This window comes from Calonectris borealis, chromosome 5 (assembly GCF_964195595.1).
Source record: "Calonectris borealis chromosome 5, bCalBor7.hap1.2, whole genome shotgun sequence".
Classification (NCBI taxonomy): Eukaryota; Metazoa; Chordata; class Aves; order Procellariiformes; family Procellariidae; genus Calonectris; species Calonectris borealis.
Genome location: NC_134316.1, coordinates 35,366,740 through 35,495,593, shown reverse-complemented (window position 1 = coordinate 35,495,593; position 128,854 = coordinate 35,366,740). Strand labels below are relative to the sequence as shown.

The window sequence follows — 128,854 nt, the reverse complement described above, 5'->3', positions numbered from 1 at the left end:
GTGCGGGCCTGGCGGGACCAGCTCCCGGAGCCTGGTGGAGCTTAAAATCCAGGCTGTTTGTGATATTTTTAATAAATTACGGAGGGAAGCTGGGATAGGTGGGTTGTGTTGTACTGACGCACGTGATGGTACCAGCTACGAGCCTGACCAGCTGCTCCTGCCTGAGGACGCAGGGTTTCCAGCTGGATGTGGCCATTGTGAGGAAGACCTCGGGAGCGGCATACAGCTTTGTAGCCTACGTGGGATGTGTGCTGCGTGTAACGGAGTGGGATGACCCGCTGTGTCTCTCTGAGCACGTCACTTTTCAGTCCTGTGACCTGCCGGGATTTCCAGTTCCAGTACTATTAGACCTATTAATTGGAAAACTAGAAGGCAGGTCTCCCAAAATGCATGACTTCGTCTGATCTTTTTTTTTCTTTTGTCTTCTATTTTGAGATGTTTGGGTTCTCATTTCCAAGCTTTTCTTAGAAACAGCAATGCTGAGAGAGAGACATAAACTAGCACCAGCTTTTGTTGTGTGTTTGGTCCCAAACTATCCCTGTTTTATCCCTTGCTCACAGCCACTTCTGGTGAAGCATCGCCCGAATTCCCTCTAAAACAATATTGCTACATTAGCTCCTCAGAGTTTTTGATTTTGTCTAGCTCAGCCGTAGACTCCTATCTTTCCTATTAACTAGAAGGAAAATTCTGCTTTTTTTTTTTTTTAATCAGTGTTGTCTTTTATGGACCTTCAGAAAATCCAGCAGCTGAATCTGTGATGAAAACCTGTAAAGGCATGAATTCCGATGGAAGTAATTACAACATAGATATTCTTAATGAGCGAAATCTCCACAATTTTTGAAGAAACTATTTTGAATTATTTCCATTTAGCAGAAGATGTGGCTTTATTGGGTACTAAGCTTTAAAAAAAATGGGAATCAGGACAGCCATGACATCCTCCCACACACAGAGACAGAAGTCTAGAAATTAAAAACATTATTTATGGCAGTCGGTGGAAAGAAGAGCATCTTAAAGTTTGATAGGCGTATGTCGACCATATGATGTACATCAGTGCCAGTAGCTCAGCGGTCCCCTTCACAACTCTCAACCATGTCTGCTCTATATGACTGAGCTGTAAGAGGACTTCTGTTTCAAATGGGTTAACATAATAATTTCTCTAAATGAAGGAGCATGCATCTGAGAGCGGAGATTCTGAAAGTAAGAACTCTTACTCCTTTTTAAACAACATTAATGTCCAATTAGTACAGTGTCCAATTAATAGAGGGAGAAAAGAAGATATGCAGAAATAGACAGAAATAGCCAGTTTTCTTTCCTTTTCTTTTCTGAAGTTGTATCTTTATGCTACCCGCAGTGAATCATCACTGTACGGTTGTTCTGAGAAACCGAGTACTTTTCATATAACCCAACACTGCAGGCTAAGAAAAAGTACTGGGAACAACTGGAAGTGAAACTAGCATAACATAATCTATCAAAACTAAAAAGTAATCTGGTAATTTAAGAGGTACTGTGTGGTACAAGTAGGTCGCAGCATTATTCCCTGGATATGTCTCTCTGTAAATTTTCCTATATACCATAAATGTATTTTGCTAATTTATGTTACAGGACAATACATAAACTAGTAATTTCTCTTACTGTCTTTCGATAACATTGCATATATATGATAGCCAAGTACATGCATCAATCACTGTTTTAATTCCACAAGATTTTTTTGAAAAATCCTAACTTTTCTGTATAGTAGATATATTACATATATAAGGAAATACAAGTCTGAATTTCACAAATTGTGTCTTGAGACCCACCAGTGAAGGACATTTTTGGTTGTGACCGTATACTTGGGTTGCCTAACACCTTCTCACAACTTTGCCATTCATTCAGTCCACAACTTTCTCCATGTCAATTCCTGAGTTCCCATCCCTGGGGGAGGAAAAAAAATCGTGATAAAGCTGGCTAAAAAATATTTTGTAGCAGCCTACTCCCACGGGATTGGACTTTGCCTTTGCCCTGTGCCCTTTGTGATATACAAACAAGAACACCAAAGGAAGAGGTCTCCGCATACAGCCATGACTTTCACATGAGAGGCGTATGTGGCTCCAGCTAGGTCACCAGCACGGTTTTTGTCAGGATTTCTTTTTCACTAGTCTGCCAGTTAGCCATCTCCCTCAGCAGGTCCCGGACGAAGAAGGAGTAGAAATGCACAGCCAAGGTTAGAAAATTAAGATAGCCCTGGATCAGCACTGACTTGAATCAACTTGAACTGATATGAAATGGCATCTTAATTGAGCATGCAGCTGTGGCTGTCTACACCTCTTAAATATATTGGAAAGTACCCTGAGTTGAAAGCAAGGTGAAGATAGGAATTTGGGGGGTAGGTCTTCTGCCAATTCATATGAAATCTCTACAATTACAAGTTGCCTGTAATCTTACTAAAAACCAAAATACATAACTCAATTTTCTATTGACGTTAAACTAAATCTCAACCACTTACCAAACTACTTGTATGAATATGACAAGCCATATGTTGTTATGCTATTCAAAACGGTTCGCGAAGTGTGCCTACTGCCAGGCTTGCAAATGGGCACCGGGCATTCTCTTTCTGCCTAATGGCAAGGAGGGGTGGAAGGGTCCTGCTTACTGCTGCAGCAGACCGGTCACCTCCGGGTCTGCATTGCCAACGGAGCATCTGCTCCTAGTAGGGAAAGTAAAACTGCCCACAGACACACTAGCTGCATGTTTTGAAAGATTTCGTTGCTTTGTCCTTCTCATATGCAGCACAGGAATAAAAAAACAGATCTCTTGAATTCAAATGAGGAGGAGACAGACTGTTTTAATGCAGAAGAGGTACAAATGATTTGTAGTACTAAGAAACGTTCAGCAGAAAATTATTGACCACTAGAGGGGATCATAGGAGTGGAGAAGGAACTAAATATACTACATAATAAATGCTTTCCTCTAACACAAGCTTGCCTACGTGCGATGTTGTCCTGTATGTGCACAGTTTAAAAATGATTGAGAAAAGACAGCATTTTATGCATTCTTAAGTTGATATAAGAAGCTTATATTAGTTGAGTTTAAAACAGATCAGGTTTAATTGTTAAAATGAAATAGCTTCTTTACAGATTTTTTTTCATCAGTTTGAATTAATACAGGTTAAACCTGTTCAACTTCCATCTGTAAAAAAGTACTAGCCATTCTTTTAACCTATTAAAAAAAATAGGCACTGTTCTTCAGACTTGCTGACATTTAAACAAGTGTAGCTTGCTTCTTTAAAAACTAATGATAAATTGCTTTTAACCCTTCTATAATCTCCATCTTATTTTTAAAGATGATTTGGGAGTACCCACCCCAGGCAGCATCAACTTAATTACATCATTGTGGAACTGGACTGCAATGCAAGTTAAAATTGATCTATATATAAATTACATCAATCTTGCAAATAAAGTAGATGTGAATGATAGGTATACTAACTTCACTGAACCTGAACGGATTTATACTAGCTACAAGAATCCTGCCCATCAATTTAAGGGCTACCCTGCTGACATTAAAGCTGACCTCCCATCATAAACATTTGATTTGGAAGTCACCCTTCTAACATCTCCCAGACAAAACCAAGCCATCTGAAGTAGCGACATCAAAGTTTTCAATCCAAAATGAATTCTTTCAAGAAATTATGCAGAGTGATAAATTCTGCAGAATGAAAATTTCAATTTCTTGAAAATGGACTGCTCTCAAACGACTTTCTCAGGGCATGTGTCTCTGCACAGGTGGTGGGGGAGAGGTCAGAACCAGGCAGTCATCCACACCTTGCACAATGACTGCAACATACCGACTAGTCCTCTTTTTCCAGTACTTGTCTAAGGAGACAGTGGCTCTTCATTGTCCTTGAGTTGGAATAAAATGAATAAGGCACAGTCTAGCTCTGTAATGTTATAGCCTTAATTGCACATTGTTGCAGATACTGAGATTTTTGTCATTTACTTCAGAAGGAGTAGGTGTGGTGCCTAAATATTTCAGTGAGATGTGCTTATACCTTTTAGCATCACTAATAAAATTAAATAATTCCTTGCAGACCAGCCATCTACATTTATTTGCTTCTGTTTTTTTTCTAGCAGTGCATTACAAGAGAAGCGTTACGACTATTGAAAGAACCTAGATTTCTTTTTGCTTAAGTGGAGTTTCACATCAAATATATTAATACAAACAATATAGCAAGATAGATGTTGACGATAAGCAGCTTTACAAAAGGGAAAGCTGAGCGACTCATGGAATTGCCAGCACCTTTCACCTCTGTCAGGGGATTCAATTTAATTGTCTTCTCACTACCAAGACAGTCATTACACTGTGAGGACTATTTACTTCTGAAGTTTCTCATGGGTTTCTTTAAAGAGAAAGTGAGAAGATGATTTAGTCTGTAGGGGCCCAGTGAACATTTGTTTGCAGAAGAGGCTGCTGAGTACTGGTCATAATTTTGTGGACGTTGTTCCATTATGAATGAGACTGAAGCCTCAAACTAGTGCAACATATTAAGTGAGCAAAAAAAGACAGACCTGCAATAAGTCTGGCCCCTGCTACAGCAAATGTTCAGCCTGGCAGGACAAAGCAATGAATATTCCAAGTTCATATTTCTCATTCTTTTAAAAATAAACTGTGCCCGTTTTGCTCTTCAGACCATATGGCATGAATCATTTCAGTGAAGCATTCATCACATCATGATTTACACTGACATTATTTCTTAGAAGTTAAGTGGTGGGGCTTCACTGTGAGGAGCTTCATGTATTACAGCCGTTCCCTGTTCTCTTTCACTTGTTTCACTGAAAGGTAACTTTAATCATCTCAGCTCAAAACTAGAGTTACAGGAGTGAAAAACCAAGCACAAAGTGTTCCTGCTATTAGGTTGGTTGAAAATTAATCTCATCATAAATGTACATGAACTTCTATTTTAAGCTTTTCTATTCATGTATGATATAGTCATAGGTGCCTGTTTGATACTTATACTGTGTTCATTTTAAGAAAGAACAACAGAGGAAAGTCTTATGATAGTTCTTATGCAAACACCAATTTAATTAAAATATGCTGAATATTTAAATGGTGAAGAAGGTATGTGACCAGGTGTGTGAGTTGCCTGAGAGGGATTCTCGGAGGTCAGAAACCTGCTACCGAGTCCCCACAACCTACGTCAGTAACACTGGAAGGCTGCAGAGTTCTCCAGGAAAGCATGCGTGTGAGGGCACCACCAGCACTGCCTCCATAGGGAAACCAGGCATATAGGTTTGCAAAAGCTCCCTCTTTCAGCTCACAACTCTTTTTTTTTATCGCTACCTGTTTCTTTATTCCATGGATTTGCCACAGTTAAGTGAATTTTCTGTGGTTTTTTCCCCTATTGGCTTCTTTCTGACGAGGAGAGCAGAAATAAGAGAAAGGAAGATCTTTTGCATCTAGTAAGACACATGATTTTTCTGCTAGTCAGGTACACAATGTGACCCTGGGAAATCACTTAAAGCTCTTTGTGCTTCAGGTGTGAAAAACAGCGTTATCTGGGTAGTAAAGATGGTAGAGCAGAACTTAATAAATTTAAGAAATAATAATAATCATCATACTCTCCTCAACTGATAAAATGTAAAGTATCAGAAGATCTGTCCTAGTTAAAATAAAAGGCAGGAAACATGGGATATTATTAAACGATGGGAATAGTTTACTTCTAAAACCAAACCCAAATCAAAACATCGTAAAGTGGCAAATGTTGGGTCTTGAATGTAAAGCTGAGACTTTCAAAGTATGAGACATCCATTCCACTGGGGCTTGACTCACAAGTCATACTTCACAATTTGTAGCAAAACTGGATTCTTAACATATTGGAATAAAGATTTTTAACAAGCTTCCATCTGTTAAACCAGCAAGTTGGCTTGGTCTGATCATGCTTGCTGTTTTAATAAATAGCCAGCATCATTTTTCAAACCACAGCTGTCAAATCAGTTTGGAGGATTTCAACTTGCACTAGTTGTGGCCAGTCCTGAAAGGTTTACGTTGCTTGTACCTCTGGAGGAGCCTACCCCGCAAAGAGGGCCCAACCTCACGGCCGGGTGGCTTGGAAGAAAGGCATACCAGTGCCATTTAGGAAGGATGGGCTGAGAAGTGACCTCAGGATAGCCACTTCCTTGACTAATGGTGTGGCAAATGAGACGTAATTGGTCTGAAACAGGAAGGGAGTGAACCACTAAAGTCCGAAAGCAACTCCCTGTCTGGAAGGTGTGTTTGCCGCAGAAAAAAAAGCTACTCTGTTAGCATGGGAAAATGAACTGAGGGCATATTTGTCTTTTTGTTGTTTTTTTTTTCCAACAGCACAAATGAAAATGTCAACAAAGTGTGCTTGAAATTAAGTTCTTGCTTTTCCCTCTCTAAAAGAAGACATACTTCTAATTTAAAGGCTTGAGTAGTGCTATACAAGCAGTTTTCAGGGAGCCTGGTAATGGAAAGGCTTCAAAAGCAAGATTAGAACCCAACGTTTTGCATTCTCTGACAGAAATTCCCTTCTAGGTAGGGAATTAAGCTCCAAATCAAAGTGTGACCTGAATGTAAATCAGCATAAACTTGTGATTCTGAAACTGTAAACAGGCTACTCACCTCTGTGCATACTAACTCGGAAAGTTAATAATGATGTATCAATAACGGGTACTAATAATCATGTTGTGAGGGAAAAACCAACAAACATTCCCCCTAACTTACCTGGCTAACACATTTATCCCAGCACTCACTGCCAAATTGCCTTTCCTTTCTAATCACTGTATGTGAGAACAGAGAAAACTAATTCAATATCCCAAATGGTTTTCTCTGGACAACAGACATCAAATTAATAACCTGTTGTACTTATGCTTGTTAAAAATGAAAACTGCCAGAGGCTGTGGATAACATGACTGGAAGAATCTGAAGAGGAGAGAGGCAACAGGTGGCTCTGAGAGGGTGGCAGAGGGGACATGGAGGGTATATATATTTTTGATCATTTTATATATTAGTATTAAAGGTTAAAGGAAAGCATAAATCAAGTTAAGATGAATGCTTGTGGTCCAGAGTAAAGCATTCACAAAGCCATCAAAGAGAAACCATAGTGGGAGAGGTGATTAAAAACCAAAAAGATTTAAAAAATTACTAAATATTAACAGCTAAAAAGATACACTGGCTAGAAAGGCTGAGCATGCTTGCTTTATGCCCCATGCCTCTCAAGTCCTGAGTGCGAGGATTATCCAACATAGGAAGTGGTGAGGATTTGGATGCTGGCCTCCAACCTATGTAACATTAGTGGTTTTCTTACGAGACAACAGAAGAAAATGAATTGTCCAATCTGTTGTCTCTTCTCCATCTTCTCTGTTTCTACATCCAAGTTATCAGTTGCTCATGCATGCTTTCCTGGTGTTTCCATCTCAGTCTTGTCCTTGTCCCAGTTCCCCTCATGAATTTCAAGAAACTGCAAGGCACGGGAAGTGCTAAAGGTTCAGTGAAATGGTTGCTTAAATAATCGAATCTACATGAAGCAGCTGAGTCAACATGGCTGAAGTAATAAAAAATTGAGTAAATTAAAGGAGCATGAAGCATTTGAGCCCACATGATTGAAGTCTGACAATATTAGAAGCAATTAAAAAATGTGTGACGTGGCCTTTAATGCATATAGTTTTCCTCTCATGGAAAATTTAATACAAACACACATACGTGCACACATACATACATATCCGTATGTATATATAAAAGCAGGTCACTAACTTTTATCTGAGGTTGGAGGATAGTTTTTTGTTCTTAAGGCTCTCTCCTTCAAACGATTCACCTATGTACTGCTTTTGAAAAAGTTGTTGACCTAATTCTATTGGATTCTCCTAGAAGAAGAAAAAAGGTATTTTTAGGAAGCTTATTTTGCTTTGTCTTGAACTGTAGGCTTTTTTTTTAATAGTAACTCAGCCTTTTGGTTTTCTTTCACCCCTTTCACCCCCTCTGTTGCTATTCCTTGAGAACTGTGGGTGGCCGATGAAACAGTGAACATCACATGATGTCACTTAGCAACCTGATGCTCATAAATAGCAACAATCATTTTTCTAATGGCTATTTTTCCCCATCAGGAAAAATGCTTAGACCCAGTCCATTCTGACAATGCCAAATTCTTCCTCTGACCTTCCAACATATTTATTGCTTATGCTTTCCGTATTGGGGGTCCAAATGATAACATCATGGCTGATGCTCTTAGAAGGCTTCTAATGTATTTCTGAGCTTACTGGTAACGTATAATGACAGTAATTGTTAGCACCCTTGAAGCTCTTTAAGAATAGTCTCCTCTCCCTTTCCCCAAATGTCTGCATTGCATAAATCGCAGATGACCTCAACATACAGTTGATGAGCTGAAATCAGAAGGGTCATCCACCAATGACTTTTTTTTTTTTAAACGCCTTTGGGGAATACTCAGGAAGCTCAGAAATTTTTCAATTCTTTCAGAAAGAATTTGGCAGGATTTTTGTGCGTCCTCTTAATATTAGTATAATCCTTTAAAATATTGGCTATGCTCTGAAGGACTGCCTTTGTTAAATGATGGATTTTTGCCAATAGCATACCTTCACATGAGTTATTAAGACAGAAACCAAAAGATAAGATTATAAACTAAGAAAAGTAGAATTGTGCAAGCCTTTGAAAAGGATCTTGCAAAAAATTGCTTAGGAAATATAGCAAAATTATGCAACTACCTAAGCCCAGCTTGTCCCCAAGGAGATCTCTGTCTGAGAGCACAGAAAAAACCCCAAATCCTGTCTGTGCAGCATCAGTTCCCCTCTCCCTAGCCATATGGCTGCTCCTCAAAGAGTCGGGGGCTCTGTAACTGAGAAGAGGGAGTAATGTGGGTGAAACCAAGACACTGTCATCATGCGTGCGTGACGGCTTCCACAAATCCTCCAGCTACTCTGTAAATACTCTTCTCTCTCTCACTATTTGCATTGCTAATTCATACACCAAGTAACTACTGGCTAAACTACACAGATAGGGAGAATTATCTGGATTGCTTGCTCCCTTTACTCCCTTTATTGTTTTTTTATCTGATTTTTAAAAATTTAATATACTGTGAAACAGAGAAGCAAGGCAGACTCAACTTCCTTTTTATTTCCAAGACATCTTTTGTCATTCATACCTTCTTTGTGTGGAGCTGCATTTCATTTCTGTAAAACTGGGGGGGGGAAATCTACATTAGAAACATTCAGCCCACAGAGCTCTGTACAGCTCTCGCATAGCTGCACTATCTCCTATCAGCAAGCGATTGTTATCTGAGCCACTTCAGGGACACAGGCTCATACCTGGAGGGTGACAGCAGTAAAACCGCTAGAGCAGTCTTGAAATTTCCACGTCAGTGTGTCTGGTGGAAGCCAGAGGAATAGGAACTGCGCAATACACCACTTCCTCTTGTTTGAGGGAAGTAGGGACAGTGGTACTTCATCAACAGCTCTCAAACAGTCTACTAAATCCTTTAAACTCAGCTTAACAGGAGCGGCAGATACAGTGATCCCTGTAATATATTACTTTTTACTGTTTCTTCCCACAAGCAAGCAAAGTTAAGACTACTGTCGTGAAAGATGAATTCATCCAAGCTGGGATTTGGTGTAAATTATGCAGACTGAGAAAATGAATGAGAGATTATGGCCTCTGCAAATGCACGTTTTACTCCTGCCAATGCAAGAAGATTTTTTTTTTCCTTAAATTCACATTTTTATTACTATATACATGATCTGGTTACTCATAGAAATCATCACATTCGGGACATGTGCTGGCTGGAGACATAGGAAGAGCAAGTCCTTAGCCTGATTACTTCCCAACATATTTTTACTTGCCTCATAGTCCTTTTACATGTAACAGTGTGAATTAGAGTTGGAAGACATAGCTAAATGAAGGTCAGATTGCGGGGTGTAAGAAAACTAAAATCACAAACAGTTATGAGCTGCAATGAAGATAATTTAGGAAGGAAGAATATTTCATGCTCTTTGTATGTCAGTCGATGGTGCTCTGTATACTATCTACATACACAACATATGTGCACAGAGTGGTTTTATAGGCAATGATTATTATGGAGCCTTCCTTTAGTGGAATGGAAAGGACTTCTGGGGAGAAAAAGTATATTAAATTCAAGTTATTTATAATCTTAGTTATATTAACTTAAAAATATACTTTTTGTCCCTTATTTTCTTTCTAACTCCTCTTTCTGTTCAGGTATGTTCTTTTGCTTTGGTAGATCTTCTGGCTTCTGCATCAGCATGTAAGATAGTAAATAAAAACAAACTAGTAAATAAGTTTGCTTCACAACTTAACTGATTTTCATTGTAACCCCCATGTAACACACAGCTACATGTAGCTCCATGTGTAGATCCATTTAGGTCCTTATCTGAGAACAATATTCCTTAATAGTCTTTCAAACCCCCCATTTTAGCAATAAACTTACTTTTAATACATTTTATGTTAGCTCTTGATGCTGATCTCACGAATTATCATTCCCCTTATTTGTTCCCATCATTAGGTGACACCTATACACACGTTAGTATTATTTAAGAGTTCTCTGGTAGGAGCTTTTGCTCATCCTTGTTTTATTTTTTACAATATAGACATACATTCGGATACCAGACTAGAAAACTTCCAATCATAAATATGAATAAAAAAATAAGTAGTGTTGAGACACGACCGAACCTGAGGTATGCTGTTTCCGATTGGCTTTACTAAGATGAAGAGTTCAGCATCTTGCAAGACGGGAAGCTCTTCGTTGGGAACAGTTACGAATCACAGCACGTACAAGCACACCAGTTGCCAGTGGCCCGCTCTAGTCCCACGATGTCAATGGAGAAGCTCCTTGACTCTAAGGCAAATTGAGTACACCCTGCGGGCACCCAAGGAAATATTAGGTATTGAGTGACTTTAGGTGCCTTTTTGTGTTGAGTAGATAAGGCAACTGAATGTTTCTGTAAGTGCCTACAGAGACACTTGAGGAAAAAAATCCTTGCTCTGAATTTAGTCCACAATCCCTATGAGACTCAGTTGGCTGTCCATGAAATGGGAATACTACCACATCCTTACTTCCTGGAAGTATTGTAAAGGAAACCACATGGTACGATTGAGAAGTGTAGAGGCAACGCAGCTGTACAGAAAGGTTAATGTATTTGATAGAATAAGACACTTTCTTGAGATATAGATTTCAGGAGAAGAAAATATATTTTCAGCTGAAGTTATTAAATAAGTTTCATCCTAGATACTACAACTGTAATAAACATTTATAAAGAAATGACCAACTCTAGAATCAAAAGGAAGATTAACAGCTTTAGCTTTATATGCTAGCAGCCAAATTCTTTTCTCACTTTGTGGAATTCATCCAGGCTTCTACTCTCTAACTTTAGTGAGTTACTCCAGATTTAAACCAGTGTAAGCAAGGGCAAGTTAAAAATACTTGTGCCACAATTGGCCTTGGAAAATACATTTCTCCATGATAGACGTTCAACTGACTGAGGCAGACAGCATGTCTTGCCCATAATCATTTTGTATTTGCTTCTTTTCCTCAATCCTTAAAATGAGTTCATGACTTCATGACTTAAGAGTAAATACTTTATATAATGAATACACTTTTTATTCAATATTTGGAGGAAATTAAAGTAAATGTTTTATGTAATAATACTGCATGGAAAAAGCAATGATAATTATCTGATGAGAGTGTTAACATGAAGGGCACTCAGTTAATCCTGTGGTCTGAGGTAAATGGCAGACAATCAAGTAAACCTAATTAACATCATAAACCAAAGACAAACAGCATTAGCCCACCAGCTCTTGGCTAATCTATTATTTTCTTCAGAATACCATTGCATGAATACATTAGGGTGTATATACTCAAACAAACCCAATTCCATAAATGAACTGACACATTGTACTGCTGAAAAAATACCAGTAAAGACCTTTTGTTCCATTTGTAGAATGTTGCTTATATGGATTTCCTTTTCATTTGGAATAAGAAAGGGGGGGTTTTGTTTGTTTTGGTTTTTAATGAAACTATCATGCTTTAGCCAAATTTGAACCAGACTTTCCATCTGCACTCTTGCAAGCAAGTCCTTACTCATGCAGATAGACCTTTGGAAATGAGTTTTCCCTAATGGCATTTCCTCCCCATTATTCTGGTAGATGAGCATTGCACAGGGAGAGGGGGATTAGTGAGAAAAGAGAGAAACCACACAACCATTGCAATAATAATGATATCATATTTCAGTGCAGACAGTTAAATGAGAGCAACTTTGCTGCTTTAGGTGCACTTCACCAGTTGCATCAGTAATTATTGAAGGTGAAGCATCAGCACCTGGGAAAAGCTCCTGAAAACAAGTATATTTTCTGCTGATTATATTTTTGGTTGCAGGGGAAGGATTTTTCTTTGGGGTTTTATAAAGCAAATATATATAATGTAACATTAAATTTGATTACTTGTCATCCTGTTGGTTCCTTCTGCTGTTCATTAAAACCTGGAGGACTCTACGTCACTTGTAGATAGTCTTTCTGTGAATATAGCACTGCGAGATGTACATTGGATGTGACAAGGGTCATTTCTTCATACGTTTATATACAGAGACTTAGACAGAATATCAGAGGATGGACAATACAAAACCTTTTTAAAACTGCCTATTTTGCCGACTTTACATATAATTGAGTGAATGGGACTCAGAAAGGGTTTTGATAAGTGAATATTTCTTTTCCTCTACATGAGCCATCTGAAGTGAACAGTTTCATCTCTCAGATGAGGAGGATTACCAGATACAAATAGCTACCAGTATGATGAACTAGCATGTTTTTCCTAGAGAAAAGGGTAATAGAGTATTTTCATCTTTCTTCTGTTCATACAGTACATATATGCTGCTTAAGAATAAGCAGTTCGGTTATTTCATGATGTCAATTATTGAAGGGTAAAAGGAGTAAAATAGGGTGCCAGCCCCGAATCCTTGTCTCTCTTCAGTCCTGACCTGGCAGGTGGCCTCTCCCAGGGAGGAGTCAGCGGGGATTCTGCCGTGTATATTAGGAACGACTGGGGAGGCACATAGAGTAGCAACTGTCCATCTGCTGAAAATCTCTGGTACGTTGTTCTGAAAACATGCTCAATTTTACCTATGTTTCTTCATCTACAAAAGGAAGAGGGGGATAGAAGACGACTGGAATAGAGAACAGTTTTTCTACTTTAAACTCAGGATTTGTGCAAAATATTGGGTGCTTTGACCATGATTTATGAAATTCAAGAGCATTAGCTATAAACTTCAGAATTTTGTTTTGTTTCGCATAAATGTGGCTATGACGGACTTTGATTAACCTTTCTATGCATTTTGTGTTGTCATACTTCGTTAACTGTATTGCCCTTTTCCTTCATGCTTTTGTTTTCTCCTAATGACAAAGCATTGTCTAGTTAGATTTATATAAAATTTATCCAACTATTAGTCTTTATTGGGAACTAATAGAGTAGAGAACATGCTACTAAGAAATAAAGCAAGTTAAGAGGGATACGTGCACATAGTAAAGAGGTGGCATGGAATGACAGGAAAAGGGCAGCAGCTTTAAATTAAGAAAGGAAAATGATGTAATAATGATTAAACCACAAAACAGAACTCCAACACAGTGAATAAGCAATGAAAATAAAGTAATAAAAAGAAGTACTGAACTAGCTCATGAGACATGTTATTACAGTGAACATTATGCTAGCACTGTTTATTTTGCTTAGCATTATGGCCACCTTCAAGGTTGCTATGACAAATGTGTGTGAGCGTTTAAGGGAAAGTGAACATTTTTTTTTAGCTAAGGCGGCATCTACCAGCTCTCTGCCTACTTAATTTCCTAAATTATGTGCCACATATATTTAACTTCATTGGCACTAGACAAATGTTAACATTAACCATTTATGGGTTAAAACAATTTCGAAAATATTCAGTGTGTTTCTCTGTTGACATTCCTCAATCCGTGCATTGAAATCCATGCAGTTATGCAGTTTTGCTTGAAAAAAGTATTCACTCAAAATGTGTAGCACAATAACAGCACCTAAATAAGAAGTTCTACTAGCTAAAGGGCTGATCCAGAGATAAAATGAATACATACAGCTTCTACTAGATTTAAGGGAAATGAAAGTTGTTTTCGTAACTGGCTTTTCAATGACACTTTTTTTTCACGGCACTGAAAGAGTCATTCATGTGTGACTAAATGACACTAAAATTTATGCACGCTTCTTACAGCAGAGGGAGTAAAAGAGGAAAAGCACAACAGGGTTTCTCCATGCAACTTATAAAAACATTATCAATGTGGTTCGTTCATTGAGCACTGACAATCTCAGAGGCCTGTTACCAGCTGGAATGGATGTACTGGACCAAACAAGGACGGAAAGTGGAACTGGGACAACCACAGTCTGAAAGTGAGCTAGAAATAGAGCACAACAAGGCCATTGGAACACAACACAACACACAGGAGGGTCACACACGGACAGTGCCGCTTTCCAGGCTGTTATGTAGTGATGCAGTTTATCAAGATTAAACTAGGTATTTGGGAGCTTTGGTGGCATAGGAAGCAGGTGAGGGGTTCCCACCTGGCCTATCGGGACACGTAGGGGAAGCAGTAGAAGGCTAGATTAGCCTTGCAGTAGTTGAAGCTGTGCAGGTAGTGCTTAATAATGTACTGAAATAATGAAAACACTAAATGGCAATAGAGCAGGGTCACAATGGAAGTTCTGAGGCAAGAAGAAAAGCTGGTGTAAAAAAAGAATACGAGATCAGGGAGCCCATCTCATCAGACCTCATAATTTCAAAAGGAATGGATCGATTTCCTCTACTGGGACCTCAAGCTGGAGGTACACTGCCCTCCAACCTGATAACTAAGGAATTTTGTGATGTTATTGTTGGAAACCTTGATATACGCTTTCTCTTTCCTGAAATGTTGTTTAGGAGATGCCTTTTTTACAAGTTTTTTCTCTTTGTTCCTAGGGGATGATTGGAAGAAAACTGTCATGGTCTGTACACCTTAGCACAAGATTGCAATTTCATTGTTGGGGCGCCTGATGAAATGTAGTGCTCTCACTGCTAGACTAACAAAAAGCAACAGGAGGCTTCAAGGCACACCACAGGAACCTGTAAGACTACAAGTGATATCAATCATGTTCTTGTCTGATGTTTGTTGTCAAAGATTCAAGCTCGTAACAGATCTCCTAAAGAGCTGGCCATGACCCTGTCAAAAGGACTCCAAAGCAGCATGCATATAGAGGAGACACTTCTACAAACGTTCCCAAAGGTGATGTCCTTCTAAAGCTACAGGTGGCAAATAGCATAAGAGCCTAACCATGTATATTTGCTGCTCAGGGAACACTGTATGTAAGCAAACAAGTGACCGAGAACAAGAAAAAAACAAAACCCACTTTTCTGGGATGTACTTGGTGATGGGAGAGGAGCAGAATCACCTGGCTGTGGAGATTTTGCTTGAGATACCACATTGCGTTTCAACATGGGAATGGATATTTTTGCCATTCCTGGGGACATGCTGTGGTTCATTAAGCTCTGTCCCACTGAAAAGAAACTTCCCACGGCATGTCTCTGCAGAGTGCTGCAGGAGACATTTGTGTTGGTAGAAGAGCTGGAATGGCTGTGATTGAGTTGAACGCAGGAGCAGAACTAGTGCAGGGGTTGAGCAGGGTTGAATACCAAGCTGGCACGGTCAACCCCATCTCAGCTTTCTCACTCTAGTCCATTAATGGCTTGACAAAACGGAAGCAACCTTATACAGCTGATGTTTAGCATCAGCCCTCAATAACTCATCAGGAGCTATTTCACCTGAAGACGACTGTCAATAAGCCATTTTAAGACATTGTCTGCAGTGATATCTAGCTGACTGATAAACTGCTGCTTGCTCACGGACATAGCTACAGGACGTAAAAGTCTCCAGCAAGCTGAAGTTTTTGGAAGAAACCAAGACCGTGCACTCAGCAATTCTTTCTGTGTGTGCGTGTGTGTGTGTATGTGAGCCCAGTTAACTTTTTAAGCAATTTTACATCCTGAATGCCTAATATCTATGACCACTATAAGTTGCTATATTCCAACATACAATTCACTTGGAGGATGCTACAAAAAAACCCTTTTGGGAAGAATCTTTGCTTCAGTCCTGATTTGACATCACAAATTACTGTCAACTGTCATCTAACCATCAGTATCATAAACAGAGAAAGATAAGACACTAATTTTTCAGGTATCGTGATGATACATGATCACATGGCAGGCTTTTGAATACTTCTGCATACTGGCTATGTCCACTGGCACTAAGCACCACCTGTTGATAGCTACCCTCCTCTTGACGAGCTTTCTCCACTTTTGTAACAAATCAAGGTAAGAGTGAACTGACAACCTTTCACGATCTTCCTTAAACTGTCGCTGTAGATGTGTTATTGACAAGCTAATTCCTGTCCAAAAAAGGAAGCGAAGAACTTACTGAAAAATTATATTAGCATATTGTTACCAGCCACGTTTCAGAAGTTGTTTAAAGTCTGGTAAGTGACTCCCCAAACACATCAGCAGCTGGTGAGATTACTGCAAGTAGAGTTGATCTTCCAAGTCAGAGATATAGTTAAGCCCTAACTACACCATGTAGTGGAAAATGACAAGAAAATTCATTGCAAGATGAACTGCGGCTGATGAGGGGCCATCTGATCATCCATGTAAATATGCAAACTGAAATGCCCCTTGGGCTGCATCACAGATGTCAAAGTTCCACCAATTCCTGGCAGCATGTTCACCAAATGCTCTAACAGCCAAGGCTTTCATCTCAAGTGATGTTGTGATAGGATGTCAGTGGCTCTGTTTTTGCAGACATGAATCACTCATGATGTCAGCCTTTCCTAAATGACCTTCGCAACACGTGGGAGCAGTTTCATTTAAATGTTCTTATGTCCCATTACCACACACACAGTTTTGAACTGGGCATGCTTGAAGACCTTTTCTACAATATAATCATTAATTACACAAAGTGAGATTTTTCACATGCAAATTTTCACATGCAAAATTTTCAGAAGGCACATAATCCCAGAAGAGGTCCACACACATAGCAGGATCTAGTTTGACCATTTACAAATCTGTATCACTTTGATATCCTGCAAAGGACAGTTCTTTAACCAACAGCCTGATAAGGAAGCCTACATTTGTTAAAGGTTCATTTGTGGATAAATGATAGTAACACAACCCATCACTGATTTAGTACAGGCTACTTGTGAATTGAAGAGCAAGCCCATACGGTGTTCTGTCTGGGTCTACAAAAAGACTCCACTGTATTACCTAAAGATTGCCTGCTCCATGATGGGGAAGGCTTCAGAAGATTAAAAGTATATTTTAAGTGCAGGTGCTTAGGAAGAGAGTGAAAAAATACAAATCAAGGGGTCAGGGGCTTGAAAAAAGCCGTTGCCAAGTCCAGGTAGCTTTGCACTTGAGATGTAACTGAAGCCTAAACCCTAGGATTAAAGGTAACTTCTAGACCATGCTTCAGCAGATATATAGCCAATTAGAAATACCTGCACTGGACAAAGCACATTGTAAAGGATAGTTTGGAAGATCTGAAACCTGTCTAAGTCATCTAGAAATATAAAGCTCTACTAGTGGAAAAGCTCTACTGGTTGAGCCCGTTTTCTAAAATTCTTCTAAATAATAGTAACTGTCCTAACATACTGTTACAATACAAATCTGCACTAGCATTCTTGCCCTACTTTTCCCTCTAAATGTAAATGTATATGTTAGAGAGATGGAAGGTAGAAACAGAGAAGCTGAAGATAGAATGGAGATAACTGTTGCAGTGAAGGAGTTTCAGTAGATACGTATGGGCCACGCGTTCAGGGTGCGCAGTCGGAGCGAGCCTTACGGCTCCAGTGGCTGACGGCTGTAACTCTGGTGCCTGTCTGACCTTTCCCCTGCCCAAAGCTGTATCGCTGCAAGACTGGGGAGTGATAGCATGGAAAAGTACAACCAACACACCCACTCCCACCTTCCCTCAGCTTACTTCCCACTGTGCTGGAATGAGAGACCGAGTTGCTTTACCTTTTTTTTTGTTGATCTTGGGGCAAAAACCTTCTACTTTACTTACACTACTGTAAGGCCTCAGGGCAGTGCTTACCAAGAAACGAGATCTGCAATTAATAAATATAGGAAGACAATACTGTCAGTGGTCAGAACTGCCGCCACACTCCTGAATGAGTCAGTTCAGAGATACCAGGCTGAACAAATGAGGACAGAGAGGAAAGCAGAGAGGTGACAGGTCTAAAGGGAAGAGAGACTTCAGGAAATAATTAAACATTTTTTGGAAAGACTGGTAGATCAATGGAGAGAAAAGCTACAGAGAGCATGAAGTCACCAAGGATAGTGCAGGAAGGACTTGAGTCATGATCAGCACGTTACTGAGTAAGCCGATGAGCCAGAGTTACCACCTCAGAACCGGCTGGAGGTAAGCTAGCAGGCATCCATAGACAACAAGGTACCCGACAAGCAACCGATGCAGTTCAGGTACTTTCGAAACACAAAAAGGGCCAAGGTTTTTAGAATATTTCACTATTCTAAACTTTGTAAGAGAGGAACAGGACTAGGATATGTGAACTGGCAAACATACGGTTAAAATCTATTCTAGTAACCACTTGAGACAAATGTCTGTCTAAAACCGGCATGGATGTTTGTGTGCAGTAACATTACTTTGATTTTTTAGGAGAGGCATGAAGGGGAATGACTCAATCTTCTCAACTCCCCACCCATCCCTTGGCTCTGGCTACTGAGCACAGTATAAATTTTGTAGTAGGTGCAGGGTCCCAGAGCCTCAGCCAGGAGTAGCTGCTGGCTCTGCGTGCGCGAGGACACCCAGCTCCAGTCTCTCCCTGCCGCTGATGCTTCAGTCCGAGCATGTGTGTGTGCCTTCCAAGTACCCTCTGCGCAGGCATTTTTGCCTGGCTTTGCTCAGGAAACTTGCCTCAGATTCCAGCCAGGTTTTAGAGATGCTTTTAAACTAGATTGGTAATCTGGAAACGGTTTGGAGGGCCCGATCTATGTACTTTTTTTTTTTTACTGAACTATCTTAAAGTTAGTTAGCAGCTCTGGGAAAACATTTTCTGTGCCAAAAGAGCATGTGAAGCAGCTGTTCAGTACTTATGCAAACACCTGTGCATATTTTTAAGCTTACTAACAGTTGGAATAGCTTTCCCCCTCACCTCAATGCTATGCTAATACCTCTTACTTATATTGAAGCCTTTGTTCATGAAATATATTCATATTTTAATAATTCTGTCAGTGAAAAATATTGAGGTGTAATGATGACATGACTAAAATGACAGTCCTTCTATGGTACTTGAAATGTTCAAGCATTTGCCTCCAAATCAGAGACCAGATTTAGCAGGCACAAAATCGCATCACCTTTCTGAGACTGCTCTCTTGCTTCTCCAAAATCTTCACCTTCTTGAAAAACAAGCCAGAATCGCTGGTGCTCTAAGTGACTTCTGGAGATTGCCTACTCCAACCCCACCTGGTCAAAGCAGGGTCAGTTTGAGCAGGTTACTCAGGGACATGCCTAGGTGAGTTCTGAGTGTCTCCGAGGATGGAGACTTGTCCACCTCTCTGGACAACCAGCTTCAAATGCACTAAAGCCTTCTGGATACTCCTTCACAGCCATGACTTTAGAAATTTAAGTTTACTTTACTAACACAGCTACACAGCGATGTCTATGCAAGTCTGCCACAAGCTAAAATTATTCAGAAGTCAGAATACCACCACCACTTTAGAACAGGGTGTTAACTGAAATGTCTGGAGAGCAGTCAACCTTCAATATCAATCAATTAGCTATTCATCTGTGCAAATGCCAGACAAGGACTACTTACAAAGGGAAGTGTTCTGTACTATGACTTGGTGGATTTCAGAGACAGTGCCTATTATGGAAGAGCCAGGACCTGGACTGTAACAGACTTTACATATTTATTCAGGTACACAATGAGGCTCAAAGGCCCTGGGGAAGTCAGAAGCTGCATAGCTGTATTCAGAAAGTTTGAAGTCTCTTGTGAACGCTCTATCACTTGTCAACTCATCCTTAAGAAGTTATTTTTGTGAAGAGGGCCAAGACAATGCTCCTCTTCCTCTGCTCTCCCTCTCCATTCCCATTATTCCACATACACAAAATTTAACCCCTGTCCCACACTGTACCTCTTCAGCTCGGAGATCACCATTCTCACGTCTCATGCCTCCACCAATTTCCAGGCTTCTAAGAACTCCCTGAAGACCACCAAGCCCAAGGAAGAAGGAAGAGTCATTTCATCATTCTCATGACAGAAGTAGCCCTGAAAGAAATAGAGCTCTCTCCTTCATAAGCAGCATTTTTAACGCAGAGCTGTAACATCATGGAAAACAAGAACAGTGGATTCTGCACAGCTGGTGACTCAACAGCATTTCTAGTACTATTGAAGGCCAACAGTGACAACCCTCCCAAACTAATTTGTTCCACCATGTTGGTTTCAACATAGTTTCAACAACTGTTAAAATTATTTAACTGTATTACTGATGTGATTGTTAGGGCAAGAGAGCAAACCAAGAGCAAGTTTAGAGCTTCAGGGTTTGGTTTCCTTCCGTGGCAAAGAGATGTCCAATAATGGGCTGGAGAGTTCATCCCATTACATATCTTGTAGGCAGTTATATGCAAATAGGCAAGAGACAAATGAAAATTTAGGTAAAACCATATCAGACTCAGAAACCAATTCTTTGGATTGGTCACCCTGTGGCTGGATGCCCACATAACAGAGAAAACTTCTCAGCATTACCACATTCAAGAGAGATGTAATATTTCATACTCTTTTGGCCCTTGCAAAACAACTTTTAAATACTATTTATAATGGACATTCAGTAATCAGCAGCTATAGTCATCAGATGCACACACAGCCTGTAAAACTCTATATGCGGGCAGAGAAAGCCGAAGACGACGTCAGACAAAAGGAAAAAGGAACAAGTTATGGAAAAAACATAGGAAAGATCAAGTCACCGTAACGCTTCCCTCATAGGCTATATAAAGCAACAACAGAAAAGCACCTAAACATGTTGGTGGGTACGAAGGGTCAGCCAGCTCTGGCAAAGGGACAGTGATAGCTGCTGACAGCAGCAGTATGTTTTCACAACCCCCTTTTACTTCAGAAATAACGAACATAGTCTCACATCCTCAGTTTGTAAAACTACACTACTTGCTGTTTACATGAGATACAAAATGGCAGGTTACCTACATTGGGGGCTAGGAGGTCTCTAGTACCTGTAAATGGATTTGTTTTCTACAAATGTAGTAGTGGAAGGAGAGAGCTCATACAGGAATGGTTTGGCAGGTTGCAAAATTGGTGTAGGGGAGATTAGCCCATAATTCAAGGCCAGTTTTGCATGCACAGGACATTTTATTGTCTTAACAGGCTTTCTTCAGCTAATTGTAGCATTGACTGGAGAAAGAGACTTGGTCGATCAATGCTGGATCTATGTTTAAAAGGATAATTCCTTCTCTTTCAAACATTTATTGTTGATCCCACTAAATATGGTTCTACCATCACAAACCCTGCAGTACTTTCCATTGTTAGCAAGCTCATTAACATCTGCACATTGTCCTTCATGGTGAAATCGGAACTCTCTCTTCGCAAGGTTGTTCATTATCATGGAAAGCAGCTAAATCTGTCTTTCTCTTAGTCTCCATTTTTAAACAGCAGGTCATACTGCAACAGCTTTCATTTAGGAGTTGTTTCATTATCTACAATGTAGGCTGGGTAGGAACTAAAAAGAGTTTTCCTGGTCGTGGTTTTTTTTTCCCCCCTCTCCACCCATCCTCCCACCAAACACTGAGCTTTCTGGTCAGCTTACCTTACCCCAATACATATTACTCAAAATCAGAATGCAGAAGAGTTGTTTGTTGGTGGGTTTGGGAAGGAGGGGGGGGAAAAGGCAGAACATGCCAAACATGAAATAATTGTTTCTGTGCATTACTTCAAACTGACATAAATAACATAACACTGCTAAAAACACAATTCATCTGAGAGGCTTATTCTGTCAGTGAAAGCCATTATCGTCTCAAATATTCCCAAATTTCTCAAGTCAGGGTATGGATATCTAGAGCTACAAGCTTCTTGAAGAACTGACTTATCTCGTTCTTTCTTTTCCTTCTAGGTAAAAACAAATATTACCAGTCATTCACATTATGCAGTACTCAAAGCGTAATTTAGTCAGATCCCATTGTGTGCGCATGCACACACTCTCCAACCTCAAGTTAAAGGTATGAAATGTGGGATTATTTTTTATTCTCATCCATTTACTTGTTATGTCTGTTTGTTTTCCACGCTGTTAAATTACATTACATAGCTCAGTGTTCCCGAATGATGGAAGTAATGATATAACCCTGCAGACTAAAGTCTTTCCGTTCTGGTACAGGAGCACATGGAGCACCCATGACAGATAGCCAAAAGGTTCAAGAAACAGTAATACAAAATACTGAGTATTAATTGCTATATGGCAAGGACTAATGGGATATTTTTATGAACTCTCTTTAGAAACCGGCTGCTAAGTCTGTGATCTACAGACTACAGTCTGTGGATTAACTTCAGTTTTTGATTTCATTTATAAACCCCAGCAATTGAGTTTGACTTACCTGTCCAAAAACAAACAAACAAACAAACAAACAAACAAAAACCAAAAAAAGAGAAGAGCCCCTTACCTATCTTTTTTTTCTTGTTCCAAACCAGAAGATTGTGCATTATCCATGACATTAAGGTGGATTTGTCCGAGATCTAAGACTAGGTTTTTAATTTTTATGAAACCATGTTTAATAAAATGCTGAGTCACTTTCTCATATGTGGTCGTCACATATCCTGTAATATTCTCTAATTAAGTGACTAGCAAGGTGAGGGATTAGTAATTTGCCTGTTTCCTTTCTCTGGTAGAGCTGCATTTTCAAATCATCAGTTAAAAGCTCCAGTATCAACAGTTAATAGTCCATGTAATGATTACACCCAGCAATAATAAAATTCTTCAAGTCAGAAACTGATCAGATGAACAGCGAGAATTACTTAATCAGTTGTAACCAATAAGAAAACGTTTGTAAAAGCTAGAGGCAAATACAATTCAATTTAGAATATCCATCCTAAACCCTGACCATGAGCTTTCAAATTATAGTCTCACAGATTCCTACGTGTTCATCTTAATTTTTCTTCATGGACTGATTAGTTTTTCTTCCTTTTCTGGTGTATATCTTATTCTTTAACTTGCACAAAGCTTAGAATTATATTCAGAGATACACATTTTTGTGGTGGGGTTGAGTGGGAACTCAAATAAACACGATTTATATGAAGGAATCTTGACCTCCATAGCATGATGTCAAGGACAAGTACCGCTGTAGATACGAAGCAGGCTGGTACAGGCACATTTTTGTTTAAAACATTGTAGCAACTCTTAAAGATGTTCTTACAATGAAAGATGCTGGAGCTTGAAGGTAATACAATATTTGTTTGACCAGTCTTAAAATCATAAAATGATCTGATTAACATTTGTTTAACCAGTAAGCAGAATACTATGGCAAAATGATTACCTGTGTTTACATCTTTGTATGCTGTTCTTGAGCTGCAACATTTCATTTCATAGGCACTGTTCTGAGTAATCCCAACACAGAATGGAAAAACATGTCAGTTGTTTCATTTCAAGATAGTTTTAATCAGGTAATTACAGGAAAAAACATTTAAACAATTTTAATGTTGTTATCTCCTATGTCAACTTACAAGGATATGATGTAACAAACCAGTTACAAACTTAAAGGTTTATTTACATTATATACTCAAAGTAACAAGCTATATTCTTATTCATAAAGGAAACACCTATGGGATGAGTTAACTAAATTATACATCATTTAGTAGAAAGAAATAGCAGTTGAGATTTAGTGGAAACAATATACACATGAGGCACTTCGAGGTCATTAGGGTGGAAAGCAAATGGCACCAAGCGAAAGGAGGAAAACTGCGTACAGCTCATATTGCAGCTTTGAACATGAAAGCTGCTCCTTCACCGAATGCTTTGATTTCTTAAACGAACCACAACTTTTGCAATTAAGAAAGCTTTCAGGGAAAAAACCCAGGCCCAAACCATCCCCCCAACCCCTCCTTGTATTTATCAGTGCACCGAAGGAAATGGAAGTTTTATTCACCCAGCTGCTGGACTAACAGTACCATAAGGCATCTTTTTAAAGTTATTGTTCTGTTGCCAGCCACCACCCTTGATCTTCATTTTATTAATACGAATGTATCACTGTACTGGCTGCATACTGTGCCATAAGCTCTGAAAATATTTAAAGTCTAATTTAAACTTGAGCATTATTTACACGGAAGTTCAACATTATCCTCCAGGTACACATGAACAGATCATTCTGAAGAGAACACATCTGAAATGGGAATGTTGTATTCCAACATGCAAAATTAAGACATTCTTCAAAATACCTTTGCTTCTCTAGAGGAAACTGCATTGGTTAAGACTGCTCGGAACATCCCTTACATAAGCTCTGGAAAGGCATCTGAGTTTTATGCCATCATTTGCTGCTGTTTACTAAACAGTTACCATAGTAATTGTAGATTATTATCAGCATATTGCTTTAATCTTGCACACAGCTGTAGGTGTACCCTTCACTACTACCGAATCGCATGTGCGAGCGCACAGACCCACCTGTGCACACTCAAAACTTGATTCGTATCAAAACCAAAAGGCCAGATTCCCTCTGCATGAACATCAAAACTCCCATCATTTTGCTGTGGGAAAGAACTTGGGCGGGGGGGGGAAACGGGGTGGGGGTGGGGAAATTATCTTTCTTATGAACCCAGTGACAGAATCAAAAGAATTTTCATTTCATTCCTGATTTTTATACTTTTGCATAATAGGCCATTGTAACTATTTTAAACCTAACAAAATATATGGCTGAAGCATTTTTACTTTCAATCAATATTAATAATGAAATTTAAGAAGCATGATGAGATAAAGAATCACAGTAAGAGTCCAAATTACTATTTTGTAAATTCATAACTACAGCTTAACATGTTTTTGTAGTTTCAGTAGTGCACCCATAGCCAGTTAAATTACGGTGTAATCAAATATTGTGCCTGAAAGCAGCTGACTGTTTTTCCCCCAGTAGATGGTGCACGAGTGCTGCTGTCATCTAACTTCTTCCCCACTTTCAAGGGGAAATACTTATTTTCACGGTAACTGAGGCTTTCAACAAGAGAGGGACTTAATATTCAGTGATGGTTTCCCAAGGCTCAGGTCTCCCCTCCAAGCAAAACAAAGCTCTGGTACTACATGCCTGACAAACTACAGTTCTGATGTTAAGGGCGAGGGGAGGAGTAAGGATTGGGGAAGAAACTTCTCTTTTCCCAAATGCTTAAGGAAGTATTTCAGAAGAGACAGAACAAATGTTACGTGCTGTCAGAACCAAAAGATGCACAGATGTAACAGGGTTGTGGAAGGGGTTTGCTGTATGTCCACCTTCCACTACTCATCTCCTAACTGCAACAGCGGGCAAGATCCCTAACACCAGGAGAAAAAGTATGTGTGCATCCTACTAAAACCAGCCCTTACCTAACCACGCATCTTTGCAGTTCCTTCAGTCGCTCTCAGACTGGGCGTGCAGGCTGACACTTCCAGCGCAAGAGGAAAAAGTGAACGTATGTCAGCTCAGGAACCCTTTTTAAATGGATCAGGTCTTCAAAGAGGAAAGCAAAAGGTGAAAACATTTTAGCAGCAAAGTGGTTAAATGCAAGGTGAAAATATTAATGCACACACTCAATAAAAATATTAAAGCATATATGTTTCATATAAAATACAGTACAGGACCAAGAGTTTCACTATGTTGTATAGTGCTCAGAGGAAACTGTTAAACTCATTTCTTTCTGAAGTCTACACCCAATATGTTTCTATAGCATTTTCCTATACAGCCAGCAAGTTCTTTTCTTAGGTTGTTCATACCTCTCTTCACCTCGAATTAGGAACCTAGCACTTACAAATATTAAATTCCTCTCATTCATAGAAAAACATCACCTTTTTTAAATCAAAGTTGTTTTTAAAGTTAACAGTCTATTCTAGGCAACCAAGTTTAGCTGAAAATGTATGAAGCATGGAAATCAACCAGAGTAGCAGCTTTCAAATATATAAAGAGTAAAAACCAACAGTAAAAACTGCTGCTACCATGTCATATTCTTGGACTTAATTCATCCAATCACTCTTAATACAAAACTAGAAGCTCTTCCGTAACTTCTACAGTTATCAATATATTTGTCTTCTTTTCAATGTGAAAGAATACTTCGAGATGATCTATGTACACAAGGTGGTCAATTCACGCTGTAATATAAATATAAATGTTTTCTTTTAAAAAGTATTTTACAGACAGATAATGTTATATACATTTGCTCATTTTACTTCTGGGCCTCAAAGGAAAATTAAGGGCACTGATACATGCAGAAAGAAAAATTACACAAAATATACTGAAGAAACGCATAGGAAGTGAGAAAAGTCAGTCGTGTGCATCTTCTAAATCAGTTAGGTTTTTTGTTTGTTTAATAACAAGGGTGTACTGAGGACAGTCTGTTCCACTTCAGCCAGGATATCAAATAGGCACCTTCGTTAATGAATTATGACTGGTTTTAGTGTTTTACGTATCTTTAATGAGAAGTAAATGTTTCTTACTTCATGACAGAGCAAAGTATGTAATGTTTTAAAAAATTCTCTATGGGTTAATCGGTTAATTCTTATCTGAAAGTTAAACACTTAGTAAGTACAAAGCCGTAACAAGTATCATACACAATATACCACCGTGCATACACATACATACACACTCTCTCTCTCACTCCCTCTCCCATCCTCCCTCCAGATTTCCTCAATTAAGAAGTTCACTCCAATTTTGCCTGGACTGTAATTTATTTCTCAAGCTAAGTCCTTTGTTGTTGTTTTTGAACAAAACACACAGTACTTTTGTTCTTGCCCGTTCAAATAAGAAAAAGTTGCAGTTCAAAATAATGAAAACAATTTCACTTTTGTTATTAATCTTTTGTTTTAATCATAGTACTTGATAAACAGCTGAACAGGATCCTAGTTTAACAGAAGGATAAACAAGAACACTGATGACCATTTGTTACAACTGCCTTAATGTACCTTTTGCTTAATGAACATTTGAATATGCAATAAAGTATTTTTGGAGGACACCCCAAAAGAAAACAACTTGCTGGTTGAGCAACAGAAACAACTTCCTTTTTGCTATCATGTTGAAATCAAAGTCATTTATATATAAAAATAAATGTTATGTCCTAACAAGAACATTTTAGACAATTACATCTGTGCTTAACAAAAAAATATTGGTCACTCAAGACTAGAATAATTAATATTTTAAAGGTTTTTAGATTATCAGAATGTATGGATACAACTCAACACAAACTGTAGCTGAAGGGAAACAGGACTGAAAATATCAATTTGTCCATCTGGAATAAAAATGCGACTAAATTAACTAATTAAATATTTAAAATACTACCATGGAATGTGACAGTAGATATGGTCCATACCTACCATATCAGAGGGAAGGAAAGTTTAACATGTAATAATTCGTACCTTACACATTTAGTTAAATATAAACATTTGTTATTTATACATAAAGTCGCTTCCAAAAAACTATTAATAAGTGATTTAGTTGCACTTAAAATCAGTTTCATTTCTCATTTGCCGAGTATTAACTTTTCTTAATCTTAAATCAACTGTCACTAGTGCACTTTTAGTTAAAATTTCCCCTCAGGTAAGTTTTAATCCTTTTAAAAGAGCCCCCTCACCTAAACCATGAATGTACAAAGTGGCAAAAGTTAATCCCTTTTAGTATAATCATAGTTTATATACTCATTTTATAGCCAATAATAAGAATAGGCTTTCCTTTGCAAAATCTCCTTCACAACTTGCAACAAATGCCACGCACTCAAAGGAAATAGTTAGGCATGGCTAGCACTTGTAAAATGCCAAGGTCTGACAAGTCTTGTTGCTTCCTCCACCATCAAGCATCTCTCACATGAAAGAAGATTCCCTTCAGCTTGCCAAAAAGCTCCACAAATCCAAGTTAGATGCTTCCTGGAAACAAAGATTTTTCAGCTCTGCTTGGCACAAGACCGATTCATCCCGCAGCTTTATGCTTTCCTCCACAGCACCCACATACCTCACCACAGTGATGGCATGCTCTCAAGGGGAGGTAGCAGCACATACATGGAGCAATGAACGAGAGTGCCACCAGTGCTAACCAGCGTAAGCAGAACTTGTCATCACTAGTGTCACACGAGCAAGGATCAGAGAAGTCTCCTTCAGAGTCTGACATGCAGTGATACAGCATGCTCTCTGCGCAAAGCATGCAACTAACTTGGTAGATACATCTTTTAATAGGATCTGGCGCATCTTGACATTTTCCTCTGCCATTATCTTCATGATTAAACCTTTCCTGGCAGTATATACAGCGGGAACGCTCACCATCCTCTTTTCTTCTTTTTGAGTTTTTAAATTTTGATGAGGAAGGCTGAGTTTTAAATACCACAGAACTCTTTGAGTCTTTCAGGGAATTCAACTTAGTTCCATCCCCACATGGGTATAAATAGTCAGATTTTTTACTGTCTGATTTAGAAAATGGTATATTTGAGTCTGCGTCATCCCTCTCCAGGTCGTTCTTCCACATGTCAGGATGCCTGTAGTCTGCATAACGACGTATCAAAATGTCACGAGGGTTTATTCTGACAATTTCATCTTCATCCTGAAAACTAACATGTCTGATTGACTTCAGTGGGACCTGAAATGGCAAAGCAAGACAAGTTTACTACAGTAAAGTTCCAAATTTACACCTACAATGTAAAACTTAGATTAGAAAATTAAAAAACAGGATTTTTTTCCTTGCTGCTTAAAGATAAAAATTTCAGCTTATTTTCTTACCAGTACAATTTACAGACTCCCCCACAATAATGAGCCTTTTGCATGATATTAGGACCCTGAGCTTTAGTATTCTTTTCTGACTTTTTAGTATCTCGTAAGAGCTTTGGATATTTTGGTATCCGCATAAAACTGGATACTGTTGTTTGAATTATTCTCAAAGTCCAGGTTTTAACATCTGACAATGGCAACTAATTCCACAGATCAATTACGCTTTACATGAATTTGCTGATTTCACGTCAGTGATGATCCACTGCTTTAGGATTAATTCCCTGATACATTCACTTTGAGTTACTCGTGTTATCTAGGAGAAGCTTTCCTGTATTCCTGCTCTAAGTTTTCAAACTCCCTCCACTTCTGCAACAAGAGCAGTTACTTATTCTCAAAGCTGTACTCTAGATAAGCTATTCTTGCCGTATGAAGAATAATACTCAGTAGCATGATCAATCAGTAACAGTGGCTTCTAAATGGATCTCCCCTTAGCTAATATACAGTACTTAAATCGATTAGTTTAGGACACCAGCAGGCAAACGCCTCAGTACTTTTTAAATTCTCAACTTATAATGAACTGACCATAATTCAAGACCTTTTATCTCAAAAGGCAAGTAAGAAGGAACCTGCTAAACACATACAAAACAAACAGCAGAGAGATAAGATAGAGTTCTTGTTTATTCTGCCTTACAATGAAAGGGCATGGGGGCATGAAAAAGTTGTTGAAGGTGGCAAATTTCAATCATCCGAACTGAAATACTGCAGACCTTAGATATAAGTGTAAGATAGTGGACTGCCACTAAAAGTTACTGAAATCACATTACAAGTGACTTTCAAGAAAAGGTGCAAATCATGACAGGATAAAAATTTAGCACATGTGTATGGAAGGAGCTCCCAAAAATAGCAGATAGTGCAGCAAAAAAGCAAAAGTCTCAGTATGTCCCAGTATTCCTGCCTTACAGACAGGCAATTATTTTCCTACACTGTAGGGCTATTATAATCGGAGCCAGAATATAAGCGAGCTTCAAGTCAAATTCCGCCTTTTTCTCCTGTCAAGTGCACAGCCTGCAAACCATCTCACAGAAGAGACCAAAAAAAAAAAAAACCACTCCCTAACGCATTAGCCTTACAAATTCTTCCAGAATCATGAATTATTTGGGAGTGCATCTTTGGCATCAGTATCGTTGCTTTGAGAGTGTTTACATTATTAGTACTGATCAAATTAATGAGAATTAATGCATCACCATTCCATAGTTTAGGACAACAGTTGAACTGCATGTTCCTAATCCGTTGCAGCGTGTAACAACTACTGAACATGATGCTTTAAGTTAACACACTTCTATTTCACTTTGCACGTGTCTGTGCTCCTACTACACTGAAGTCTGCATGCCCGGGTTTTGGGGTAGGAGGTGGAGGAGGGAAGAGGGAAGGCAGCTGGGAAAGAGGAAGGAATAGCTGCTTAAAATATGCCAGCTTCTGATTATGTAAGAATATCTGTAGCCTGCTCTAACCATCACTTCCCTGCTTGATAATCCTTGTGATATATTTTAAGTACAGAACTGTAATTAGAGCTGCTTTGCCCTGGGAGTTTCAACTGGAGTATGCTAACAAGAATAATTTTTTTTCTTGGCTCCAAGCCACGTAGTTGGACTTCCACAAGGTCTCAAGGATACAGGGTGAAGAAAGGTTATATCCTATTAAGCTAACGTCACTGCTCTTCCATACTTCCCCAGGCTCCGATGCAAGCAGTTAGGCCTCTCCTTTGCTGACAAAAGCAGAGTGCTTCTCAACTCTGTTCTGTTTTCAAACAAGAGAAAGAGCCTATTCTTTTAGCATCAATAACTAGCTATGGCTAATTGGCTTTTTTGAACAGTTAACAGCATAAATTTATTTAAGGGAAAAAGCATCAGAAATGTCATTACAATTCCATATGTTACAGGCATAAAGGATCCTTACCCCACTGTCCACACATAGTATTACGCATGCATTTAAGACATTAAAAAAAACCCATTGTTTAAAAGAAAAAAAACCCAAAACCTCCAACCAAAAAACCCACCCTCAACCTCCCATTCCCCAGACAGCTAATAGCCATTAAAGATCACTACAAATACTAACAACTGTAAAATCTGACCTCTCCTCAGTCTTTGAAGGCCTTTTGTTTGTTTGAGCAGAACACACCACATGCATAGAACTCGTTTCATTTTTTCAAGTCCCCAGCCAAACACCTACTAAAATGCTTAAGGTCTGACATGTTACAAACAAGGCAGCATTATGTTCTTTATGAAACTGATATTAAGAAGTCATTTTTTAAGAAAGCAAGTGGGAAACGCTGAAAAACAAGCGAACAGGAGAAATGTTGGAAAAGCTTTATTTATAAAGTGCTTACATATTGGGTGTTTAATGGGACCTATATGAAAGCATGAGGTACATGAAACCTTAAGAACAATACAGAATCCAGATTCAGTTAGGTACAAATACCAGCAAAATTCAATGAGAATAATGCACATAGTCCTCTAGCCACTCAAAATTATAACTCAGTACAAGTGCCATCTCTGTGTAACAGCTGAAGCAGGAAGGGAGGAAGAATATTATAGCAAACTGAAATTCCACAGAGAATCTCATTATGAACATAATTAGTCAACTGGAAATTAGGCAGAAATTTTTTTTTGACACGACTGAACTCACTAGTATTACACCTTACTTGAAGAGGTGCACCTTTAAACCAGGCATGGACCTTGCTTGGTAGTCTAGCCTTCACTGTCTCTCCTCGAACAGATATACCTGACTTTGCTCAGCTTTCAACTCCACACGGAGTTGAAATGAGGACACGGGCAGCTGAATGTATCATCGCAAAGTACTAAATTTAAGTTAAACACACATCAGTGTATCAGAAGCTGAAGAGGTGAGGGACTTGGGTATTTTTTAGTAACAGTCAAAGTATTGCATTATATTGTATTATAATAAAGATCTGAACTGTCATTATTCACTTTAGTTTGAACATGTACGTCTTGAGCTATTCAACTTACGAGCACAGTAACTGAGTGTTCAAACTTATTTATACAAAATTGAAACAAAATAGGTATTTACCTCAAGATCTGCTGTGCCACATGGTCACATCCATGGAGTTCAGCAGAGACAGTGCAGTGTGCACACATACTGAATGTGAGATTTTGTTGACTTGCCTATGTTCTAAATGCGTGCACCACAGGACCACGCAAAAAGCATGGAGTGTCGGATGCAGGTAGTGCTACAATATGAGAAAAATATTTTAAAGAATATCTACTTAAATTTCCATGGAATCTCCCATAACTTCAGTCTACAAGAAGTGAACTCTAGCATTGTCATTTCAAAGAAATTCCTATTTAATTTCTATGAGACAGGCACTACCCAGTATACCACAGCTTAAATTATCATTTTCTCAGTGGCCAATTCTATATGTGCTCTTAAAACATACAGGTATTTACAACTCGATGAAGACTAACAGCACATACATCACTGGTTACTGTGGCTGTTAAGTGTTAGCTGCAATAATTTAATCACCCATCTATTCTATTCTAAGAAATTTAAAAAATCTCTTTGCAAGTAAATGGGAAGAGGGAAAAATACGTACCTCTTGATGAACAGAACAAACAAAAATATGAGGTGACTTATACAAAGAGATAATTGAAGCAGATCAATGATTAAAAATCAGAAGTTCATAACTTCAAGCTCTTTAGTTAGTTCTCCAGGTAACACTGTTTGCTTCTTTTGCCCAATAAAGCAGTTAGAAAGCAGCTGATACAAGACTTTAATACAATCCTATCTTTTTGTGCAAGAATGACTGAGGGTATTAAAAAGCTTTATTTCAGGGAGCAGAAATATTTTCTGATGAAGTGTTCAGAACTACTTGAACTTGCATTCTGCTTTGACTTCTGTTATTAAGCTTATTCTAAAGAGCTTCCTATGTGTTTGCTTCTAGGCGTAAGACCCTCAAATTAATTATTATCCAACTCACTATTAAGTCTATTTCTACAGTCTACAAAAACTGTCAGTTCTCTGAGGCTTAGAAAAAAGCAAAATGTATATTATTGAAGCTGTAACATTGCCTTTCCAATCTAATGTTTTATAAATATGACCTCTTTTAAAAAATGTCTGTACATCAGCTTTCCTCATGTTAGTGTTTTTTTTTTTTGTTTTAAGAATCTGTTTACCAATAGCTTAATACTTTTCATGCATGACTTTTATACTGTTTTCCTTTCTGTACCAAAATAGAATATTTTAGTTTAAATAGGCAGTTAGAAACCATAAACCATGTTTCACTAAAAATATTTAGCAAAAGTGCCCCACTGTGTAATCCATCCAAGATATCAATTTTAAAGATACTTTTCAATATTTCTAATCAAAGCAATATTAGCATACATGTAACAGAGATTGAGGTCATGGCCAATTAACATTTAGCCATAAATTTACACAGCTTTTCAAGGCTGCATATACAGAAGTCTGTAAATCAGAAATCTGCCTTCAAAGAAAGTGAAAGATTTATTCATGTAGTCTGCTGCACTACAAGCATAGGTAAATACCTTCACAAAGTTCTACCTCTGCCATAATAATGCTGTAATATTTCAACTGCAAAGCTTATATTGATCATTTCAAGAAGTTGAGAGTATAATGCTACAAACAGGGACTTAGAATGAAAGTGCTTTCTTGTCAGAAACTATATAGTGTGCATATATGCATATATGCTCTATATATTCAGCAAGCAAAGTAAGAACCGCTTCTTTTGTTTGTAGTCTTACCTGGTTAGGTTGGCTAGGAAAACAGGCTCTCCTGGTGTTGAAATCCTCAAATGCTGAAGGCCTTAAATTTGCGCTATTGTAAGGTTCACTGGTTACTACAGTTTCGTGTTGGAAAAGGTGATCTTTCATTAATGAACCTGATGTATTTTCTTGAGTAGTCTAGAAAACATAAGAACTCCCTTGACATGATTTTACATTTATACAAAAACCACACCAAAACCACCAAGTTCATACATAAAAGCAATAATATTCTACGTAACGTGTTAAGAGGCACATATAAACGCAAGTATTTTTAAATACACATTTTTAAAGTACTTATAAGTAGGCAAGTATTTTCTTCACTATCAGTCAGCCTGGGAAAATAAGAGTGCCTTTTCTGCAGAGAGTACATAACTTGGGCATTAGAGATATGTGCCTTTATAACTCAGTTGCCAAATCAGACTGAGGAACTCCTTTAAGGAAGGAGAGATTAGCCCAGTCTCTGTGATTATGCTTTCTCTAACTACCCACCAGGTTGCCAGTATTTACAAATATACAACTGGAGGAAAACATTTCTGAGACTAATAAGGCAAAAGCTAGTCAGACCTTTTAATAAATTAAAAGCGAGATCAGCTGGAAAGGAACAGAAAGTCAGTTTTAACATATCCTGGCTCAATTAAAATACCTGATTACAGCAAGCATATATTAAACAACTAATGACTGTCTTTTTGAAATTAAGGTTATGTCAGGCAATTGATACAAAAATGAGACCATGTGGCAACGTATAATGAGATATCTGCAGGATGTGTGCCATTCAGAATAAGGAAGAGGAAGTATGTTTGGGTGGAACTATTGGCTTGTGAGATGATCCGATTTCTGAAAAGAATAGAAAAACAAACAGTTCTCATTCTTTAAGCCTAACTGACTGGGATATACTCAGGATACAGTAGAGCATATTGATACAAATCCCATTGGACTGCCAAAAATGTACTGTACAATGTTTTGTTTGTATTGAGAGACGCTGTAAAGTTCACTGGCTGTCATCATCTGATAGCACTGAGAAAATTCTGGCATCATCCAACTTCCAGCAATAAGAATGTTTCAGCTTTACTATAAGGATTTGTATATATCAAGAAAACATTAAGGGGGAAACAATAAAAATACTGCAGAAAACTACTGAGGCAGAGGCAAACCTGAAGTTTTGGCAGGTTAAATGCTAACACTGAATCATTAGTTTTCATTTGTCAAAATACTTAGGGAACTTATTCTGGGATTACATTAGCACCTCACGTACATAAAAGCCTAATGTATCAAGTTCTAAGACATCTAGATAAAGTGGAAGTAGCTGTTCTGTAGCTGATCTTCGGAAGAAAGAAAATCATCACATCACTAAGAATTTACATATTGTTCAGAAGCACTCTGAGTGGAAAAACATTCAAATTAGTAATTAATTAATGATTAGCTTTAATTAATACTAGAGAGCATACACCCTATGAAAGACAATAGCTCAATCAGGTTAAAGTTCCACTGAAAAATTTTGGAGACAGGCAAAACTCCAGAAAGAAGTACTTTTTGCAGATCCTTGAGCATGACACCACCACTAAGCAATTGACTCTGTCGTTGTCAAAATTAAATTTTCTGGTCAAACACTGTTGGGAAAGGAGTACAAAAGAAACGTTGAAATGACTGGCAAGAGTTAGCTTTCATGGATGTATACTTATCTTAAGAGCAAAAAGCACCAAATATTAGTGCAATATCAAACATCTTCCTAGCAGGAGGTACTCCTGCAGGTACATTGCCCAATGACATAAAAAGCTTCCAAAACACTGGTTCAAGTCACAGGAGAGCTGCATTCAGAATAAGGAAGAAATGCCTACAACTATTTTTGGTTTGAGCAGTTTTATAAATGCTTACAAGCAGAAACTATTTAAGCTAGGAACACACTTAACAGCTAGAAGCCATTTTACAGAAACCACCGTGATAAGCACTACCTAACCCCCTTACCCCCCAGCTATTACTGATTTGAGTGGTCTAGGGAGAAGGATGAGAGCTGCAAAAACTACTCCTCCTTCCGTCCCAGGGAAAAAACACATAGTACCCACAAGCCAGTCTTTATCCCTGGGTGAGATTTGCAACAGCCTGCATTATGTCCTGTCCCTGCAGGTGATTCACACCTTTTTTCTTCAGAAATAAACTACCTATACTATAGAGCAAAAAGTACACATGCCTACGCTCACACAAACAGACACACGCGCTCCCCTTGGCAGTCAAGAAGGTCTCCATCTAATAAAGGATACAGGCACCGATCATCTATTACAGTGCTAACTAGCAGTGCCAGACATTGATGTATAAAATACAAACCTTAATCTTAAAACAAGCCTTTGTGTCCCACACGCAGCGATTTTAAAGGAATGCTTTTGTAAAATTCCAACACAGACACCACAATTCAAGCTAATTGACTTCAAGGACAAATTTGGGGGTGGCAGGAGACAGAGAAAGGCATCTGACCTTTGTAAGGCAAGAACTCATGAGACAGCTGTTCGGAAAGCACAATGCTCAGCCTACCAACCTAGACGCTACAGGTAAGCGGACACAGCCCAGCTTCTGGTATTTATGAAAAACGAAAAGCGATCAGGTCAGTTATGATCTTATTTAGCCCGTAAGTATTCACTATGCAGAACTACAGAGATGCCAGATGAATATCCTGAACTCTGTATTTTTAATTAAACTGATAGTTTAGATACAGCCAAACCACGTTTATTAGTAGCAAAAAGGCTTTCTTTGGACAACACTTCCTGCTCCAATGTGATGTTTTATGACAAGGTCATAAACACCTGAAAACCCACATTTATAATGGAAACACTGACAACTTGAAGGGAGAGGCCCTAGAAACAAAAATGCTATTGTATTGAAAATGCATTTAAGTAAAAAGCAAACATGTGAAGTTTTCCACAAGAACTAAGCTTGGTATATTAAATATACAGAATATTACACACAAACACAGATGCGCACATTCCCCTTTTCTACTGTCCGAAGCAATTACACCGCCCACGTTCAATATCCTTTAACCACAGCCCGCAAAGCACAGTACTGGCATAGGTTATTCGGTATCATCTGTAAAGTAACCTACGCCAGTTTTTAATGCACAACGGAAATCTGGTTTGCTCCCAGCTGCTGGTATAATAATTACTGTCCTATGGTTGCTAAGAGATACTCTGAATTTTTTTCCAAGCCTACTAAAACATTTCTGTGCGCGCAGGCAAAAGGATGCTGGGTAAAGCAATAAAATGACTCCAGCTGTAGCTCTCCAGCAGAATTCAAAGCCAGATGACAGCTGTAGAGAAAATGAAAACCAGACTGAGCTTCTCTTCTTCTTCAAATTTTCTCTCCTTACTTCTCCCAGTTTGCCAGAGTTAAGTCTGGGAGAGAATTCAACATTGTTCTGCAAACATTGTTAAAAATGTTCTGCTGTAAGTAAGTTTAATGATTACACAGAAGGATGGATGAGAGACCACATTTCCGTTGCATCCCAGTTCTTGTATTTACTTCCCATGAGGCCTGAAAATCTGCTGTTTGATACTAACCAACACAAGGAGTGTTTAAATGTTTTTTCCTTAATTTTTAAATTGTGAAGAAATGGTACAGGTTTCAAAAACATTTGAGTAACTTCCTTCTGCTTTAGCTATTTCAAAGACTGATGGAGCAACTATTTTCATATTTGGCAAAGAAACTCTATTATAATCAGGTATGTATTTCTGACATGGACTGAAATATTACCTAGATTACTCTGAATGTTTTGTACAGTTTCAAGTAAAGAATAAGGCATTTGACATGCCTCTTTCTTCCAAGGCTGTTCTACCTGAATATATAAAGCATACTAGAGGTTTTTAGGGATTCCAAGGAAGGAACTAATAAATTAAAACACAAAGCGTAACTCTGACGAAATAAGAGAGAGATGGAGATGTAAAGAGGCTGCTAGGGATACTGGTGAGGGAAAAAAAAGAATTTCCTCCTCTTTTTTGAATACTACTCTACAAAAAAGCTTAATAAACCCAAATAATTTTAGCACAATATATTATTAGATTTATTTTAAATGGATAATATAAATTAGTATTACTTTTAGTTCTAGGAACTACACCTAGCCAATTTATTAAGTGCACTAAACATTGCTAATTTAATGTTTTATCACGTAGTATTTTCTTCTCCATAAAAACAATATAGTGCCAAGGGTAAATTATTTCACATTTCCTTACAAGTCATAATGTCAAGTTATTTTTGTAAAATAAAACTTCTGTGAACCTTTTGTTATACACAAAATAAATTGAATGGTCACTAAATAGTGCATTTACAAAGAGGTCAGTAAATACTGTATTTACAAAAAGGTCACTAAGTAGTGTATTTACAAAGAGGCACATGAACCTTTACGTCCTCCTTGCCTTCACCAAAACCACTTAGGATGCATGTAAGTTGTAGGCCTTTTCCCCTTAATATTGACAAAAAGCCCAATGTACCTATTTCTGAAAGAACAAGCTAAACTTTTTTTTTCTGCTTATAATTTATCAGTCTACAGTTTTCTTCTGCCAGTAGTAAGATACTCAAAAGCATATCTGCTCCATTTCTTATTACTTCAAAACTGTTAAAATGTGTTGGTAGCCTATAAATAACACCAGTATGGCTGAATCAACAAAACCTGAAAGGAATTAAGACTCACCTGTTCTATTTTTCAGTTCTCAAAAGCAAGACTTAGCATTTCAGTATCCAAAACCCACATAAAAATACTTCTAAATCATGAGTTCTAGATTTTATTTAGTTAGATTTACTTCTAAGAAAAAAAAAAAATTCTGATTTTTAGTTTTTTTCATTTAAGCTAGATAAGTTTTAGAGCAATAAGTTTGTATTTGGTAGAGGAAAAGAATCTGAGCCAATTTTTGAACAAACAAGCTTAAACAAGCTGCTTGTGTACTGCATTCAAAATGCCTGGTTTTATACCAAAAAATCCAAACCTCCTACCAAAACAAATTCCCAGTGTATATTTCCATATAAGTATATATACATTCCCAGGATCCATTTACAAACATTACAGGAAGTCAGATAGCTCTGCATTAACTCATTTGTGTATTTCTATTTGAAATTAATCTAGTAAGACTAAGACTTATTTAATGATATAAACAATTTGCATATAATATGTTCATTAAACAACTAATAGTAATTGTAATCATTTAAGCAACCTTTACAAACAAGTATGAACACTCTTAAGTGGTGGGGTTTTTTTTAATACTAAGATTTTAACATTATTTATGAACAACAGAGCATCTAAAGAAGCTATAATCTTCTTAAAATGATAAATTTGATCTTCAGTAAGAAGAATGCTTTCTCTGTGAGATTTAAAGAATGTAAAAAAAAAAAATCATCTAGTAACCCAAGATACAATATAGTGAGCAAAATGCTAGCCTAGAAAGCACAAGATAAGAGTTCAATTTTTGGATTTGCATTTAAAAGTTGCACATACAAGTTTTAGACCACCCCTATTTCTACTTGCTACGTCTATAAAATGAGATAATACTTATTACAAGTAGGCATTGAGGTTTAACAGCAGTGCCACTGACTAGATCAGAAGGCTGCGTGTTTTGATCTTACTTAGATCATTTTATTTGCTCTCTGTAGCACCGAATATCACCAACCAGTAAAACAACTTATGAAGCATGTTCTGCTTTCTTCGTCGCTTATGATCTTCTTTTTTAAAAAAAACAGTTAATGAAATTTATGTACAAACTACATACTATATTCATACTTCAAATATGCACTAAATATAGGATTCCTGCTGTGTGAGATAACTAGAAAAGCAGAGGCAAAACACTTTGACAGCAGATGATGTAACTAACAAACACATATTAAAACTAGTATTTTCAAATGTACCTTGATGACATCCTGGGGACTCTACCTACCATACTAACTAACGAAGAAAGAAATTAAACAGAAAAATACCAATACACGATAGTTACTACAGGGTATAGACAAAAATCTAAGTGCATTAACAAACATGCTATGAAAAGTAAGTGTGAAATAACCCTCTTCTCTTTTTGATATTCTGCTATTTTAGAAACAACTTATGACTACTTAATATTTTTAATTAAATGGAGGAGCTCCACTGCTTGATCTTTTGTACTTCATTCTTTAGAGGTTACAAATTACAATCAGCAGATTGTTCTGATGAAACAATAAACATCCCATTGCCCTCATATCCAAGTGTCAACCTCATCTTTAACACTCTATCCACACTCTAAAATGGCCTTGCATAGATATACTCCAAAACTTACTCAAAAATACTATTAGAGGCTTGGGAAAACAGCTTTTAGAGTAAACAGGGGAAAAAAAAATCATTAGGCCTTTTAAACCGTAGTGGGATGGGAAGAAGGGGGGACAAGTCAACATGACTCTTCAAATACGTAATACATTATCTTTAAACACAATGGTCTTAGCAGTATTTCAGGTTAAAAAACCCTGGGGTATCAAGTTCCACTTACAACAGTATCAATCTTGGAAGGGGGAAGGAATTAATCATTTGGACGAGAATGTACACTATTTGGTATTTCCAAGATACTCTTCATGACTAGACTTGGTGCCTGTAACTAAAATGCTGGAGCCTTTCTACACTGACATTCATAACCCTGCAATTACAGCTTGTTTATTGATACATAAACCTGATTTATATGAAGCATAGCTAAACCAGGGTGGGTTCAGCCCTCCCTGCATTTCATTCCCCCCCCCCCCCCCCTTCTGGTATTGTTATCGATAGGCAATTCTAGTGTCATTTATTTTACTTTGGTATGCAGAGATATGGTAAGAGAGATTGGCTAGCTTTTTTGCCTCTAGAAAACAGATAATTCTTGCCATCTATCCACAGCACGAATCCACAATTAAGCAACGTGTGTTGTGGTGAAGTCATGAAATATGTTTTCATGTCTGGAACGTTAACAGATAATTCAATCAGCAGTTTGCACCAAACAGGATTGTTAGTTATATATATAGAGAGTATTTTTAAAAATATAGGTATTTATTTTTTTAAATATATATAAAGTAAATCTACATCATCAATTTACATATCTAAATATATCCATATTTACATCTATATAGAATGGATGATGTTAATACACTTTTCTCCACTTTCCCAATAACAAATTTTGTAAAATATAAAGAATCACAAATATTTGCTTCAATTTTGGCATCCTTACATAGAACCGTAATAACTAGGCAGCATAATCAAGAGGTAATTAGTTTCTTCTAATCTCATTAGGCCAGTAGACATTGCTCAATTATTAATCCTTGCAACAAAGTGTGTTTAAACAAGTCTTTTAAAAGCTGATTAAGGATTGCATTAACTTTGGCACATATTTCCTCCACCCTGACAAAATCTCATTCCTATTTTAAATCCAAAGTATCTAATATTTATAGCAATTTTGCTTTAGAGTGGCTTAAAATAAAGCACTGCAAATGAAGAACAACAGGTGGTTGCACAGCCAATACTTACACAAAGAGACACATTTCTTCTACCATAAAATGGAAAGAAATCAGGAGACTCTTCTGCATTGCCACTGCATTGCAGTATCCTTTCTAAATACTTGACTCTCAGTCTCCTATCATAATTTGATTCTTACCCATATCTTCAAAGTAGGCTGCTAATTTTCTTGATTCTGTGTTGCAGAGGTTCTACACTGTATCTGTCTACCCTGATAAAGAATTTAATATTGCATAAATGACAAAACTCTTTCCCTCAAGAAACCACTTAGGAATACTATCAGTTTTCTGAATAGTCGCTAAGACCCTCGAGTCAACTTGTTTCTGTATCAGCTTCATATTAATTTAAATATCTGCACTCTGAAAACTGAACGTATGTGTGAATAAAGCCAAGACTTTCCCTGAAACTGTAAATAGGAAAGAAGAGATGACAAGCACACATAGACACAAGTAGGTTTTTACTCAGTTATATTACACCTATTTACTGTATATATGTATCCATAATATTTGTTTACAATGGCTTTTTAATTACATGGATTCTTGCATATTACTAGGCAGTGCTACACATCAGTGTTACAGTCCTTGATATGGTATTTGTGTAAAGCATTATAACTCTGAAGAATAGTAGGAGATAAGTTTTTACCTCTTATGCCATTATGACCTATAGAAATTGAGTGGTGCAAATAAGGAGTGATAAAAATTTGAATCTCAACAATCTTGACTGCTTTATCTTCAGTGTGTTTTTAAAAATTATCTGAACTTCCACCCTTCCTTAGACTAGATTCTTTTAACTATTATCTCAGCATCTTTTCAACTTTAACCATACAATGTTAGAAGTGTCTATCACTGCAGAGTGAAATCTAGGAAAACAAATAAGATGTGCATGTAAAAGAAGAGGATTCATGACTGCTTTATTTTTTTTCCCCAGAAGAATATTTCATGTTCCCATGAGTTCAAAGAGGAAACATAACCTAGAACAGACATTGTAAACTTAAAAGTTAAACTCAGGAGGATTAATCATCCTATTGATTAAATATTGACTACTTAGTTTAGGACACACAATATTGTAGGTCTTCTAGATAACTGTTCTGGAACTTATTTCATTAAACTGAATTTTGCTATTGCTCTCATTTTGCTTATTCTCACTAATGAAAACAAAAACTGTTCAATGAATTTCTTCAAAAAATAGCTGCACCATTAATTAAAAAATGTAAATACTCACTTGAAAGCAGTCTTCTGCCACTTCAACATCATTTTGGGAGGGTGGATAACCTACAGAAAAAGTAAAAAAACCAAAACAGACAAGGTTATTTTCTTTTTATTTACAGTTTACTGCTTCCAGTAGTCCACACCATCCTTCAATATCCAGCTATGATAACATAAATATGCTTGTTTACTTTTTTAACCAGGAGATCACTGTATTTCAAGTTGATTTTAGTAAGTACCATTCATTCAACCGTTGAGAAGGGCAACGAAGCTGGTGAAGGGTCTAGAAAACAAGTCTTACAAGGAGTGGCTGAGGGAACTGGAACTGTTTAGCCTGGAGAAGAGGAGGCTGAGGGGAGACCTCATCGCGCTCTACAACTACCTGAAAGGAGGCTGTAGCGAGGTGGGGGTCATAGAATCATAGAATCATTAAGGTTGGAAAAGACTTCTAAGATCATCGAGTCTAACCATCAACCCAACACCAACCATGCCCACTACACCATGTCCCTAAGGGCCTCATCTACACACGTCTTTTAAATACTTCCAGGGATGGTGACCCAACCACTTCCCTGGGCAGCCTGTTCCAAGGCCTGACCACTCTTTCAGTAAAGAAATTTCTCCTAATGTCCAATCTAAACCTCCCTTGGTGCAACTTGAGGCCATTTCCTCTCGTCCTATTGCTAGTTACTTGGGAGAAGAGACCAACACCCACCGGTCTCTTCTCCCAAGTACCTAGCGATAGGACGCTATCGGATAGGAGTAACTTCTCCCAAGTAACTAGCGATAGGACGAGAGGAAATGGCCTCAAGTTGCGCCAGAGGAGGTTTAGATTGGACATTAGGAGAAATTTCTTTACTGAAAGAGTGGTCAGGCCTTGGAACAGGCTGCCCAGGGAAGTGGTTGGGTCACCATCCCTGGAAGTATTTAAAAGACGTGTGTAGATGAGGCCCTTAGGGACATGGTGTAGTGGGCATGGTTGGTGTTGGGTTGATGGTTAGACTCGATGATCTTAGAAGTCTTTTCCAACCTTAATGATTCTATGATTCTATTTCTACATTCTGTAGCATACATACTGAGTATTCCTAGCCACACTCCTCTCTCTTGTTCACACCTTTCTTGTAAAAGCATTTTCAAAGTGTCATCAGAATTCAGAAGCAAGGGAGTATATCTTGTTAATGTAGCATTTTGAAAATTAAAGGCAGATACATTTGGTTGGCCTGAATGCACACTGTGCTATATTTTGTTATAAATCAGCAGAAATTGGAACTGTGAGACCCTGAGAGAGAAAAGGACTTGTACGTTCTCTAATTATTTCTCTTGCAGGGATATGGATGATATCAGCACAATTCAAAAGAAGTCTTTCTAGTATGTCAAAAAGCATTTCCCTTCAAAAACATGTTTCTCCCTTTGCTAATATGATAGCACACATTAAATCCCTAAATTTACAGCACATCACAGCAGAGAATATTTTGTTTAAATTTCTCCCTTCGAGTTACTTTTTATAAGCCCTGAAAGAGATATTCTTTCCATTCAATAGACACCTGTTCTCTTCTCTCCCTCCCTCTCCCCATCCAGCAATACATTTATCATATTCTCAGCTCAGAATTGAGGCTTGATGATCTTCAGTTTGCTCACTAGTTTCCAAGAGGTCAGTGAAGCTCTGGAACCAGTTAGCCATGTTACTTTTAAAGTAAATTTTTCTACTGTCCCATATAAACCTGTCCTCAGAACTATTCTGTCAGCTGTTAGTAAACAAATAAAACTATTAAGTGAAAGTATGTGCAGATAAAAAGAGAATTCAATGGGTCTCAAATCATTGAGCTTCGTAGCTTATCCTCTAAGAACACAGAAGCTGTAACAAGCTTCTGAGAAGATCCAAGTAAGACACTGTAACACTCTAGCTTCCTCCATTTCTTCACCTCTAAAAAAAAGAGGCAATGCTTTATGATGTAGGGATGTTTTGGGGAATTACCTTATTAATGTTTGTGAAACAATTTAAGACACTTGGATGAATGGCACTTTAGAAATGCCAGAAGCACTATTTAAAAACTGTTAAAATCTCAATATGCTATAGATCAATCCACATCCTTAAATACTGTCAGCATTAATGTTATGCAAAGTGCTTTGACTTATCTCATTTACTGAACACTCAACACGCCCTCCCCGCCAACCCCTTCACCTGAAATATGTACCTTGAGAAATATCTTCTACTGCTCTCCGAATACCTCTGTCAAATGCTCTTGCATCAGCAGGACTCTGAAATGTGAGGCCAAACTTTTTGTCATCAATCTTCCAGTGGTAAAAAGTAGGAGTAACTTTGTTGTAAACGAGGTCCTTGTTTAATGTGCATTCCAAGACCACCTTCCAGAAAGAAGACAGGATGAAAAGACGTCACTTTTTAACATATCAAATTTGAGAACAAAATGTAGGTTTTGTGAATTACCTGAAAACATACATCATCAGAGCAGATAAAAGCCCCTATTTAAATTTCTTCCTGTTACAAGGATGTAATTTTAACTTTGTGTCCATTATGTCCAAATTATTCACTAACAGTTGCTGATAGGTGGTATGGGTTAAGGACACTATTTGTGTACTGAGTGAATCTTCCCAGCCTCAAAAGTATCTATCTCATACCCACAGCAAGCACTTCTGTCAGTACAGACTTGCTAGATGTTCAGCAAATTAAATAGGCCACACCCCGAAAAAACATCAGTGTGCTGATATCAAGTTTTACGTATCACTGGGAATTTTATTTTTATACTTATTCTACAAAATTTTTGAGCACTGGACTAACTTTATGCTGCTTTCAGGCCATACTAGTTTTCTCCCAGAAAGGCTACTAGACAAGAGGAAATAATACAGGAGAATTGTTTTAAAAACTGAAATTGATCAAAACTACAATCTTTTTGAATGTATTACTGCCTGTACCTAGACTCAAATATATTTATGGCTCATGTTCAACTATAATGAAAACAGTAATTAGGAATAATTAACAGAATTATTTGGCTACAAAACCATTACAGGTATACATGCACATTCAGTTATGAAGCAAAGTTGCAGTCTTCACATCATTTCCCCACTTTAAATTGGCTGGTTTTAAAAATATATTTGCGTATTTAATTTACCTGCAAAAATTGTTTTATGCAACATTGCTACACTGAATGTTTCTTGATTAAAAAAATCCAAGATAAACAAGAAAGTACGGAGGGACATACACTGATCTGGTCCTGTAGCACTAGGTATAATAAAATGCACAGCAAGACAACCTGTGTCTCTGTACTACTACTAGATTCTGAAAACGTACACTGAGAGGTGAATCAGGAATTTTAATATTCTATCATTTCAACATTAATGTATTTTCAGAATTTGAATTTTTAATTTTGTTACATATGCAGCTTTTTGAGAGAAAAATTTCTTACAACATTGGAAAAATGAGGTTAATTATAAACACAACTGAGGAAAAAATCTCCAAATTAAAAAAAATATATCTGTCTGTACTTAGATTATTCTTACATATCCTTTGTGTTCTTCCTCTCCTTTCCTTGTTTAATTATTACATAGGCAAATAGGATTTTTTCTCCTGCTCTTCATTATTTATTCCCCCTACCCTACACCCCACCACTAATCATCTCTTGAGTTTTACTGCCTTCTAGCTCTGTCTCTAGAAGGGCAACATTCTTTCTGCACATGTAAACTCTTTCAGCATTAAAATAATTTTTGTTACGCCACTCTGAATTCCCTAAATGGTCAACAATATGTAGGTACAAATGCCTACAATAAAGCATAGGAAGGAATCTAACTATTTGCTGTACATGTGCAGGAAAAGGTGCTGCAGGAAAAAAATAAAAGTATCATTCTGCAGTTCTAAGATGTATTAAATGATCATTCTTTGTTCCTTTTGATGATTTTAAATTTGCTTCCTCCTAAAAAGAGGAGTTAAAAATCAAGATTTCTCACATCACTGCATTTTCTGGGTCTGTGAGCACTTTTGGGGGATCTCTACTATATTAAACACCAATTATTTTCACACTATATTTTGTGTGCAGTTTCACCCAAAATATCAACAAAAAGTACTGCAAGACTGATTTTATAGCATCTCAATGAACACCTGCTCCCAAAGGAGTTAATCCAGATTACTTTATACTGAAAATTCATACCTGGATGACAAATGTTTTTAAAAGATAGTACCATTGGAGATGAACTACTGGAGATAAACTACTGGATTAAAACTTCACTGAGTAGAAGCTGTGATTTTCAAAGAAACCCAGACCAAACCAGAAAAACCTCCAAACTAACCCCCGCCAACCCAAAAAGGAACTGTGCTACCACCCACCCCCCACCTCGAACCCTCACAACATTTTATAAGACAAGCAATCATTAACAAAACAATCAAACATCCCATCTAACACCGTAATTGTTTTCAGCTTGATTTAAGGAAACAACAAATTTGACAGGATGACACCGATTTTTCAGATCTAAAGCTGTATGAAAACAGACCAGTTAGCACAGTAGATACAAGTGGTTAAGGGCATTGAAAGGGGAAAAATTAGTTGCATCAAAATTGTATGTGTTATCAGACATAAGAATCCATATAGGCGAGACTTTATGCCTGCCCCACCTGAGAGAAAACTCAAAAACTGTAGGTCAAAATTAGCACACAAATCTATAAACACCCAGACTTCAATAGTTTTTGTTGCATCCAGGAATACTAAAAACCCAAACCAAACAAAAAAACATACCAGCCAGCCCCTAAAGCATTTTTTTTTCTCCCCAAAACACTTCTATGCTTTGCAGCAACGACGTGTTTTTGCCCTGTTAAACAAAATGCTGTCAAAGGCCTCTTTATGCCGAAGCATGCAAACTATCATTGGGGCTGGGGAGGAAGTATCCTAATACACGTATCTCCAAAGCCTGGAAATGGAAACCAAGCTTTTAGCAATACAGATTTTTTTTGAGTCTTCAAACATCCAAAACGCCAATTTTTTACTGCACTTTGCTATGGTTCGGAACTCTCCACATTATACGTGAAGATGATATCATACTCTCCCATGTGGTTACCAAAAATCTGCCTTCCCAAACGTTTTCAGGTAGACCTTCCCTAAGATCTCCAGTGATAAGCACAACAAAAACCTACAAAATTGTAAATTAAGTGACTAGGGCTTCACAAAATTCCACTTTTTAATAAACACGGATTACTGTTCTGAAGGTTTTCTTCATTTGGAAACTTAATATAAGATTTCCATGACAATATGAAGCAGCCACCTTAGCACGTAATGGGAAATGTTGCAGAGTTATCAGACTCAAGACAGAAGAGCTCCAGATCCACACAATCAAGATCTAAATTCTCTGAGCATAAATAGGGCTGTGAGCCTACTTACTACTATTTAATGAAAAAATCCTTTTAATATCCAGATGTCATTAAATGCAACACTAATGAGTTCATAGCTACTCATAAAAATACTTGCTTGCTACATGTTTCTTTTCTCACCTCTACAAGCTACATTCTTTAAAGATATTAGAAACTATTTGGCTTGTGTAGACAAGATGAATCTCTAAAGTCAGTAATCTTAAACTTCAACACTTCAAAATTAAATATTTTTAAACAAAATAAGATGAGTATTTAAGATATTAGCATCATTATCTAGGGTATTTTTTCGGAAACAAATACGAAAAAACCCTCATTGCATTTTTATTTTGATAACAGACCCCATAATTGAACATTTCTAGATACTGGATACTATTTTACTGGTTTCTAGCTGTACTTTCAACAGCTTACCACATTACATGTAGCTATAGTTTCACAATCTCTCATTCCCAGCCCAAAATCTACAAATACGTAAGCATATAATTTTTGATGAAACTTTTGAATGCCTTTTCTGTTAAATAGAATCGAAGGCTTTTCTCTAGTCTTGGGTCCAAGCAGTAAGACCTGAGTATATACATGCTACAGAGCATGTGGCTCCAGTGCCACCATGACCCTGTGACATGACTATTATTCTGTGCATGCTTTTTTTTTTCCCCCCGATTCAAAAAGTAAGATGATGTAAGGACTGTACTATGGCCCATTAGAATCAATCTTTTCTCAAACTTTAAAGCCAATTTAAAAAGTAAATGATAAATTAAGTTTTTGAACAGCAGATTTTTAGAAGAGAACAGTATTTATATTCAGTTTCAGCTTTGTATCTCTCCCTTTACACAATTACCTGTTCTTCAAAAGAAAGATTTTAAACTTTGATTTGTCACTCCTGACTCACGATCCAAAAGATACTAGTCACTTTTTTTTTCTCCTTCAGTAAAAACTTGCATGGCAAAGGACTGGAGAAGAAATAAAACAGAACAGAGAAGTCTATTAGACTTTTCATTCAAGAATGTAAAATTCACCAAAGCCTAAAAACCTGTAAGCTTGAGCCCAATGTATGTTTCACACTAGCACTATTAAAATAGAAGAGAGCTACTGTAAACACCGTAAAAGAGAGCAGCAGACCTGACCAGGTTAGGAGGGAGTGCAATTGTTCCAAGCAGACTGGCTGGAGCCAGATCTAGGAAGGTGAGTATAATAAAGGAGGAAACGTGTAATTACGTCAAAGTCTTCACGAAGTACCCTTACATTCCAACACGGATCTAAACAACCTTAGCAAACTAGCAGGGAGCATTCTCTCTCCTAAATTAATTCAATGGTGCCAGCACTTGATTTTCTTCTCAGGTAACTAGGATGCTTTTTGTGAACCCCATGAGATGTTTTAAATAGCTCAGTACTGCACAAAGATTTTGGAAGTTCTACATGCAGCCTGAAGCTGGTTTGTGAAAGGGCTGATAGCAACCTAATTCTCAGTTATATAAAGATACGATGAGAAACCCCCAACAAGGAACTTCAATATTTTGATGTTCAGTCCCAAAGTATTTAATTTATACAGCTGACTTACGGACTGAGATCTATAGTCCTAATTAAATGCCTCCATATCCTATAAAATATGTGGAGAGATCTGGCACATCGGAATGGAATTGCAACGTAGTGTCAGAAACAGAACTTGGAGAAGCAGCAACTAAAGCTAGTTTACAAGAAACAGTAAGAGAAGATATAAAAGATCTCTCATTCTTTTTGAGTATAACCATTTAAGAGGCATCTGGAAGATACCTCCATCAAATACCTCACCTATGGATTTCAAGTTGCTTTGGAATAAATTCCACCTTTCTATTGACACATACGTTGAACAGTAATACTGGTATTATGATTCCTATATATCTTAGGTAAAAGTCATAGATCTGAATTCCATTTGCTCTCTAACCTGAGATATTTCAAAACCCATGCTTCCCTGTGTCCCAGAAAAGTGCTCCAAGTTCCAGTTACAGGTTTTCCTGGATAAGGGAATTTCTGCACCTTTTCTGGAAGCTGAGCCAGTTCACAAAAGAAAGACTTACTGGACAGAGGAAGCCAAAATATAATCTAGTTATAAAGGTATTTTAACAGTATGTAATGTGACTGGGGGGGGGGGAAAGACTTCATTTGTAAGGATTACTTTATTTTTTAGTCTATAGAAGTATTTTCAGAAATGGCTGTGTGTATCTTGCAAAAAAGTGAGTGAACTGGAAATCGTGGTCCAGCTGACCAAGCTGTAATGACTCCTAGATGCTACAATAGATTAAACATTCCTGAAGACACGTGCTCAAAGTCTGTATAACTAAAATGTTCAAAATGGTTTAGAAGCTTTTTTAAAACAATATTGCTACTTCCTCTTTGCAAATACAATGGCAGAGCAACCAACTAAACAGCGTATTACTAACTTCAAAGATTATTCAGATATACAGATACACACCGAGGCCATTCTAAAATGAGATTAGAGCGATGTTGGGAGCACAGAAACAGCAGATTCAGCATAACTCTTTACTCAGAATCAGAAGATGATCAAAATATTTGGTCCCTACTCGACAGTAAACACGATGAACCCATAACAACTTCCACTTGTACTTTATTTTTAAAGCAAAAATAAACAATAGCATTTTAGGCCACTGAAGTAATCTTCAACGGTCCTTTTCAGGGTTGCCTCTTTGAGAACACAGCCTTCTCCACTCTTTCAGTTGGAACAGACAATTACATTTCAACTTCTTGGTGTTGTTTTTCTTGGTCTTTTCTTTGTATTATGAAATACAATAGTCACCTGTCTATTTGGACTAAAAAACCAACTGTTTGGCTTCATTAAAGAAAAGGTTAAAAATTGTGCTTGAACAGTGAATCCACAGGAATATCCTAAGAATAAATGTAAAACCATTAACTATATTGAAAGCATAAGGATCAGAAGAGTTTTAGAATCAGTGACCGGATGGCTGTCCAACAGAATTTCTCTTCCAGTCCCTACTATGGTCCTTCCGAAAAAGCGTCATGACCTAACGATGTCCTCACATATCTTGGTGTAGGATCTTGTTTCTTTTATGCCAACAGGGGTCTTGCTGCATACTGTGCAACTTTGTTGTCAATTCATTACACATCAGCTGCTGCTTACAAGTGCATTATTTGAAGTCTGAGGAAATACATGCATACATAGCTTCCTTTTACTCCGTTACCAAAGCATCACTGGCTCTACAGTATTCTTCCCCACAGCCTAAATCTGTATTTGTTAGTTCCCTAAGCTTTATTCAATATACACTGGAGAGATGTTCTTCCTAGCTGCATTTCTTCCATCTTTTATCCTGTGCTTTTGAGGGGCTGACTTCCAACAGCAACTTCCTAAAACTGTAGTAAGATCAAAATCTGCCCTGACAGACTAGTAGGTCACATTTGGGGGCAGTAGGGGTGGACAGACGGACACAGGATGGGGGACACACAAAAAACCAAACCAAAACAAAAAACCCTGTTCAGGACAATAAATGCTTGGAAAACATATTCATACTAACATGAGCTCAATTTTGGACAGGAAGAGGAGCAGAGACATTTAAAGCCTTCTACCAGAAGTGGAAACGAAACAAGGCTCGCCCAGGGGAAGCAGGAGAGAGAGCGTGAACAGATCAGGACGCTGATGGCTGCGACATTTTCATATACATGCGGGAGAAACGTTAAACCAGCCTTCAGTTCTGAGCATTTTACTACCCCAGATTCTGAAGGCAAGCTGTGAATGTTGAAAGCATTAAGAACTAAGAGAAAATTGTCAAGTATCTCTAAATGCAATTAAGCTCCTCAAAAACAGCCTCAATAAGGCTAAAAAAATTTCTAAAGGGAACTACTGCAAAGTGAGGAAGGAACTGCAGGTGCACATAGCTCTGCGGGAACACAGGGTACTCTGCTAATAGCACTACGCCTCGCTGAAACAACTGAGTCAGCAGAATTTCTATTTATATGCTCTCTTCCTACAACAGTCACAGTCAAGGCAGAAAACTCAGCAGTCCTGCCTCAAGGGAGAAACTGGTATGCTTGAGAAAGAATGAGCAGTACGGTATAAGAAGCAATTCTACTTTTTAAGCTTACACAGAAGTCATGAATTATTGGCAGAAAAGAGTAAGTTCTTGATAAAAGTCATGAAGATGGAGGTTTTGTGCTTTCCCCGCTTCTCTTTGTTTCCACAAGACCCGCCCCCGCCTTCAGAAACCGATTTGGCACACAAATAATCAAGCGAGCCTTAGTAAGCCAATTTTCTCTTCCATAGGTCTGCATGTAGAAATGGCTGAGATCCTACAGCAGTTTTCCTTTTGTGAGGCTGACTTTTGTGATGCTATTTAAGACAAGTTTATTACTGGTATTTTATTTAATGTAGCTGATTAATGAATACCATCTATGTGTTCATCAAACCAGATCAATTCTTGGGGGGGAGGACCTGTCAGCTTCATGCTTACTTCCAATACAAAAGTTGTTTTCGTGTAAAATGGCTACTTTTTGTCATAGCCAAATTCCACAACTAACTGAATCATTACTGGGGAATTCCTTCAGATTTTGTGTTTTAACAAGTAATCTCATTTTCCAACACTCCTGTTAAACACAGTATCATTGGTGTATAAACAGGTTAACAAGAAGATTTAACTTTAACCCTCCATTGGAAAAAAACCTGAATAGCAAAATGTTTCCCCAAATAGATGGAAATCTGCAATGAAAAAAATGTTTCTAAAAGATCAATATGCTTAATTCTAGAAATGCATGGTATTACTCTTACAATAACTGGCTCTTTAGGTATATAATCATTGATATGGATAAAAGCTCAGCAACAGCATTAGACTGAGACTATAAATTTACTTTCTAGTCTACAAGCAACAATAAGCAAACATCTATTCTTAGGTTCTATGTAGTTTTCATAGGAACATTAAACGGATGTAAATTGTTACCGTTTTATCCCTGAGTCGTTCTCCATGGATAAGAAAATCAGCACAGCTATTCTCTTCCTGGGGAATGACTTTGAAGACTGTGACACAGCTTAGTCCACCCCCTCCAAGTGGTAACCATCCACCACTTGAGTCATCCCGGGTCATCACCACAGCTCGCACTCGTGCATAACTATTACTGGAAGAGATGCAAAAGAAAAAATTAGTTTTCCATAAATGCAAACCAGCTAAGTCTAGTTAAAAAAAAACAAAACAGAACACAAAACAAAACAACAAACCCACAACCAAGATCATGATAATTAACATTGTGAAGGTTCAGTCCTTCCATAACAGACACCTAGAAGAAACCACTCTAAGAAGACCCTCTAAAAAAATGTTCCTCTGTACTTTTATGCCTTCTTAGGCATAAAAGGCATTAGAACTTCTTGGAGCTTACAGGTGATTTCTTGTAAAGAAACTTAACCAGACAATATAGTTCGTCAGAGTCAAAACTGATATTCTTCTGAAAACTTTACAGTCAGTGATCTAGCTAGAGAGGGCCGGGGCGGGAAGAGAGTAAGAATCAACTCCTGATTTATTTTAGACTAATCATGAAGCCAGTCAGTCACCATGAAATTGCACAGGAAAGAGAACAAGAAAGTAGAAAGAGGTCAGGCCTTCTGCCACTGAAATCTAAACACGAACAGGCTTCTAGCCAGAAACCCCGTTTCCCTTCGTCCATCCCTCCCTCCCTCCTTCCCTCCTCCCCACGCACATAACCCGTCCTTTGCAAGGGTAGGTCAGGACACACATGCTGTGGGGTTCGACAACAGAACCAGTTACAGCTACTTAAAACCTAGTATTTGCAGTGTCTACTAGCTGGTTCTCTCCTGTATTTGCACTGTGTGGAAAATTACTTGCATTTTACAGTTTAACAGCTTTTTCCATCATTTAGCATTTTTACAAAATAAACAAATAGTTATGACTTCATTACTTACAAGCCAAATTCCTTTTTCAAAGTCTTGGAAAAAGAGTTTTTGGTGATCCTCTCTCTCTCTCAGCTTTTACTTATTTCTTTTAAATTAAACGACAATTTTAGTTTTGGTTATGAATTTGCTGCTAAATCAGTTGAAAAACCCTATGGTTTACCAAGGATGTTACAAGATCCTACATTCGAAGTATGGTTTAGTGCATGAATGTAATACCCCATGAATGAACATTCCAACACTTTAAAGGAAATAAGCTTCGTGATATCTTTTGCAACATATTTCTGATTGAGGGTTTAAGTACTTATGCCAGTTAGCTTTAGTGACGTCAAATTTAAGGACTGAACAGGAAATATTAGAAGAGGACAAAATTGTTGCTTCTGTACAAAATTATTTGTGATATAACCATTCACCAAACTGTTGTATTTTAAAATGATCACAGCTTTATTCCCCCCCCCCAATGTCCCAAAATAACTGAAGGTAGGCTTTTTTGCATAATTAATATATTACATTCTCACACACACATATGATTCACACGTATGATTCACTTATATATATCTAAAAAACAACTTTGCTGCAAGCTCTAAAGCTTAAATACATAATGGTTTGTAAAATGGGAAATAAAACAAGACTATCCAATTTTAGCTTAATGTCTCTGTAAACAAATTCACTTGCCTATGTTTGCCCCTCCAAGGAAAAAACCAACCTCCTCCTCCCCCTAAACCTCATAGTTAAAATGACAGTTCAGTCAATGTTTCTCACCATTTCTGTACCAACATCTTTTAGTAACTCCTCCCACATAGCAGACAAATATAATCAAGAAAAATCCAATCCTTCATTGTATGCATCTATCAATTCTAACATCTGCAAATAAAAATGGCTATATCTTGATGCTTAATAATATTATTGAAAGCTGAATCATTCATTGGTCTCTATCACTGTATTTCACTCAGAGATAACTTCAGATTGTAGTTGTATACTTCAGACACAGGTAGTCTTTTGTCTCATTTCTCTCAGGTGAAAAGCCTCTTCTGACAGAAACTGAGGACACTGGGACTTTCCTCTGAAGCAGTAGCAAATAGGATGCACCAATTGGTTAAACCTACACACTCTTTGCTATTCCCCATCCAAGCGAACCACACATTTAGCTTTAAAGTTATTCATTCTATAAATTTGGTTGTAAATCTGACTATTAGAGCTTTCTTTTGTATACCAACAGACTGCAGCAAGAGTTCAGTGAAACATCATTTAGGGATATCATAGAACTTCACTTAGGCTACATGAGAAAACTTGAACTACAACAGATTAATTTTTTTTTTTTTGTAAAATGAAAGTTTACACTCCACATCCATTTTCTTTTCAAGAATTGCTACGGAGAAGCAAAGATGGAGGATACATATCATACCTCAATGGCTTAGATACTTCCATTTGCCAAAAGTTTTCTGTCAGCGTTGGGTTTTTTCCTTCTTCCTTATATTGAGATGCCTAGTTTGGTCTAGTTAACAACCTTGTGTTTTGCCTTCATATTTTCTAAATTGTTTTAAACAACATTTATCCTTTCAAATATTTTAGAAACTACTGTCAAATCCACTGCATTAGTGCAAGAGCCAAAATAAAATTCCCCAACAGGTAATATGTAATGAATAACCTCTTAAATTGAAACAAAACAGTTTTTCCAGACAACCACCCTATAAATTAACTAGACAAATTCATTTGCAAATTCATGTATTTGCAACAATGCCAAAGACTATGAAAAGATTGCTTAGTTTCGTGGTTTTGTTGTTGGTTGTTTTTTTAATATTATTTTTTATATTTTAAAGGAACTCACAATTGGTAACAATAGCTATTTATAGTAATGATACAAGCTGGTTTGCAATTAGCCACCAAGCAGCAGCAGGACTTAAGAGTGATTTCCATTACCAGAATCCTCTGCAAACAAACCAGCATCTGCCTGTCACACTACTGGTGCTACCGAAGCCACCCAGATGTCATGTATCTCTAAGCGTTATAGCCCCATCTACTTTCGGGAATTTCGGAACAAATTGCTGAACTGCCAGCGCAGCTTAGCTGTGTGAAAAAAAGCAGTCAGGGCTCCTGTGTTTTCCAGCACCACCTCTACAGCCTAACATTTTTACCTACTCTTGGATGTTTAGCAGCTCTATCAGGAATAACTCAACAAAAGAAAACCAAACAAACAGGGCAATCAGTTGAGCACTGCTCTTATGAAACCTTTTATTAGAGCTACCACAAGCACGTGAAATGTAGCATGAAGAGCAGCATTGCAACAGCAGGCCCAAACCTATTGTATCCGACTGTCGTGGTTTAACCTGGCAGGCAGCCAAATACCACGCAGCCGCTCACTCACTCCCCCCACCCCCAGCGGGACGGGGAGAGAATCGGAAGGGTAAGAGTGAGAAAAAACTCGTGGGTTGAGATAAAGACAGTTTAATAGAACAGGGAAAAAAAAAGGAAAATAATAATGATAATGATAAAATATACAAAATTAGTGATGCACAATGCAATTGCTCACCACCCGCGCTGACCGATAACCAAGTAGCGATCGGTACTTCCTGGATCACGCCTACCCTTCATATACTGAGCATGACGTCACATGGTATGGAATACCCCATTAGCCAGCTGGGCTGGCTGTCCTGATTATGTTCCCTCCCATCTTGTGTACCTAGCTCAGTCAGTAGGCACGGGAGCTGTCCTTGGACTAGGAGGGCACTTAGCAACAACTGAAAACATCAGTGTGTTATCAACATTCTCCTCGTACTAAATCCAAAACACATCACTAGGAAGAAATTTAACCCTATCCCAGCCGAAACCAGGACACCATCCAACCTTTCCTGAGACCCCCTGATTTTGGTTGTGGCCACTGGAAACTCCTGAGGCAGGGCAAGGTTTTCAGGAAAAGCCAAACAGGATTCTGTCCATAGGAGCACGCTGCTTCCCAAGAGTCAGTGTTGAGCACCAGTGAAGACTGGGGACAACCACACTGGAATTCAAGATCAATTCCTAACAACTATGGAAACAGATCTTCTCTCTATCAGCTGACTTAGCTGAGTTAACATCTCAAGTAAGGAGATGAGAGTACGGTATTCTTACGTGACTACAGTGATTTATAAATTGTGATGAACCAGGAAAAAAAAAAGAAAAAAAAAAAAGGTTATCTACAGTGTTATTTTCCCCTAGTAGTTAAGAGCTACTGAAGAGTACAGCATGTGTCTGAACGGTATACCTATTAAACTTGAAATGAAGTAATTTTAAGATAGCATAGCATATTGTGTAAAGTTTCATTCTAAAAATATTAGCAAGTGAAGATGATTCTTGTACCAAAATCAAAAGCTGGAGTGGTATAAACTAAGAAGTCTGGGGGCAGGGGGGGCAGAAACAAAGGGCTACAAACCACAAGTGGACAGGAAAGATGTAAGATTTACAGTCCTTGCCTGCCATCAACTTTAAGAGCATCAAGCATTAAAATCTGACCACAGGTTTTAAAGGCTCTCTCCTCCCTCCAAAAGCTGTGTGTTTATATCGTTGTAATGCTCTTGGGCCCAAACTGACTTATGACCTGGATGACCAAACTGTCATTCAAGCCCAGGAAGCACTCTGACCTCGACAGGCTGGGACCTTCAGCTCAGCAATCCTGCTTTTGGTGGCTGGGGGGAGGAATACAATTGTAATTTCATCACTATGGCTTTTTTTGTAAAAAATAAATTATTTTGATGATTTGGGGTATTTCTTATGTGTAATATCAAGCCAATTAAAGATACCAAACGTTATTACAACATTTGTCCTTTCTTCCATTAGCGATCCAAAAGAGAATGAAGGTTAAGAATTTTCTGCCAAAACATTTTTCCCAGAGAAAAAGGGGAAGAGATGTTGAAGGAGGAAAAAAAAAGAAGCTGCTATCTTGTTGCAAGACATTTATTTTAACCCAGTTTCAAGAGTATGCAAATCTTCCCTCTCCTAGATTCATAGTAAGCATTACAACTCTTTTATTTGTATTGCATCTTGCACATTTCTATTTTAATATAGGACTGAAAAATAATAACAGTGATCTCAGAAATGTTTGTTAAGACAAATGAACTGCAATTGCAAATCATTTTTTAGTACTATAAAGCTATTACCATCACCATCAAGAAACGTGGATCTTCAAGTGGAATTATAAACTGAATCATACAAGAAACTGACCCTCTTAGCTTTGGTAAAAATATTTAGCATTATGGTTTCTTTCAAAGCAGGAAAGCAGATTTGCAGAAAAGGACCTCGGGTTTCAGGTGGACACCAAATTGAACATAAGCCAGCAATGTGCCCTTGAGACAAAGGCGGCCAACGGTGTCCTGGCCTGCATTAGGAGAAGCGTTGCCAGCAGGTCGAGGGAGGTGATCCTTCCCCTCTACTCAGCACTGGTGAAGGCACACCTGAGTGCTGTGTCCAGTGCTGGGCTCCCCAGTACAAGAGCAATATGGAGCTACTGGAGGGAGTCCAGCGAAGGCCACTAAGATGATTATGGGACTGGAGCATCTGTCATATAAGGGAGGGCTGAGAGAGCTGGGGCTCTTTAGCCTGGAGAAGACTCGGAGGTATCTTATCAACACATATAAATACCTGAAGGGAGGGTGCAAAGAGGATGGAGCCAGGTTCTTTCCAGTGGTGCCCAGTGACAGGACCAGAGGCAATGGGCACAAACTGAAACACAGGAAGTTCCATTTGAACATCAGGAACCACTTTTTCCACTGTAAGTGTGCCTGAGCACTGGCACAGGTTGCCCAGAGCAGTTGTGGAGTCTCCATCCTTGGAGATATTCAAAAGCCACCTGGACATAGTCCTGGGTAACCTGCTTTAGGCGGCCTTCCTCGAGCAGGGGGGGTGGACAAGATGACCTCCAGAGGTCCCTTCCAACCTCAATTAATCTGTGATTCTTTCTTTTATTTAATATCATATTTCAGCAATTTCAATAAAATACAACTTTACAAATATAACTAATACGGGTTAATTTATGAGAATTCATGATACTTTGAAGTAAGAGTTGTCACTGTGCACAACTGCTATTTAAACACTTCTGACAAGGCTAAGGAAAAAAAAAAGGCATTCTGAAAAATTGTGACACACTCCGCTATGAAATTATGCTATCTTTGCTGGCACACAAGTAACAGCTCCAGGCTGATCTCCGAATGTGAACTGGTCATGGATCAAGGCTCTTTACCTTTGACTGGCACTTTACACATGTACTTTAAACCCTCCAACTTCTGGTGCAATATACTTACATGTCTGTAGCCTCACCCAAAGAGCATACATGAACCACACTTGGCTTTTTATTGTTCTTATTATCCAAACAGCTTAGCAGAAGATTTCATGATTTCCAGCTAGAGAAGTGCTCAAGTACGTGCATGCCTAAAGTACCAAAAGGTACTACCAGACCACTTGAGCTAAAGTCTATTTCACTTGCAGATAACATTTGTTGAGTATTGACTCAATTTAGAAAAAAATAATTAATTTCACCAGTATCGCATGAACGTATCGGTACACTGCTGATGCTATAAAGCCCTTTATTACTAAAGGTTTAGAGAATGACTGCCACTGGCACAAAACATTAATGACTTATCTACAACAGAAGGAGATGCAAATATAGCAAGAGTACTAAAGAAGACATGATTTACATCAGGAAAACATATGACAGCATATCCTATTAATTTTCATGAAAAGGAAACTGCTGTATATATATTTTTTGCCATAATAACAACTACTATATGAGGCTTTGCCTGACATGACTGTTATCTTTCTCCTCTCAAAATTATACCAGCAGATCAGAATATATACCAAACTATTATACTGGTAGAAGGCAAAACTTTTCAGATTTTCTCCTTTAAGAGAGAGGCAAAAGGTATTCTTCACAGTAAAGACAGGAGGTACAGCAACCACGCGTGGCTACTATGCCTAGGAAATTTATTTTTGTGAGGAGCTTAGCAAGAAAAGACATGGATTTTCAGGAGGAACTATAGACAAATGCTGTTACATGTAGGATGCTGATATCCACACTGATACACTGAAGAGCTTTGGACTTTGCCAAAAAACCTGAATGGGACATTCCTGCTTGAACATCAACAACAACAACAACAACAAAATCTACTTCAGAAACCTAAACTACCAAGCAAAATGGCGTGAACCCAAAACGGCAGAAGGAAAAAGCTACGTGGAAAACTGTATTACGTAAGGAGGGGATAACCAGTATCCTGAAAGAGCCAAAAATACTTGATTACACAATTATTATTTAGCAGCAGAGGCTTGTAAAACAAGGTGTTCGGCAGTCCACCTGCAATTCAAAAGGGAAAATGAGACACAAATGAACAAGTGTCCAGAATGGGAAACTGTCAAAACAGTGTATTGCTGTTATGAAGTGCCCTCTTGGACACAACATCAGAAAAAAATTGCAGCACTAGAACCCCATTCTTATTTGAATACAGACAACTTAGGATTTGTGACCGTGTGAAGTAACCAATGCTGCAAGGAAGAATCGCTACTACCACAAGAGCTTCTGCAAAGCACAAGAGCACATGAAGAACGGAGCAGCTGTTAAAAAGATTTGAAAACCATGAAAATTACACACAAAGTAGATATTTGACATTTCCGTGAATAACATTTTAGCCCTGCTCCCCAGCACCTCCTCTTGTTTAATAATTGTACTAGTTTCTATTACTTCTGTATGTCATCCATGAGGATTGGTTAAATGAAATAATATTTTAGCAGATTAAAGGAGATCACGACACATACTTGGGTTCCACCTCTTTTAAAGAAACTGCCTTCTGGAGGCCTAAGTTTTCATAATAGTATGGGTTCTGTAACACCGTCTGGTCAAGGCATATTACTTAGAAAATTGCAGCTGGTATGAAATACACAAGCAAATAAAAATCCCAAACAAACTTATTTTTTCTTTCTACCCTTCCCAGAAAAGTTAAAAAGAACCAAAGTAACATCCAAAGACGGTCCACAGGTTTTGGACGTGTGTAGCGGAACTAAAAGGATAGTATATAGTATGTAGTTGCCCTTTGTAAGAGTTGGTGAGATGAGCCGAACATGGAAGCTGCTTTTTAACAACTTCCACTGCTGCCTGTTTAACAACAGAGGACTGCTGGTACCAGGGAATCCTGGATTAAATTCCATCCAATTTTAGGCAGATGGGATAACAGAATTTGAGTGGCCAGATCCTGCTACTCATATGCCCCCCAAGTTTAATGGGCTTCTTCCAGAAAACCCTAAATTTACCTCATTTTTACAAGCTGACAGCCATGAACTCCAGAAAAACCCACTCTTCATCCCAGCCCATCTTCTCCTCTATATATTCTCATAGTTTTTTCTTCCTCCTTACCCCAGAATTTCTGAAGATCCAGAGCAATCTCTTCACTCCATTTATAGCACAGAACTGTCTGTACCTCTTCTAATTTTGTTTCTTATCAAGTAGCAATCAAACTATTGCGTACTCATTCTGTGTATTAATTGTGACTTGCTTACCTTGGAAACATGTAGATAAAGATGAAAAAGCCCACAAATAAAACAAGAGAAAGAGTTAATTTTTTAGATAAGAAAAGTTACCATTTCTTTCCAACCTTGCAAAAACAGAGGAACATCTAAAGAAACGATGGAAGACAAGCTTTTAATTTTCTCCGGCACTTCAGCAAACTTAGGACAAACACAAGTTTGCAGCCTAAGCCAGATTCCACTGAAACTAAGACAACTTGACACTTCCAGTAAATGTCATCAGACAACATCCATCCAGTCTAGAAGGAAATTTTTTTTATTATTATTAAGTGAAGCTTGTGCCTTTTATTTTCCTTGGAATAGAAACAATTACTACATGATTATGATACATAATTTAAGAAAAGTTTTTCAGGTAATAGTTATACCTGAACAAGTCAGAATTCTCTCTTCTCTCAGGGCCATTTTCCTCCAGTCTTATGTACTCACAAAGTCCCTGCGCTTCAATCAAGTATGCAAGTACAATTAGATCACCCTCATAGTCAAAGCTATTAGTCATCTAGCCATCAAGATTAAGGACCGTGTTAACAGGAGATGTGAATGCATTAATCAACAAGTCATTTTATAATAAGGTTCTTGACCACTAAAATAAGATGAAGTTAACTAATACATTGAAAGAAGACCATAGTAAGATTCCTTAGGAACAATTTTAGCTACTCTAAGAAGGTATGACAGGCTGTACTGAATATGTTATTTTCAAACAAGCACCTGTGCACTTTTTATTCCACTGCTCCTTGCATTTAAGAATAGTACTCCACAAATGTCCAAAAAGCTATTATTCTCCTCCTAACACACATGAGAACTTATTTAGCAAAAATAAAGGACAAACCAAGTAGACCCTGCTATACTTTCTCTTAACACACCAGAAAACATTGTCTCAGATTTTATGTTTACTATGTCTGACTTTCTTTCAGCTTGTCCTGGACTATACACTCTTTGGGACAGGGACCATCTGTAATGAGCGTTAATTCAATAAAGACCTGAGTACATGTTGGTATACAGAGCTTAGCTGGTGAGCTGCTACATACTCTCAATCTTTTGGCAATACATTTATGGAAGAAAAAAGCATCAGTCCCACTGAGTTTACTCACCTCGAGCAACACTTGGTATTAGGTAGGCAAACACAAAATTTAAATTTTAATCTTGTCACATTAAAGCAAATTTATAAAAGGTCCAGATCATTCCTTGTATGCATTTCCCACTCAGCCTGCACAGAAAAGGAACAGAACCTGAAACCAAATAAAGCATATCCACACTTATAAAAATAATCTTCCTTTAACTGTCTTGCTGAGCCGTGAGGTTGCTAATAAATGTTGTATAAGAAATGGTGTTTTAAAACTATGTGAATTAAAACTGGAGTATCATTTGTTGATATTGTTAAATCTAAAGCTTGTCTCAACATTTACATTCACATGGCTTTTCAAGGACTTTAACCTGCCCATATGAAAGTGATCTTGCAAAGTAAATTATATTCTAGGAAAATCCCTAGTGCTAAATTGCTCTTTTTAACATAATAAGAAAAAAACAAACATCCAAAAGGATGTTTCAAACACACACACACAAACACAAATGGACAAATCATAAATATCCACACTAATGAAACAGAAAGACTGCAAGCCAAACTGCAAAATGCTTAACAAATAGCACCAAAATCAGAGTAAAAAAGAAAATCTGAACAAGCCTTAAGGAAGATAGCTTGTGAATTTACAGATCTATTTTAAAGGTCTATGTTCAGTGACCGAAAGGAAGCTACCATGTGCAGTACCACACTCTGATTTGAATCAGTCTTTTTGTAGTTTTAACTAACCATGAATATTTGGGATAAAGGAAATAAACTGAGACAAACAAATGAAAGACAAATGCAAAGACTGCCATTACAATAAACCATCAAAGGAGAAGAAACAAAAAATTAACAGGATTATACAAAATGTTTTAATGGTGTGCCCTTTTGCAATATTTGACGTATTTGCAATACGTCAGCATGAACAATGTGACTTACATAGCCATATATAACTGTATGATCTATGTTTGATAATCTCAGTAATAATTAGCATCCTAGCCAGCAGTCTCAAGCACAGAAACAAGTGATTCAGAAGAATATAGGAAGGTCAGAGAACATAGGAACTTTAATAATGCATCAAAAAAGCGTAACTAAGCCTTGTGTAACTACATTCCACGTTCCAACTACTGCTAAAGTAATGCTTTTCATAAGTTTCCGCAAAAAGCTGTATGTAATGAATACATGGGTCATGCATGAACATAACATAGAGCAAAATAGCACACTGAAAGGCCTCTCAGTTCAAAAGGAAGATTATTCAAGTTGTATTATTTGCTGCTGTTCCAGAAGAAAAGTTTAGAAACTTGTAGCCAACTGCACAGGAAAAAAAAATAGTATACGTGCATTCCCCCCAAAACAATATGTAACAAAACAACGTAAGAATACATTCACACTTCATAAATGATTGCTAGTTATAAGAACTCCTACAATAATCACTGAATCTCTCAGTCTACTCAGCAACTGAAAAGGGATCCACCAGCTACATTTTCCTTGTTTTGGCAACAACAAAGTCCTAAACAAAGGGTTACAACACTGAGATCATGAGATGATTTAGTGTTATGATCACATCTAGTTGCTTCCTCTTTGGACTTTTCAAAACCATTAATATAATTAGAAGTTATGGGTCTGAGGTGGGACTTCACCATAAGGAGGAAGTTCTGAAAAGAGTGCTGGAGATAGCTAAGTCAAACTGAACAAAATATATCATTAGAGTATCAAGAAAGCAAGTGCAACACAACGCAAGCACAAAACAGTTTTTAGACAGTAGAATTCAAGCCAGGAGTAAAAGAAAGCTCTTTCTGCTCCAGTCAACCTATGAGACAAAAAAAGGAAAAACTAGGCAAGTTTTTTTTTTGGTACAGCTCTGACATCTATGTTGCACGGTTTTACTAGACAAAACAGATTGCTGTCCATCCTAAAAATGTTTTAAGTGGCTATTTGCCACTTCTGTTACACAAAATATGATGTAATAAAGTAGTTTATAAAATATAGTATAAAGTACAAAATTGAAGAATCTTACTAAGTCAATGAGATATACATTAAGCCGTTCCACAAATATTTGTGTTCTTGCATTTAACAGCACTGAAAATGAATCCTGACTGCATAATTGAAGAAATACAAACAGAAGATTAAACATCTCTGCTTAGAGAGACAGAAGACGACATATATTCAACAAATATAAGGAGAAATTAAACTGGTGGAATGGACAAATAGATGTACATGGTGAAGATCAAACTCAAGAAACAGGAAATTAAATTTGGCTGTTTCATTTGTACCCATGTGTTTTGTTATGGACTTTTGCTCTTATTCTAGCAATAGAAGGACCTTCTCTATTCATATCCCAAGCACAGGGTCTACTATTAAAACAGTAAGAATTACAAATAATTTTCCCTTATTACAAATAACAATGAATTTTGAGTACTTCTATCTGCAATGAGACTGTCCAAATAATCCCAATAAACCAGGAAAAGTCATTAACTGCTTTCCTAACTAAAGAGAAGCAATCAGCATTTTATTATGCATCTGGAAAAGCAAGGTCAAAAGACCAATAACATATTAAAAGTAACCTCTTTAGTGATGTTAACAAATACTCTCTAATTTTTGAGCCAAAATTTTCACTATTTAGCAATTTAAGCCTAAAGTACTGGCTGTATCATAAAAGTTCATCTGACAGAATTCTGTAGACTTTGTTCACAATCCAACATTGGGAATGCATTCATCACGTATAAGCTTTACATACAGGATGTACAATAGTGTTTTTGTGGGCTCTGCTTCTTGAATTTGGCTGCTCAAACATCAAAAAGTTATTGTGTTTGAAGGGAAGAAAGAATATTACCTAGTCATGTAGTAATTCCTAGACAGAATTCATTTGCCTGTAATTTTTATCCATTCCTGCCAGTGTTATTAAAACTTTTTTATTATTATTTTTAAAAACTTATTGACTAAAAGAAAAATCAAGAGAGAAGCGATTGTTTGAGTGAAAGGATTCCAGAACCGTCACTCTGCAGTTTTAACTACCTGATGACTAAAGTAGCTCATCCTTGTTTTCTTCACCCATATGTTGACTGGCAAGTGTTGTGTGACCGGTACTCAACACAACCATCTATTTGAGGCATTTTCACAAAAGACTGAGTAAAAAACCGATATTGACTATTCCACATAAAAAGCTGATGTTTAAAGAAAAAGAGCTGACACAGTTGTTTCCTTAGGAAGCACAAAAAAGAAAAGATTGCCCAAGAGTTATTTAAGGGGAAGAAAGGGGAGCTAAAAATGCCAGAACTCAAATAACAAAAATGAAGTAATAGATGTTTCAAAAGTCAGTGACATGAAAAGATCGGGGGAGGGGAAGAATACGGCTTGCATAAATTCTTCTCTACCAAGTAAATAACATCTAAAAAAAAAAACAAAGAAAAAAAAGGGGGGAGGTAGAGGAATAGGAGAGAGAGAGAGGAAACAGCATCTCCTCTTCCCAAACAAGAAGCAGACACATGAAGAAAAACGGGGTGCCATTCTTCAATGTGTGCAGCACAAACACGAAGTATTTGGTTTTAACTGTATGAGAGAAACATAATCACAAAGCATATCACTGTTCAGCATGCAATTCTTATGCTATGGCTTTCTATAATACACTGATTTTTTTTCTGCATTAAAAGGGAAGTATAAAATCTTGTAGCTAAATCTAAACTAGTAAAAATTTGGTTAGATTGGTTCCAATAAAAAATGCCACAGTAAATACTGAAATTTTTCATTTTTAACTGTATATGGATTAAGTAATTTCCAGCAAATACAGGCTATTGTATTACAATCTATATCATATTAATAGTTTTAAGTAACACTGCTGCTAGGGAAAGCTGCTAGGGATCATGAAGGAGTGGAAAGAAAAGTTCTAAGAAGCATTTCCACAGTGAGTAAGCAGAGACAAATGAAAATGCACAGCAATCAGATTTCTTCTTATCTTTCCTGTAACCACTTTCTGCAGCCTGATTTCAGGAGGTCCTTTTAACAGAGACTGGTGAGAGAATACAAAACTACTGGCAGTTCTGCACTATCTTCTTCTAACAAGACCAAGGCAACTTTCATACCTGCACTACTGTTATTGTTATAAGCACTTTAAAGTAACATGATTTGGCACTGTTGCCAGAAGCACTCTCCATCCTTCTCCTGCCCTGACCATTTATTCCTGCACTTTCTCCACCGCTTCTGCAACTTTGCAGTGATCAACACGGGGAAGCTGATGTGAATCAGGAGTAATCCAGAAGAAAGGTTAACTTCAATCCAGAACAATTATCCAACCTTCATCAGTAAATGACTGATCTTGGTCACAAGGCTATCTCGTAATTGCTCAAAGTGGTTCTGTAGGTATGATACTTCTACACAAGTTCCAGAGTGGTGTCTGAACACGTGTATGAGTGTTTGCCTCACCGTCAGCAACTGTTGCCAAACTCTCATTCAGATAAATCTGTATGGATCAGGAAAAGAAGGGGTCAGTCACACTGAAGTCCAGTTGGAGCTTGACTGCTTCTCTACATTATATATGTATTTTGAGATTAAGTCACAACTAGCAATATGAGCACCTAGGATTTAAGTCACAAAGTTTGGCACATTTGATCTCTTTCTGCAGTATCAACATAACTTAGTTCTTAAATTTTCCTCTTTTTTGGCTTCATGCATGTGGAATGATGAGCACCAAACGTGTAACAAAATTATGAATAGTTTTCTTCCTCCCAAGAAACGTACATTTTCTTTCTCTAAATTCTTACTGCGAGAGGTTTAGGCCGTCCTTGTATTTAGTAAAGCCCAGTTTACACGCTAACAAAACAAACTGAATTTCCTTTATGTAATGACTGAATACACAAAGGAAAAGCCCTCTTGATTCCAGAAGATGCAAGGGGATTAACTCTGGTAGCACAGGAAACAGATATTCTGAACACTACAAAAAGTTTATTCCACAATGTGGTGAAAACTGAGATGCAGAGAAACCACAATTTTCAAGAAATAAAACTGAAAATACATCACAATATAAAAAACAATTATAAGCACATGTAACCCGCATGTAGCTTTTAATTTTGACATCATTATCAATCCACGTAAAACCTAGTATTTTCAACACAGAGATAAAAGAAATGAGCACTACCTTGCTGCAGATTGAAACACTGATACAGCATATCTGTACTCATAAAGTACAGATAGTGCTACAATAAAGTAACACTAAAGATGGTAGTCCGACTGTATGAATTTAGAAGTCTGAATGCAAACTGTAATAAGACTCAGCAAGGGTTAAGAGTACTCAGTCTGGTTCTTTTTACTGGAAAGGTGTTATAGCAACTTCTATTTGGAAGAAGTTTAATATATGCGAAACAAATGTGATTTGTCTGAAGTGATTCATCAGCTCATCTTCACTGATGCACAGTCACCAATATTCAAGGAAATATTACCCAAAAAAGTTTTAAAATACAAAAGTAGCTGTTAAGAACAACCTAGAAAAATTCGTTTGACAACTGAACCTTTTCTGCTAGAAAACATTTATTCATTTTAAGGAATAACAAAAATCAATGAAGTGATTATACCATTAACTAACTACTTGTAATGGAGACTCTTTAAATTTTAATTGAGACTAGTCAATTCACTGGTACAACACATTTTCCAAACTGCAGTACTACTGGCATCATGAACCACTGTTGCTTGTTACCACTTTTTTTTTTTTTTTTTTTGTAGTTTGTGCTCCTGCATTATTATGCCAAGCACATAAGGGAGAGGAAATACAAATCTCCCCTCTTCAAAAGAGGAAGAAGAAGAAGAAAAAAAAACACCATGAAAACCCTTCATGTTTTGCAGCTATTCATCCTTTAATAAGGATCATTATTTACAGAAGATTATTCAGTATTTGTAAAGAAAGCAAGGAAATACAAAATCCATAAATTTCAAGCGTTAAACACTGGGTTCCAGTACACTGGCACTCAGAAGAAAAACAGCTTCCAGATTACACTCATGCAAGCATTCTGACACAGACAGACGATGCATCTCCACGAGACAAATTAAAGGGCGATGCTCCATTGAACAGTTATACAATAGGAGTACAGTATACTATGAATAGCACATAAATGCTACATAGATCTCTCATTTTGTGAGCTCCTTATTAATTGCAAGGTTTTATTCACAGGGGATGTCTAAACAGTCATACATGTAGAGTTCTACCAGATTCAGCATCTGTAGGTTTGCAGCAAAAATTATTTTATTTTGTGGGTTAACGGGAAGGCAACTAAACCTACTCACCTAAATCCAGCCTGAATCCCTACCCCTTTCTTCTCCTCCAGACCTGGGGCACAATTCTGCTACTTCCTTTGTGTTAACTCAAACCAGTATGCAACTGTGAAGTGAGCTGGTTGCGCAACCAAACCAGAAAATCCATCAGCCCAAAAAGATTGTTCTGGCAGATCAGTGCCCCAAATCACCTGCAGTCACGTGCCCCCTAGATCTAAGGCCAAGGCTGTGTAGGTGAATGCAAACTATCCCTTTCAGTGGCAGCCCAAAACTATACATCACTGGAAATACAGATTTACACAATTATTTAATGACTTACCTAAACTATTCGGGATGTGTGTGAGGCGTTTATATATAAATTCATCTTTAATCCAGAGGAAAGCCATAAAAGTCATTCTCTAGTCCATACACAAATTTTAATTATAAATAGGTTGCTTTTTTGTTTGTTTGTTTGTTTTGTTTACTGCTTTAACTCTGGTTTAAATCAGTCTGAAACTGATGACCAGTAACATAGCCATTTGTCCAACATAATCCATTTATTCCTCCTGTACAGTATGGAAACAAAGAAACAAAATTACGCTTTGCTTTAAGAGACCGAGAAACCAAGAAAAATTTTCTGTTCATTTGACGTATTTCAGTGATTGTAGATCTATTATACACACACTTCTACCACCAGATGTGAATCTTAGGAAAGTCTCATTCAGTCAGGATACTGCTACAGTAGTGTTTTCCAGATATAGCCAGCAGTGCTTACATTCAGTTGCACATAAAGTTTGAAAAAAATAGAAATTAAAAACAAAAAAATCAAGCCATTATCTTCACACAACTAGAGGCTGAGAGCATCACAGCCTTGTTTCAGACATGAAATAACTACTTTTATCATTTTAATTTGAAATTAGCCCTGTAAGTCTATTTATGCATTTACTCCTGATCCTTGTGTTCCAGCTTCCCGAGCAGCAGTTACGTGGTTAAAACCCAATGCCTATTAGAATAAACTTCTGGTGGGAAGTGCTAAGAATTCACCCCGCTGCCTACCAATCTATCCAGAAATCTGTTCTCACTCCTACTTCCTCCTGTCTGTTCCTTTCTGAAACAGCAGTAGGGGGGTTGGGAGTTTGCCTTTCCTTTACTGGATCACAGTTGTGTACATGAACTATACCGGACCATATGGCAATCTCTTTCAATTCGTAAGAGGCAAAACAAGCTCCCTACCAACACAACTCGAAGAGATCCAGGTAAGAGAGAAAGCCTACAGACACCAGTGTTCACATCTCTGTGTTCACAGAGACCAGTTAACTAAATTCTGCCAATATATATTTAAAGTAACAAGTAGGAACTATAGACAATGATGCTTCCAGGATAAGCTCAGCCCTGCCCATGCTCACATAAGCATTTAGAGCGTGCTCCGGCTTCTCTCTCCACCATACACAAAACTAGCCAGCTGCCTACATGCAACTTCGAGTAGTCCGGAGAAAAACCAAAGACTCGGATGCATTATTGAGCACAGAGGAAGGCTTTGACATAAAGAAAATTACTGTACTGAAGGAAAAACAGTGCCTGTTTAATGAGCAACGCATGCAGAGGATAAGCCTACTCGTAGAAGAGTGAAACTCAGGAGGAGAAAGGTTGAAAGCTGAAGAGAAACCCCCTGTAAGTTGCCAGGTGGAGGCAGGCCGACCAGAAACATAGTGGAGATGGATTTTCCTTTTGTGAGAGGAAAACATTAACGTTTTATTGAACACCAAAGTACAAAAATCCAATAGGAAAACAACCCCCAGACACAGCACCTCAGGAGAACTACTACTCGCCCTCAGCGAAGAGCGGCTAAGTTTCTCGCAAAAGCCCACCCTTTGCATACATGAAGTTGTGTTTAGCTCTTCGGTAAAACTAGGATTGTCTGATCAAATACACTGGAATAGGATCTTGCTCATTTCCTTTTCTGGAAAGTTAAAACGGATTTTTACAGAGACTTTATTTTCAATCTTACAAAATAATCATTGCATTTTACAACAGCTTTTAGCCCAGCAACCAAGTTCTTACATAAAATAGTACAAAATTTTGTCTGCATTTCCATACTAAGTTTTAGGGAACACGACTTACATGAACATGCAAGGAACTGACTTGACAGAAAATAGCTCCCTCAGCTGGAGCTGCACAATTTTTACTTTTTAGTTTAATTCAACTAGTAGAGTTATTAAGTATGTAACTAAATTATATTTGTATAACAACACAGTAATCTAATTTTCTTATTTTAACTTTACTGTTCACTACTATGTTCTGAAGTTCTTTACTACCACATAGATATTTTATTGAGAATAACAAGAAACAACTACATCAGAGGCAGAAGGGAGCAAACTGAAAGCAGCATAAGACGTTGCCCATTACCTGCCCTAAAGAAACACGAAAAACACCAGACAGGCAACTGCCAACCAGCTGGAGATATATCCAGGATCTGCCTATATTAAAACATAGCTACAATAAAAATCAAAATTAGACTACAGTTTGCCATTGCATCATTTCTTCTTCAACTTTAATATTGTACACATTGTGGAGACAGACATGGGCCATATAGGATAAGACTGAATAATATTCTGCCTTTAATTTATAGGTGTTAACGCACCTGTAATCTGCAATCACAGATCCATGACATTTGATATAGTAATACCAGAAGCGTTATTGTAAAGAACCATTCACTCCTCATGTTAAGGTTAAATATTCATCCTTCTCAATTTAAGAGACTTGAACATTTCTCTCTGTCCACACTTCATTAAAAAAACAAGGACATAAGCAATTAAAGAAATTAGGAATGAGGTGACCAAGAGAGTTTAACAAAATCTCTAAGCACTAAACTAAGAGGAAGCCTGACCACATCGGTATTTGCCTTAGAAAGAAAAAGTCATCCTTTACTGAAACACTGCTCTAGACATGACTAAAAATTGCCACTTCCAGAATAACAAAGAAAAACAATTTTCTTTTCATTGATAAGCAGCTATGAAAAGAAGGCACCTTTGTATTTTCTTGGTTCTGCCTTACGTCATACTTGCACGTTATGAAGATTAAACATCCAAAAACCTTAAGGGTTCAAATGTTAGCATGAAAAAGTTGAAGGGTTATAACTCTCCCTCACTTAAACCTTACAATGAACACTGGCAAGAGGATGTCAAAGATGCCACTAGCCTATCAATCACATTTGCAACCTTCAGAAGACAGTGTGGTTAAAAAAAAAAAAAAAAAAAAATCACAAAAAACCAAACAAACCCACCTTTGAAAGAAACTTTGAAATCCATGTTTAACAGCAAAGAGTTAAAATACTAAATAGTCTAAAAGTTAAAATACTAAATTTTAGAAGTCCTACAGGGCGATATAGATTTCAGAAAGCTCATGGAACCTCTTTAGGAACAAAGTTCTCTAATTCATGCCACAATAATTTAAGGTTCAGTTAGTGTCAAGCACCATTATTTCTTAAGGGCTTTTCTCAGACAGATTATATGTCAAATAGATTTAACCCCAGAGATGTAACATGATCTTATAATAGTTATGACTAAATTACAAGTTTTAAAGTAGACAGCCATCAAAGTAAGGAGAACAGGCAATCGTGAATTCAGGAAATGTACATTCCCCCATAGTCAGCTAATGGCAACTTTAATAAGATGTGATGGATTTTTCTCCACCAGGAGAAAATACTGCCTGCATTTCTGCTTCAACAACCCACGCCAGCTGACTAATGGAGTTATATTTTTGTCTCATATGAGGACGGTTACTTGCCCATCCTCTAGCAGTTGCAGAATGAAACATTAACAGCAGCTGTGGGGCGAACAGAAAAGCTGCTCTATTTGGTAGCCAAGATCCAAAGTACAGGCCTTTCCCCTCAAACAGTGGAGCTCATTTTCTGTCACAGGGTGATGAAAAGACACAGCACAGAACAAGGCCAATTTTAGGGCTTAAAGTAGCTAACTGAAGATACTTTTAAGGAGTAATATATCTTCATGGGGAGGAAAAGAAAAGGATTCACAGAAATTAAAAATAGGGTTCTTGGACAGATAAGAGTCCTTGGGAGCTTAGAAGTTGTTGTTGGAAAGAAATACTGGTGGATCAAAACAGGTTTCTTAAAACAATTCTTATTGAATACTAGTAAATGTTAAAACTCTTTACCTTGGCATAATAACAATCCTAATCGTAACAGACCAATCCCAAAGAAACACTTCTGCCACACTACTGAATAATCAGCATATGCCTGCAACTAGAAACATCTTTTTATGCAAGCACTTGGGCTTCAGTCCTGCAAAAATTTAAATATATCACTCTGAGTAGACCTACAGATCTCTGTGGAAGTCTGTAGAGTTTATCACACACATAAAAGCTAACACATATTTATAAGTCTTGCAGGATAATTGCTTTTGGCAGAATATAAATAACATTGCTCTAATGTGTTTCAGCATCATGGTCTCCTGCCTTAAGAACCAGGCATTCTGGTGAAGCCTGTCATTCTTCATATAAAGAGTGGCAGCTGCATAGCCCACAGAGACATTTAAACCTCTCTCTGCATTTTCTTTAAAGTTTCAGAATAGTGTTTGGGCATTCTTTAAAAGTAGCAAGAAAGCTAACAAGCGAAGCTGATAAAAATTGCCTAGAAATGCCTTCTTACTAGTGCCATGGATACCACTGGCAGGACTGGAAGCAATTCTTAGACAAACTATCTCTAGCTTTCAACACTCCCAAACAGTACATCAATTAGGCTGTGGAGTTTACTAGGTATTTTTCCAGAACCCAAAGCACTGGGTGACAGGGCAATAACTCAATATGAGAAGCAGTCTTAATAAAGGACTCTAATGTTCACTGTACTATACTTCAATGAAAAAAGCTTAAAAATCTGCCACAAGAGCTTTCAAATAGCAAGACAGGCATCTGAAATAATTTTAGAAACTTAATGCCAGTAGTTTGCCTAATTGACGTTTAAATGCATACCTAAAACTAGGCCTTAGATTTCTCTCCTTGTCAGTCGTCTTTATCTTTTCAGCATTGTCTTACTGTTTCTATTGCCTTTCATTTTAACTTCTAGCAAGGATAAACTTGAGCAAAGAAAGGGAACTTTGGTAACTGCCAATGCCACTGAGAATTAAAAGAATGGTATATATCACCTCCTGCAGTCACTACTGCTTCTGCGAGCCCCAGCTAGAACAGCAGATCTGTCTTGGCAGAAGGCCCAGCTCTAATGAGGGGAAAGGAATTAATATATTTTGTAGACATAGGTAACTCTTACAGCAGGCTTACTTTTGCCCTTTCATCCCCGTCTCCCCTCCCCCATTTTCATTTGATACCTTCATCTCTCTAATCTCACCTTGAAAAAACAAGACAGTTTCACTGATGATACACCATCAAGACTTTACAGCTGAGAAAACGTTGCATGCAACAAGAACAGCTCTGGTGTAATTTACTTCTAAGAAATTGTGTACCAGAAGTCCAACAACACTAACAGCAATGAGGGAAAAGAGTAATGTAAAATACTCAGCAGCTCTCTCAAACCCATATGATTTCACGTTTACAGTTTATAGTGCCTTGGCCCAAATAACCAGTTAGAAATTCCTTGCATTCAATTGATTTCTATTAAGCACATTTTGTTTTGTGTACAAAAACAACAGACAGACCTACAGGTAAATGGAACACACAGGTAACTTTTGAAGTATTTACCTAACTTTTAATCAAGAAATTCTTTGTTTGCACTTCAGATGTATCTAGTGTGAAACAGCATCTTTAAAAAAAAGCAGTTTCCAAGTATTAATAAGCCAGCCCTGACTAAACAGAGGCTGAAGGAAGGTGACGCAGGTGATCCCCTCCCCACTTGAGGTCCTTGTTCATGGCCAAAGCCCAAGAGCACCAGCACCTCCCAATCCCCTTTCTCCTTCTGCTAAAACACTACTTTAGCATCAGAAAGCAAGCAGTTAACACTGACATGACCATAAATTCAATGCATTTCCTAACAAAACTGAATTGTTAAGTTTTTCCCTAGAACATCATGCTCGGCATTTTATCCCATCACCTTATTCACATGGTTCTTGAGACAAACCGTTTCAAGAAAAGAGATACCCATGCAGTACACAATGCTCCGAAATACTCCGTTTAGATACTAAGACTAATTTCAAGTTCTAACATGCAAACATGAGCAAACTATACCAAAAGATTAAAACTGAATAATCTGGCATAGCAATTTCAGTTCGCTTCAACTTCTGAATGCCTGAAAACACAACACTTGCATTAAGAACAGATAAGCCATCCAAAACTAAATTGCTGCTAAAGTAAAATGAAGTCCTACCAACCAACCATATGGTAAAGTTTTCCCCCAAAGAATCAAACAAATAATATACTTCAGCTCAAACTTCCTGATGAGGAAACAGATGCATATGGAAATTAACCACGTATAGCAAGTGGAAAAGTCAGAGAAAGGATGTCAACAAGAATTTTTGCCAGATCCTTTATGGCAATTCTTATGTTTTTATGTAAAGCATTAATATCTTAAGGTAATAGCAGCATTAACATCTTAAGATAATAAAATATAGTACTAAATCATTATCAGTTTGTGATGTTCTTGGAACACTTTGTGTGAGATTAATTAAATCTCTGAAGATCTTCAATATCTCAGTTATCAAGTTTCTTGAATATTTTCAAAGGGAGATTTCCAGTCTCCCAGAAAGGAGAAACTGTAGCTGACCCCTTTGTAGTTTTCAAGCAGTTCTGAACCATCATCTGCCTTGTCACAAAAACTTCCCCAAACCATTTCAAACCACAGATCTGCTTTACCATTAAAAAGCAAACAAGTGAGCAGTTAAGTTCAGTGGATTTTAAATAAATCTACTCCTACTCTCCCTCATTAACTGATCTCAACTGTAAATTTGCTTTAGATGCTTTAAGAGGTGGCTATTAACTACATAGAGACAAAGTTATTTTGTGTGTCAAAATGACAGCACCAGTGCTATTTATTTAGTGAAACTGGATTTGTCAGTTTTGGAATAACGCAGGGCATTAGTGGAATTCTTTCTATTTCTATTTTAAATGGCTTGTGTACTTATGCCACTGTAGCTTATTCTGAAATACTTCACAGGTTGACAGAAAGGATCTGGGGGGAAAAAAAAATACCAAACTCAAAACCATTCTGAAGAGTTAAGTATTTCAAATGATGTAAATAGTCTATCGAAAACCATTAAAACAAACCCATCCATAGCACATATCAGTTATACCACTACAAAACTTCATACCATTTGGGGGAGGGGGCATTTAAAAATAAGTTCAGATTTACATCTCCTAAAAACACCCACAGAATTACAAAGATTTGCTTGTGAGTACCCTTTTCTGCATAGTTTTACAAAGCAGCATGAACTTCCAGACCTCCAGAGCTACAGACACATAATTTCATGCAATCCCAAATAGTATCATTAATACTGAATTCAACTTAACTCCTGTGGATCTTGGAACCTCACTTGGTAGCAGCCTCAACCACCAGATTGGGCAACTGCTGCTGCAAGGCTATGTATTGAAATGAATAAACCACACACAAAACATTTTCCTTTGTGAAGGAAACGGTACATAATGGAGCTCAAGAGACTGAAGATAAATGAACAGAAGTTTTATCATTAGGAAAAAACAAACCCTAAAAAAATGTTAGACAGAAGTAATACTCCTCCCTACTTCTGCTGTCAGATATTAGAGCAATTTCTGATCGTGCTCTCTATGGAAGTTAAAGGCATACAGATACTACCTGGCTATTTAAACCTTTAGAAGCATCAATCTGAGCTTCTTGTGATCTACTGGAATAATGAACGGAGAAAGGATTAGACCAAGAGAACTCCCTGCTTTTTGACTAGCATCATTATTGCCAAAGGACATATCCCAAAGTCAAACAGAAGCAATTCCTGACAAAATTATTTGCTGAGCTATAGTAAGAACTCACTGCGGAGGAAAGCAAAAATAGTCCTTTGGAGAACACCATTTTCCAGTGTAAATAAAGAAAACAGAAGTTGCATCCTACTGAAGACCGGTACAACCAAACTGATTTTCTTGGTTAATGATAAAAGCTTGAACATCATCTTTCAGTTTCACTCTTAAGACTGCATTTCTCAGGAATCAAATATACCATTTTATTATATAAACAAAATAAGGGAATATTTGTCTCAGCCGAGGAATACCAAAACTGCAAAAAATCCCCTCTCAGCAAATACACTCTAGATCATAGATATTAATGCTGTAACTGGGAATTGACAGTTATGCTTCCTCCACTGTAAAATACCTAACTATAAGTTAGACAAGAAACAAAAAGTGTAGAAAGCAGATCCTTCCTACTGTAGGATACTATGATTTCTGCACTATCTGATTGTAATTGCCTTGGAAAAAAACTGCAAAGCACCCTCAGAAAAGCTGGCCAAAATTACTCTTGCCCTTGAGAAATGACACTTGTTCCTTCCTTTGCCATATGAAAGTTCATTAGGATATCTTTTGCGACTTCTCTACTGAAATGATCTTTTCCTGAAGCACATGGCAGAGATTTGGATCATAATGCCTTATTTGGGATGATACATTGATTAAAGCTCATTGTTTGCACCCTCCAGCTGGAAGGACCATGAGACCCTTAAAGCTTACTTAAAGCTTTTACTTCATCCATTGAGCTTCAGTTGTGGTCAAGCTCATGCAGCACAGATTTGCCAAAAGACAGAAAAGCTGATCTTATACCTCCCAGTAGCTGCTCAGGCCTAAAAAACCAGCTGAAATAATAGATTTGGTAAACTTATTTCCAGTTATTCCACAACTCTAATCCACACATTTTGATTTTGTTCAGAAAAGAAGCTATACATATAATTGTAGTTCTACTTCAGGAAGATTAGTTCACAAACGTCACAAAAGTTGAATTTTCTGTAGTGGAAAAGTCACTCAACATTGATTTTCAACATTTCTGTAACGTCTTCTCCTTTCACTGCTGAAAGGAGGATGAACTCATAGCCTGTGGGAAGCATTCTGTCTTTCTACAGCAAAGGAAACACATGTTTTTATTTGGGTTATGTTTTTGTTGTCCCAGAGTGGCAAAAACCAGGCTTCTTGCTAGCACTGCTCAAGGGTAAAACCCTGGTATTAAGACCTGTAAGGGTACTCAGTGGGCCAGTCAAAATGTCTCAAAGAGACACTAACCAGTGTCTTATTTTCCGGAGAAGCTTTTCAGGATAAGCTATATGAGAACACTAACACAGAGAAATGCTCAGAAAAATGCTTCCTAAAATGCTAAAAATAAAACAAAACCTACAAGGATGGGTCTCTCTAAAAGCCACACTTCAAAACACAGAAAGATATGCCACTTTCAGCAGTAAAAAAAAACAAAACAAAAAAACCACTAATGCAAGAAAACTACAGTTTTAAAAAGGTACAGTTGAGAAGGAAAGAGAGAGAAGAACCTGGAAAGCTCCTCTAATTGGACAACTAAACATACCAGTTTTCCCCTAGTTAACCACAACTTACTCCAGAAGAAGGAGAATAAAAGGCCCCCACAGGAAATTAGACTATACTAAACCATAGCACTCTAAATTCATATCTTGTTCTGGAATAGCTTCCTTGAATAGACCTGTTCTTCATCCAGAATTCAACTAATAGATGAAGAAGAGCTCATGTTTTCTACCTTGCTTCAGGGGAATGAATGTGGAAATATTCTCCCTTTGCAGGATTTGCAGACAGCCATAACAGAGAAATGAAAGGTAGTGAACTCCTGCACTGTCAACCTAGGGAGTTCAAAGGAAAATAAATCTGGTTTTGTACCAGTGACAAACATACAACATGCTTGCACAAGCATCTCCTTTACACTGTGCAGAACACCCTAAGTATATGATGTAAGATACTTAAAAGCATGTGATAAGGCAACACTACTTTAGCTTCTTCTGAAACCATTTCCAAAAAGTCCTCTTCACCCCCCAACAACCTGAAAACAGAGAAGCGTCTAATCCCATAACAAGATTCCCTCAGCCTGCCTGTAGCCAAGAGGCTGGGGTGGAGGTATGGTCACGGACTCAATTTTCAATGCCCCAGGCAAATGCTTAACTGATTTCTGCAAATCCTCCATTACCTAACACGGGGTTGTTAACATGCACGATTCTTTTCCATCACCATAGTAACAAAGCACGTACATTTAAGGTGCATATGGGGGCTCTTCTAGAGGATGTGTCAAGTTGAATACAGCTAAGACAATGTAAGATATTTTAAGCTAGAACCGTTCAGTACAAATACAGAAAGCATGAAACTACCGTGCTAGAGATCATCACAGGACTGTTTAAGCAGTGGTTACACATCCATTAAAAAGTTTTCTGGAGGCTGAAAGGAGTAGAAGATGAACCAATATTCAGTCAGGACATTTATGGCCTTAATGCATAAAACCAGCTGTGTAATAACAGCCGGGTTTTAGACACTCTCTCTAACTTCTTCAGGAACCACAGAGCAGAACACAGTAAAAAATTTTAAGAACAATACACTTTACTTACTAATTGCCCAAAAAAAAAAAGGTAGAAAAAAGATCTAATTAGAAAAACATATTTACTGATTAAGAAATGACGAGCAACTGGCATTTTCGTTTCAATAAGAACTGCAAGTACTTTGCACTTACATGCCTGAAGCATGACACTATTCCTGTAGGATACACGAATGACACCACAGAAACCCAGACTTAATGGCAAACCATATGTTAGGTGCCTCCACAGCAGATATGCCTATACATGTCAACAGCCTAACTGGCACTCCGCGACTAGCATGCTAGACGCATATCCCATAGTGGCATGACTTCTCATAACAGATGTCATTATCGCCTTAAAAGAACCAAACCAAAAGCAAGTTCAACATAACAAATGTATTATTATTCCCTCAAATAACTTCTCATACTACACAAGAGAGAGCTTCCAAATTGGGGGGGAAAAAAACCCACACCAAAACCCAACTTTCAGATAAGGATTAAGAAAATCACGCTAGCAGAAAGAATATAAGAAACAGCACGCTACAAGTCTGGATAGAATTACAGCAATATTACCAACATCTGAAATACTCCCATAGCTGAAACCTGAAGATTAAAGACTAAAACCAGACTAAACTGCAGAAACAAACAAACAAAACCCTAACAAACTTGTTAGAGCATTGCTTTACTGTTCAATATTAGTATTTATAGAATTTTAACGCTTATTAAGATGCAGTCTTCAATTACACAGCACCACCTGTGAGTGATCAGAAGGTGCAGTCCTCCTCTCTGGCACAGGATGAGCAGCAAATGAGGCAAAGGGCTGAAAAAAAGAAAATGGGTATTTCCCAGTATTGAAGGTTTGAGAGCAGAACCCAGGCAATCTGATTATATTCCTGGCTCTGCCTCATTATCAAAATCATCAAAATTCATATCCCCGGCCACATGGATTGTATTTGCACAAACAATCTCAGTTCTCAAGCCTGAAAATTCTCAAGCATTTCATTTTACAACTTTGCATACCCTTGGCACACTCATTATTTACCATTGGTACCAGCAATCATAATTTCTTCTACATTTTTTTTTTCTTAAAATCTTGCAAAATTAAAGTAAGAGACAGCAGCCCCAAAATTTTTTGCATAACATCAGTAGCACAGATCAGTTGCATTTGAACTACAAGTGGAACTTGTAATGAGATAAATAATTGCCCCCTGAAGAGGGCACAAACATACCTCTCCTAGGTATACCCTACTGGGAAACTTCCAATCTATTCTTGGTCCTAAAGGGAGCAAAGACCAGTGATTAGCAACAGTAACTAGTGCTTAAAACCCTACAGGTTTGGTGCATCAGGTCAGCCACTTACGTAGATTTAAAAACTCCCCGGATTTCCCATTTTAAATGCATCGGCCTCATCTAAATCCTGAATTAGCTTCTTCACACCTTTAAAAAAATGTGTTCCTGTTCAAGGCTCAACATGTATCGGCCTCAATCACAGGCTTCATATTAAGGCATGCTGTACTGGGATCCCGAATAGGCATGCCACGCACAGAAAGAAATACCTAGGCCACAGAGTACTTCATCACATCTGAGAGGCTGAAAAGTTTCTAGGAAGCTACATAAAAATTCTTAAATCAGAGCAGGCTCTGTACTCCCACCTTTCACTACCCTTACTTAATCCTTTCAAAAGGTTAGAGAGAGAGAAATCACTTCTGCCCTCAAGGTTTATACCACTTCACCAAAACAGTTCTGCACAATTTCTGGGGGAAAAAAAAAAAAATCCCAGGCAGGAATCCTCACTGAGAATTGTATCTTACCAATTCTAGGTTTATTTAGGGAAGGCAATCAGTCTCAATAACAATTTTTAATAAACCTGACACTAGTTTTCAGTAATTACTTGTTTTATTAATGAAATTCTTGATACATCTTGTTGCTATGCTTGTTTATTGACAGCATTTGACTTTACTAAAACTGAAATCAGTTTCATTTTTGCTTTGACAAACTTCAGTTAGTGTCGCAACTCGTCTGTACAAATCAAAGAAAAAGGGTAATTGTCAACAGTTGAACGATCATCTTGGGGAAGACCTATTTATTTGGTACTGTTTTTCTGGAGTTTCTTTTTTAAAAAGAAGGGAAAAAGGACAACTCTTCCATAGACTGTAATGATGCCGGCTCTCGCAAACCATTCAAGCCAAACATCGGCTCGCAGAATTTCTTTAGGGGTTCTGAACAGGTGAGTGTTTTACTCGCTGTAGCAGAAGCATGGATTACAAGACCTCCTCACCTAACTAAAATACCACAAACAGCAGTAGCCAAAATTTTCAAACACAAGAATGAATACATCTCAGGGCAAAAAAAAAAAAAAAAGAAGAAGAAAAAAAAAGATCTTAAAGATCTTTACCACCTCATTTTTAAGATGGTTTGGATGTTTCAACAGTACACATTTGGGGAATTCTTGTGTAGCACACACATGAAAAATATTTTCTTCGAAGTGGAAGTTTGGTATCAGGCAGCAATGCAGAATGGAGCACAGTAACTGCTGAAGTTTCTGTGGCCTATTTTCCCTGTTTGAATTGAAGTATTTACTGTCATATGACAGTGAGTTCTTAGAGGAAAAATGCTTGTGACCGTCTTGCATATATAGATGCATTTATCATCATTGGGACTTTTTTATTATTATTACTTATTTTCCTCACCTTATTTGCAGCATTGGGGATTAGGGCCTGCAACTGTGTGCAGCAAGTCAGTTATTATTTAATCAGCGACACATTTATAAACAATTTTAGTACTCAAAGCACTTAAATGCACATTTTTTGCCCCTTAGCATATCTAAAGATGTATTAGTAGTTTGGTTATTTTTTTTTTTAATTATTTTCTTGTCATACATAGGAGGAACACTGAATATAAAGCACTGAACATAAATAAATGAATATACATTCTTTTAACAAACTGGTATCACGGATATCAGCATGAACATTATGTAAAAGATAAGCTTGAAAAGATGTGAAAACACATGCACTTAAAATGTCTGCTTACTTCCTACAAGTAAGTGCTGTTCAGTACCACTATAGTCTTCAAGACTGATGCCTATTACAGATATTTTTCAAGTAGGACAGATACCATGATTACCCTGGTACCATATACCATAAAATATATTATCATATACAACATGATACCACCTCATGTATGAGAAAAACCACAGGGAGCAGTGCCAGCTAACAGATTTTACTAGTCTAAGCACCAGCAAAAAAAAAAAAATCTTCTCTTACAGACTACAGGAAAAGTAAGTACAACAAAAGTACGTATTGCTATTGTCTTAAGTCTAGAAATATATGTTAATACAGCATACCAAAAGAGCATCCAGTCCCCTTCCTTCCCCCAAAAAACAAGCATCGCTGAAGATTATTTCTGCTGAATACCTGGTTAGAAGACACACCTAACAAAGTATTAGAAAGTATAAAAAAAGTTGCAAGTATGTTTACATCTTACTGAATTTTAATTTTGAATATTTGTACCATATTAGTCACCAATAATTAAATAAATACTTCACAACTAGAAATGCTTTCAGAAATAGGAATGAATATTTTCACGGCAGAAAAAGGAGGAACAAATTTCATATTTTCAGGGACCATTTAATTTTTTTTTTTTTTTTTACAAGCAATTCCAGCCATTCAGTAACTGTGCAAACTGTGCTAGTTAAAATTTTCTTGCTTAAATGTTGTTGCACATTAAAACAGAGAGGAAAAAGACAAAGACAGTTCCTTTTTAATATATCCATAAAGAAACAGGGATCCTCAACAACATGGCAACTCCCAGCCATCTTTCAAATTCCTTTAAGGAAACTGCAACATGTTCCAAATGAGAAAGAAAAGTAAGAGGGAGAAAGCAGACATTTAAACATTAGAACACCACCACTTAAGACAACATACATTGTATGCCGTATCATAGTTACTTTTTTTGAATCAGGGGAGTAAAAACCAAAAAAGACAAAAATATTTCCTTTGTCTCCTTTTTAAACTTGTGTCAATATTCTGGAAAGTATTTTTTTTTCTGGTGTTTGTCATATCCCATCAAGTCATCACCAATGCATACAATTTCTCCAGATATACACAAGAACGGGTAAATAAAAACCAAAAATGCCAGTGTTTAGCCTAAAAACCACCACGAATGCTCTCAGCTTTAATCCTGTGACTTCCGATCCTGTCAAGATATATTCCTTTCAAGAAACGTCTCTACTTTTGAAACATACACTGACATCCTCACTGCCACTTTAACACTTCAAGAACATTAAATTTTAAATGAACAAGCAAGGGAAACACTCGTCATTTTTTAATTCAAATATTATTGCTGGCTCCAGTTATACCGAAACATCCAGAAAGCATTTTTCTGCAATACTACAGTAATCAAGGAATGTTGCTAAGGTGACCCTTTTTTTTTTAAATAAAAAAAAAAAATAAACAAAACCCCCCTGACTCCCAGATTATGTAACATGCAAATTCAGTTTCACCTTCAAAGTAGTGTCGCGTAACAAAGCCAAAGAGACAGCAAGAAGCCGTTTATAAGACTGGAAAAGCCTTCCCAGGACTCAATAAAGAACCATTCCCCCAAAAGAAAATATATCAAAATTGTAAATTCATATAATCCATTGCTTTAGAAGATGCTTTCCTTAAACAAAAAATTCTTCTTTTATAAATTCCTTACATTAAGGGATGAAGAATTTTGAAGTCTATATATGCCCTAAATAGCAGAAAGAAAATTAGCCTGCTGAAAAGTGTTAAAATTCTCCCAGAACTAATAAAACCAAACCAATTGGCTTTACTTTCTGCGATATGATTTCATGTTCATCTTTCAGTATTTGGGCTCCTAATACAAGGAGTTCTGAATCACAAATGAAGTACAAACAGTATTTTCATAAATATTGAAGGAAGACATTAACATATCACATAAGTATTTTATTTAAAAAAATTAGTTCAGCTTTACTTTTTCAAATCATCACTTGAGGATGTTTGTGGCATCATAATCCAGAGGCTGTTAAACACAGCTTTAGTATACACTCCGTATTTCTTTAATTTATAATCTCTTTAATTAAATTATCTAGGAAAATAAGTATAAGATTACCTATATTTATGTAGCAAAACAATCAGCATATGACAGTCTGAATCTATAAAAATACAGTACCTAAAACCAACTCTGAATATAACTCAAGAGCACAAGCATTCCCTGGAAAAGAAAGAGGTCACCTGCCATACAGAGGAAAGTAAACAAGCCAATAAAGCAGCGCTCCTACTTTTCAATAGCAGCAAATCAGACTCCATCTTAAGCCTGTCATCATTCATCCCTACTGAATGGGGACTGCATAACGTAACAATTATTCTGTTTTACCTAACACTGAAATTCAGTAGCATTTCTAGACAGCAATAAAATCTGCCACCAAAACAGGAATCTGGTGCAGTGCTTGCTGACCTGCCTGCTTTGACATTATCATGTTAAGTTGCATGAACAGCAATTGACCCACGAGTCCACAAATCCTACCAATTCCTTCATTTAAAAACTGATAGTATTTGTGAACACCACATTGTGTTCATGCTGACCACACTGATTGCAAAATACCACGGGGGGAGGGGAGGGGGGGGGCGGGAAATTATCTGGAGGTATAGAAATACTCTCAATTAACTAATACTAACAGACAAATACAATAACATCATTACAAGAACAATGTAAAAATCGCCAACGAAGATTCATCTGTGGCAATAAGAATTTTATAAGGCTGCCTTCCATATGTTCATGACTGACAAGAAACCTAGTAGTCCTTACTGCATCTTTTTAATTAATCTTTCCCACCACCACTGAGAATTTAACATTATTAACTGAGGCCAAACTCTAGATACCGCAAATATTTATATACTACTCCGTAAAATGAAGTTTTATAAACAAAGAATAATGCTTAATTACCAGAATATTCCTGGTAGCTACAATGACACAAAATGCATTGCAAAGTACCCGTATTCGCCCTTATATGCCAAGAGATTTGTTAATGAATTCAAGGCCACTGATGTCATCAATTATACTGATAAAATTAAACACTTTTAATATATGATGAATTTCAATTTGTATCTGCCCTATTTTCACAAACGGTTTATATGGAGTTTCAATTATATTTCCCAATCATTTAAAGTGACACGCTCGTGCTATGTGCAAAATCACCAAAGAGGAATGACGACTCTAGCCTCGTCAAAAATGCTGTCAAAAAATGCAAATGAAACCGAGAAGAGAAATATTTTTCTTATTTTTCTTCTGATATTCTAATAACCAAAGTAAAAAAATATATTCTTTGAGAAAAAGCACTGCTTATAGTGCTTTGTAAGGTTATTGTAAGTGCTTTGTAAGGTTACACATTTAGCTCTATAAGAACACTGAATTAACTTAAACCAAATATTGTATGTGAGCTTTCCTTTCTAATTTTAAGTAAAGATTAGTAATCTTTCAGGTATTCTCTTAGGTTGCACTAACAACAAAGCCTCCTCCACTCACGAATGTGTAATTAAGGATCACCTTAGTGTAATTTGTTAAGATAATGAAATAATGTATTCATGAGCAGCGAACATCACCATTTTAACACTGGCAACCACAAAACAGTTACATCAAACAAATACACTGTCTGCTTCAGGGATCCTTCGTCACTAAGTTTCATTCGATTTTATTTTTTGAAAGGTTTCAAAATATTTAAAATCAAACTTAATACACTGACCTCTAAACAGTTTATGCCATATTAAAAACATTTCTCTGTTATTTCAGAGGTCTCTTCAGCCACGGCATAGGTTAAGGAGAAATGACGATAGCTAATCTGCCATAAAATTCTCAAACAGACAAAAATGAACTGCATTGCTGATTTCTATCAATTTAGTCGTCTTCACTGTTACCTGTATTTTATAATAGGCAACATTTTCAGATGCCTTATTAGGTACGACCTACTTCCTTCTACACTACGTTGGTATCTTGCAGATGTAAGACAGTATTGTTCAATAACACGTAAATTACCCAAAATGGATTAACATACTGTCTTGAAAACACATTCATAATAATGAATTTGATTGTCAGTATTTTATTTTTGAGTCAGTATTTCTGGAGGGGAAAATATTTTAACGTTTTCTGAATAAAACTCTTCCCTGCTTCAATGTTAGACGGTACAGCGAGAAGGTACTTCAGAACTAATGCTCCTTTATAGGAAAAGGACAAACACAAACCAGAAAAACAACTTCCCCCCTCCCCCCCCGCATCTTTACAGTAACTTCCCATGCTCGCAGCCATAAGCCCTCTTTCTGCCGCCCTCTCTGATAAACCTGCCGGCCTGGCTGCCTCTCCCTTCCCATGCAGGTCTGATCTGCGAGGCTGCTGAATGCAGACACTGTACTGCACTGTGAATGGACAGCCAGGTATTTTATGAATGGAGCGGATCACGTGCTCCCAGCACCTCCCCGAGCTGATATTTCCCACATAACTGTGTCAACAAGCAGCGAAGAGCACATATTAATACAGCAGGTCCTGGAGACCTTCCTCCGCCAGCCGCAAGCTGGTCCTTAGCACAGGAGCAGCACGTTCGGGCACTCCGCAGGGCAGGTTTTGCCGCAGGTCAGCGGTGATGACAGCAATTTTTTTTTTGTTATTTTTTTTTTTTTTATGAATGGAGATTGTGGTATGCAAATGAGAGCGATTCACAAAAAAGGAAACATGGCGGCGGCCCCGGCTCCCGGCCCCGCGGGCGCCGCAGCGGCTCCCGCCCGGCCCGGCCCGGCCCGCTCCGCAGCGCGCAGCCCCCCTGCGGGGCTCCGCTCCCCGCGGGGCTCCGCTCCCCTGCGGGGCTCCGCCGGCGCCGCTCCTCGGGGATCAAAACGCCGTATTTTTGGGAGCGGGGAAGGTGCGCAAGCTTTGCCGAGAGAAGGCAGCGAAACGGGAAATCCGTCCTTCCTGCCGGGGGAGACCCGTCCGCGCCCTGTCAGCCGGGCTGCTCTCCGTCCACCTACCGCTACCTGCGGCTACAATGGGCGCAGCGCTCCCTCCCCGTCGCCATGGCCGCGGCCGGCACCCGCATCATTCATAAAATCAGCTCGAGCAAGCACCCACATCGCAAATCGTAACGCTAAAGCTCGGTGCCTGTAGCCATCAACCTTAAACTTCCCGATAATATTGAAAGTTTCAAAGTACTTTGTATTTGTTTTCCAATGCCATAAAGAAGTCGGATGTTTTATGACAAATATTTATCTCCACCGACCCAAAAGACTGTATTTTCAAGACAGACTGTATGCCGAGGGATACAGCCGCACAGACACACATTCTCCTCTGGATTTCTTCCAAACCAGTCGCATTAAAAATATTAAGAGATCCTTGAATTGTCCCTTTCCTCTTTTTTTTTAAAAAAAAAAAAGACGTCCCAAGTGCTCATTAAGAGGGGAAAGGAAAAAAAAAAAAAAGCTTTAGGGTAGGTTTAAGCTGTATTTACACTGACTGACTCATCCAATTAAAATTCAGGAGCAGTTTCCTGCAGGATGAAGCTCCCACACACTAGTTTCCATGTGAAATATCTACAAGTAATAGGATATTATCAGAGGTGGTACGTGCCGATACCTCTCTGGGCATTCAAAACCCATCCTCCCTCTCCAAGACACCATCGTTACCTGCACCGTTTTCTACCGGGCTTTAATTAAACCACGCTTTTCTGGCCGCTGGCTCGCAGCCCTTCTAAACCAAGCTCCTTCACAAAGAGGGAGCTTCTGGGCTTCCATGTACACGAGCAGAAATGCGCAGTACGCGCAGGGGGAGGCCAGGACACGTACGTGCGCGGGCAGAAGCCCCCGCGGGGCGCTGAGGAGCCGGGGGGACGCGCCGAGCCCCAGCCCGATCCCGGGGCGGAGGGGAGAGCCGCCGCCGCGGCGGCGAAGGGGGAACGGCCGCTTACTCGTTGTTAGAAGTCGCCGTCTCTTCGCTCATTTTCTCCTCACCGCGATCCGACAGGCAGACGGAGCAGCACCAACGCAGCCAGGGCGCAGCCAGAACTCACCAGAAACTTCACCATTGTTACCCCCCCGGTCTGCCGCCCCGGCCAGGGCTCGGGCAGTGTTCTGAAGTGAGGGAGAGGGAGGGGAAGGGGAGGGGGGAGGGGGGGCAGAGCGATCTTTATCCTGGAAACACGAAATCCTGTTGTCCGGCGCTGGAACGTATTTCCCCGTCTTTAGAGATGGTGATGATGATGATGAAGGTAGCGGTGGAAACAGCAGCAACAACCACGGATCTTCTGCTATGGAGCTGTTCCCAGTTACAGGGGAACAGAGTGGTGGAGACAAGGGAGGGCTCCCCGCCGCAACAAGCTGCACCGCACCGTCCTCCCGCTGCAGCTCATCTCCCGCTGCAGCCGCTGCCTCCTCCTCCTTCTGCTGCTGCTGCTCGGCCGCCTCCCTGCCCGCCCGCCTCCCGCGCCCAGCCGGGGCAGGCGGCGGCGGCGGCAGAAATTCCTCCAGACACCGGAGCCGCCACAGGCCGGGGCAGGCGGGGGGGGAGGGGGAAAGGGGGGCAGAGAGGCTCGGCTGGGCTCTCCCACCCCCTCCGGAGCGACGCCGAGCACTGCGGCGGGAGGACGAGCCGGCCCCGAGGAGAAGGCTGGTGACGGGGGGAGGGAGGCGTTTTAAACCAGCCCGGGGGTGGGAAGGGGGGGGACGGAGGAGAGGGAGGATGCGTCACGGCTGTTTGTGTGAGGAGAGGCGCGGGGAGGGAGGGGAAGAGGAGCTGCCAGGGCCAGAGAGCAGCCCCCGGCCGCAGGACGGGGGGAGAGGAGGGAGAAAGCCCGCGGGGAAGTTCAGCGGCAGCGCTCCCTCCCCGGCAGCAACTCCATTAGCGGCCGCCGCCGCCTCGGCTCCTCGCGGCCGCCTCCGCCGCCTCCTCCTCACAGGAAAACTGGGCGGAAGCGTTGACTTCAAGCTCCTTCCGCCGCCACAGCTTGATCCAAAATAACCACGGGGGAAAGGGCGGAGGGAGAAGAGGGAAGAAAGTAATCCCCTTGACCCTGCGTCCGCCGCCGGACGGGCCGCGCCGCCGCCCTCCCCGCCGCGCCCGGCGGCTGCCCCGCGCTCGAGTTTCCTGAAAGTAGTTCCCTCCCTCCTTCCCTGCCCCCCGGCGCTGCCTCACGCGCTTCCCGAGGAGACGCCGCCGCACACGCACGCCCGGCGCGGCGGAGGGATACGCGCGCTGCCCCGGCGTCGCCCTCCTTCCTGCTCCGAGGGCGCGGGGCAGGGAGCGCGCGGGAGCCGCTCCCGCCCCGGGCCCCGCCGGCCCCAGCCCGAGGCGGGGGCGCAGCGCCGGCGCGGCCGGCGGGCCCTGCTCGGCGCTGGGCTGCGCAGACCCCTGGGCGGCCCGGGGTGTGGCGGGAGCGGGCCGCTGGCGGGGGGGGGGGTCGGCCCGGCGGCTTGCAGCGGCGGGGGTCCGTGGCGGGCGCGGCTGAGCGCCGGCGGGTCTCCGCCCGCGGCTGGGTTCCCACTCCTCTACTTTTTTAAGCCGAAGGGAGCGTAAACGCGAAGTGTGCGGCAGCCTGCGGGGGGCTGGTGAAGCGGGACCCCCCGTGTCGCCCTCCCGGCAGCTGGCAGCGGGGTCTCCTTCCTCGCAGCCCGCCGCTGGCCTCCGTGTGCGGCAGGAACGCGCCGGTGAACGAGCCGAGGAACGCGGTCACGTTAACCTGGACCCGCGCCGCTCCGAGTGGTGCCGTGCGGGGCTGTCGGCAGCGTGCCAGCGCCGGGGGTGCGGTGCACGGCTTGCCCTCTCCCTTGGGAAGAGGAGCCCTTCGTAATGAGTTCCTTAACTCTGTACACCTGGGAGCAGTTCTAAGTGGGTGATGGCACGGGCGGGTGTATGAAGCCCCGACTTGGCCTCTCTAAGCGCACGCTGAAATGGAAGCGTTTGTAGTTGATCCAGGTAAGCGGTGAAACCAAGAAGCAGCAGCAACCGAACCCAGATCCCTTTTCAGGAACTTGCATGGCGAACGTGCTGCTTGATCTGATGGAAAAGTGGAGCAGTGTGCAAACCCTGAGGACTCAAAAATCATGAGTCAGACCATCAAGTAAATTAGATTATAATAAAAGATTATATTGTGGTTTTGTCTGTCGGTTGGATTTTGATCTCTTCCTGCCTAGTCTTTGTATGCACGCTTGCCAACTGATACATCTCGTCTGAAATTTACGGAGTAAAATATTGTGGTGCTACTGTAAGAGACATCACTTCCCTGATTCACATCCATTATCCGTGGCTTCTTGTGTACTTCCCCACTTTTCACAGCTGCTCTCCAAGAGCCTTCTCTGTCAACTCTAATCCCATTTCAGTTTTTCCTGTAACTGCAGAATTTCTTCCCAACTCTGGTGGTGTCACAGGAGCAGCGATGAGCTGTTCTATCTTCCTGTTTGAAAAAGATGGGGCAAGCTCCCCTGGCGATAACAACGTGTCTGATTCCCACACTACCGTTGGTTGGCTGCTTTTCCCAAGGAAGGGAGAGACTGGAACATGGGAAATGAGGAGAAGGAGTTTTCACTGTTGCAAGGAACCCAGAGTGCCTCGCATCATCGTAGGCCAGACCACAAACTTGCAGCATCTGTTTGAATGCACAGAAGCAGGGCAGTATTGCATTTGTCAAGCTACTTGTTAAGGAAATTCTTCTTTTTCACCCAAGGTTCAAAGTACAATTTGTCTATGGGTCTTAACGATGTCCAAAGGTTTTTCTTGAAGACTTTTCCTTTTTCTATGTGATTGAAAACTGTAAGAAAATGTTGCAGTGAGGAAAAAGCATGTACAGTTTCAGTCAGGTTTTTTTTTGAGGGATGGTTAGTTAAAGCATTTTAAACAAATTTATCGTAGGCAAGAAAAGGCATATTTTGTTTCTAAATAGTTTATGTTTGTTGCAATATTCCTATGGATCGAAATTCCATGTTTCTATAAGAGAGTTCTACCATAAGCACAATGGAACAATTACAGCAAACTGCTATCACGCTCTCTCTGACAAGGGGCCTATAACACGTTTCAAGCAGCACACATCTCACGCATCACACATCTGCCGTAATAATGCTTGCTTCCTTATCTGGGAGGCTTTTGGAGGAAAATTTCCAACTGCTTTGTAAAAACATTCTTTTTTCTAAAAGAGTACACTCAAAAATGGATAAGTTATTCACGGCACAACCTTATCCTAATACTAAAAACACGTTACAAACCCATTTTTGTACAATTTTACAGTTCTTGTGAATCAAATTGAGTATTTGGTGGGACCCCCCTCAAGTGTTTTGAAACTCAGCTGTGGGGACATAATATTATTCTACTTAGCAATGGGAATCCTTTCAGAGAGCTTCCTGTCTTGTGACTGGCAGATAATGTGACTTCCTGCTAATTTAATTCTCGTTTTCTACTGGCTTCGAAGTTGAAATATTTAACATTCTGTAAGCTAATGGTTTTATTAAGATAATTTGATTAATATGATCCTGTACAAGAATGCTCAAGAATCATCTGAGTTTGTCAGATGGTGGTATAACTACTCAGATGCACCTGAAGAAAAGAGACATGATGATGACAAGAAAGAGCATTAATCTGGGGGTTTATTTTAAATTCCTTAAATATATTTAATGTAAAAATGATTTTCATCATGGCAATTCAATAAAATGAACTGTTTTGTAATATACCACAAATAATTTCGAATCATTTCAGTCTCCTTAAGGTTTGCGTGCGTGTCTTTATTAAGAATAAAACGTGTATTCAGTTGTCAACTGAAAATGCAAGACTCGTTCTGCGACTTCTAGTTGTCTGTCTGGGGGAGGTACGGGGAGAAGGGCCCGCCGCTTCTCCACCTGTGGTGACTCCAACCTCTGCAAGCAGTCTCATGCTGCAGTGGTCTTGCAAGTAGTTTCTCTCCCTTCACCTGAGTATCATAAAGAGGACAGAAAATGTGCACTGGTGTGTGTCTTGATTTTGAAATCCTGTTTGTTTACCTCTGCCCAGGTTGGAAAGATCAGAGAACACAATCCTGGATTATTGGTGTCCTTTTGCTGCGCAGCAGTTGGTTTCAGGGCCTTCCAGGTTCATTTTTTGGAGCAGAAATAAGTGATCAGGTGTTTTCGATGTAAATGGCTTGTTTCAGAAGTATGTGTGAGCCCTGCCTGTGCAAACAAGGCAGAAGTGGGCTAGGCACGGGTGACACCATTCAGAAACCTCAGACAAATGGCCACTTCATGTCCCAAGCAGCACATGTTTTGGGGTCTTGACTTCATACATTCTGTGCCTCTTTGCTTTCTGATGTTCCCAGATTTATAATTTAAATATCCTAGTTGAAATCTGGCCTTCCTGTATATGACCTGGAAAAGGTAACTCTAAAAATGAAAGCTTCTAGTCCTTTTCACTAGAGCTGCTGAGGTGTACTCACTCTTTGGTGTAGGTACAAGGATGACTTCTTAGCTAGAGACAAGATATGCCCAGTATGGAATGGGACCAATGTGGTTAAAAATTATGATTTTTTACATTGCCTTTGATGTTTTCCTACATCCAATGCTACTTCAGTTGCACTTCACAAAAACCAATTTATACCTCAATGCCATTGCTCCGCTGTAACATTTTGATGGCTGTGGACCTCTGAGGTGCAAGTATTCTCTGGCCTTGCTTCCCAAGACCCTTTTAAATGAGAAATGGGGAGGCAACAGTTACTGCTAAATGAAGGCAATGTATGTAATTAGGGAGCCATGTAACATACAAGGAGAAATCTATGTAAGCGAAATAACAACCTGCATTATGAATTTCTGTATTTTTGTAATTTTTCACACATGTATGCATCCCAAACTCATCAGCATTTGCCCTTCTGTGACTAACACTAGTCTTAAAAATGCTCAGTTAACCAGGAGTAATTATGATGAGGCAGCAGTCTGCTCTGTGTTACAAAACATATGTACTTGACTAAATGAGACTAAAGCATTTCTCATATACTACCACTGAATGTAGAGCCAGCGTACATTTGGCCCAATGTGCTTATTCACCATTCCTTGAAATGGTTCCACGTGTGTCTGGGAACGTCTCTGATGAAAGAGGTGGTCAGGAGTGGCCGTGGAGCGTAGCAGGACTCTGAGTCTGCAGCAGAAGAATTATATATAGAAGATGTATTAGGGAGATTAGGTTGCGTAATTCTGATCGGCATGGTATTCACATCTTAAAATCCATAATAGGATCAGTGGAAGTTAAGTAATGCCATTCAGATTAGTCGGTCACTGGAGAACTTAAGTGACCAATTCTTAGTTGAGGTTTTAACTCCTAAGTAGGAAAGTTTTGAACTCTGCCTCCACAAAACACAGTGAGGCTTATATTTGTATCCAGATGCTAATGATAAATTTACAAAAAATGAGGTCGGATGGACGTTCTGCCATTTTGAGGAAAATTATTAGAGGTCATTTGCGAATTTCTTCTGTAATAGCTTTCATTCAGAATCCCAGTGTGAGTTAGACACTGGGTGGTCATTACACAGATCTTAATAAGGATTTACTAAACTGAGCTGATTAAATCTATATTAGTATTTCAGCAAAGTCAGATTTTGTTAAGTTCTAACCAGGAATCCTGTTATTTCATACAGGATAAAAAAGTTGTTTGTTCTACTTGATGCTACTGTCTCAAAAAATGTTTTCCAGCAAGATACAAAACCATGTTAGAGTCAAATCCGTATCAATTCCAATGTATTTGAGATGGATCTATCTCATCAGAATATCAGAGTTTCATAAATTATTCCAGTTACGGATTTGTAATAACCTAGAACTATTTACACTAGAGAGAAAAATGCTAGCAATTGCTGCTACGTGTTGGAAAAATGGAGACCCAGGTGGGAGGATGGAGGGGACGTCTTGTGTGTTTTCAGATGTATCAGCTGTTGCACCTTTGATGTGGCTGATGTGCACAGCAATCGCAGTGGTGATCTGTGGTATCAGTTGTTCAGTAACTTTATTCTATCCTTTTTGAGCATGCTCACAGGATGTTTTGGGATAAGCATATGTTTGGTTTTTGTGATACCTTATATGCCTTAAAGTATGGCCAGCTAAGGCAGCATTGCCACTGAAAGAAGCAGCCTCACCTTCCTCCCACTCTGCTCCCTTCCCTATCTTGCACCTTAGGTGGCCCAAATATTTGTGTGTTGAGCAACAAACTGCACTGGGAAATTCACCCAGATTAAAACTAGCGTGGAAAATAAAAACTGATTAGTCTTTCAGTATTTCCAGTTAACTGTGCAACTAGATAAAGACCCACGCTCGCCCGAGAATGGATAACATGGAGGGGGGAGCAAGAAAATGGTGGCAGTGCAAAACTGCTTTTTATGGAGGCAGTGGTGATTTGTGCCAACCTGAAGTGCGGCTTGGTAAAATATCGCAAAACTTGGGTAAATAGAAGAAAGAAAGCAGACAATCTAAGTACACTGAAAATGCTTGCAATCTCATTTGTTTGCTAATGGTTATGTTAAGAAGTAAATATTCTATGAAGAAGATGCAAAAATCTTATTTAGAATCTCATTCTAAATTTAATATAATCTCTCATATGTTTCTTTTTTTTGGACATTTTAGCCCGTTATTATCACTAGTCACCTAGAAAATCAGGCCCCAGGATCCTCCAAAGGGAAAGTCCCAAATATATTCAGAAGTTACAGCAACTGGCCAGCAACTGGGGACAGATTCATTGCAGTCATTTCAGTCTGTATAAAATAGGAACCGGAGACACATTTCTGTTCCATATGCAGAAATGCGTTGTCTAGGGGAAACTGTGGTCTAATGCGCCGAACACAGAATGACCCGTCAGCAGTTCTGGTTCTCCTCTCAGCCCTGCCACCCCTCTGTTGTGCGATCTTTGGCAATTCATTTAAAAATCTGCGGGGTATGGCACGATTGAACAAGAGCTTGCAATGTAGTTGAAGAGATTTCAGCTGAGACGCTGTGGTCAATTGTGTGCAGACTCTTAATTCATTTCAGGGCACAGCTGGGAGATTAGTTTCAACCTACCACTGCAGGGAGTTAAAGCAAACCTGTTTCTTTTGCAGAAAATGAACAAGGAGCATTTACACAACCGTTTAATATGTTCAGCCACGAGGAAGTAGGTTCCTACATCACTCAACTTCCATGGGAAGACAATTCTTACTCCAGCCTGATTTCTCTCACTTCTAGAAATGAGAATGGAAATATCCACTGTATTTTTAAAGGTGCCTCAGAGATTCAAACGGATACATAACTCTCTCAAGCTCTTCCATTCCAATAGAAGCAGAAAGGAATCAGAAATGGATGTGCAAGGTCTGAATGGAGTGTTAGCTCAAGCGCAAGTGAATGTTGCATAGTCTTCACTCGTGAAAATAGGCTGCGCAGTACCAGGATTGCAAAGAGAGAACTTGCCTTGCACCACTTCAGGCGCCCAGTTACTCCAATATCTTCTTCCACCATGCTTATTAGTGCCATTTTACTGAAATTGTTTAATTTGAAAGAATGTTAAAACCTGAGACTTTCTGCATTGTGCTTGTTTCTTTTCCTACAAAAGGGCTTGTGCCGCAAAACAGTGTGACAACTAAGCTGTATGTGCCATTATTTCTAGGAGCCACACAGAATTGTGCTAAATTAACTAATGGCATGATTATACCATCAAACAAATTCAATTAAATTGTTATAATTGCATGCTGCCTCTGTAGCAAAGCTTTAACTCAGGGAAGGAGAGCAAAAATTTAAAACAGCAATATAAACTAATTTAAAAATCAAGCATCCAGTATAGAAGGTTTTTTGGTATTTATACTGCATGTTTCCATTCCTCCTTCTTTACTATGAAGCAAATTAATCCTTTTATTTAAAAAATCACTGTCTTTTTTCTTAAGTAATGGAGATTATGATTATTATTTTAGAATTGTAGTATACTTCAGATCTGGGCTGTTTTTAATTCCAATTGCCTAAGAGATTTTTCTTTTGCCCAAGAAGGTCTTGAAGCAAAAAGTCCTCTTGCTTACTACCCCAATTCAAGCTCATCAAGTGTCACCCTAGAAACTCACTGCTTCTAGTTATCAGCACTCGGACTAGGATGTATCTCTGGTTTAGTGACTAGCTTAGACCAGACACCCAACTTTTAGATGGCTAAACGAACCCTACTTATGAGCGCTTTCTATGCTTTAAAAAATGATCAGTCTAGCAAATTGGTATAATACTCTAGGGTCTCTCAGATCCTGAACTGCTCTGATGTCTCTCAGCTGAGAAATAAATCAAGGTCCTGATTAGCAGTGTTTATTAAAAGCCCTGTGGCACTTTTTGCCCGAGCTGACTGTAGATGGGTAATCACATCCACGGTTACATAACGGAGATAAACATTTCACGGCATTATAAACTCTCCTGCTGTGAAGCATAAGCCACCCACCAACTGCCTGATTTTAGGAAGAACCCTCTCTATTACATAAGTGTTCAGTATGGGGGTTTCTTGCACCTGCCTCTGAAGCATCTGGTACTTGTCACCTTCAAAAACAGGATTCAAGACTCGATGGACAACTAATCTGAGCCAAGCTGGCAATTTTTATGTAACCGAAGGCTCTTTGTGACAGGAGGACGTGTCATAGTTCTCGCTGATGTATCTGCCGAGTTCCCAGGGCTATTTAAAATGTGTATTGTATGTTCTTCCTTAAAAGTTCGTTTTTAAGCTGCTTGATACAAGGTAATATTGTAGGAATCGCTATACAAATGTGCAAACGAGTGGGACTGTATTCATATGTGTGATTGTGGGTGACTTTTAAGTACATTTCTGTTCATGAAGAAGCAATGAATTGCTAGCAGAGAAAGTGGGAGTACTCTTACATAAGTTGGCGCTATCCAGGATATCTTCAACTCATTCTCATATGCTTTGTGCATTTTTCCTTTCTTCGCAGAAAGGGCAGAACAGGTGTAACTATTTCACATCGGCCGTATCTCACCCTAGATTCAGCTCCTCCCTGCAGTGTTTAGCTAGTGTGGATTCCTGATTGCTCTCACAAGCAGATCACAGAAATGCTACCAAAATGCTTGTGAAAGAATTTACCCAAGAGATCTGTATCAGGGGACTTTATCATTGATAGGAAGAAAAATTTTAGATGCCTTCTACTGAAGTAACATCTTGGATTTCAAAGCACTCTTCAAATCCTAGATAGGAAACTTGTAATTTTTCATGAGAACGTATTAGGCTCTGGAATGGTAAATGGTCATTTTAAATCAAAGTGTTTTCTTTCTAGCCTGTATTTAAATCTCACTGATGTTTCTGAGAATTAAGCACATGCATAAAGCTAAGCGCATTCTTGACTGCTTTGCAGCTTTAGGATAGCGTAACTTGCTGCCTGTATTAAAATATGTCTAAGCATTTCCTAAACGAGAGTTTTGTAGTGCACAGCAGCACAGTGCAACGTTTTATTGTGGGACATTAACAATCCCATATCTAATTGAAACGTAATGCTCTTTAAATAAAAAATTGGCAGCATTAGATGCTGTATACATGTTCCTTGGTAATGATATTTAATATTTTAAACATCAGATTAAACTGAAGCTCTCCAACCAATAGACTTCGTGAAAAGCTCTCCAAACATTTTCATCCATCACTGTGGGTTCCAAATGTATCGGCTCTTTGTCTTTTTCCTGGTTGCACTGATTGCAACTGTCACTGAGTCACACAGCTTGCTTTGGGCCTGCAGCCAAGTTGGTTACAACAACAACTTGTGAACCATAAAAAGGTAGTCTCAGATCTCAGAGAGCTGAATTATAAAGAAAAAGGACACGCTAAATCCATCTGAAGAAGAGTGGACTCAAAAAATATTTTTGCATCGTTCTCACTACTTCCTCAAGAAAGAAATTAGTTATCAATGGTGAAATTAATTCTTTTGAGACATCACAGGCAGCTACAAATGAAAAAGATGTTGAAGCTCCCTGTAGTCTATCAGATGTTAAGGCAGTACCTGATAGTGCAAAGATCACAGACACACAGGTTTAGGGGCAAATGTGCCAAAATAATTTCTTAGTTACTTTCAGTGTATTTCAGTGTTACTTATGTCTCAGTAAAACCACTGCTCACCAGCTGTCTAGGAATATTTGTCATCTCCAGGGTGTAAACAATAAAACTAACAAATTTCTTTATACAGTAACATTTACATGGATGATCTTCATACAATGGATGGTAAACATAGCAAGTAAGAAAGAACTAAGCTATTGTCTTTTGGGAGGCCCTGGAAAGCACTATTATTAAAAATAATATCACAGCCTTTTTGGATGACTGACTAAAAAGTTTTCCCCCTATCTTCCACAGCACAGCATGGCTCACATCAATCATTTGGGGAAAAAAATACTTGAGTTCCCAATGTTTTAACCAATATATTTTAATTGCATGAATTCAATGGGGGTTGGGTATATAGACAACTTTTAAAGGTTTCAATTCATCTGGTGAAACACCACTTCAAATAAAGTTTTGCATTAGATAAGCTAAAAGTGTTCTATAAAGTAATAAGGAGCAAGACACTAACTTGACGTATGCGCCACCACTGACATAAGCACTTAGTTCTGTAGGGACCGAACTCCGTGTTAGAACAACCCAACTTGTTTCTCCTCCATACTCACAGTGGGATGCTGATCTCTGTCTTCATTCCCTAATTAGGAGAAAACATCCTAATTTCCAGCTTAAATTTATTCATGATCAGTTTATACCCATACGTTCTCATGACAACACTGTCTGCAAGCTTAAATAGTTATTTTTCCCCTTGATATATTTATAGTCCATCATGATATTAGTCTCATACTCTAGATGAACCAGACCACGATCTTCCATTTTCTTCTCATATGCCAGGCTCTCCATTTCCAAGACCAACTGAATAACCCATCTCTGCAACTACTTCAGCTTGAATTCATCCTTCTTGAACATGAAACACGGGAATTGTGCAGAATAGTTCATATGAGGTATTGCCAGGGCTCTGCACTGATGGTATTAATCCTTCCATGTCTCTGACATAGCCTATGAATGCATTTCTCTTTTTCTTTAGTTATAGCAGATTGGTAGCTCAAATAGTTTTGTATCCAGTTAATGTATACATGTCATTCTCCTCCTGAGTTGGCTCTAGCTGAGGAGCTCAGATTTTATAGTAAACCTTTTGTTCTTAGTTTCTAAATGCTTGGTTTTGGCCTTTGAACTTCACTTCATTTCTGTTACTCCAGGTCTCAAAGTTATCCATTTTTTCCGGTGCGATATCCTCCTCTGTTGTGATCACTTTGCTTTGCCAGTCCACCTCATAACCACAGGTGTTTTCTGTGACATCTACATCCGTCCAGATGCAAATAAGACTGGTCCTAAGAGCAGTGCTTGAGGAACTCTGCTGGCTGCCTCTCTCCAGCTTGATGCTTCTCTTTCAACAGTTGATGAGAAGCATCTGCACTTTGTAAGGTGACATGGAGACCACTGCTCCTGCATGTATTTTTAAATGAGATTTTAAGATGCGTTTGGTAAACAGAAGAAGCAGAGACAGGATAACTGATCTTTTTGTCAAAGAGATGAGAATCCTCATTCAAGGCCCTAAAGCTATTTTGGTCTGTCAAAGTTCCCCTTGCTCCCTCAGACTGCTAACATTTGCAGGCCATTCACTAGTTTATATGAGAGCATTTTAACAACTTCAGGACAATTAAGGGCAAATAAACAATATTGATATTCAGATTAAGGATAAAGAAGCATAATCTAATTTTGATGCTTCATTTGATTTAGAATTCAGATTAGAAGGCATCAGAAAACCTACAGCTTGTCTCCTCTTTCATCCAAGTTTGAATAAAAACTATGAAAGTAAAACTAAAAGCCTTTGTGAGAAAGAAGGTCGCCGCGTTCATTCAGATCCAGATGGATCCAGAACAGTAAGGCAGAAATCATATTTTCAGTTTAATCTGCATCAGAACTAGCAACAATTTATATAATTCTTTACAGTTTCAGTATAGAAGGCAAGACGTAAAGACTAAACTAACACCTACTATCTGCTTTCTCTCATTTCTTAGATTGTAAACTGTTTGAGGTAGGGCTAGTTTTAAGATTATTCTGTTTCCATAGTGCTTAGAAAAATGGGCTCTTAGTCTTAGTTGGCACTATTGTAGGAAACACCATTTTGGAAGAAGTATGGACAAAAACTGCCCTGTTGTCAATGAATCATGGATAATAGTAATGCTTTACATATTTCTTCTTAGCCTCCACATTCTGTAAAGATTTTTTAGAAAAAATCTTCCACTGTAAATAACAAAGTACGTGTATTTACTGTACAAAGAGCAGTGTTCAGTTAATGTAATGACTAAATCCAATTCACAAATACACAAAAAATTTAGTCAGGTTTTAGAAACTATTTTTAATTCTTTCCATCATACACACAAGCTGCAATACGTATGATCTCTGATCTGTATAAGAGGAGAAGGGGATTTTAAACCCTATTCTTGATTTTCTGAGATAGATTGATTAAAATGCTTCAGCACAGCTGAATCGTGCAGGTGTAAATTGTCTGTCTGTGGGAGGAAGAGACAGAATTGCTTCTCTTCAGCCTGATCTGACTTACACTACAGCAAACAGCCTTTTCTCCTTTGTGAAATGTGTGGTAGTCAAGCAGCATCCTGCTCCTCTTGTGATCTGGGGTACTGACAGAGTGTTTCCAGTTATTCATTCTAGATGGGAAATGCAGAGAAGTACAATGTAGAACACATGGTTGGAAATGTGCTCTGGGTTTTTGGTGGAATTCTTCCATCGCTAAACTAATCTTCTCCTAAATGTCTGTGAAGTGCCTTGGTTTTTAAGCTTTCATACACACACACTCATTCACAGACACACACGCGTGTATAGCCACGCACACATACACGTGTGTGCACAGACATGCATACATACGCATGAACACATATCTCAGTTGTTCCTGAAAAATGAAGGGTTTATAAATTAATAAACCTTTTCAGCTATTTTTCTTCCACAATATTATACCTACTTGGCAGGCTTTGATGCTGGTGTCAGAGTGTCTACGGGGCTGAAAGATCTGGGATTCATTGCAGTAGCCATGGAATGTGCACACAAAGAATAATCCAGTAAAGAGTGTAAGTCCAATAGTGTTTGCAGACGGAGATGGGAGGCATCTAGAACTATTATCTGTCCATTGCCTGGAGATGGATAGGGAGACTAGACTGTAAGTGAGGCACCTAGATCATATGCCTGAAGATATGTGTTGTATATTGTTTCCTGCTGTGATTTGCCCAAGGTTGTACTGATTCTCTGTGGTAAGAGCATGAATTGATTCCAGATCTCTTGATTTCAGCCTAATATGTTAACCACACATTATTTTCCTACTGTTACTAGAAAATGTGTATCTGAAAATGCTGTGTATCTGAGATTGCTGGGAACTGTTATTTGGCTTGACTGGCTATGAATGGATTTAGAACAATAAGGGTGGACATACTAAAAGTGGATTGGTAAAGCATTTTGGGAAATTAAGAATTTTAAAAGTCCCAAGAGAGAATCAAAGAGCAAAACTTTCTTGGAAGTCAATGGAGAGAGCAGCTGATTGACATATATTTTATAGAGAACTCAAATCCACCTAGTGTGCAAGAGCAATTATTAATGTAAAAGCAAATAACCTCTGTTTTTTCAGTCACTTGACTAGAAAGAAACTTGCTGTTCACAGGACACAGACTACATGGAGAGCTGCAAAGGGTCATCCAGAGGAAAATACATTTTGAGGATGTTCTTTGGACTCTTGTCTTTTCAGATTCCTGTCAATGAAGTCTTGAGATACCATCTCTTTGCTGATATGTCCTCCTGAATGAACATAGTAATTGCCTCTATTAAAATAGCAAATACCATCTGAGCAGCACTCCTATAACCACAGTTCGGGTTTCAAAACAGAGAAAGAAAGTACGTTTTTCTTCAGGAATGAGGAGGAGTCAAGCAAAACAGTCATTCAGCATATTTGTCTCTTTTATGTCCCCTGATCTCCTGAAACCGTCAAAAAAGATTTTGCTGTGGTGTGTTTCATGGTGTTAATGGTCCGATAGGATAAACGGTATTTGTTAAAAAGTTTTTAAAAGTCCAGGAATAGACAAACTGGGCTAAAGACATAGGAGAAAGAAGCAAGGAGGGCATTTTTCTTGGTCTGGTGCTAAATCTCTTAGTACTTACAAGCTTTCAAAGATCAGCTGCTGTATTTTGCAGTGGAGAACTTGGATACAGTACCTAGCAATAAGTTTTTGCTGGTTTTTATGAGTTTAGCCTTTACGTAGTTAACATTGACTGTAACAGCTAACTGGGACTTTCAGGCAATAATTGTGTACGGCCTACTATTCCTGTATGTGTTTTCAAGTGCTATGTCGTATGAATCTTACTGGCAGGAATTTTCTGTCCTGCCCTGTATTACTTTTCTAACAAATGGTACAAATATTCAAACTGCCAAATATGCATATGTTTACATGTACATTTTCAATTTTGCTTTTAGAAATGTTATTGTGTTTTTGTATGGCTTATAAAAGGTTTGGGATCAAATTTGTGCCTGTGTGAGAATGTAAAATTATATTACTGGAGAAGCATTAGCTCATGGCAGCCATAAGTGTATATGAAATGTAAAGAAAACATATTCTTCTAGATTACAGAAAATATGCTCTTTCATATCTTCTTCTGGCAACCCAGCAGTGCAAGGGACATTTCCGGAGGAAAGACATTGTTACTGGGAATATATAGTTTTGCAATAATTTGCTAATAAAACATTCTCTTGATCTTGTGATTTAGTTATAAGTTAAGGCTGCCCCAAGGTGATCTAACCTGGGGACCAACAACTTCAAGACTTGGGGAATGTAAAAGGAGCAGCCTCTTGTCACTACTAATCCTCTGAACATTTCAACTGGATTCAGCTAGGTTTGGCTAGATCAGGGTGGTTTTCCTGTGTCCTTTAATCTTTCCACAACTCTTTTTCCTACCACCATAACACCAATGCTGTTGGTTTCTATTTTATTTTCCATTAGTAATAGAGTCATAATCATTGGCTTTCAGGATTGGTGAGCAGCTGACATTTGCTTTGGGATTACCCCAAAGTGTCAGACCATTACTATCTCTTATGTTGGCCGTAACCATATTTCACTGCTTATATATATGCTAGCTACTGTATGGTGATTACTTATATTAAATGAAACACATGGAAGAAGCTTTGCCAGCATCTTAATGAACCTTCTGAGAACGATTCTCTTGTGGTTCAGCTGCCTTGCTGTAGCTCCCAGATCTTTCATTTTCAAATCTACCACTTAGTTTTCCACAGACTTTTGTCATTTACTCACAGATAAGGCGAAGAAATGTGAAGTCTGAGAGTTGGTGTATGCTGTTGCTTTCCAAATCCCACAAAGATGCTTCAAACACTGTAGACAAACTGCAAATTTCTTAAGGAAGTCAAGCTATTGTAAATGAAAAAAATCAGATGCAAAAATGCTGATGTAAAATTATATACATTTGTGATTAAAATGCTCTCATGGGATACAGAAACACACAATATATGCTGCTCTCAAATTAGTCACAGGATTGCTAAAGAAGTCATCCTGCTATTCTTAGAAACAGTTCTGAGAACATTTCTTTTGCTGTACGATCGAAAAAACCACAGAGACTCAGAAGCCCTTCCTGTGCCACCTTCGGATTGATCAGGATACCCCATTCCATGATTTTGGATGACTCACTGAATCTTTTTGAGCAAGATTGTTACTATCACATAACTACCACCCGGATAATAGAAATGATGCTCTCTCTTCTTGTTGCTGACTGAATAATCACCAGCTGGAAAAAGCAGTGGCTGGTATCAGGCGATACACAAAAGGCAGGAGAGTCAATATTCATCAGCCAATGTGACGAAGAACTGAGCTGGAGTATTTGTCTCTAGCTTCAAATAATTCTCTTTATTTTTAATATTACATTTTTAACACGAGACTGAATAAGTGTATAGTTATTCATGTGGAGGCTCTTTACATAAGTCATGGTTGTCAGGCTGCACTTTACAAAGTGTGATCAGCATTTAAAGTAAAATCCCTTTCCTGATGAGCTTGTCTGCAAAAAATATTTTAAGGAGAGATCCCCTATACAGGATATGACTTCTTCTACTCCTGTTTGTATCCGCTTGAAAGCTCTCTTTCTAGATTTCAAAACTGCCCCTGAGTTGGCTTCACACTTTTGTGATTTCGTATACTGTTCTTCCCATCCCATCCATTTCCCAGTTTTGGATTTTTCTCTCTCTTCTTTTTCTGCCCTTTTCTTCTGTGAATCATTCTTTCATGTGTACTACACATCCTTTCTTCCAAACAAATGTGGCCGGTAACTCTTACATGGAAACTAGAATTGGTGAAAATTGGAGTAATGCTCCTGAAAAAGCTACAAAATTTCGACATTTTCTTAATGGTTTCACTGAAGATCTTAATTTCCACTTTAGACACACTTCCTCTGTAATATATTAGTGATTTAGTATATTGAGTATGATATATAAATCTGTCAGGTTTTGTAATGCAAAAAATACATGAATAAATAAGTTCCTAACAATCAGAAAGAGGAATTATAACTTCACAGAGAACAGAAATGTCCACTAAGACTGGCAGGTACACTAATGGTCCCTTAGACTTCCATCAGACTGTTTGCATGAGGAAGCCTTCCCTAGTAAAGCCATGCAATCATACAGTGCAGAATATTCCTATGAGACATCTGCTTGGGGTTTATTTTACCACTTCCATGTTGTGCTATTTTGGCATGACCATCATTAGGCTTTTGAGGTCTGAAACAACCCTACAATAAAATACTATTTTTTTAGTATAGTTATAAACCACTCACAGCATGAAGTCTATCACTGCCTTCTCGTACACCACAAGTTAGGAAATGGTGTGGGATCACATTTGCCTGTTGCTATTTTCTTAATGTCATTTGTAATTTTTTTTTTTTTTTTTTAATTTACAATCCTTGTATTTTCCATAGAGGAGGGTGAGCTACCAGAAACCAACACACAAAAAGCTATTCAAGATATATGAAAAAGAGGCAAAAAAAAAAGAGAAGCCTGAGGAGACCAGTGCTATGTTCTGTGAGAAGTCAGCAGTGAAACACACTGATAAAAAGTAACGTGTGCCCATTCTTCTTCCTCTTGTTTGAAATGCAGTATTAGATGCTATCTGAGATTTGAAAACACACAAAACCAAATCTACATATGCAACTAATTTAATCAAAGGGATGGGAGGGGTGACTAGAACAGATCAAATGCCAAAACCATACTTTGCCACAAGAAAAAGTGTGGAGCTGGGAGTGGAGTGGGTAAAAAATTTAGTCCATATGGTCTAATTATTGATGTTCAATGGCTTTGTCATCTGCCAAGCACAGGGAGATGCAACTGGAAGTATGTTGTCCTGGCTGAACTTTCTGATGGTTGCTTTCCCCATATTTCTGTTTAAAGAGTGATAAATCACCAAGGACTACTGCATAATAATGTTTTCTTCTTACTCAAGGAAAGGCTGCGCCTCCAGTCCCCTCCAATTACAGCTTAATACAGAGTCTACGGAGAGAAGGACAAGAGAGCGTGGGGTATTTCTTGCTGTGCAGGATGGTCTGCTTGCCTGTGGCACCTAGAGGGGTGCTTTAAGCAACATAATTTTTTTTTGATCCTGGCAAAGATTCAGTAGTAAAACCACATTGTCCTTGCGAGAGCCCTTGGGTCAGGGTAAGCTTCCTGCCGACGGGACACATGCGCGAGGCCGTGCTGAGCGCGCCCAGGGGATGTGGTAGGAGTTCCCGTGTTTAGGGGACTGGGCCAGGCAAGCTCTAGAAAATGGACCTTGCAGTTACGGAGAGACTGAGGAGATATTTTCCCACTGACCATAACTGTTTACAGTATCCCAAATTCTCTTGGATTATAAGATAAGGATTGTGAAACACAGGGGCAGACCCTTTGATGCAGTTCCCCCGGGAGCAGGAAGAAAAAGTGAGCAGGAGGTACAAAAAAACCTAGAATTCGTGTTTTTAGCTTTCAGATAGTGCTTAAATAATTGATGCCATTGCGATTAGTTCTCATGGGCTACAGCTTCAGCTTGGAAGTTGTACAGCACGGAGACATTGCCGGCAGTCTTTTCCTCGGGATTCAATTTGGCACAGGAATGCGGGACGGAGGATGGAGGGGCCGTGGGACCTGCCCGGCTGGTAGCACAGCTCAGGTCAGCTGCGCTGTGAGCAGCACGGTGTTCGTCCTCCAGCTCGTCTCATTGTTCTTCTGGTGCTTTATCACATCTGCGTGGGACGTGTTTTTCCCCACTATGAGAAATAAATTTAACTTGCAGTACTCTTATTACTCAAATGGGGTGAGGCATACATGTTTAATATCAGTGCTGGCATTTTTGGAAAGCTTTGTAGATTATGTTTCCTGCTGTGTTCAGAATTCTCATCTGCTCAATAAAACAGTTTCTACCCTGTCCACCCCCCCAGGCAATCACAATTGCCAATTTTCAAATCAAAATACTCCAGCTCTTTTGAGCTTCTTCCTCTTAGAAAAGGCATATCTAGTGCCAATACTAATAAGCAGATTTAGTGCCAAGCTTCTGCTTGGTTCAGTCACACATTTTAATCAAATTTTCAGAATTGAGTAAAGCATTAAGCACGCTTCTTCCACTATTAATTTTTTAGTGAATTATTCAGTAAGTATAAAGCAATAATCAGCTACTGTATGTTGTGACAGATAGCCTCCCCCTCCACTAAGCCATAAGTATGAATATTGAAGGAGTCATCTAAGTCAGACTCCAGTTGTTAATGTATTGTTATACAGATTTTTTTCAGGTGGGCCAATAGCTGACATCTCCACTTATGGGCAAGAACATTTTAATCCAGAAAAGGATTAAACATCCAACTGATGTTTACATGAATTTTACCAGAAAATTCAACAAGATCAAGATTAACTCTCAAACAAACCATTGGAAATGTAAGCAAATGCACTTTACTACCCAGATTTTTATCACTTCTGTGTTATTTGGTGCAGATAAGTTCAAGTCTGCTAAAGGTCAAGTGCCTGTCATTTAGCCCTCTAAGAAAGGTGCTTGTATACAAGCTGCAATTGGCACCTCCTTACTTCAGTAAAAACAATATGAATAGCTCTGATCAGCGCAGGCAGCTATATTGTGCTCTACAGCAGTCTAATCAATTGCCAATTTTTAGTTTCCAAATCAAAGCTGTTTATTAGACATTCAAGAACAAATCTATATGCATGCAAAAGTCTAATTTTTAAAAGAACTTGAATAATTTAGAAATAACTCTGCTTACTAGGAAAATAAGCAAACCCTAAGCCATGAAAACCTGAAGTAACAAATGTGCTCCCAGGCTGAAAGTATTCTAAGTTTGCAGGGAAATTTAAATATTGTCTATAATTTCATGAAAAGTGCTTGAAGTATTACCATTATAGTTCCGAATGTTTGCCCTTCCTCTGCATGCGTGTAATGACAGACCTACACTGATCAGAATAATTAAATCATATGGTGATAATACAGCGAATAAACATTACAAAGAAAATCATATAATTTCTTTCATTAATTCTGCACGGCATATTCTCTGGCTAAGTATAAGAATATCAGTGAAATGCATAGCACCTTATCATGCAAATATTACACATGTTAAATGAACTGAAACCTGATCATTTAATTAACAATTATCTTGCTGTATAAAAGACTTTAGCTACATTTGAGTGTATTAAAATATACAGTAAAGATTTCCCAAGTTTCAAATCCACATTTCATGCAGCAAGCAGGGAATAACTCTGCTTGTATGTCATATTATTATCCTGGAACTTCTGCTTCCTAGCAAAGATCAGTCAGATTGGTTGTACTGTTAAGACTGAAGTGTTACAAATTTTGGGGGCCATTTGCGAATTGGATATCTGTGCATATTTACCAGTTTTCATCTTAATGTATGCGTCTGTTTCTGTACACATGCACACATACATATATACACAGAAAAGAAGACGGAGAGGAATGTTGTAAGTAACTTGTAAATAAGTAACTTGATAGGACACCTGCATACAAAGAGAATGTTACCTTAAGGACAATGCAAAAGCTTTATCTATAGCTTTGCCATAATGGAGCAGGCTGTGTTGACTGTATATTTTTTACAGTGAGGATAGGAATGTTCAAATAAGCCCCCTTAAAGTAGATTTAGACAAGCTCATCGAAGGAGTTTGTGTGCTGTAGAGAGTTTATGCTTACCGTTAACCTGAATTAGCCTGTTTTCAGTCCTAAGGAAAAGAGAATCAATGTAATTGTACAAATGTTTGGAATAGCAGCTCTCCCCACTTAGGCACAGGTGATAAAGCACCGAAGTTAGTACAGTTACCAAGGGTTTCAGGAAGTGCTTGGTTTTGGTTAAAGGATGGAAAATAGGTTAACTGGTTTTATTCATGAATGAAAACAATATCAGGCTGGTAATGTATCAAAAAACCAAAAGCCATTTCAGAATTTCAGAGTACAAACAGTCATATTTTATAACTGAACACAAATATATTGTCAGCTATTGCCTGACCAATTATGTATTTCTGAAATGGAGCTTTACAATCACATTGTAAATACAGAGAAATACAGAGAGCAAAGTTTTTCTTACTCTGATACCTGCCAGAGCCTCCAGCTTAGTCACTCTTCTTGCCTGAAGAGCAGCATCGGGCTGCTAATGTCTTAGCACTTATCTTAACATTATTTTTAAGAGTTCAGGAAACACATCCTGCAAAAACTGCTGCTGGTAACAGGCTTAGTTCTAAACAGAAACTCGCAACAGTACTTTCCTCTGACAAAAGTCAAAGAACCAAGCTAGGTTTTGGCAATTCTGTAACCACAGTAACCTATGCGTTTCCACACTGCTCTAAGTCAGTACGGGTTAGCTTTTGTCCATTAACCCAACTTTTCTCAGGTCTGGGACCATGAACATTTGGATATTCTTGGTATTCAGAAACTGTTTGGTATTTTGCACATGAAAGAAATAAAAATGCATACGAATAATAATAAAAAAAAAAGACAAACGCAAAACATGCATCACTGATCTATGACAAAAGATTTCCAGCACTGAAAATGGTTCCTGAGATGCATGGAGTTACAGCTCTGAAAAGGCTGGAAGGTTGAATCCAGCCAAGTTGGACTCAGCACTTTCCTTGATGTTTTCCTTGTTGACTTCCAGATACAAGGCACTCTTCAAATGATTTTCTTCTCAGTCCTGGATGTTTTGGTGACAACAATGAGCAGCAAACCCAGTATGTCATAGTGCTCTTTCTGTACTCCTGAGCCCACGCTATTATCAGCATTTCATGCTAGGGTTGTAGGATTTAATTTAGAATATTTGTACCGTCCCTTAGAATTCCCTTGAAGTTTTTAGGTATAGTGGAGATAGAAGTTACTTTCAATAATGAAACTTTTATGATGATCCTTTGATACTGTGAAACATGATTTCCTTCCACCTATTTTGTAGGTCAATTAAAAAGAAGAAACTAAGTTCTGACTTGTGTACTGACTACCAGGAGCACTTACAACTCAGAAATGATGCTACTAATGAAAAATTAATGACACAAACATGTTCAAATTTTTTAAAAACAGGATCTTTCTAAAGCAAAGTTAGCACTAGTAACTGATTTCAAATATGTTCCTTTTCTTTTTTTCATAAACATAAAATTCTTTCTAAACCCTAATTAATAGAATCTTTGGCCCAAAGTAACACGACAAATAATCAGAAGCTGCAGAATAAGTAACAGAAAAAAATCCTTTGTTTGTGTGTGAATTTGCACATATTTTATCCCATAGAGCATGTAATATAAGCAGAATAATACTTGCCCTGACTTTTCTTCTTGAAGTTCACCATTGCTCTTTATCTTCAGTAATGATTTACACGTGAACTAACTGAGTGCAGAGAGTGTAAAATAGCATCTCCACATTTAAGAGCATTTTCTACCCAGTTTAGGCTGGCATTTGTGCAATTGCTACGCAAGAAGAACAATGAGTGAAGCCCTTCGACTGTAAAAATGGATGATTCAGCAAACTGTTGCTTATATGAGTCACCCTTACTCTGCTGAGCAGATTTTTGATCTTAATGGCTCTACACCATCCTGAGAAAGCATCCTGAAGAAAAGCTATAAGGAAAGTAACTCCCACCCATTGCACCCCTACTTGGCAGGCAAAGAGTACCTACTACCTATAGTCAGTTTGTCCGGATCTAGCTGGCAGGTTACAAAGCCTCTGGACACATTCAAATCCAGATTTGTCTTGCTACAACAAAATCCATATTTTCAGGTTTGTTGTCCACATACATAAACCCAGCATTGGCAAGTAAATTTGCAGCACAGAATGGTTTTATTTAGCAAATCACTAATCTATCACTGGGACAAAGCCGATTCCTACCAACCAATTTGAGCAGTTAGGCTGGTGACCTTGTCTTTGCACAGAAATCCTAGGTGAAGGACTTCTTATGCATCTCATATAGCATGAAAGGATGGGAGAGCCAAAAGAAAAAGTTCAGAAAATGTTTTAAATGCTTTTTAGGGGCAGATTTAACTGCTGACCCCTGACAGTTTAACTCTTTAGTTACAGAAAAGCATTCTATAATTGTCCTATTTGTAAAATACTTTCTGGAATGACCTCCATGTAAATTGAATTCCCAAATCAATTGTTGCCTCCATATGAGCAAAACTCATCAGCTGAAATTGTGGCTTTTATTCTCAAATAGAAGTTTTCTATGCAGGTCATAAAAAGTTCAATCCTAAATGAGAAACTTTTCAAAGGTTGCGTCCAATTACAAACCAGTAATTTAGGTCAGCATGACTGTGTGGCCAATTTGTAAGGCACGATGATGCAAGGATTGGGTAACAGAGTTCACCACAAAAATGGTATTTTTTTAAAAGTAAGCCTAATTTTCCAAGGTTGGTTATTTCTATATTTGTTAAATTATTTATCCTAGTAAAGATCCCTGCCCAGTCTAAGACTCTTTGGTTTCTTATCTATGCTATTTACATAATTGGCAATGACCTGTGTGTGCAAAACAGCAAAGGATTCATTCACTGTCCTGTGTTGAGAGGCATCTGCCAGAACTGCATGTTGCCTTTTAAAGTGGAGGTACTTTTTGATTAAAAAATGCTTCACTTGACAAATTCCAGTCTTACTCCTACAAACATACATACCAATGTGGAAACATTTTAAATCCTCTGACATTTTATTTATATGCCAGATCACAGACTAAAGGTGAACAAGGGTATCCATTTTGCTGGAACTCATCAGATAGACTACTCCTTCATACCATACATCAGCTAGCAAGTATGTCTGTCACTCGTGAATGGGTAATTACTGGGAGGGCAACAAATGTGGTCTAGCCAGTTTTGACACCCACAAAAATGCTTTATTTTTGTGCCTATGATGAATGGCTTATCAAAAAAGTTTCTTCTTTTCTTGCATGGTTGGCATCTGTGGTGTGCATTCCCCCCCACACCCTCCTGGGCCGCTGCACCATCTCAGAAGCTCCCGTTAAACCTTGGCCCTGGTGTAATGAGCCTGGCGGTTAAGCGTCGCTTGACCGTACCAGGAACTCTGCACAGCTGAGGTTGGGACCATACTCCTACTGCCTGGCCCAGGTGGGAGACAAGAGTGGGGATAATTTGTCATCCCCTGATACCCTTATCTGAGTTGTAGCTCAAGTGGAATGATATCCTTGTTACTCAAACCTTGAGAATTTTAGTAACTACTGCCTTGGACTGTGGCCAGGATGGAAGTTTATGGATAACTAAAGCCAATCATCTTGCGAACCTATAAACAGTGGTCCCAAGCGAGACCCTTTGAGCTCTCCTGGACCGCAGCGGGCTGCGCCCAGTGTCTCCCTCTGAGTGGGACGCCTCTCAGAGCTCTCGAGTTTGCGATGTTCAGAGGACCGTCGCTGACTGACGATGGGACCTGGGCTGAAACACTCCTCGAATCTCAAGACATTTGACGTGAATATTTCACTAGACTCGAGGGGAATTTTTAACAGGTATACTTTTTGTACTGTACATTTATATATTTCTGTCTGTGTGTGTGAATTGATTTAGGTAGCAAGCATAATCTGTAATTAAGTCACTGTTGTGATGGTAGTAAATTGTATTCACTCACCTTGTAAATGTTAAATTAGTTAATGATTAAGTGCTGCTAAAATCTTGTAATACATCTTAAACTGTGAATTAACCTTAGACTGCTGCTAAACACATATAATCCCTTAGACATAAACCGTTGACCAAGTCTGGGACTAGGGGTGGATCCAGCCACACCTAAGCTCCATCAGGAGTTTAGAAAGCAAGGGGCTCTTCTCTGAACGTCGTGACTCAGCGGGAGGGTTCTCTTACCCTTTTTTGTCCTCGATGTCTGTATAAATCATTCTAGCTTAATTCTAACTTGATTTTCCTTTGTATGCTTCATCCATGTAGTAAGTGATAGAGTGAACCTTGCCTTCGAACTCTGTTAAGTTGCGCTTTTATAAATTTCTGTTAAAATCACTTTCTGCTAATACCTTTGATGGTGATCCTTTAAGTGGCCTCTACACCACTCATTCACGACAGCATCCTACTTCTTACCTTGATGAGTAGATATTGTACATATCTCAAGCTTACAAAATATCCAGCTTTAAAAATCTGTTGCCTTACTACGTGACTAATAGTTTGGAATAGTCATTAGGCTGAGTCCAGAGGAGGTTGTTTTTTTAAACCAACATCTCTGAACAAAAGTCTTTTGCTTATATTCAGTGCAATCTTTAGGGTAATATATTTTCAAAATCAAGTACTTATCACGTTTACTATAATAAAACTCAGATACTATAGAAATATTTCACTGGTTTATCTTGTAATACTTTATAAAGAAGTAAATTTTAACACCATTTTATAGCTGGAGAAATTGAGTGTGAGAAAGATAAAGTGACAAGACTGAGGCCATGAAAACAGCTAAGCAGAAACAGAAAACAATTGAAGCTGTCTATGTTGCAGTACTTTATCCACATTCATGAGGGATTTATATAATTTTGGATAGAAGAGATTCAAACATTGGGTTCTGCTCTGAGTTTTGGAATTTTGAGTTGTGGTCTCAGCTGAGATCAGTCTCTACCTGATTTATGGTTATTTAATACTAGGCTATTTTTGGAAGAATGAAAATGTACATATTGTGTCTCATATATTGGCTACTACTGAAACATGCTTGAAATCAGAAGGAAGAGAGGGTAGCTTAAGAGGGAGGTGAACACAGCTAAAAAGAAGTCTTTGTGTTTACTAAATTTTGGGGCTAGAATACAACCCAGTTCTACCAGAGGTTGACAGGTTGCATTCTCCTTCAAATGCAGTGATTCTGGAAAAGAACAGAGAGTGGACAAAGAAAAAACTTTTAATTCAGAGAAGTTAAAGAACCACTACTTAAACACCACATTTCAGACAGAGATGAGCCTGACAGGAACATACCCACTTTCTCCCAGAGAGCTGTTTACGCCAAGTCTTTGGAAAAGGGAAAGCTGAAGATGTTGTAGCCACTGAAGCTACTCTCTGACCACCTGGGAATTCTCTTTATATAAAGCCTATCAGCAGTTAAAAGTGTTTTGTCTCACTGGAGTAGTGCAGAGCTGCTAAGCTGGCCTGAGGGTCAGTGTCTTCATATTACAAATAAGAAATTTAGAGACTACTCAAACTATAACATCACATGGAGAAACCTGATTTGTGGCCTTCATAAATCCAGTCTTCTATTTAAAGAAGAAAAAGGCTTTTGGATTGATTAAGGAGGGATTTGGAAATACCAGAGTAGGAACCTCTAGCATTGCTCTATTTCAAAAAGATAATTGTTAAGTAAACAGAACTTTCAAAGTAAGAACTTTGCTCTACATAGCAAATAAGCACTTCATCGGGCATGTAAATGGAAGAGAGGCATCTCAGGTATTTTCTGAAGGTAATTTAGGGGCACTTAGGACTGCTGTTATGCGCTAGTAGATTTATAGAATTGGTCAAAAGAGATTTTAAGAAACTGGATGAAGGTTCTTCAGAGCTACACAGAGACTGAAGTTCATCCTGGAAATGCCAAAATTGCTGGGAAGTGCTTCAGATTTATTTTTCCAGGTTAATCCTGGGAAAAAGGGCTCTGATTAGTCCTATGTTTGAGAAACAGGGAAAGATTCTTGCTAAAGCAGAAAAAGGATAGTAGGAAAAATCACAGAAGCAGCTGTATAAAAAAGAATTGAATTATGCATGCATATATTTGAATTTCTATATTCAGAAAGAAAAGATGGCAATGAGGAACATGAGGAAGTACTGGGAAGAGGATGCAAATGTTCTGAGAGGAATTACTGTTGCTCATTTCTCTTCCTCAGCTGGTTGGTCTGCTTTTGGGTGAATTACTGAGAAGATGCGTCACAAGTTATGTCTCTATCGCTGCAGGGAATTCTGCTTAAAGGTGGACTTCACACATGTAATTTGCTCAGGTCTGCTGCTAGTGTAGGGATGGTTAGGAAAGATGGGGTCCTAGCTGAGCAGGAAATGTAGCACCACTGGGACCAGCAATGGCCTCTGGCAGGAGAGGACTGAACGCTGTACCCCCGTACCTCCCCTCTTCCACACAATGCTGATGTCTGTGGGTCCGCACTCTTAGCAGCCGACACGGGGCCACCTTCACAACGGGGGCTCCATCGGTTTTTGGGTACTGTTACTGGAGAAGGAAGCAACATTGGTGTTCTCCATGGAATGGACAAAATGGACTTGTTGTCTGGTAGTTCTCTAGTCAAAACACAGCGTAAATTCACTTGGGCAGCTGAGGTATGACTTCTGGAAGCCACTTCGTCATGTTCTGTCCTCTACCATGTGTTTCCTGTTTGACAGCAGTCACCACCAGTTTCCATGAATACTTAACAGGATGCAATTTAGATATTTTTTCCTAGGTATACACTGAACATATTTAGAATAATCACATTAGGGATTTTCCTCACCTTCTTTTTTCAAGTATTGTGAAGGAAAGTGATCTCACCTCCAAAATTGGGCAAAATTTATCCAACTTATATTTTTTCAAATTTTGACTTATACATCCATAAAAAGATATTAATTGCAAAACTAACAGAATTTTCTTGTTAACTACTCACATTTCCAAATGGAAATAAATTGCTTTTAGAGACTGTCTCCCAAATAAATAAAGCTAAATTCAGTGGATAAATTGAATGACATTTTACACACCTCTTCAAACAAAAATATCTTTTGTGCAAAAAAAAGAATAATGAATGTAAAAAAGAGCACTTACAGTAGGCACAAACATTTAAAGCCAGGCTGACACTTCAGCCCATACAATAAAAGACATGTACCACCAATGTAGGATAATTCAGTGGTTCTTAAAATTACAATCTATTATAGTGTGCCAATCATTTTCTAAATCTGCCATCAAAACCACATACCTCACTAAGAGAACTTTTTTTTTAAAAGGCAGCAAACCTGTTATTTTCATGACGTAAAGCCATATGGTCTCTCTCAGACTTTCCTCTGCAGCACAAATTCACTTGTAATATTGAGATTAATTCTCTATTTAGTAAATGCTTGTGAATCACACCTTTACCCATCTGCCATCCTGTGTCAAAGAAGTGGCACTCCTATATCTACAAATATTTCATTCACCTTGGGTTTTTGAGTGCTGCTCTTAGACTACGTTTTCCACAGTTCTTATTTTTATTGATTCTTCAGTTTCACGTCTGTCTGTCTCATGTGCTCAGTCTCTTGCGGTTGATACACTAAAATGTGATTGTAATGGGTGAAGTCACCAGACCGCTGACCTGATTCAGGTAGATTTTCTGAGATCAGGCCAGATGATCCCATTTTAATAGACAGTAGATCACAAATTGTCCCCCCCCAGAATTCTTTGCATTGCCATTAAGCAGTTGTGCTTGTAAATATGTAAATATTGCTTTACATTGTGTAATTAACTTTATTCTGACAAAAACTGATTTTCTGTTCACATGATAATGATGTCCTCAGGTTGTTTGCAAAATAGTTTATAGAAGACAGTTCTGTGTTGAATTTTGATTCTTTTTAGAGCATATTTTGGCAATGGTGAGTACATTACAGTTTCCAGTCTCACACTGAGCGAAATAGGTAAGGCTGCTCTTTAGGGAGGAGACATTCCTTTTCTCTGTCTGTGTACGTACGTATACAGAGCCTTCCATAGTCCTTGGTGATGTCGGTCTTTTGCTGGAGCTTGCAAAGCCAACTGTATAATGAGAATAATATGACATTGGGAGGAGAATAAGGAACATAAATCAACAGTGTTTTATGTTCCTGATGACTTGTAGTTTTTAATAGATACAGGTTGAAACCAAATTGGCACCACACTTAAAATATCCCAAGATCTGTTCTTGTTCCTGTTTTCAGAGGTCTTGCCACTGTTATGATAGAAGCAGAAACTACTGGCTTTACTCCCCATGCTTTTTTTTTTTTGTCTTTTTGCTACGTAAAAGACTGCTGACATTTCAAATGACAAATCTAGTTTCTTCCAGTTCTTAAAAGAGGAAGCCTGACTTCAGTGAACATGTGAATCAGATACTGCTGCCAAATGGAAATGGTGTCTTTTTGAGCTAAAGCTTCAAAGAAAGGATCCTGTATTAGCAGCACTGAGCTTGCTGCATCTCTTGAACACAGTGTCAGATAATGACCTTCAAATCTGAATATGCAGAAAGTACCTTTACTAGCAGGTCTCCCAACGCCCACAGGAAAAGAGGGTTTGGCAGCCGAACTGAGGGAGTTCTGCAATGGCTCCCACGTCCATTAGACAAGGAAAAGCTGCGCAGGGGTAAAAAAGGACAATTTAGGTGTGTGATAAGGTGCGGTGAATATTGTTTTTACCTGTCCTTTCAAGTGCTGAGAGGAATCACTGGATAGATAAATTAAGTCACAAGCCACAAGGATCATTTGGTGACTCTTTCTACTTTGTTAAACCTAAAGTGGCAGGGAATCAGGAGTTCAGTGTGTTTGCGCATTTATAGAGATAAGGCCAGCCATTAGTTTCACAGGCAAAGCCTCTTGATATCTGAAGAGGGAAAAATTCCCTTGTTCTAGTGAAACAGCCTGCACTGTTTCTCTCTTATTTCTCTCTACAGGGTTCTCTTTCACAAGCTTTACTATGATTGGGATGCAAATTAAAAGACAGGGTGGGGAAAGAGAAATTATGACCTATGTCAGACAAGTTTAAAGCAAAGAGAAGTTTAAATACAAGTGTAAATAAAAACAAGGCAGTATAAATAAAAGTAGAGGTCACATCTACTCAGCACAGTCACTGTTGTTTTTATTGTGAGAGCGACAAGGCACCTGAGTAGAAGCACAGATTCCCGCTGTGTTCACTGCTGCTCAAAGACCGAATGTAACAGGTATCTCTGCCCCCCAGAGCTTCTAAGTACAGCCTAAATTTATTCAGTATCTTTACAGAAGAATGTGTTCTAAAAGAAAGTCACGTTTCTTTGAAAGAGGGAAGACACCGTAGCATATTATGTACTGTCACAAAAGGAATTGTGTCAGAAATGCTTTCACTGATTACATTGCAAAGAGAACAAATTTATATTTATATCTTTTTCACATAGATCTCTTTAGAGGTCATGTTATTTGTAGTTCTCAGGAAAGTACAGCCTTTCCCAACCCCCTTTTGAGAAAACCGTATATAATTACAGAACAGCACGGAGTGGCCTTAAAGCAAAAGTGTCCCATGTGTTCTGAAAAAAACTACATAATGTTTAGGACACTATATGAATCATCTTTATTATCACAAAAGGAAGCATCCAATTAGAAACAGACATCTGAAATTTCGAGTGAGGGCATGGTAGACCACAAAGATTGGTAAAGTAAGGAAAAAGCATAATAACATGCTTGTGTTAGGCTGGTGTACTATTTAGTACCAGTGCAACTGTGGATCAGAAAAATGTAACTTGCCAAATAATGTTTTTGCTTTAGTGGTCTGGATACAGTTACAAAGTAACTGTGAATGACAATCTTGGCATATAAATGGTTAGCAGATATGACAATGTTGGCATATAAATGGTTAGCAGATATTCATTCCAGAATTTAGGCAGCTGGCTGGTGCAACCCTATATATTTTGTAAATATTTTTCCATATAAAATGTCTCACGGAAGGCTTTACAGCTAATCATCCTTTGTATATGCATACACAAGAGGATACCGGTTGCAATATAATCCATATTTGGCATATAGAGACATAGTATAGGCAGAGGCCAATGAATTAGGATCTACTGTAAAAGCAGACACTCGTAAGCAGCAGCTAATTAAGAGTTTATCAGCATGTCACTATGCACAACAAACCCTAATATTTCACTAAAGTGTAATAGTGTGTGCAAGCTCAGCTGTCATATCTTATCAGATTGGAGGCTTGTGCGAGGTGAGGACGTGACGCTGCACATAGCACTGCGCTCTATGTGGGAGTAACAGGGTAGAGTATGACAGGATGGTTCTGCTGTAAATCCTCATCACTGCTTACATTTTTCAGAATTAAAACCCTACAAAAATGCCTACTGTATGCAACCTCTTACCTTTAGTAAGGTAAGACATTGGGCTCTTTTTCCTAAAAACAGAAAGCAAGAACTAAGTGTAAGGTATTAATTTGAAAAAGCATCCTACATTATGAAAAGACAGCTGCTTTCACAACACCAAAGAAGCAGCTGAACAAAGGATGTCATTAACTACGGCTGGACATTCAACAATATGCATATGATGTGATCGTATGAAGTAGGTAAGCACATCATTCTTTCAGTGGGAGAAACATGGCAGAACTAAAGCGGTACTTGTTATGCCAATATGAAGAATATCGTCATGTCCTTCCATTTTCTGTTAGTCCTACAGAACTCGTATTTCCCTCACCACAAAGTAGCAAAGATGGCACAGCAACGATACGAAACGGATACTTTCTATTTAACGCTTTAACTCGTGATCCCTCCATCATGATCACTAATTGTGCAGCTTACGGCTCATTCAAAGTCTCACAGCTTTGCAATGTTGCTAAGGGGTCAGCTGGGACAGAGTCAAAGTATCCTGAATGATCAGACTTCAGTTTGGCAGCGGTGAGCCTCTGACTGTCTGATACCGGTATCGTTACAAAAAATCTTGTTTCCAAGTCTTCCAGATCTGTTTTCTCAGGATTGGAAGAAGATTCATTACTCATGCTTGAAATCTTTCAAGCTTCTGGATTGCCAGGGGCATTAGACAGAAAGCACTGCTGAAATCCAGAAACTGTGAGGGAATGGGAAGAGCCTCTGATCTGGAAAACCTTCTTAAGGAAAGGAAAGAGACTGTCCTTTCTGCCAATGCAGAAAGTAGACCTGATGGAGCCATTTGCTTTTTGAAAAGAGGAAATGTGATTCTGAGCTACATCAGAATCCAACTGACTGCCATTTTAATCCTTCCAACATTTATTAACAAGGACCAACAGTCTCTATCAAATGTAAGAAGTAGTGGCCATCTAATGAAGATATTAGCAGCCAAGTTCAAAGCAGAATGGGTAGCAGACCGGTGGAACTTGTTACCAAAGGACACTGTGGATGCATGAAGTTTACAGGATTTCAGGGAAATGTTGGCTAAATGGGAGAGAGATCTGTTGGTGGATTACTGAACAAATGGTATCAAGCTTAGGAAGTCTTCCAATCTGAAAGAATCAGGAGACTGGGAGAGTGCTAGAGAGTATATGTTCGATCTGTTTTTACTGGGTTTTATGCATCTAGTTATGGACGTTGTTGGAGATAGAATATGGAGCTAGACAAACCCTAAGCTCTTCTGTTCTTATGTAAAGAAATTTCTGAATTACAAACTGCTAGTTATCAGGATCTTCCAAATACCAGGGAATGTGGACAATATACTCATCCTGTTCTTACATTCTTCTGTAGGTCTCTGGTGTTGACTAGTGCTGGAGAGAAGACGTGCGGCTCCATGGACCTTTGGATCTAGTATAGCTGTTCTCATGCTCAAGAACAGTAATCTAATTCCGGATACTACTCTTCCAGTCACCTTTTTTATCAAGACTGTTCAGAGGCATCTTCTGGCATATCCTACTACTTTTCATCTGTCAAGTAATCTCTGTGGGTAATTCCAGAAAAAGGAAGTAAAACCGGAGTACTTAGGAGAATGACTGTGATCGTGGCTGGGTTCCACAGCTGCAAAGCTTTGAAAACCCCCACTATTCACAGTCTCACAGAATGTAAGACCATTACAATTGGTCTCAAAAATTTTAAGAACAGTTGTTTATATAAACAACCCTTTTATCTTCAAACAATGTCTTTTGGTCTAAATACTGTACCTATGATCACAAATTTCTGCTTATTATGTGGCTTAAAATAAATAAACAAAGCACAATAGAAAAATTGCAGTAGGCCCTTTTGCTTAATTTCCTGAAAATACAGAAGAGGCTTCTTGGTGGGACTTTCCAGACGTATGTACTCAACTCAGTTTTCTCTGAAACCACAAAAATGTCTCAAAGTTTATGCCTGTTTGTAATTGTACGTTTTAGAACATTTCTGATTCTCTGTTAGTCAGAACTTGATGAAATATTACAGGAATGTGTGCTTCATTTTTTTAATGCTAAAGTTAACAAAGGATGATTTTCAAAAAATATCCAAGCATCTAAACTCTTTTTCAAAAGTGACTTTTCCATTCAGAAGTGTAAGTTCCAATGCAAATTAAAGTCATGTATTCATGAGATGTTTAATCAAGGAAATAAATATTTTCTAATTAACTAGGACTGTTTTCACACTGAAATGTAAAGTGTCATCTAAGGTCACCAACTAAACTTGTAGGAAAGGCTTTTTTCTACCCATATTAGTACTGCATGCAAAATATATGGAAGAAGGTCTACAGAAATTACCAGAATGGGAATTTAAAATATAATTTTAATAATGTCAGAACAGAGAGACTTGGTTTTTCACTGTCTTCTACATTATGAAATTTATTAACATCCATGCTTAAAAACACAGTGAGTGGGAGTAAAGGTTTCCAAAGGTCCATGATGACTTTTAATGAACATAAGCAACAAGGTAGCAAATGTCCAATTTCAGCATCACTGCTTTTCTTTTTCACCGAGTCATGGTGGAACATGGCACTTCCCTGATCCAATGAGGTCTATGTATTTTAGATGTTGTCCATGAACATGTTGCAAGTAAGTTGTGGTCTCATTTTTCTGATTTCATGGCAGACCCTGTAAATCTAAACTGTGTCAAACTTTGATCTCAACATGTAAAAGGCTTGTCTGTATGCTCAAAAGAGCAAGTATTCTGCAATGTAACTGTTTCTATTAGTCACATGCATTTATTATTTCATTGAAGATATGTAAAGATTTTGCAAGAAGGCACAATGAATGTAGTTTTACAGAAGAGGCTGCTAAATTAAGTGGCAGAGATTTATTATACTAAATGTCATTGTTCACTAGTTTGCTCCTGTAGTTTGAGCACGTGCTTTCTAGAAGTTCTCTTCATATTGACCCACTGAAAGGAGTTCCTGTGTTCATTAATGAAAATGTATTAGACAATGAAAAAAATCTTGAGGTAAATGGGAAAGAGGGAGAGTGTAGGTGAAACTTCAGAACCACTATGAAGTGGCTATACTGTGGAAGCATGTCACAAGTGGCAATACTAGGGAACATCAAAATCCCTTAATCTAAGTGAGTCTGCATCTGATTTTATACACAAATGATACAAAGACCGAGTTTCTATTTTTCAAGAGGATCACGCACAAGATAATTTCTCAGTAAGGGCAGGAAGAAAGGAAGGAACTATGAGCCAGGAAGGAGAGCCATTAATGGCTTTTTTTCTCAAAATAGCACAAGGGAAATGACAGCTGAGAGAAGGAATTAAGTCTAAGAAGCTTTCGGGAATTTGCATGGGGATTGATCAGTTGTAAATGAATGTACTTGTCAATTTTGGTACAATTTACTGGAGGAAGATGTAAAAGCACAGTTGTTTATAAGTCTAATAATGTAGGAGTGCTTACATTCATTTTGCTATCTTAGCTCTTGCTAGCTGCCTCTAATTGCTGATAAAATTCCAAGTAAAACCTGAATAGAACGTCAGGTCTCAGACCAGAAAACTTGAGCCATTTTTGTAGATTACAGTTTCAGTCCTGTTTTTAAGCATTTAAGAACATATGGATCAGATTTTTGGCTATTTTACAAATATTTTGAGAGTATCTGGTACAGCAATGGTCTAGTTCATCTGTGAGATGAAAGACAAAAGAAAGTTTACTCTGAAATTCAGTGTATCTTACAGGCCCATTCATAGAATAAGCATCTGAGGTAATTAAGAAACACATAATCTGCCTCCAGAAGAATACAGTGCAAGTTGGTCTCTTCTAAAATGAAAAAGGACAGATTTTCCTAAATTTACAAAAGAATGATTATTCAAGTGTATACATTTTTCGTAGGTGTCTTGACAGAAAACTATTCACAGCTGTTGATGTTAGATTTTGGCGTCTACACGCTCACTTAAACGGGGAGGCAAGTAGACTGATGAATGGATTTGTATTTGAATAGCTAAGACAGAGGTGATTCCTAAATACAGACTTTGAAAATATTAGAAGCGGAGCCTCCTAAGGAAGTGTTGGGAAAATTCTGCAGTACAGTGGGTATCTAACACTCCTTGAGGATTTCCAGGAACCAGACTTGTGTACGCCTTGATGTCTCCTATATGTCCTTCATAGAACAAGTATTTCTGTGACTTAGCTTTTAGTCACACATGTTTACCACTTCACTGAAGAACTCTGGAAATTTTACAAGAAAGCACAAACAGGATGCTATCTGCACATGTAACATCCAGGAATTTGTCTCTCCACATGAAAGCCTACCCTAATATTTTTTGATGACTACTAATGGCTAGACAGAGCACTACAGAATATGTCAGTAAATATGGAAGTCTTACCAACAATATGTTGCGTGCGCTGTCTTGAGATGCTAGAATCAAGGTTTTATTTCTCTGTTATGTAAAGTGTGGCCATGTATTCCTATATAAGATGAATATGAATATCAAAACAGACTTTCCCTTTGATCACTGAACGCAGAAATCCATAATGAATTTTTGCTCCATCTATTGTTAGATTAAATTTCCCATCAATCCATATTGGGAAGTCTTTATTCAGGGAGGGATAGAAGGAAAGCCTCTGGAGCCAAATTAAGGCAGCTTCTGATAGATCGTCGTAGAGACGACTGCGAATTTGTAGCCATCCAGCCCTGTAGATTGTGCAAACCAAAGTGAAAGAGACCCTCAATCTGTGAAGACAAAACTTCTTTGCGTGCACTTGCATCCATCTTTACCACCATGCTGGTGAGTCTTCTTGATAGTAGCAGCTGCAGAGGTAGCTTCAAGGAATATTATGCTTCTGCTCTGCGTTATCTTCCTATTAGTTTTTTATACAGAAATCCAGAGAGGATTGTGATTCAGAGAACAGCTGCTTCCTTGATTTGCTTTTCCTGTTCTCACTCAAAGGCTGTCGTACGTAAGCAGAAGGGCCTCGATGGGGTCGCAGGCAGGGAGGGGTGGAAGCCATGCCCGGACGTAAGTACTGCTTTCCTCAAAACACAGGCGGAGAGATACTTAAAGAAGATACCTGCCTCTTTTTGTGTTCAATTCAAAGAGGAATTTGGCTTGAGTGCAGCATAAAGGTTTTTGGACACTGAGTAATATCCCAATTCCAAAGTAAGAAAGTAAGAGGAAATAGTGTCATTATATCTAATGACTCCTACATTTTAAAATATCTGTGAAAATTCTTGACACAGTTAGGAAGGAAACATACACTAATGGTTCAGAATTAGAAATCGTCTAAAAATCTTCAGGAAAATCTGGGTTAGAGTTTATATCCCACTCAAAATATGATTTCCCTATGCTTCACCAACACCTGGAATCTAGTATGTATTTGACTACCCGTGGTAGGCAGAATTGTTTAATTTAGCTTTCTATATACAGCCTGTAGGTTAGGAACAGCAGACAGTACTCTGCAATTTTAGTGATTGTTGTCTGTTTACCATAATTACAGAGATATTTTAAACTTCCACATTTTGTTGTAGGCATAATATTAGGTAGGGAATAGCAGCAGAACATTTTGTGTAATGTGTTATTGTGGACACATCCTGAAGACTAGCCGATGCTATATTTAGTCACTATGTGGTTAACTGTGACTAGACTGAGGATGTTATTTTTTGTTTTGTGTTTGAAGTTGCAAACGTTGATTTTTGCAGTCTGAAATTGCTCAATTAAAGAAATAATGATCTCGGTTTTAATTCAAAGCTGTGCATATGCACATACACACACGCACAGATTTTTCCTTTTACTTTCTGGTGACTAGTTTATATGTAATTCAGTTAAATTTCTCTTGAAGCAAACTAGCTGAACAATAAAAAAATAGAAATTCACGGCCAACTCCAATATGACCTTTATTAAGGATATATCCTTAATATATTCTTTACATATATGTATACAGATCCAGATCCTGTATCCTGATCTTGTTCCCGCTAAATAGAATCAAACAGAGAATACTGTAAAGGAACAGAAGTTTAAGAAAAACATACACAAAAGTTATTCAGCAGGTACATTTAAAATTATAAGTCTTTAAAAAAGTTCTACACAGCTTTTAAAAAAATCTTTTAAAATTGGTAGTATTCTTAGCTGCAAGGACCTGATTTAGCATTTTGGGTTAAGCTGTGACTGCCATAACCTCCTCTTAGTTTTGTGGCTACTGTAAGTGCCAGCAGCAATTGCAGCCTCTGTTTGGGGAAGTTCAGGAATTCCTTTTCTACAGGATCAGGAGCTCAGAGATATGGAGGGCTAGCGAAGGAAGCAGTATCATGCTGTTTCCTCTGCACAGGACAATACAGTTAGTAAATTATAGGCATTATTTGCAAAAAGCATAGGCGAACTGTGAAACAATTTAAATTGATTTTGGGCTAAGGCTAAAGTTCTGTTTTTATCAAGGATTCCATTTATTGCACTGAAGCCACAAAGTTACCCTGAAATTTTGTGGCTAAGGTTTACTGAGATGTGCAATTAATAAGTGTTTATATAATTTTGTTATATGTGTGGAACCTACACCTATATAATGTCTTATTTGTTTCTACTGTAATTTTCTGGATTTTTGGTAAACAGCATGGTTGCTCTTAGTAAGATGTAAAACATGTAACTTTCTTAGGACACGAGGGATCACCCACAAAAACTCTGGCTTTGAAAAACAGAATTCAACATCACAAAACTCAGAAAAATAGTAATTTTGCAGCCGTCAGTCAGTGCTTCCAGATATTATTTTTCCCAAGTTCGCCATGACCTCTCTGCAAGAAATTCCCCTTCCTGCTTCTCTACCATTAGAATGGTTCACAGGGATGCTTCCTAATCCACATCAGGCAAAACCAAGAGGTAAACTCAAGTGTTAGCTGAAGTAGCCTGCCTGTTTTTAACACTGTGAGTTAGGGAGTGCTCCAAGGAACCTCTCTGCTGACAAGCAGTGAGGACCAACAACCTTAAAAACAAGGGAGGTGATGCAGCTGGAGATATAAAATCTACGTAACAGCATAAGAATTGCAAATTGCTCCTCTCCTTTTCAAAAGAGTACATTTCTGCTCTTTAAGTCACATAGGTACCCCTGAAAATTTTACCCTTTGTTAGAAGGAAATGATCCATGTTTCCAGGAGATCCAAGCACGTTAATTATAGGAAGATCCTAGGCATGTCAGGAGCACGCCCGGTGTTTTCCAGCTTATAGTATGCACTCAATTCAAGGGACCAGTCTGAAGCAGTATCCATTGAAATACACACAGTATTTCAAATCCTCAATACCAATTGTTTTATTCTCCATATTCCTGCTCCTTTTTGGCCTCCCCACTTACTGGTAGCAACTTTAGCTCTGAACAAATCAGAATTGTTTTTCTTTGAAAAATGCAATTTAGACAGCTGCTCCAATGCATTTGTTTCAGATTTATGCCATAACCTTTTCTTCCTCATCCATATGCCTCTAGCCTCTTTCAGCTACTCATGAACCATGTGATCTTTGGCGATCTATCTCTGCTCCTAATCAAAACAGTCAACTGTTTAGCAAAGACTATGGGGCATGCTCACAGAAGTTGACTTTAGGGATATATAGGGCTACTCTTCCTCAGTCACCTACATTAAATGGAGAGAGAAGGCCTCAGGAGTGAGGACTGAGGATGATAAAGCGACCAGAATTGTCAGCTGTCGAATGTCAAAATGTCAAGTGTCAACCCCATATTACGTACAGATGAGAAAATCCTGCCTTCTGAGATATTCATAAACCTTTCCACATGCCAGGAGAAAGAGTGCTCTGTATTTTCAGACAAACCTGCTGTAATCATCCTAAACTGCTTTGTAAAGTACAGGTAGCTACAATTATCCTCATAGTACAACTTAGGTAAACCAAGATACAGAAAGATTTCATGATTATTTGAAGATATGAAGCATGTCAGCATCAGAAAACATGGTTGTTTGACTTCTGTGTATCATTTGACCCCGTTACAATGCATACCTTCTCAAGGCAAAAACTGTATTACAGTAGGTAAGACAAGAATACAGTTTCAGCTAAAAAACATTATCTGGCAAAGAGTCAGTATTAATCATGATTAATACTGCAGCCACCCAGATCCAGCTGTACCACATTTCAATCTAAGATAAATAAAATCTTCTTCCTACGTTATGTGTTGGCCACACCCATATGACCTTGTAATGATCCCCTGTGCTGTTCAGTGGCTTATATACATCTGAGCAGAATCTCGTAGAATCACAGAATGGTTGAGGTGGGAAGAGACCTCTGGAGATCATCCAGTCCAACCCTCTGCTCAGGCAGGGTCAATTACAGCAACAATTACAGTCGCTCAGGGTTTTGTCAAGGTGAATTTTGAGTATCTCCAAGGATGAAGACTCCATGACCTCTCTGTGCAACCTGCTCCACAGTAAAAAAGTTTTTTCTTATGTGTAAATGGAATTTCCTGTATTTCAATTCCTGCCCGTTGCCTATTGTCCTTTCACTGAGCACCACTGAGAAGAAACTGTCTCTGTCTTCTTTACTGCCCCTCACCTCCAAGTATATATACACATTGATAAGATGCCCCCTGAGCCTTCTCTTCTCCAGGCTGAAAAATCCCAGTTCTCCCAGCCCCTCTGTACGGCAGATGCTCCAGTCCCTTAATCATTATCATGGCCCTTTGCTGGACCGGCTCTACTAAGCCCATGTCTCTTGTACTGGGGAGCCCAGAACTGGACCTAGCACTCCAAATACAGCCTCAACAATGCTTAGTAAAGGGAAAGGATCACTTCCCTCAGCCTTTTGGCAATGATCTTCCTAATGTAGCCCAGGATGTTGGTTGTTGGCCTTCTTTGCTGCAAGGGCACATTGCTGGCTTGTCTTCAACTTCTTGTCCACCAGTACGCCCAGGTGTTTTTCTTCTAAACTGCTTTCCAGCCAGTTGGCCTCTGGCTTGTACTGGTGTATGGGTTTATTTCTCCCCAGGTGCAAGAGTTTGCACTTCCCTTTGTTGAACTTCATGAGATTCCCGTCAGTCTGTTGGGATATGTCTTAATGGCAGCACAACCGTCTGGTGTATCATCTGCAAAGCTTCTGAGGGTACATTCTGCCCCATCATCCAGATCATTAATGAAGATGTTAAACAATATGGGGCATTAGCACTAATTTGTATGACCACACTAGGAAAAAGATTAGTCTGGAAGTGGCTGCAATGGATTATAACAATCTGTTTCTGTTCGTGGTGAAAAACATGATTTTATAATTGCTTCCTAAAAAAGATGAGATGCTATCATTTTTCCACACCATCCCCCACTTTTCTCCCTTTCCTTCCTAGTAGGAAAACTCAATACAGTCCCATTCCTATCTGAATGACCTTCTTCATTTTTCCTTGTAGTTGTTCTTTTTCGTGGTCCATCTCGTTTATTGCACTTGGCCAGCATGCCAGTGTCTACCAGCTGCCAGCTGTTTAAAGAAAATAAAGAGAAGAAGCATCCATACTAAACTGTTTCTCTGTCTTTCATGAAAACAGTTTGCATTCTGCACAAAAAATTCATTCGTGGTGTAAGGGAATTGACGTCAGTACTGTTACACCCAGGATGATTTTGGCCCTGCACATCTATTATGCAATACTTTCAGATGCACAATTCTGTGATGAACAAATGACTGCCAGATGTGAGAGTAGTATTTTCTCCTTTTTTTGAGGTCTGTGAACAAATTCTCATGTGTGGACTGTAGGCTTCCTCAGTGTATGTATGTGTATATACTTTACAAATAATTCTATACAAAATATTTAAAATGGCAACACAAGAAAGAATAACAAAAGAAACCCTACGTTTATTGCTGTTAAAAAAATAAAGCTCTTATAACTTCTTTTCATACATGTGATACAGGCTCCTCCTTCCTTCCTGCCAGGCAGAAACTGGCAACTTCTACCAAAATACTGACTATATCCAGCTTTGGGAAAGAAGACCCTGGAAGGAAGAGAAGATAAAATCGGTATCTGGGCCTTCTCCCGAAGTCATGATGGAATGCTGTATAAAGAGACCTGTAGTTAAAGATGATAAACGTCACAATATGTGTGGAAGAATCCAGTGGCATGAAGCCGTCCATCAGCTTTCCAAGTACATCCACAATATTTCTCAATGAATCATAGTGAAAAAACCATGAAGTATTCAAAGCTGTATTTCTGCAGTTAAGCATCTAAGCAAGGACCTAAAAGTCCTGCATATTCATTGTTCCTATGGATTTAATCTTGATTTCATGAG

At 38.5% G+C, this 128,854-nt stretch overlaps 1 protein-coding gene across 1 annotated transcript; it reads right to left on the bottom strand.

The window, feature by feature from the left end:
• Nucleotides 1-23,710: 23,710 nt before the first annotated feature.
• On the bottom strand, nucleotides 23,711-89,145 carry SPRED1 (sprouty related EVH1 domain containing 1). The gene is made up of 6 exons (XM_075151782.1): nucleotides 88,000-89,145; nucleotides 52,763-52,937; nucleotides 44,650-44,818; nucleotides 42,474-42,523; nucleotides 33,758-33,916; nucleotides 23,711-28,854 (listed from the first exon to the last, which is right to left on the bottom strand). Exons 1-6 carry the CDS (start codon nucleotides 88,029-88,031, stop codon nucleotides 28,195-28,197), a joined length of 1,245 nt encoding a protein of 414 aa, XP_075007883.1. The 5' UTR covers nucleotides 88,032-89,145; the 3' UTR covers nucleotides 23,711-28,194.
• Between the last annotated feature and the right edge of the window lie 39,709 nt (nucleotides 89,146-128,854).

Bases quoted from the DNA above. Each gene is read 5' to 3' on its own strand.
- SPRED1 (XM_075151782.1), bottom strand. From the start codon at position 88,031: ATGAGCGAAGAGACGGCGACTTCTAACAACGA. The intron at 42,524-44,649 runs GTACATATTTCA...CTTTTTCTGTAG, and splicing joins AGTAGAAGATATTTCTCAAG to GTTATCCACCCTCCCAAAAT. The intron at 33,917-42,473 runs GTGAGTATTTAC...TATGTTTTCTAG, and splicing joins TGGCAGAAGACTGCTTTCAA to ACTACTCAAGAAAATACATC.